Raw genomic sequence first — 144,179 nt, forward strand, 5'->3', positions numbered from 1 at the left:
TGAAGAAAGGTGATTGTAAATGTGATCTTTATAGTTAATCGCAAAATGTTTGGAATTGTCGTAAGCGGTCGTGAGATGAAAATGCATTTTTGTTGTTTTGAAAAAAGCTACATATATCTTTAAACCATACAAGGAATGTGCATAATAGAAGTGAGACTACTAATTAATACAAATTTTAACTAGTTTTCTATAGTTTTTTTGGAAAATGGTGAACGAAGGTTGTATTGTTCCGACGGCACTTTTGAAAATTGCTACGGAGACCGGCAAGCACATCTGCGGTGACATGTCTGGGTATGTGACATTTTCATGGACATATCTAAGTCAAAAAGCTTTTGACGGTCTCCATAGGTATCTATATATATAAAAGAAAGTCGTGTTAGTTACTCCACTTATAACTCAAGAACGGCTGAACCGATTTAGCTGAAAATTGGCAGGGAGGTAGTTTGGCACCAGGAGAAGGACATAGGATACTTTTAATAAAATAAATAATAAATAAATAAATAAATAAAATAAAATAAAAGTCGGGTTTTCCTTCCTGACGCTATAACTTCAGAACGCACGAACCGATTTCCACGGTTTTGCATTCGTTGAAAAGGTCTCGGGCTCCGTGAGGTTTATAGCAAAGAAAATTCAGGAAAGATTTCAACGTAGGGTAGGGGTAGGGTAGGGGTAGGGTCAGGGGAGGGTAGGGGTAGGGTAGGGTAGGGGTAGGGTAGGGGTAGGGTAGGGGTAGGGTAGGGGTAGGGTAGGGGTAGGGTAGGGGTAGGGTAGGGGTAGGGTAGAGGTATGGTAGGGGTAGGTTAGGGTAGAGGTAGGGTAGGGTAGGGGTAGGGTAGGAGTAGGGTAGGAGTAGGGTAGGGGTAGGGTAGGGGTAGGGTAGGGGTAGGGTAGGGGTAGGGTAGGGGTAGGGTAGGGGTAGGGTAGGGGTAGGGTAGGGGTAGGGTAGGGGTAGGGTAGAGGTAGGATAGGCGTAGGGTAGGGGTAGGGTAGGAGTAGGGTAGGGGTAGGGTAGAGGTAGTTGAAAGTTTACATCGAGTTTCACGCGGACGAAGTCGCGGGCGTCCGCTAGTTTATTATAAAAATCAAATCAATTGAGAAATGTCATCTACCTATCCACCAGTAGGCACCGGATGACATTTATGTTACATAGAATCTCAATTTCGTACATGTCACCTAGCAGACATCAAAGATCGTGAATTAGTCTGCTGGTGGATATCATACAGTAGGTAGATGACATTTCTCAATTGATTTGATGTTTATTTTTAACCGACTTCCAAAAAGAGGAGGTTCTACGGTCGGCTGTATGTATGTTTTTTTTTAAGAATATCCAGCGATATTTCCACCGCCTTCAAACTGATCAGAAGGTAGCACATAGGTACGATGTTATTTTTTGCTTTTTAGTTTTGGTTAATTTTATGTTGGTTAAATTTTTTTATTTAAATATTTTAATAGGTTGATAACATAGACCAAAAAAGTGAATAGGCCGGCTGCTCTGTAGAATTGCCTTTGAGCAGTGAGTGGATCTCTTCAAATGATTGTCACGGTGCTTTAGTAATTTCCAGTTAAACACAATCTATTTAATGCTTCATTAGGTCACTAACTACAGCATTTAAATTTAAAATAAAAGGCAAGTTTCAATGGTTGAGACTTCGCTATTTTCAATGGCAATATGGAATAATGCTTTGTTATATCGACTTCAAATAAATAAAACCTTTTTAAAAACAAACTTTTATTTGAATGCACTAAAATGAAAAAAAACATTTTTAGACTTAATACTGATGTACCAACAACGCTGATATTCTGCCAGATCCTATTAAGGGAAGAACAGAACATAGAAACTTAGAAGAAGCTTATTATAAACTTAATATGAAAGAAAATAGAGAAGGCAGTGTTAAATAACTCGTATTTTTTTTAATGAATGTTTGCCATAGTTTTTATAATATGACCAATATTCCCACTCCCCTCCACAACTAATCAAGAAAGACTGTGCTAGGTAATCAAGAAAGACTGTGCTTGGAGTGGGTACGACAATAGACCAACGGGGTGAAGATTAAACCACCACCCCTCGGTGATAAGTCCAAAGGCTCTTACCGTTGAGCTATTGAGGCTTATTACATTGTAGACAATATTCAGGTAGTGTTTAAACTTTCGTTATTTACTAAGCAACTACATGAAATTAAGACAATTATGCACATTTGTTCACCTCAGTATTGATCCGCTAATGCCCTGTCTCTAGTAAAAAATATCGTTGTCTAATAAGGTACGTCAATACTACAGGTGTTTCTGTTACTGGGTATCTTAAATCAGAGCACGTCGTCTAAAGGTTAGATGCCCACCAGCCACGGTCACTGTATGCCGGACATTACAATGTTCTAGGTAGAAGTCTATCTAGAGTAATATTATTATAAAGAGGAATGATTTGATTGTTTGTTTTCATTGATATCTGAAACTACTGGACCAATTTGAAAAAATCTATCACCAATGGAAAGTTATAGTAGGGGAGCTGAAGACGGGATTTTTGCAGTTAGTCGAGCGCTGCAGTTCAAAATAAGAAACTATCTCTTGCACGGTGTTGAGTACCTCCACCAAGTATGAGCTCAAAAGGGTGGGTACGTTTAGGCAACCAAAAAACAGTCCATAGATTGATCATCACTTACCATCAGGTGAGATTGTGTCAAGGGCTAACTTGTAAAGAATAAAAAAAAATACGTCTATGTCTCAAGGATAAGGAGTACACTCCATAACTCGTATGTAAACCCAGTGATTTCACGGAGTGATACAATCGTGACGAGAGTTAAATTATAAACAATGCTTTAAAAATAAACAGATTATTTAGGAGAACTAAAATAAGTAGCCTCGTTTAAGCCTAACTTCCTTTGTTTTTAACGTTTTGCGTTACCATCGGCCCATCGCGCGCTCCCGACGAGCATCGTTCTGCTTGTTACACAGTGTTTTTACTTATCACCTTCACCTCGACATTGAAACGATTGGATGTTAGAACTCTTCAAACGGACACGACTTAGTTATCATACAGTTCAGGAACTGCGATTCCTTCCTTTTACAGTAAGACGAACAAGTTGATAGATATTTTTCTATAGATGATATTGGTTGACTTTATCTTAGCAAATGGATCATTTGCTAACAGCATGACATCCTAAGATTACATCTTACATGTTATCCTGCGCCCGTCATCGTGAGGCATAAATGTTGAGCCTGATGACCGAAATATTTATATGTCATTCTCAACTATACCTTAACTTGATTAATAAATTTACTTGGTTTTTTTATTTAATTGGCTTGATTAATTTGTATTGATCAGAACTTTTCACCTGGATGACTGCATTAGGGGTCTAGTGATGAAGTCGAAGGACAGTTAAGGGAAATCCTCGACGGTTCGCAGTAGCTACCTTGTGTTTGGACTTGATTTTGTATTGATGAGAACTTTCCACCTAGATTGTTTGTGAGCTGCATTAAGGACCTGTTGATGTAGACGAGAGACAGTTAAGGGAACTCCTCATCGGTTATGATATATTCCACGTTTTTTTTTGATATTCATATTTTGTGTGGATAAAGCAGGAGTCAAATTTTGTATGCGAGTTAAGGTAATATTTTCTAAATTAGGTTTGTGGGATCTTGGTAGTAATCAGAAGAATAATGTATGAGCTAATTGCTTAATAATATTTGTATACATTCAGAATGCTAACACTTAAAATGGATAAATGAGAATTTTAATCAAAAAAAATTCAACAGACTTCCATAACAAAAAGAAACCTACATTTTTAATTAAAAATCGAAAATAACATCGTATGTGCTACCTTCTGATTAGTTTGTAGGCGGTGCCAATCCAGTGTCGTGTTTGTATGAAATTTTGTAATTTAGATGGCTTGAATTAATACAACACTGGCTTGGTACTGCATTCAAACTGATCAGAAAGTAGCACATACGGATGTTGTATTTCGATTTTTAGTTTAATATGTAGGCAAATTTTTGTGTTGGAAATCGGTTGATTTTTTTTATTAACATTATTAATTTCATGGTAGATAAAAACCGTTCGCTGCGATGCATGATATGATGCCTACACACTCAGCTTAGTAAATCGGCATAGTGGAAAACAACGTACTTCAAAAGACTAATATAAAATTTTCAATGATAAATAACCATTATCATAATGCAAAGAGCAAACAGAATTTTTGTATAGGTAAATAAAAAAGGGAATTTTGATCAGATGCTGCTGACATGAAACCGAAGTCTAGTAAAAAAGGAAAAAACTTTTCCAAGTTCATCGTCTACCATATACACCATCGTCGCACTATAAGTACGTTGCATTAAAAATTCAAATCCAGTTGAAACTTGAACTTTTGACGCTCTGAACTGTATGATCACTCCGCTGTGACATACGAACGAACTATATTTTTTAGCCATGGCTGTCACAAACTGCCGGTTAACTACTACTCGGCCAGAAGAAATGCTGTATATATTATACAATAGCCGATGAATGGCATTGTTATTGTTACTTTGTCCGCGTTTTGTGCGGCTGCTGGCGGCATCATAACGTTCGCGCGCCGCGGTCAGTCATCATTCGATCATACCAACTCGCGAGTTCGACAGTTCCGTACCGTCAGTGCTTAGTTCCTAATTGGCTCGCGCGCGGCGCTGTCACCGCGATGTCATCGAAAATAGTAAATGAGGGCCAGAATGATGGCAATGGCAAATTGAACGGTTTCAGTGCAGCATTAGCGGACAGAGGACTGACTCCGTTGAACGGACGGTACCGCTCCAAAAGTTTGTCAAGTGATAAGTTAAATAAAACAAATGCCGACAGGGCCGCCATACTAGAGGATGTTGAGGCCCACTACATTACAGAGAGATCGGAGACACCTGGTTGTTTAGTTATAAAGAAGATTATGGATCAAAGCGGGAACGCGCTTGGCGGGTATGTTTAAAAACTTGTTAATTTTTGTCTAGGTACCTACATTTTCGTGGATTTTGTATGATTTAGTTTTAATGCGTGTTTTCTTATTTTATTTGGAAGTCAGCTGTTTGAGGTGGATATACAATGTACGTATTTTCAAATGTACTTAAAATTTTAAAACTTCTTTACTAATTGTTTTGTTATTTACTCACTTTTACGTGCATTTTGTTTTCTATCTTACTATCTTTAGTGCGAGATTATCTAAAAGTTTTTTTTTATATTATGTCGGTGACTGAGGTATTGTAATGATTTGCCTGCAAATAATTTCATTCAATAATTTAAAATTTAAGTTTTCTTGACAATGATAGTGTGATATTTTTATTTTTTACGGAAGTCAAGACAGTTTCATGTTTCAGACGTAATATCTACCAAAATAGACATAGAATAGGTATGTTTGTAGCTTACAGTTTGGGTTAAATACATAATGCGTTATTTATTTGGCATATAAAATTAGGACACTTTTGTTAATTTACTTTATCAACAGAACGTGTAGTCATAGTTGGGTGTTTAGCTAAATGTTTAATATAGGTTATATATACTCACATATGTTTTTTATTTAAGTAAATTTGAATTTGAAAGATTGGAACTTTGATTGATAAGCCTAGAACAATTAGATATGGTTAATATACTTTATATAACATATTATAAACAAACCATACGTATAATTTTAAATAAATAAGTTATGAAATGACATGCGTTTTCTACCTTCATTTCTAATTTCTTTCTTGGTAAACAGAACATCAAGATAGGCTGTAGAATAGTTGGGATTGGCAGATAGGCCTAACTTTATAAACGAGTTTTAGCTAGGTTATGAGATATTAAAATACTATTAAAATTTAAAAAAAAATTTAGGGCATGAATTATGTAATTAAATTTTATTTATAAATGAAAACACAAAACTTAGAAAGTTTATTTAAGTAATCTATCTAAGTAAGTATTTTAATATTTTTCACATAAATTATTGAATTATTTATTTTGACCAAATATTGCTATAGTCCAAGATTAATGAATAATCTATTAGCTATGTAGGTAAATAGAGAATTTGTTGTTTTAGAAAGCAAATAGAAATCGCAAATATTTCTTCGTAAAAGCGCTACCTACTAGAATAAGGCTGTGTTAGCCAGACATACTTCATTTTGCCCATACCTCCGTGGCGCAATGGTATGCGCGATAGAATTACAAGATGAAGGTTCTGGGTTCGATCCCCGGCTGGGCCGATTGAGGTTTTCTTAATTGGTCCAGGTCTGACTGGTGAGAGACTTCGGCCGTGGCTGCGATGCCGTGTAGAAACCGAAATAGGTGTAGATTTTATCCTACGCCTAACAAGGTAGGAACAAGTAGAGAAGACTGGATATCATAAATAAATAAATAAATAAATATACTTAAACAATACACATCACTATCTAGCCCCAAAGTAAGCATACAGAGTAGCTTGTGTTATGGGCGCTAAGATAGTTGATATTATAATATTCATATACATTTATATACTACATATAAATACTTATATAATGTATAAATACACACAGACACTGGAAAAAACCCATGCTCATCACACAAATATTTTCCAGTTGTGGGATTCGAACCCACGGCCGTGGATGCAGAAAGCAGGGTCACGACCCACTGCGCCACGCAAATCATGAGGAATCATTTCTCCAGTCTCTATACTCCTAACACTTAGCTTAGTGGCAACGAGCCAGCCAGATTTTAAACGGTGTTTCTCGAAGTTTTGTCAAGAATGTGTATCAAGTATTTGTAATTAATACAAGTAATTGAGAATTAGGGACATGGGATATGATTCCTCATATTATGCCGAGAATAACATAAGATTAAAAATTTTGAAAAATCCCGATATTATCTAGAATAAAGACGTATTCTCATCAAACGAAGCTTAGAACACTCTCAATTATCTTTCAGTGCGCTTCCATTTGAGATCCCATTCGAGTATATTTGCAGATATTCGGTTATTCTTCCCAATTTCAGCCCCTACAAGTTTTAAAAACGGCTCAATCATGTCTAAGAACACTCGCCCATAATTCACCTTTAATACAAAAAACTAAATTGAAATTGCTTCATCCGTTGGGCAGTTATGGTACCACAGACAGACTGACAGAGAGTCATTCAGACACACAAATAGACCTTTCTTTTTGCGTCGGGGGTTAAAAAGAATAAATAAAATACTTTTATACTTGAATTGTAGAGGATCTAGAACCTTAAAACCGGCCACAACCCAAAGCCACAATATTCCAAACTTCACAGTAATTGGCTACTGTAATTGCCTATGGCAGGAAAATGAGTGGCGATATTTTGAGCCTTTAAAAATTAATAGACTACAAGCCCATGGACAAAATTAAACTGTAAATATGAATAACCCGTAAATGCCGTACATACACTGAAAAACATAACCTACTTAAATGAGCTACTTACGTAAGGAGCTAGCACATCACTATTTACTACAGGTGCAGGATACGTACAATAGATGCCGTATATATACTTAGTAATGACGCAGCTTATTGTACCGTTTAGAACAACACCATGAAGCTTGTATACAACATAGTGCCAGTTATAAGCGTAATAGTGTCTGGTTTGCTACGTATTTTAAGTATGGCGCACCAGGATTTTTTTCCCAGTGTATTTTCAGCGCACGGGTGTAAACCCAATGGTAGCAACCTTATCCCTACTATACACCCAATTGATATAAGGCCATTGTAAAATGTGCGGCATCTTGTTCAAAATATTATATAACACAGACAATAATGATATTTTTTTGAGATAAATTCATAATTAGCAAAGTAATTAGCTTAAGTACCCACCTATTGAGTGACTTGAAATGAGGTTAATGGAAGATACACGATATTATACATTAAGTATCTATCTATACCTAGGTATCTATACTGTATAACGAGTACAATTTGATTATATACATACTTAATATTCAATTTAATTTAGGGATGATGACAGTTTTTTAAATTGTATATAAATTAAGAGTATACTAATAGTAAAGCAATTTTGTAAAAGTAACTGGATATCTGCGATCATTACCTACTTTCGGAGCTACAGGGTCAGGTTTGCAGCGCTGCCACGGATCCCTGAAAAACACCGCATACAAAATGGTACGAATTAATGACGTCTAGGTACATAATGAACGTTAGATTTGTATGGGCTTTGAAACAAAATTACTTACTAATATTTTTATTATTTGAGCGTTTATATTTATACTCATAGTTCATTTATTAATAAATGTTACATTTAATTTAAGAAAGCTAAAACTGTATGAATTTTCATCTAATTACTATAAAAGATTTTCAATAGATTTTGAAATTTTATAATCTTATTTATTTTGCAAATATCCAGAGAATCTTTGCTTTTTATTATTAATAAGTTAATATTGACCTTATTTATCCGAATGTATCATAAAAATCAATATATTCAAATCATCCCCATTACCCGCGTTTTCGTCCGCACGTAAAACCTCTATCCCATAAAGTTTAAAGAACATAAGTACTTTAATACAACATTTCTCCACATATCCCCTATACTTATCACAATATCATTTATAAATAAGTCTGTATACGAGGTTTCCTAATTTTGAACAAAAAAAAAATATTTACAATCCGAATGGTTGTTCAAGAGATTAGCGTGTTTAAAAATACATTTTAAAAATATATTGCAAATTAATTTAAAGTATGTTAAAATTTACGTTTGAAGTTGTATGCCCGACTAGTTTCGAACCCATACGGGGCCCTTAGTTATGAGCTGGTTCTTGCAACGCGGCACGATCCATATACTCCGACGTTGTATCACGTGAGTTTTAGCCGTGCTTCATAAGCAATTAATATGAATAACACTTATATTTTTAATATAGTTTAAATTCTAAAATTATAAGAATCCATTTAAAAGTAAATTATAACGTTAACAATATAAAACATAATAAATTAGCTGCCAGTTACTTGAAAATTAGATAACGCCCATAAAATAGTCAAGTAAATCAAAGTAACAGAAAATTAAATAGCAATGTGTATTTTATAACTATTTTCTATGACAAACAAATTCTTTAAGGCGTTAGTTTGTGTGTTTGATGTGTTTTCCAAAATAGCAGAAAATCAATAAAATCATGGCGCAAATAAAAGATTTTAGACACAAGTGGTGTAAGTTTCATAATGGTTTTGAATATATTTGACCTTAACATGTTCTACATATCCTTATTTTAACAATTTCTGAATTAAACCATAAAAAAACAGATAAAGCAAACCTCATTACCCATAATAGGATTTGTTACTTTTCACAATATTTATTTAGGTTTATCTATCTTTTTATTTATCCTTCAAGGCCTCCGTGGCGCAATGGCATGCGCAGTGGATTTACAAGACGGTCCTGGGTTCGATCCCCGGCTGGGCCGATTGAGGTTTTCTTAATTCGTCCAAGTGTGCTTCGTCCATGGCTTGTTACCATCCTACCGGCAAATATGTACCGCCAAGCAATTTAGCGTTCCGGTACGATGTCGTGTAGAAACCGAAAGGGGTGTGAATTTACATCCTCCTACTAACAAATTAGCCCGCTTCCTTCTTAGATTGCACCATCACTTACCATCAGGTGAGATTGTATTCGTAGTTAGTCAAGTGGTGTTTTCAATCATTTAGTAAATAAAATTATATTTTTTTACACTATTGCCAATAATACAATAATAAACTATGGTCTGGCAATGGCATGGATAACACTTCCATGATATGCGGGCGACAGGGGGAAAGACTGCGCGGGTGTGAAATCGTGCGTGCGTGTGACGTGCAACAGTCGTTTTTTATTCATCGCTACATGCCCCCCGGCCCGCGCGGAACTTCTGGAGTGTTACGAACGAAGTAGCCTAAGCTATACTAAAGTACACTAGTGATAAAGTGTCTACTTTAGTACTAGTGAATTTGGCTCACTGCTGGCGCGAGCCTCTTGTCAGAATGAGAGGGGTTAGGCCAATAGTCCAACACGTTGGCCCAATGTGGATTGGCAGACTTCACACACGCAGATAATTAAGGAAATTCTCTGGTATGCAGGTTTCCTCACGATGTTTTTCCTTCACCGTTTGAGACACGTGATATTTAATTTCTTAAAATACACACAACTGAATAGTTGGAGGTCCATGCCCCGGACCGACCCTCCGGAATCGGAGGCAGAGGTCATATCCACTGGGCTATCACGGCTCATGGTAGGCACCTATACAATGATGTTATTATTTGTTGTAGTATCCAAATAAAAATATTGTCACTTCTCACTTCTACATTTTTAAACTAGATAACTGCAATTTGTTGTTAAATAGTATGCGCGACCTTCGTCAGTATCTGGGCGTAAATACATTACGGATTGCATCTGCACATGGACGTCATCATAACAAGGCACTAGTGGTTTGCTCTAGCATTGTATTATTGGCTATTGTAAAAAAGATATATTTTAAACTAGCTGACGCCGCGCGATTTCACCCGCGTGGTTCCCGTTTCCGTAAGAATACGTGGATAATATATAGCCTATAGTTTTCCTCGATAAATGGGCTATCTAACACTGAAAGAATTTTTCAAATCGGACCAGTAGTTCCTGAGATTAGCGCAATCAATCGATCAAACAAACAAACGAACTCTTCAGCTTTATAATATTAGTATAGATTTATTATTGGGCTTAGGGTTAGATTTTTTTTTTATTCTTTACAAGTTAGCCTTTGACTACAATCTCACCTGGTAAGTGATGATGCAATCTAAGATGGAAATGGGCTAACATGTTAGGAGGAGGATGAAAATCCAAACCCCTTTTCGGTTTCTACACGACATCGTACCGGAATGCTTAATCGCTTGGCGGTACGTCTTTGTCGGTAGGTTGGTAACTAGCCACGGCCGAAGCCAGCCAGACCTGGGCCAATTAAGAAAATCTCAATCGAACCCAGGACCTCCGTTTTGTAAATCCACCGCGCATACCACTGCGCCACGGAGGCCGGCCGTCCGTCGACGGTTTATAACACATAAAAATAACTTAGGTAACTACATTTCGATCGTGCTGACTTTATCAGTATAAATGTGCTACGACTTTTTATAACTTTAAAGTTGGTAAACAAACGCAAAGGTATAAAAAAATCCCACACAAATTGCTTAGATCTCCATATTCGTTCAGATGACACCTAATCTACTAAACGCGGTAATGGTATAATTTTTCACACACTGTGACTTCGTGGAAGGTGGCATTTGCAAACTAAATTACTTATAAGTAGGTATAATCAATGGACTACTTTAAAAGCGTTCGATTAAATAGCGCATTATAACTAGGTACCTATTACAATGCAAGTAAAAACTATGTATACCTACATAAATATAAAATGAAAGTAAACACAAAATGTTCATGTGTCTGCTGTATGGAGCAGCTAAATTCAAATATTTCTACTCTAGACAGGGTTATCGCCGCGTTAGTAGCTTTTAAATTTACTTGTTGTTAATAAATAGTGTAGGAAATAGTAGTCTGTGACAGATATGACGTCGCCCGATCTCGTGTTGGCTTCAGTGTGCTCGTGGCGTTCGAGATACACTGTAATCTTTGTTCGAGCCGTCCACATCTCTTGTTGTGTAATTCTTAATCGGTTACTTAGGATAGGCGGGGAGAGTGACTTGAGTGGAAAAGGGGAGTGTTTGTATACAGTCAAAGGTACCTTTAACCCTACACACATCGTTCACAAGTACGGGACTCCACTCAAGGTCATTCTCTGCCATTCTAGGGTCTTATTTTGGTTACAGTTTGATTTGTTAATTAAGTTGTCCTGACAAGTGTTGTGAACCTTTGTTCTCCATTAGTTTTCTTATATTTGAAATCACCTTTGAGTCCTTATATTTTAATAACAATATTTTGGTATTATTTGTATAAATAACTTTATGAAATTAAGACAATGGGGATGATGACTAGGTTTGAATATTTTGGTTTTTATGAGACATTCAGGTAAATAATGTCAATATTAACTAATTAATATGTTAAAACAAAGATCGACTGGATGTTTGCAAAATAAATAAGATTATAAAATTTCAAAATCTACCAAGATTATAAAATCTAATTATTTTATCGTAAGTATTATTGTAAGATGAAAATTCAAACATCTTTAACTTCTTTACATTAAACATGTATTTTTTTAATATAAACATAAACGCACAAATAACAAAGATATTTGGAAATTTGTTTGATCGCCCATACAAATCTAACGATCAGCGATTCAACGACGTCATTAATTCGTACCATTTTGTATGGGGCGTTTTTCAGGGAGCCGTGGCAGTGCTCCAAATCTGACCTTTTAAATCCCTGTAGCTCCGAAAGTAATGATCGCAGATACCCTTTTACTTTTAGAAAATTGCTTTACTATTAGCATACACCTAATTTATATATAATTAAAAAAAACTGTCATCATCCCTATTAGTCGCCTTTGTCTGCCTGTCCGCCTCATTTTCGACGCGCTAGTAAAATATCAAATAGAATAAAATCTTTAATGATAATCATAAAGATGTGTTGCATGCGAGAATAATAATAACAGAATAGAACCCCACATTTATCACGTTACACTATTTGCACAGAGTTCGCCCTTATCATCGAATAATGTAAAGTTAAGGAGCGCCACAGACGATAGTCAATGCTTCAGGAGATAACGCCGAAGCAATAAACCATTACCAGTGCGTTTCGAGTGATGCTTGCGGATAATTGATTTCCTATCGCTCTGACATTTGACCAGACATTTCTTTGACTGTATTCCTAGTATATTATGGGATTAGGGCGAAAATTAAACTATCAAGTAGTTTAATTAGTTGTGATTTGTGACCATGAGTGAGGACAAGAAACCGTTACTACTGTAAGTTTTGTTTTAATGTTTTATATTGTTTTGATTTATTGAATTATCGGTTCGACTAGATGTTTCATTTATTTAGTTTTAGTGATTTAGACATTTTCTCTTTTGTTTAGATGATGTTATTCGAAGCCGTTTGCATGACCACGTGTTTATATGAGCAAACTCAGCAATCATATCTTCTTTTTACAAACATTGTTCCTTAATTTTAAATGTTTGCTTTAGGAGAACTTAATCTGTTAATATTATAATTGTTACATTTCACTTATTAAGTCACATAAGCTTATTATTAATTTAATCACAAAGTTACATTACATTACATTGGGGCGGTAAATTTTAAACTAATATGATGCAACTATGTAATCTTTGTAAAGTATGTAAACGCTTGTATTTCTATACAACACAATTCTTGAATTTAAAAATTACATTTATTAACATAGACCTAACTTCCCAAAATAGGTGTTCTGGAAGTTTCTTGAAATTCGCAAAATTATATTTACAGAGAACTTATAAGGAATACGAGATAATTGCGCATGTCAATCTATCAAGAACTAGTTGACAATGATGCTTACACGGACATCAAGCACAAAAGTGACGCGACAGATGGACAAGTACACAAAAACACGTGTTAGTTCTCATATCTTCCGACTGCCAAAACTTGTAGCTACCGATTGTGTATTAATTACCCACCTATTGTAATTTGTAATACGTTACCTATTGTGACACATGTTGTTTCTAGAAAACTGCGTAGTTGTTTGCTACTCACTTTTAAAGATTTTCAGAGTTAGCAAAATCACTGTCAGCATTAATATACCTATTGCTAATCGCCTTAGTGTTTTTTTAAACACGTGTCTCTGAATTCATACATGCTAATCAACGAAATACCTTTGTGATTGTACGATTTGTGAACGTACTCGATGTTCCAATTATTCTATGCGATTCTGGGTTCTTTCATGGGATGTTTTAAGGTTTTCTGGCTTCCGATAAATTATATTTAGCAGCTTTTGTTATACCCACAGTGTCTTGAAGACTATCCTGTTGCATTAAGTTTCACATCTCGCTTCTATAACAGACACAGTAGTAAACCTTCCAGTGAGGCCTATGATGATGTGGTATGGTTGGATCCAGCGTAAATAGCAAAGATTCAATGGTAACAAGAGATTTAACATTTCTGTCTACCTACCTACTTAGTATGTGGCAAAATGTCTATCGTTTTATATTTTTCCGGCATCTGGTATTCGATTTCGAACTCTAAAGATTTCAACAAATTGTTTTAATTAAACTAAAGTTGCAAGTTATAACAATTGCTTAGATAACCAATTTCTTTATTTTCATTTCGTTTCGTGATTTAACAACATATTTTGGATTGTTTATAATTGTCTTATTTAGGTATTGGTCAACATCTTTATTCTTTTCAACTATTTTATACACGGTTAAGTCAATGGTTATAGTAAAATTATTCAAACATCACCACTGTCTGAATCTTGCATAATTTTATCTTTATATTAGGTACTGCTGTGGCGATTTTCAAGTCACCATAAGTACAGGATGTAAGGCCCCAAAGAAGGTCAGCTTTAAGGTCAATAAACCTATCCGCTGCCGGTATCTGGTAATTTGAAGCTCCTGTAATATTTCGACGATAAGTATTGGCCTGATAACACTTACCTGTTAGAGATAAGATGGCACCGCAAAGGTACTTATTAAAATATTGGTCATTGTGACATGTATTGCTTGCAAGTGTTATTAACAAGATTCCTTCCGCATTTCACTTGAAATCATTCATTTGAAAATTAAATCTACTTCTGGTATATAGATTATGTTTATTAGTTAGTATATTAATCGTTCATGACATAGTACGTATTAACATAAAATTGAAAATTTTGAAAAACCCCCGAAGGTCATGAAATTAATAAATTACACTCTCGATCAAGTCATATCAGCCATACCTACTCAAGTATATTTGACAGATAGACACGTCAAACTTATAACACCCGTTTACCTTCCTGCTTCCTGCCATTTGTATGGTTAAAGATAAAGTGGATGTTTTCATTAAAATTTTTGATAACATTATTCAGACTATTATTCGCATTCTACTTCTTTATTCTATTATTTTATAAGTATTCCTTTATTTTCCTTTTCTATTATAGCATCAGATTATTGTGAGGTGATAAAGTATCCTCAATAACACAATACCAAGCAGTAGCTGGCTTACATTAAACAAATCAGATTCTGCAAAAATACCAAGAAGTGAGTGTATCGAAAACAATTCATTGTTAGGAATACCGATTACTTCCGCGTACAGACGTCATAGCCCATGTATTTAATGAATCGTGTTTTATTATAGATCTTATACATTCTCATCATCATTTTCCCTCCTTGTAGGAGAGGGTTATGGAGCTTCGACTCACCACGCTACAATGCGGGTTCGTTGGTTTAGGGTTATGCTAAATTCATCAATGACCACTATTTGATGCTTTTGATAATTACCGGGATCGATGGCTATCGACGGTCGTAACAAATACCTTCAAACTTCGGGCTGAGAATTTTAACTATATTTTACCAACGAAAATCGCAGTATCTTATAGCCAACGATATTTTGTACTATAGATATGTTGTATGCCTACAAAGTCACCGCAAAAAGAGATCCGAATCAGCTACACCACTGAGCGCCACATGCACAATTTTGACTTTAATTCCATTTTATATTTATGTATATATAGTTTTTACACTTCCTGAACACAGAACTGGACAATGTAGACGATATTTATGTATTATTTGTTTAAATATTATATAATTATAATTATATATAATAACTAGCGGATGCCCGCGACTTCGTCCGCGTGAAACTCGATGTAAACTTTCAACTACCGCTACCCTACCCCTACCCTACCCCTACCCTACCCCTACCCTACCCCTACCCTACCCCTACCCTACCTCTACCCTACCCCTACCCTACCCCTACCCTACCCCTACCCCTACCCTACCCCTACCCTACCCCTACCATACCCCTACCCTACCCCTACCCTACCCCTACCCTACCCCTACCCTACCCCTACCCTACCTCTACCTCTACCCTACTCCTACCCTACCCTACCCCTACCCTACCCTACCCCTACCCTACCCCTACCCTACCCCTACCCCGTTTTCTAATTATTATTAATATGAACTTTATACAATAACAATAAAGCTCAAATTGACTACGTTTTAGTTACAAATCATTTGTATGTATAGTTTTTAATTAACTAATAAAATATAAGGGTTGATCGTAGAGGGGTGAAAATTTAGGGTTGTATGTATTTTTGTATGCTGTGTCATAAAAAAATAAAAACAAAAAATTTTGCCTAAAAAATAAAAAAAAAAATTTAGGGTTGGACTACCCTTAACATTTAGGGGTTTGAAAAATAGATGTTGGCCGATTCTCATACCTACTAAATATGCACAAAAAATTTCATCAAAATCGGTCGAGCCGTTTCGGAGGAGTTCAATGTCGAACACCGCGACACGAGAATTTTATATATTAGATATAATTGTACGTTCGTTGTGTAATAAGCGACTAAATGAAATTAAGTCAGATTTCCACATTTGTCCGCCTCAGTTTTGATGCGCTATATATTTGACTCAATGATATTTTATACTAGAGATGTGTGCCAACCGATTAACTTAAAATATATTAAAGAAAAACTGCAAATAGGCAGATTATTGTTCAAGGTTGGTATTAGTGTAGCCTGAATTGGTATAGTTTATTTCTCATATTGGTATGACAGGCAGACATAATTAATTGTTATATACTTAATAATATGTCAGATAAAATGTTTATTTACTATTTGACACGGCCGCGGCACACATAGGCTGAAACAATATTGATAAGATTGCAGTTATTACATTATTACAGAATAGAGATGTTTCCTCTAGAGTTCCCTTCTATACTAATATTTTAAATGCGAAAGTAAGTCTGTTAGCTTTTCACGGCTAAACCACTAAACCGATTTGAATGAAATTTGGTATACCTAAATGTAAACTGAATCTTGGAGCAGAATATAGGCTACTTTTTAGCGGAACAATCCAAGGGTTAAAAAAAATCAGTTATATAGTCCGCTATTATACATGTAATCCATAGTTTGTTTATCTTGATCAATAATTTGTTTATATTCCGATGGGAATCGGTGGTTGTGAGTATCTCTATTTTTGCACTTTTAACCGATTAAATAAATACGTAGCAGTCGTCTCGCAGTTTCATCCGCGTAGTTACCGTCCGTGGGATACAGGGATAATGTAAGATAGGTAGGCGTCCACAGAGCTGCATCAAACGGATTTTATCTACCGTAAACCTAAAAATCCGTTAAACGCAATGTGTCTGATACGTACGATGCGGATAAGTGGACGCCTACGGTAACGGTGAAAGAATTTTTCAAATCTGGCAATCTTTCAGGCTTAATCTGATGTAGTCAAGTCGAATTTTCTTTAAAAAAAATATACTCTTAAATTAAGTAAAGATTTTTCTAGCTATTTATTTGTCTAGCTACATATTTTATAAAAACTAAAATACGCATTTTCAAATATCTTGCAATCTTCTATTCAAAATATAGAAGCTTGTTATAGAATAAAACAAGAAAAATACATAATTCGATCATTTCTGGAGATATAATAACTCTATGGTTAGCACTATATAATTATAATTGTTATACTAATTAGATAGCGACATTGGCTCGTGACCCTGACTTTGCTCGTGTTCATGACACATCGGGTGCAATATCAATTTGTATACTGATAAAATATATAATTATCATGTTTTACAAACGCCTTATATTGACAAAACTAGCGGACGCCCGCGACATCGTCCGCGTGAAATTCAAATTTTTACAAATCCCGCGGGAACCATGGATTTTTCCGGGATGAAAAGTAGCCTATGTTAATCCAAAGTAAAATCTATTTCCATTCCAAATTTCAGCCAAATCGCTTAAGTAGCCGCAGCGTAAAAAAGAAACAAACATACTTACACACTTTCACACTTACACACAAAATTTCGCCCTCATTAGCGTGATAGTGTGATATATAATTACCACTATTGGACCGGTACCACTTCGTGCCCGTATCGGAGGTGACTTCCGGTTGCTGGGGCACGCGAGGGAGTTCTTGGTGGACATAGATCGGCGCCTTAGACCATTAAAAAAAAGGACCTGCCTCGTAAACCGTTACCCCTCTGTCAAAGATCAAGAATCAATGATCTAACGCGTTTATAAAAACTGTTGCTATAGAATCGATGTTTCATTGTTGTAATCGTTTTTGTCGTGTAAAGAGCTCCCTAAAAATGCCGGTTTGTGTAGTTGAATGGCATAAAAAACGGCCAATACTTGTAGTTTAGTACGTACGTTTTATTTGTAAGTTTTTAACGTTTTATTTCTACCATAATTTTATCAAATTTGTAATAAAAACGATTTCTAAAAAGAAACGATTCTTTTGACGGAACAGCAAAAAATCGATCAAGTAATCGAACATTCTATATATATTCTGTGAATAGTCTAAGCGATGTGTTGGTTAGTCTGTGTAAAAATTACGCGTGTGTGTATTGCGAGTCAATTATATAGTTGTGTGTAGTGTATGGACACAGAATATACTTAATGGTGTTAAACGTTTTCGATGTGTGAGTTTACCTCGTCCCCCTCAAAAAACGACACTTTTTGTTGGTGAATTTGGATGCGAAACAGGTCCATTCTTTTTAATGGTCTAAGGTCGGTGAACAAGGGATAGGGGCCACGATGTGCGGCGCTGGCGAGTACATGGCTCAAAGGTTGTCAATTGCTATACAAAGAGGCAACGCCGCTAGCCTAATGGGCACTTTTGGCCCAAGTGCTTTTAGAGGCGGGTTTTTTAACGAAGCCATATCTTTGCCTCTGAATATTACTGATATTCAATCAAATACATACATATTAATAATATATTATTATTAATATGTATGTATTTCATTGAATAAATAATATTTTATTTTCTTCTAAATATATCATTTAACCAATTTCCAAAATAATTGATTCTTTATTCGCCCCTCTACTATTACTTTTTATCCCAAAAAAGTCGATGGTACTCGCGGGATTTGTGAAAAACTAAATTTCACTTTGGCGAAGTCGCGGGCATCCTCAAGTAATAATTATGAAACTACATATTTTGACCTAGATTGTTCTACAAGAAGTAGGTAAGCAGGTAACTGGACTATCTATCGAAGCCTATTAATTTGTAGCCCATTATGCTGATCTTATCAAATATAGAACGTTATCGTACAATAAAATACCGCTTTACGAAAGATTAACTTCGGTAGAAATGTGATAAAACTAACAAGATTTTAAATACCAACTATTGTCTTAGATAAACATTTAATCGTCATTTAGAATGTTATTAGATTAATTAAAATTGAAAAAAAATATATGTAAATTTACTTATGAGCATTAAGTAAATTTACATATATATTTTTTTCAATTTTGAACTGCTATGCTGCATATATTTTTGGATTTATGAAAGGGCGACGGCATGAAAATTGTATGAGGAGCGTAAATTCATTCGAAAATTAACAAAAATGGTTAGATACATTTTTCTGTGTAGATAAAGTATCCTTACCTGCCTTTATCTGCCCTTATGTTCATTTGCCGCGCTCTGTATAGTAAATCCCCAAAATCCTCTATTTATTATTCTTGAGGTTTCTTATGGAAAAGTAAAACTTAGAAGGCGATTTGTAGTCTCTGTTACCAGTTCAGACCCATAACATTATTTTACTTGCATCCAATATTACGCCGTGGGAAAATCACTCGGACTGACAATGCAGTAAAATTGCAGTAAACGCCTGGACGATTGTTGAACTTGTTCTTGAATCAACAATCATAAATCATAATCAGCAGAACAATCATAGTAAACGCCTATTGGCTTTAGTAACGTCACCTATTTTTTTACGATTCAGAACTGTTTATTACTATACCAAGAATTAGATTTTGTATTTTTTTTATTTTTTCTATCAGTAATCAGTCGGTAACTTAAGCACAGTGGTTAGATTGCTTGGAACTGAAATCTTAGCCCCATCGTTGTGATCACTTAGCCTGAAGAGTATAGATAGGGCTAAAACATTTTTAACGTCACAGTGAGCTTAATTTGCGATCAAAGCTAGGCTGTTCTCAGTGCAACCTAAGCTTTTTAGTCTTAGTCAATGAGGGTACAGTCAATTTATACTAATATTATAAAGCTGAAGAATTGTTTGTTTGTTTGATTGAAAGAACGCGCTAATCTCAGGATCAGAATCAAAAATTTGTTTCAGTGTTAGATAGCCCATTTATCGAGGAAGGCTATAGGTTACGTTTGGTTAGGTTAATAAATAATTTAATAATTTAATCATTAAATACTTAATAAATAATTTGCATGCCTAATTGGCAAGATACATTTACCATCTACATCTACCGACCACCTGTATAAATAATGCATGTATCTGCAAAGAAATAAATTGATTGATTGATTGGTTATATATTATCCCCGTATTCTTACAGAAACGGGAATCACGGGGGTGAAACCGCGCGGCGTCGTCTAGTATTTTACTAAAGTCGTAGTTAAAGACACTAATGTTGCAATTGTCTGCAGGTTCAAAGATGGCAAGGCGACGTACGGGTCGGATGCACCGGCGCGCGGCCGAAGGGTTATCTTCTGCGTGCACGGCAACCCTTCGACTGGCTGCTGCCAGGTCACCGAGACCACGGCGGACGCGGACGATGGAGACATCAGAAACGGCAGCATCAGTGAAGCAGCGAGTAAGAACAACAAATATTGTTTAAACTCGGCCTCCGTGGCGTAGTGGTATGCGAGGTGTATTTACAGTCCTGGGTTCGATCCCCGGTTGGGCTGATTGAGATTTTCTTATTTGGTCCAGGTCTGAATTAGGAAAGTTAGCCCGCTTCCATCTAAGACTGCATCATCACTTACCATCAGGTGGAATTATAGTCAAGGGCTAACTTGTAAACCATAAAAAAACTAAAGCTACTGAAGTTCCTTACATATCCAGCTTGCTTAATGGCTCTAAGAGTACGAAATGTCGAAACATTATGGAATTGCTACGGGCTTAAGAGCTTTTGATTAAGCCCCAGACCTGAGAAGTTTAACACAGCAAATTCTCGCATTCATCTATATATAGGTCAATAGTCCACCACGCTGGCCCAATGCGGTTTGGCAGACTTCACACACGCAGAAAATTAGGAAAATTCTCCGGTATGCAGGTTTCTTCACGATGTTTTTCTTCACCATTTGAGACACGTGATATTTAATTTCTTAAAATGCACACAACTGAAAAGTTGGAGGTGCATGCCCCGGATCGGATTCGAACCTCGGGAATCGGAGGCAGAGGTCATATCCACTGGAATATCACGGCACTTAGAAATTAAATAGGTAGATTTTAATGTGTAGCGTATTTATGTGAAAATAACTATTCTTATATGACGTTTTAACATTATAATGTATTCATTTCAGGACACTGTCACAGATCAAGAAATGAAGAAATAGATAAGCGAGCGAGGAGAAAACTTATTATAGCTAGCATACTATGTGTTATATTTATGATAGGAGAAATCGTAGGTGAGTTTAAATTGGTTACTAATACACGTCATCTTGTAATTTTTAATTTTTTTAAGGGTTCCGAAATTAAAAAAGAACCCTTATAGGTTCACCATGTCCGTCAGTCCGCGGCTTAGCACAAAGATTACTGAAAGCTGTAATTTTGCATGAGTATGAAAATTAATAAAAATGTCAACAAAATCGTAATAAAATTTCGAAAAATATAAATAAATTAGTGATGATACACTTCCTAGAATATACAAAAGTGTGGGGTACCGTTTGATAGGTCTCTCAAAATATTGTGTGTCTGCAACAATATTGTTAATTTTTGTTAGAGTCAAGTGTCTCCCCCTCTGCCAAAGCCACCACGATCCAAATTCATAGATGCTATACTCAATAATGGTAGGAACTGGAATGACTGTTTTTTAGGTCTGACTATACAGGGGCTTTAGCCATGTGGCACGTGATTCTCTTTCTACAATCGCAAACGCCATGAGAATTTAAAAAATTTGGGTTTAACATTTGTTATCGACAGGTCACGTGACCAAGTTACCGATCGGATATGTCATTTCTATACATTGTTGCCATGCCAGATGGCTATAGGCCCAGGCCCTCCGTCTATTTCTTCATAAATAACTTCTAATTATATTTTCAGGTGGAATCTTGTCAAACAGTCTGGCTATAGCCACAGATGCGGCGCATCTACTAACAGACTTTGCCAGCTTTATGATATCGCTGTTCTCCCTCTGGGTGGCCAGCAGACCAGCAACAAGAAAGTAAGGGAAAACATTTTCTTAATACGTCTGATTTGATACTATAAAAATATATATATACGGCCGAATTGAGAAACCTCCTCCTTTTTTTGAAGTCGGTTAAGAAACTGCTTAAAATTAGTATAATTCTTCTGTTCCATCCAAAAAGTCTTCTTTAAGTAAGAAACTTGTGACTTTTATATTATAGCCCACTAGACTTCGTCCGCGTGGAAATTAAAGTAAACTTTCAACCCCTATTTCACCACTTGAATTTTAAAAATCCTTGAATAACATTATATGTAGTATTTTTTTTATGATTTATGAACAAAACTGTAACTCTAAAAATGAAGGACTTTCCATACAAACTTTCAACCCCTATTTTACCCCCTTCTATTAAATTTTAGGGTCAAAAATTACTCTATGTTTTGTTCCAAGGTCCCATTTACCATTATACCAAAATTCATTTTAATTAGTTCAGCCGTTTAGCCGTGAAAAGGTAGCAGACAGACAGGCAGAAAAACAGACAGACCGACTTACTTTCGCATTTATAATATTAGTGTAGATTAGTATACATTTTTATGTGCAACATATAAATTTTCATGTACAACATGAACCGTCGGAAAACTTTGACTTATGACTGTTTTTTTTCTTTAGAATGTCCTTTGGGTGGTACCGGGCCGAAGTGATCGGTGCGCTGACGTCAGTGCTGCTGATCTGGGTGGTCACGGCGATACTGGTGTACATGGCGGTGCAGCGAGTCATCTACAAGGAGTTCGAGATAGACGCCACCGTCATGCTCATCACCTCCGCCGTGGGGGTCGCAGTCAATCTCATGTAAGTTTTCTGACGAGACAACGTCTTATAATTCGATGGATCCGGCTGCACACTCAAAAAAAAGATGACGTCATGCGTCGTTCCCTCGCTCTAGGGTTGCCAACTTTTTTACAAGAAATAAAGTATATTCTGGTCTATGAAGATTATTAAACAGTATTTTAGAAAAACGAATATTTTCTTTTTAAAAATGCGACCATTCATCAGTATATTTTTATGACGTTGTCACGATCAACTATTGTCAGTAAACCGTCTTTACAGACAACCGATTTTTTTATATTGTTAGGTCGCGCTTGACCACGATCTCACTTGATGGTAAGTGCAGATGTGGCCTAAGGTAGATAGAACGCGTTGCCTAGAAGATGCCTATTCACTCTCTTCTTATGTTGTTGTAAGTGGACTCTATTGTCTTTCGACTATGCAGCTTCAGGTCGTAAGGAACTGGGTTCAAACCCGTAAAGCTATGTGATACTGAGCTTTTCTTTTTTTCAAGAAATTCTCAGTATCAGCTTGGGGTAGGGTTATTAAGCTGTCGCTACGAAACGGGAAGATAGTGGTATTACATCTCCGTTCCTCTGAGACAACGTTAAGCCATCGATCCCCATACGTTGTCATCATCATTATCATCATTAACAGCCGATGGACGTCCACTGCTGGACATAGGCCTCTTGTATGGACTTCCAAACACAACGCTCTCGAGTCGCCAGCATCCAGCGGCTCCCTGCAACCCATTCGATGTCCTCGGTTCACCTAGTAGGGGGTCGACCAACACTGCGCTTTCGGTACGAGGTTGCCATTCCAGCACCTTGGGACCCCAACGTCCATCGGCTCTTCGAACTATGTGGCCTGCACATAGCCACTTCAATTAAATGAGGAGGTACCTAGTCGTCTCGACTATTTTTAACATTGCCAAACTAATCTATACTAATATTATAAAGCTGAAGAGTTTGTTTGTTTGATTGAACGCGCTAATCTCAGGAACTACTGGACCGATTTGAAAAATTCTTTAAGTGTTAGATAGCCCATTTATCGAGGAAGGCTATAGGCTATATATTATCCCTGTATTCTCACGGGAACAGGAACCATGCGGGTGAATTATAAATAAATAAATATCAGTCCAGTGGAGGCCGTGTAAAATCCATACAGGTGTATAAGTAAGATAAGTGCAAGTAAGATCTGTCTACTAATTTTTCACTGAATAAAAACAGGAATATTTTGAAATTTTCAGTATGGGCCTAACGTTACACCAGCACGGCCACAGTCACGGCGGCGGCAGTCACGGCCACTCTCACGGCGGGACCAATCCTGTCCTCAACAATAAGGTAACACGTCTCTTTCAGAATCTTCTTCTTCTCTTCAGAAGAAATTCTAGCCATGTCAAGTAACGATTCTAACTCTTAAAGTAAATTAAAATTTCAGAGAGACATATCCGATATCTATACTAATATTATAAAGCTGAAGAGTTTGTTTCATTGAACGCGCTAATCTCAGGAACTACTGGTCCGATTTGTAAAATTCTTTTAGTGTTAGATAGCCCATTTATGGAGGAAGGCTATAGGCTTTATATTATCCCCGTATTCCTACGGGGACGAGAACCACGCGGGTGAAACCGCGCGGCGTCAGCTTGTATTTGTATAATGGACATGCCAAGTGCAAACAAATGCAGCACTTATACATTAAAAATACAAAAGCTTAACAATCAGTCCAAAAGTCCACTATTACAACCGTCTTTTACTGGCATACCTACAACTGACAATATAGATTTTTTTAATTGTACTTTGAGTGAACTCACAAAGGCTGCCCAGTGGGCTATTTGTTATAGTACCTAGGTAAAATAAGTTTTTTGATTTTTTATTGTTTTAGTTTTTTGTTACTTGTAAATTGTGTATGGCTACACTAGTGAATTGGGGATGATCTGTAATGCTAGTGTAAGTTTGTAAATAAATAAATAAAAAAAAACTCTAGATTGCTGCGTAAGTAAAATTAAAGTATACTTAAATCTAAGAAAAAGTCGAAATAATGATAGATTGATCAGTATTCTGAGGGTTGATCACGAACTTCTATACTATACCATACATTTTTAATTTTAATTTTCGAAGCGTTTGGTTGTTGAGAGAGAATAGTTAATTATGTAACATGGCTAGAGCGGCTTCCACAGTCCAGGAACTTTTCAGGCTTCCATAGTCCACAAGGAACCCTTATAGTTTCGCCATGTCCGTCTGTCTGTCTGTCCGTCCGTCCGTCTGTCCACAAAGCTGTATATTTAGCATGAGTATGTACATAAAAAATGTAAACAAAGGCGTTAAATAAAATCTTGGATTTTTTTTTTAGGGTATACGTGAAGTGGGATTTTTTTTTTCACTCGTTTATTTATAGAGTGGGGTATCATTGGATAGGTCTTTGAAAGATATATGGGGTCTTCTACCAATATTTCTCGGTGTAGGGATCCATTTTTAAATATTAAGCTTTGAATAGCTAATTTTTGTTAAATTCAAGTGACCCCAACCTCTGCTGACTAAAAGTGCTAACTTAATCTACGTCACTCCACTTACACTGCGCGTGGCCCGATACACACTTGGCCGGCTTTTCATTTTCTTTAAATACTCTCATTATTAATTAAATTATGAAGACGTAATACTATGAAGTAGATAATTGATTATCTACCAATAATAACAATACTAATAGATAATAATCAAGTACCAATTCAATAACTAATCAATCATCATATTTAATGTACTTGTATCAAAGAAGATACGAAAACGAAAAGATAAAATGATATCTAATTAGTACCTATTTATGTTTTAATAAGATACAAGTCATGATATAATATAAGATAACTCTAGTCAGTTCTCGAACCCAGGACCTTGTGATCTAAAGCCATATAGGCTAACCACTGGACTAACAAAACTGGAGACAATTTTATATTTATTTTATTTATTGGAAAAAGAAACAACAGCTCATTACCAAACACTAATTTAAAAGAAACAATATTACCTTAAGAGCGCGCAGCGCGTCGGTACGATATGGATAAAATTTGAAGCGCAAACGAGACGCCGAATTATGACGGACGGATATAAAAGCACAGAGCGATTGACGCGCGACGCAAATTTTATGACGTGAGCGCCAAAACCATATTTACCTAATTGCAAGTAAATTAAACAACATAACGAAAAACAAAATGGCCATGTTCAAGATATATACCTAATTTCAAAAATGTGCGCAAAATATGTATTTTTTAAAAAATAAACTATCGACAAAAGTTTTACAAATTTTGTATTTTGTATAGTCATAACGAAGCTAACACTTTGAAATATCATTTACCCAAATATCAGGCTCCTAACTTTTCCAGAACCTGAGATCCAGAACCATTTGTAACCACCAAATTACATATTACACACTCTTAAACTGTGGAAAACTACAAATTTTTCGTAAACAAAATTATAATCAAACCACAATCCTGAAACTACGATAAATCAAAAAAAAACGAGTCAGTTTTGTGCACGATGGGTCCCGTAGCATTATCTATATAAACGGCAAAAACTCATGGCAGTTGTATGGGAAATATTGAAATATTTATTTTATTCTGTTTTTAATTATATAATATCTATTTATAGCGCCAACAGAAATATCTACATCATCTGTGAAAATTGTAACTTGTCTATCACGGTTCATGGACAGACGGACATTGAAATCTTAGTAATAGGTCATTTTCTATTCTTTGGGTACGAAGCCTTAAAAATAGAATGGGGATGATGACTAGGTTTGAATACCTATATTGATACATTCAGGTAAATAAGGTCAATGTTAACTAATTTACACATAAAAAGCAAAGATTGTCTGGATATTTGCAAAATAAATAAGATTATAAAATTTCAAAATCTATTAAAAATCTTTTATCGTAATTAGATGAAAATTCATACAGTTTTAGCTTCCTTACATTAAATGTGACATTTTTCAATAAATGAACTATAAACATAAGTACGCACAAATAAAAAAGATATTAGTAATTTTGTTTGAACGCCCATACAAACCTAACGATCAACGAGCCAACGACGTCACTAAATCGTGCCATTTTGTATGGAGCGTTTTTCAGGGATCCGCGGCAGTTCCGCAAATCTGACCCTTTAAATCCCTGTAGCTCCGAAAGTAATGATCGCAGATACCCTGTTACTTTTACAAAATTGCTTTGCTATTAGTATACTCTTAATTTATATACAATTTAAAAAACTGTCATCATCCCTATTAAAGCATTTGTGTTTATGTGTGATGGTGTGTATGTCATGTGTGTGTTGCAACTTATTGTATTGCAGCAGAAGGAGCGGACGGACTCGGACGCGGAGAGCTCGTCGTCCCACCAGCACGAGCACGGGGAGAACATCAACGTGCGCGCCGCCTTCATCCACGTGCTCGGCGACTTCCTGCAGAGCTTCGGCGTGCTCGTCGCCGCTGTGGTCATCTACTTTAAGGTACATCACTATCACAGTGGAGATGAATATCTTGGCACACGTTTTCTCAAACTTATAGCTTTACTTACTCCATTAAACCCTATGTGATGATTTCGCTTTAAATAAATGTGAAATCACATTGTTGTAACAAAGGACTAAAGGAAATTCAACCACGCGTTCCTAGATGCAAATTCTGAGTCAGGTCATGGAACACTTACTAAGGTTTTCTTCTAAGATATTTTCACTAAAAGCCCTCAGGGAAAGTAGTGTGTTTTTTGGCATCTATGAAGTGGACACCATAGGTTACACCCCGTGCCTTGGATAGTCTTCAGGAATTTGCTCGACCTCAGTTATTATCGTAACATCTAGTAGTGGGCGTTAACATCAAAGTTAGTTCCGCCAACATTGTAGAAGCGTGTTTTCTACCCTGTCTCCTTTAAGGAGGGAGGCCTGGCCCTATAATGGATGGTTAAAAGAAGCTGATTATGATTAGTGTTGTAATGACAGAAGTACGTCCTTTACAGCCGGAATGGAACCTCGTGGACCCCATCTGCACGTTCCTGTTCTCGGTGCTGGTGCTAATCACGACATTCAACATTATAAAGGACACCTTGCTCGTACTGATGGAAGGATCCCCTAGAGATGTCGATTTCCAGGTATGTCTTGCATAAATCGACTTTACCTTTTATCGTAATATCCCAATAAATTCGTCCGAAAAATTGGTATGGGTTTTACCTGTAAAGTTTTCCGGGAGTTTTGAAAATGGGTAAATTTATAGATTTTGAGGTGATTTTTATGCCACCTCGTATTTTTGTCGCTCGTGGCACTACTGGCACTAAATGGCGTATGAAACCAGTCTAAATATTTTAGTATCGAAATATAAAAGCATATTGGCCTTGTAGCTTGGCTGGAGAACTAACGATCATTTATTCGTTTCGCAGGAAGTAGCAAACACCTTCATGTCTTTGCCCGGCGTCGTCAGAATACACAACCTGCGCATGTGGGCGCTGTCGCTGGACAAAACCGCCCTCTCCGCACATCTTGCTATACGTAAGTGATGAACTAGTAATTCAAAAATACTATAGTTGAGTCGCACAGCGGGCGATGGAACGAGCTATGCTCGGAGTGTCTCTGCGTGATCGAATCAGAAATGAGGAGATCCGCGGAAAAACCAAAGTCACCGACATAGCTCAGCGAGTTGCGAAGATGAAGTGGGATGAAATGGGCGGGCCGCATAGTTTGAAGAGCCGATGGAGGTTGGGGTCCCAAAGTGCTGGCATGGCGACCCTGCACTAGTAAGCGCAGTGTTGGTCTACCGAACATTCGCTGGATGCAGGTGGCTCAATATCGTGATGTTTGGAAGTCCATACAAAAGGCCTATGTCCTGCAGTGGACATCCACCGGCTGATGAGCTGATCATGATGATGATGATAGTTATAGAAATCATGTGGAATGGTGGCAAAAATACTGGCTGCATTTCCGCATTGGTCATCCAGGCTGATCTTGTCCGCACAAAATAATCAGCCCTTCTGTTTATGGTAGAAAAAAAGCTTGGAAATGGCACTATATAACTGGCTACTTAGTTTTAAGCAATATTGTAAAATTATGATGAATAAAACCCCTGGCTGAGTTTGTTGTGGGCTCTTTATTGAATGCTCTGCGACATATTATACACTGCGACTCAAAAGTTCATATAGTTCAAACCAAAAGTTCAGGGTTCGTAGCCAAAAATACATCAAATCTCTCTCTACAAACGCTTACGCTTCGAAAACTAAAAAAAACGTATCGTAGACTTTACCTGGTAAATTGGTCACGCAACTTATCGATGACGGATGTCATACCGATACATTTGTTAGCTTTCGATGCCTATTTAGTTGTAATTTGAATACAGGTCCAGTTATGTGGGGTGGCTAAAGAAAAGTTTGTAATGAAAAAATATTCTGAGGAATTGAGAATCTTTTTTGAAATACCATTCTATTAATCGTCCATTTTCTTAATTTGTTATTAATATGAATTTCAACAGGCACCGGTGCGAGCCCACAGAAGGTATTGGAGCAAGCAACTCGGCTGGTCCACGAGAAGTACAACTTCTTCGAGATGACGCTCCAGATCGAGGAATTCAATGATGGCATGGAGGCGTGCAGCCAGTGCAAGATGCCGCAGTCCTGATCCTGTGTTGTGTGGAAACTCTTGAGGCTGATAGTTGTATACCAAGGAAACAAGCACCATGTACTGAATAAGGACCAATCTTTTGTTACATATCTTATATGAATAACTTGCTGCCGCCGCGCGGTTTCACCCGCGTGGTTCCCGTTCCCGTAAGAATACGGGTATAATATATAGCCTATAGCCTTCCTCGATAAATGGGCTATCTAACACTGAAAGAATTTTTCAAATCGGATCAGTAGTTCCTGAGATTCGCGCGTTCAATCAAACAAACAAACTCTTCAGCTTTATAATTTTATTATAGACAGTAAAAATCATACCTGAATGCTTCAACAAAATTCTCTTTGAATATACGAGTAGCTTAGTTGTTTAGGGCTGAATATCAAGGAGAACGATGGCTTTCAGTGTCTAAAAGAAAGTATTGTTACCAAGTTAGCTACTAAAAATATAATCTATACTTACTAATAGTTTAAAGAGGGAAAGTTGATGACTTTCAGGATTTTATATATGTATATCTAGCTGGAATGTCCCAAGCATTATTTATTGTAATAAAGACAGAGCGTTTGTTACATAACCCAAATGAATAATAAAAAACATCATTCCTAAATGTTGCAATTTGCTGCAAATTCTGAAATATATTGAGGGTATATGATAAGAAGACTTTGGGATTTTATAAAGATAGAAAGTGTGTCAACTCAAGCTCCTAGTTTTAGGTATATATGGTACATTTTGGGTCATGTTAGCTTTGTGAGGTAGCAGTTTTCAAGGATCTTAGCCGTGTAGTACGTCGATTCTATTTCTCGCTTCGAAAACTAACAAAATATATGGCAATCACAGATCCGATCGACAACTTAATCACATGATCTGTCGATGGTGAACGTCATTCCTACATACTTTAATTTCCAAACAGCTTACATCATCTCTTACCATCAACTGAGATTGTAGTCAAGGGCTTACTTGTAGAGAATGAAAAAAAAAACAAAACAAAAAGCAATCTTGATCCAAACTCTATAATTTGCTACCGTAGGCACCTAGTAGGAGTGATGAACTTTCAATTTTCAGCTTTATCAAAATGAAGGTTCACAATGTATATGATGGTAAAATTAATTTAGATATACCTAGCTAAATGCAGACTAATGCGATATTAATATAAATCTGTGGCCTTATTACAAGCTCTTAAAGTATTGATAGCTCGCTCCATCGCCCGCTGAGTGACTTTGAGCCTTATAGCCCTAGTTACCACCAACTACCAAGTGTGCGATCCGTAGTACATCACTGGCAACACGCACTGTTCGAAGACTTTCGTCTTCAGGCACTGAGGAATTTGCTTAGAGTTTCTCTGCGTGATCGAATCAGAAATGAGGAGATCCACAGACGAACCAAGGTCACTGACATAGCTCAGCGAGTCGTGAAGTTGAAGTGGCAGTGGGCAATAGTTCGAAAAGCTGATTTACGTTTGGGTTGGGACCCCAACGTAAATCAGCTCTTCGAACTAGGTGCTGGGATGGCGACCTCGCACCGGAAAGCGCAGTGTTGGTAGACCGAGGATATCAAGCGGGTTGCAGGGAGCCACTGGATGCTGGTGGCTCAGGATCGTTGTGCTTGGAGGTCCATGCAAGAGGCCTATATCCAGCAGTGGACGTCCATCTGCTGATAATGATGAAAGTATTGATTCCATAATGTTTCAACATTTCGTAGCTACTAATTTTATCGCAGGATTGTTTCCTATAGCGATTTTGAACGTCATCGATCATTTCATTCACTCATTTCGTACCACGTACAGGTGACATTACTTACGCTCTTAAATAAGATGGGCAGACATCTTGATGGTCTTGCAAAAGGTTGTGGTAAGGCCCCTGGTGTAAACATTGAAAGTCGAGGCAATATTTTTCTATCTGATATTTCCTAATAAATCTGTAAGTAAGAAGAAATATTGTGAATACTAAATTATACAAATATTATGTGCTGTTAATCAATGAATAATAAAAATATTAATTGTTTTTAAGTTAATGTTATTGTTAACTCTAAGTTCATCATAGTCATATTTTACATGAAGAATAATATAATTGGTTTTAAAAAAATGACATAAAATGTATGGTGAACATTTACCTACTTAGGTATACTCCAGAAACGAATTGTTCAATTTAAACGTATAAACAAAAAAAAAATTTGTTTCGTCTGTTTGTGCCTACTTTGATATAATGGTATATGCACGCCAAGAAAAATAATATATTTACCAAATGTATTTAATATGCAGAAAAATATGCATGCTATTCAGCATAAAAGCCAAAACTTAATGTTTAAAATGTATTAGAATGTTAGAATTATGTAAATCCAATGAAATGAAGGAATTTGAATTATTTTATTTATTAGGACTATAAAACTACGTATTTTAAGTAAGTGTCATTAGGAAGTAAAGTCTTCCAAAACTATGAGAAGAACTAAAGATTCCTGTATCAATTTTTTAATAAAAAATTTTAAATTTATGACTGGAGATTTTTATTTTACCCAAGGTAAAGGAAGAGCCGTGATAGTCCAGTGGATATGACCTCTGCCTCCGATTCCGGAGGGTGTGGGTTCGAATCCGGTCCGGGGCCTCCAACTTTTCAGTTGTGGGCATTTTAAGAAATTAAATATCACGTGTCTCAAACTGTAAAGAAAAAACATCGTGAGGCATTGTGATTTGCATACTTCAGAATTTCTGCCAATCCGCATAGGGCCAGCGTGGTGGACTATTGACCTAACACCTCTCATTCTGAGATGAGACTCGAGCTCAGCAGTGAGCCGAGTCTCATCTCAGAATGAGAGGTGTATGGATTAATGATGAGGAATAAAGGATTTTAATTAAACATGCATAATATCTTTGGTATTGTATTTACTTATTTTATGAGAACATATTTTAACTAATAGTTTTATTAATAATAATTATTCTACAATTTCCCCTCAAAGTAGATCTTTTTCTTTTAAAGATTCTAACATTATTCTTCTAGTTCTACACCTTGAAAAGCGACCAGTCATACAGGAGATTAAGCCTTATGTTCATAGAACTAGGTCGTATAATTCCATGCAGGTATGCAGCGGGTTTGTGCCAGTTCCTTGAAGTAGTGCGCAGAGGACCTCGGCGTGCGGGTCTTGTTCGGAGACTCGTAGTCCACGTCGTAGAGACCAAAACGCTCTCTGCAAGATCCAATTGGTTATGTTATTATAGCTTGGCAAATTCGTTCGTAACACTCCCGATGGTCCGCAAGGGCCGGGCACGACTTTACCCATCCCCCGAAGCCTGCATGTCCTTCCCCCCCCCCGTTGCCTGCAAGTCCTTCCCCCCTTCCCCGTTGCCTGCAAGTCCTTCCCCCCTCCCCCCGTTGCCTGCAAGTCCTTCCCCCCTCCCCCCGTTGCCTGCAAGTCCTTGCCCCCTGCCCCCGTTGCCTGCAAATCCTTCCCCCCCTCCCCATAGTTTCTGCCTCGTTGATCCAATGGAGAGCCTACGAGTATGTGGTTTCGGATCACTAGGGTCACCTAGGTTCGAATCTTGGGTTGCGTCGATTCAGTTAAAATTCCCTCAGCAGCGTTTCTCAACAGGTGGGCCTGAAAATGAACATGGGCAAAACAAAAATAATGTGTAATGCTCATGTATCGCTCCACCCAGTTATAGTTGAGAACGCTGCACTCGAAATTGTAGACGAATACATATACCTAGGACATATGATCCAGTTAGGTAGGTCCAATTTCGAGAAAGAGGTGAACCGTCGAATCCAACTCAGCTGGGCTGCATTCGGGAAGCTTCGCGACATCTTTTCGTCCGAAATTCCTCAGTGCCTGAAGACAAAAGTCTTCGAACAGTGCGTGTTGCCAGTGATGACCTATGGTTCCGAGACTTGGTCGCTAACTATGGGCCTCATAAGAAGGCTTAGAGTCACACAGAGGGCGATGGAACGAGCTATGTTAGGAGTATCTCTGCGTGATCGAATCAGAAATGAGGAGATCCGCAGAAGAACCAAAGTCACCGACATAGCTCAACGAGTTGCGAAGCTGAAGTGGCAATGGGCGGGGCACATAGTTCGAAGAGCCGATGGACGTTGGGGTCCCAAAGTGCTGGAATGGCGACCCCGCACTAGTAAGCGCAGTGTTGGCCGACCCCCCACCAGGTGGACTGACGACATCAAGCGAGTCGCAGGGATTCGCTGGATGCAGGCGGCTCAGTATCGTGATGTTTGGAAGTCCCTACAAAAGGCCTATGTCCTGCAGTGGACGTCCATCGGCTGATATGATGATGATGATGATGAGTTAAAATTCTCGATGTTTGTGTTATACGTTAAGCCCTCTTCTCTTCTTAGTCTTTGTGGTTGGTACAAGATTAAACATTATCACACCAAGTCCGTCAACCCACATCGGTGCAGCGTATTGGGTTTAAATTCCATATCCCGTATCCTCTACGAAGAGAGATCTGGGCCAGTAGCTAACTTACATAAAATTTATCTTTCTACAAACGCTAAAACACTCCCAAAGCTAAAAATATACTCAAAGGCACAATGATCTTGTGGCGGATAATTATTATTATTCATTGATATGACACGTAATGAACGTCATGGGATGTCATACATTTAATAGATTTCGAAGCGTTAGCGTTTGTACAGAGAGAATTAATGTGTTACTTCGCTATAGATCGCTATGAGCGAATAGTCTACATCAAATTGTTGTCCGTATGTCTGTCTCTCAATAGATGTTGGTTAGTTTTACCTTCGGGACAGTTCATCATCGAACACGATCTCATGATACCTACCCAAAGTATTAATATAAATTTAACTTACGAAAATCCTCTGGTCCATTCAAAGTTGTCTAACAAACTCCAATACGTGTATCCGTACACTCGACACTTGTCTTTAGCCATCGCCATCAACAACGACTTGAGGTACCCGTCCAAGTAGTTGATGCGCCGACTGTCCTTCAGCCCCCTCTCCAACGACATCCCGTTCTCAGTTATAAACACTTTGGGGTTGTCGTACTCCAGCCTGACCCAATTGAGGGATTTTCTAAAGCCCCAGGGGACCACCTTGAATGAAAACAAAAGAAGATAAACCAAGAGAATACGTGATCAAGCTGTGGATTTAGAAATCGAGTCGTCATTGATTTTTAGGGCTCTGAACCCTCAAGGGAAACCTCATCATTATCAACCCATATTCGGCTCACTGCTGAGCTCGAATCTCCTATCAAAATTGGGGGAGGGGGGGGCTTTAGGCCAATTAGTACACCACGCTGGACCAATTGGTAGACTTCACACACGCAGAGAATTATGAAAATTCTCTGGTATGTAGGTTTTCTCACGATGTTTTTCCTTCACCGTTTTTAGACACATGATTAATTTCTTAAAATGCACACAACTGAAAGTTGGAGGTGCGTGCCTCTGACCGGATTCGAACCCACACCCTCCGCATAGGAGGTCATATCCACTGGGCTATAAGGGAAACCTATGGAACCCTTATAGGCTTACATTGTTTTCTATCTGTCTGTCCGTTCGTCCGTTCGTCCGTCCATCTGTCTGTTTTCTTGTTTGTTTGTCTGTCTGTCTGTCTTTCAAGATTTTTATCCCGGGAATGCGTAGAGGTATCGATTTGAAATTAAAATTATGCCTTTTCTGTCTTATTATTTGTTATTTCTCATGCTGTGGTGTACAAATAAAACTTATGAAAAAATTGAACTTATGAAAGTTAACGTACTAAAAAAGAAAGTTACGGCCGTTTATGTCTCGAAACGAGCTTTTCACAAAAAGCTCTCTTAATTAAATCTTAGACGTTCCTGATGTCCTGCCCATAACTCTGGTGCTTTTGAAGCTGATTTGTTACAAAACTTTTCAAATTAAATGATGTCAAAAATGTTTGCCTACATCATTACTTACTTTTAACCAAGTGGAGTTGGACTTTGGCCACTCTTTCTTCTGCGAGATGATCCCGCCCATATCCTCTTCAAAGGACGGCAGCAGAGATATCTTCCCCTTGTTCTTCGATATCAGGTATGTTGTGTAATGGTTCAGGCCCAGGAAGTCTGCAGAACCTCGTATCATTTTGACCTCTTCTGGTGTGAATCTTGGCAATCTTGAGCGGGGAAAGTGCTGAAGTTTTGATATAGCGTCCACTCTTTCACGCATTATTGGAGGATAGTCACCTGTTTTTGAGAATATAGGGTGCGCATACCATCCCATCTGAAAATGATGAAATATTTTGAAAATAATTCATACATTTTTAGAAAATGACGTCGGATGGAATGAATAAGGTTTAAAGACATTTATTCTTTAAAAAACTCAAATATTAATACCCATCATCATTCATCATTATCAACCCATATTCGGCTCACTGCCGAGCTCGAGTCTCCTCTCAGAATGAGAGGTATAGGCCAATAGTCCAGTGACCCAATGCGGATTGGCAGACTTCACACACGAAGAATTCAATTAAGATAATTCTCAGGTTAGCCGGTTTCCTCACGATGTTTTTCTTTCACCGTTTGAAGCATGTAGGTAATATTTATTTTCTGATTATGATAACCCCACTCTACTTGGACCGATGACAACAATGGTGGAGGTAACAGGAAGCAGCTGAATGCAGGCATTGCAAAACAATGATTGGAACCTTAGAAGAGGCTTATGTCCATTGGTTGATGATGGTAATTGATTTAGCTACTAGACAATTCAAAAGATTTTATAGAGCAAAATATAAGACGCCGACATTGCACAAACAATGGATTTTTTCTTGATAAAATAACTTTATTTTAATCTCCATTCCTTGTTAAGCTCAGACCAATTATTGAAGGACCTGTATCACACTCATTGTAAACTAAACAAGAAGTTTTTGCCGGTTTTTTACACCATGCAACTATACAAAAAGATTTTTAAGGAGCTCTTTAATCGACGAACACGATTACAACTATTTAACATCGATTCTATAGACAGTTTTTATAATCGCATTAGATCGTTGATCATATACTTTGGCAGAAAAGTAACGTCTAGCGAGGCAGGTCCTATACAATAATTGGTCTGAGTTGCCAAATCCATTCAGTATTTTTTGCGTGAAAGAGTAACAGCATCCATACATCACGTTTAAAGTATTGGTAAAAATACTAACGTAAAATTGCCTCGCAATTTCTGCAGCTTTTTGATCATCCTCTGACGTGGTGGCCGGTTCGAGCCACGAGAAATCCAGCGTTATACCGACGTAGTCTGGAACATTAACTTACAATGAGAATAACCAAACATGACCACAATACTGAAGATTATGACTATGACACATATTAACAAGCAGTGATATCGTAACTTTATACACAAACTTAAAGTTTGTCGACCCATGCAATATGCTTAACACAAACTGCATGGGTATTTGCCGTTTCTTACCAGTAGTAAAAGACGGCAAATACCCATGAAGTTTGTCTTGTCCATGGTAGCTTTAACAGTTAGTACCTACGTATTTTTAGAAATTTCTAAAATCCAGCTCTCAACGACATAAAGCGTAATTTTTTCAACATTCTTCGGGACACTTTCTTGTATCTTTTTTCTTTAAACCATCTTTATAAGTGTTAATTGCTTAGAGAATAAATATAGTTATTGCTCTTCTTACTTTTTATACGTATAACCTCGAAAAACAAAACATAAATCTATAATAAATAGCCACTGACCTGCTTAGAGGTCAATCATTAATTTGCCCCTAAACAGAAGCCAAATAAAGTAATTAACTCATTGACACGTTTAGGAGAAGATAATAAACATTTGTCTGTGTGTATTTACACATTATATAAGTATTTATATGTAGTATATAATTGTATATTAATATTATAATATCAACTATCTTAGCATCCATAACACAAGCTGCTCTGTATGCTTACTTTGGGGCTAGATAGTGATGTGTATTGTTTAAGTATATTTATTTATTTATTATATTTATTTAATATAAGTATTAATTTTAATTGTATCTACTTATTATATTTTATTATTTGCCTAAAAAATGTTGTAACAGTTTCATCAGTTTTCATCAACAAGTTGTTATTGAATTGCCAAATCCATCCTTTTTAATATTTAAATCAACAGTTTCCCGGTCTCGTCAAAAATGGTGATACCTATCATCAATGATCTCGGTATTAAATAGATCGTGATGAATATTGGATAGAAGCATGCGTTACTTTGCGGAAGTTCATCATGAATATACAATAATTTATCTATTTTGCTATCATCCACGAAAAACCGACGAACCCATGCGACAACGTCACCCAGGTCCGACAAAATACTCTACAACGTGCACGTTGTAGAGTCAACATCTCCTGAGGATGCTCCGGTTTCGGGGTGAAACGTACGTAGAGAGTATTTTGTCGGACCTGGGTGACGTGGTCGCATGGGTTCGTCGGCTTTTCGTGGATGATAACAAAATAAATAAATCATTAATAGATCGTGATGATATTGTAATGAATATACATGAGTGGGAAAAGTTTGTATCACGTGGTAATTTCTTAACGAAGTTGCCAGTGTAGTTACTCGGAGGTACACACACCAATGTTATTAAGACGCGTAATATTAGGCGTTCACATATCTGAACCGTAAGAACAGGACGCATCGAATAAACGTATTTTTAATTTTACGGTAGATTCCTGCGTGAATACCTATCCGTCAGATGGGATGCGTGTGATAATTACGATGCAGATGTGTGGAAGCTTACCATACATTTTAGACAGTTGCATGAGGTGTTTACCTATAAATAGATTGCATTTTATCTTTCTGCTCCTTACCCTTTTACTTCCTTACATACATGTTTAATAATTGTATTATTTGTATGTCTGTTGGTAGACCAAATAAAGAATAAAAAAAAGGCAACAGCGGGTAGGAGAGAGGCGCGCAGGGTGAAGCTCTGCTGCTGCGTCGCTACGTACCCGCTGATACCTAACGTGCGACGTTCCGAAACGTCATAAAGTTTGCATCGTACTGTACCTATTTTGTCAGCGTACTCGTCGCGGTACATGCGGTAGACCATGCCGTGCGCGCGCAGCACGTGGTGTGCACACATGTAGTCTTCGAACCCGCTGGAGCGCGCGCCCGGCGCGTCGTTGCCTCCGTACCCGTCGTGACAGAAGGACATCGGCTCGTTAAACGTCAGCCAAGTCTTCGCTCTGCTGCCGAAGTTGTCGAATAACACCTGCCAGAATAAGCATGCACTTCAGACCACACAACTGAAGTAAAACTTCTCTAAAAAACACAGCGCTATCTATGAGACTCAGGCATAACTGCATCGCAACAGGTTCTTGAAGTATACGCCCGACTACACTTTTCGTAATACAGTCACCAGTATCTATGGTCACCAGATTACTCCCTTGTCAAGTGCGCGTAAAGAAGTTTTACTTCAATAGTTGTCAGTAATAGGAATGCAAGTGACGTCAGTGTGTTTTAATCCCAAAAGTACCTAACATAAAGTTCTTATTTGCAAAGCTTTTATACGGTCTCCATTAACAGCCGATGGACGTCGCTGGACACAGGCCTCTTACATGGACTTCCAAACAAACCGGTCTCGAGCCGCGAGTATCCAACCTCCCTGCAACCTGCTCTGCCCTCAATCCATCGCCATTCCAGCACTTAGGGACCCCAACATCCATCGGCTCTTCCAACTCGACAATGGGCAGAGCCCATGCATTGCCAGTTCAGCTTCGCAACTCGCTGAGTTATATCAGTGACATTGATTCTTCTGCGGATCTCCTTATTTCTGATTCGCAAGCATAGTTCGCCCATCGCCCGCTGAGTGATTTTGAGCCTTCTTATAGGAGCCACATTTAGCGACCAAGTCTCGGATCCGTACGTCATGACTGGCAAAACGCACTGTTCGCTTAAAAAAAATATCTTGAGATCTTTGCTTCTCCGACGTGTCAAACGATTAAAAATTGGTACAAAAACCTTGAATTCGACGGTTGCCGATCGATCACAATATCGGAAATAATAAACATTCATGAGCAAATAAACCAATCAAAGGATTCTTTACTTACTCGTGCGTAATCCACGAAGTAGTCAGCGATGGTGGGGTTGGTCCACCCCCCCAGGTCCTGCAGGGCTTGCGGCAGGTCCCAGTGGTACATGGTGACGATGGGGGTGATGCCATGATTGTTCAGCTCCGTCAGCAGTTCCAGGTAGTATCTGATGCCGTCTTCGTTGACTTCGCTGGAATATTGCAACCTTATATGTAGGACTTGCCAACACCCATGACTTGTCCGCGGTAGTTGAGTCACGCCGTATGATACAAAACTCTGCAGTGCTATGAAGTTACCTCATCATTATCCATATTCGGCTCACTATTGAGCACGAGTCTCCTATCAGAATGAGAGGAGTTAGGCCTTAGTCCACCACACTGGCCCAATGTGGATTGGCAGTTTTTACACACAGAAAATTCTCAGAGTAGGTTTCCACACGATGTTTTTCCTTCACCGTTTGAGACAAGTGATTTATTTCTTAAAATGCACATCACTGAAAAGTTTGTACAAATGTTTTCTGTGGCAGAGGTCAGATCCACTGGGATATCACGTCTCACCTGGAGTTCAACCGTTTCGAAGATTAGCTCGGACAAACAGACAGACACACTGAAGATACGAGTATATCGAATACCTACTTGCTTAATCCAGATGGCAGGATCCTCGGCCAGGAGATGGAGAAGCGGTAGTGTTGCACTCCGAGCTGCACCAGCATGCTGACGTCGTCCTTGTACAGGTGGTAGGAGTCAGTGGTGACGTCACCGTTCTGCCGGCTGAAGATCCGCTCCGGCTTGTCGTGCGTGTAACGGTCCCAAATACTTTCGCCTTTTCCTGGAAATGTATTAGGTATGTGGAAACAAGTAGGACTAAAGGTTACCTACTTTATTTTATCTTTGGTCACGAGTTCCTGGGTCCAACTAGGTAGGTATATGAGATACTTTGGCTGGTGGGAGGCTTCGGCCGTGGCTAGTTACCACCCTACCGGAAAAGACGTACCGCCAAGCGATTTGGCGTTCCGGTACGATGTCGTGTAGAAACCGAAAAGGGATGTGGATTTGCATCCTCCTCCTAACAAGTTAGCCCGCTTCCATCTTAGACTGCATCATCACTTACCATCAAGTGAAATTGTTGTCTGAGCAATTGTGAAATTGGGCTAATTTGTTAAGAAGAAAAAAAAAATAAAAAAAAACTAAGTTTTTCTTTACCTATTCTAAGAATAGACATTCAGTGGATATGACTTCTGCCTTTGATTCCGGAGGTTTTGGTTTCAAATCTGGTCCGGGCATGCACCTCGAACTTTTCAGTTGCGTGCATTTTAAGAAATTATATATCACGTGTCTCTAACGGTGAAGGAAAAACATCGTGAGGAAACCCTAGGGCTAGCCCTAAAAAAGCCCCTAGGGCTCGCATACCGTGTGAGAAACCCTGCCTACCATTGATGAGTTCCTTAATGATACAGCATTGATGAGTTCCTTAATGATAAAGATGCTTGGAGGCCGTTGGATCAGCTCCCACCTTCACACAGGAAGTAAAACTATAAGAAATGTAAACAGTAATTGTTATCAATTGTAAATTATAATACTGTATGACTTTTTCAAAAGAGCAACTGTTGAGTTTCTTGCCGATATCTTCTCAGCAGAACCTGCCTTCCGAACCGGTGGTAGAATATTTACAAATTGTCAAATGACGTGTCAAAAGTGCTTGTAAACTGAGCCTACTTGAAATAAATGATTTTTGATTTGATTTTGATTTGATTTGATTTGATACCTGATACATTCCACGCTCCCTCTATCTGGTAGGCAGCTGTAGCCACCCCGAACGAGAAGTGCTCGGGAAAGCACAGTGTGTTCGGCGACTCGATATTATACGCGTCGGCACACCTGCAAGTGTATAAGTAGGTACTGTCTGTAACTCTTACATTTAAGAGTGTGCAATATGTAATTTGGTGGTTACAAATGATTCTGGATCTCAGATTCTGGAAAAGTTAGGAGCCTGATATTTGGGTAAATGATATTTCAAAGTGTTAGCTTCGTTATTACTATACAAAATACACAATTTGTAAAACTTTTCTCGATAGTTTATTTTTTTAAAAAATACATGTTTTGCTCACAGTTTGCTTTCAATCTCAGGAAAAGCAAACTTATTTTCTTAAATTTTTGTTTTGTATAGAAAACTAGGTATATATCTTGAGCATGGAAATTTTGTTTTTCGTTATGTTGTTTAATTTACTTGCAATTAGGTAAAAATGGTTTTGGCGCTCACGTCGTAAAATTTGCGCCGCGCGTCAATCGCTCCGTGCTTTTCACTCACGTGAAAGTCATAATTCGGCGTCTCGTTTGTGCTTCGAATTTTATCCATATCGTAACGACGCGCTGCGCGCTCTTAAATAAATTTATTTTCTTGCTTTCGTCTTCAAATTACATGGAAACAGGATTGTAAAAGCCTCACTAGCTCAACGATAAAGGCGCATAACTCATTTCCGAGAGTTCCAAGTTCGATCCACGCCCGCTAAATTGAATGGAAATATTGATCATTTATAACAAATGACAAAATATATTCTTTTAAATAAAAAAGCCACGACTGATGCCTGCTGCCAGACCAGATCAAAGCCAATTTAGATTTTTCAAACAAAAAAAAAATTTACAAAATCGGTCCACAAACGCCGGAAATATCGCTGGACACACATAAAAAAACATACTTACAGTCCTTTTTGAAAGTCGCATAAAAATAAATGATCTTGGGAATTGAACCCAGGAATTATTGGAAACGACATTACCAATTCGCCAAAGAGATCGTCAAGGTCTTTATTTAATCTGTTTTGATTAACAAAAACAAAAGTACCTACGTACGATAATACACAAAACGGTGACCACTTACCCCAAGGTGATAACCACGAGCGAGGTTATTAGTGTCCAGCTCATCTCGCTCGCACGCCGTCCCCGCGCCGACTGATAGCCCTTTGACTCTCTAACAATAATAATGTTATCTGTACAATAATAATAATAAGGAAAATAATAGTAATCGTTATGTAGTGTTATAATGTAGATCTAGTGGTTAGCATAATGGCAAAGTCCAGGGTTCGAAACCTGGGTCAAGCCTCAAGCCGACAAAAAATCATTAGGTTACTACAGAAAACATAATGTACAAGACATTACTAAGATATATTTCGTTGGGATTTTCAAATATTAATAATAATTTATTTATTTGCTATACATGGGTTCAGAGTTGAAAGTGGGACGATTTGGATATGGGCAACGGAACGATAGGGGCCAAATGTTGGCTGACTTCATGGAGAAGGAGGGCCTCTTTATGATGAACTCCTTCTTCAAGAAGCCACCACACAGGAAATGGACCTGAATGAGCCCCGATGGTTCCACGAAAAACGAGATCGACTTCATCTTGTCTACCAGACGGCAAATATTCAACGATGTTTCTGTGATCCATAGGGTGAAAACCGGTAGCGATCACCGAATGGTTAGAGGCACGTTGAATATCAACATTCAGCTGGAACGGTATCGACTGGTGAAGTCTACGCTCCGACCTACTCGTGCCCATATTCAAAACCCCGAGTCCTTTCAACTAGAACTGCAGAACCGCTTTGATTGCCTAGCAAATTGCGAAACTGTGGACGATCTGAACAACAGGTTCGTGGAAACTGTCCATTCCGTTGGGTCTAAGTTCTATAAGACCCACCGTGCGAAAAGAACCAAAAAGTTCTCGGACCAAACACTTAAACTCATGGAAGAAAGGCAAGAAATGAGATTACAGTCTTCAGCAGATGCGTCAAAATACCGACAAATCAGTAGACAGATCTCTAAGTCGCAAACCAGCGACTTGCGAAATTTCAATACCGAGCGTATTAAAAATGCGATTGAAAATAATCGAGGCTCGAAAGTTTTCGCCAGAGATCTGTCTATTGGACAGAGGCAGCTGACGCGTTTGAAGACCGAACACGGTAATCTAATTTCTTCCAAGCCCGAGTTATTAAGTGAGGTCGAGAAGTTCTATGGACAGCTATACACGACTACTCAGCAGCCTGTTGCCAATTTGGCTAAAGACCCCAGAGCCAAGTTGACCCGACACTATACCGAAGATATCCCGGACGTCAGCCTATACGAGATTAGTGTGGCTCTCAAACACCTGAAGAACAATAAGGCGCCAGGTGAGGACGGAATCACAGCAGAACTCCTGAAAGCGGGTGGAAAACCGATACTTAAAGTCCTTCAGCGATTGTTCAATTCCGTCATTCACGAGGGCACGACGCCTGAGGCGTGGCATAGGAGCGTGGTGGTTCTGTTCTTCAAAAAAGGTGACAACACCTTGCTGAAGAATTACAGACCCATCTCGCTGCTAAGCCATGTTTACAAATTGTTCTCGAGAGTCATTACGAATCGTCTCGCTAATAGGTTTGACGACTTCCAGCCTCCCGAACAAGCCGGTTTCCGAAAAGGCTTTAGTACCATAGACCACATCCATACGCTGCGGCAGGTTATACAGAAGACTCACGAGTATAACCAGCCACTTTGCTTAGCGTTTGTGGACTATGAGAAAGCTTTCGATTCGGTGGAAACCTGGGCTGTGCTAAGGTCATTGCAGAGATGCCGAATTGATTACAGGTATATCCAAGCGTTGAAGTGCTTGTACGAAAACGCCACTATGTCAGTCCGTATTCAGGATCAGACTACGAGGCCAATCCAGTTGCAGCGAGGAGTGCGTCAGGGAGATGTGATCTCTCCGAAGCTATTTACCGCCGCACTGGAAGACGTCTTTAAGCTTCTGGACTGGAGCGGACTTGGCATCAACATCAATGGCGAGTACATCACTCAACTGCGGTTCGCGGATGATGTAGTCATCATGGCACAGACTCTGGATGACCTTAGTACCATGCTCAATGACCTCAGCAGCGTTTCTCAACAGGTGGGCCTGAAAATGAACATGGGCAAAACAAAAATAATGTGTAATGCTCATGTATCGCTCCACCCAGTTATAGTTGAGAACGCTGCACTCGAAATTGTAGACGAATACATATACCTAGGACATATGATCCAGTTAGGTAGGTCCAATTTCGAGAAAGAGGTGAACCGTCGAATTCAACTCGGCTGGGCTGCATTCGGGAAGCTTCGCGACATCTTTTCGTCCGAAATTCCTCAGTGCCTGAAGACAAAAGTCTTCGAACAGTGCGTGTTGCCAGTGATGACCTATGGTTCCGAGACTTGGTCGCTAACTATGGGCCTCATAAGAAGGCTTAGAGTCACACAGCGGGCGATGGAACGAGCTATGTTAGGAGTATCTCTGCGTGATCGAATCAGAAATGAGGAGATCCGCAGAAGAACCAAAGTCACCGACATAGCTCAACGAGTTGCGAAGCTGAAGTGGCAATGGGCGGGGCACATAGTTCGAAGAGCCGATGGACGTTGGGGTCCCAAAGTGCTGGAATGGCGACCCCGCACTAGTAAGCGCAGTGTTGGCCGACCCCCCACCAGGTGGACTGACGACATCAAGCGAGTCGCAGGGATTCGCTGGATGCAGGCGGCTCAGTATCGTGATGTTTGGAAGTCCCTACAAAAGGCCTATGTCCTGCAGTGGACGTCCATCGGCTGATATGATGATGATGATGATACATGGGTAGAGTTTGGCTAATGAAAGTAGAGACTGAAATCGCACGCCAAATTAAAAAAAAACGCAAAGTAAACAAATTACAAACAGGGCACTTAAAGCCTCGATCCTGCACTTCCAGGGGTATTTACTACACAGCCGCGCTTCATAGAGCAAGTTAAACCGTCCGTCGGTCCCGCTCAATAATACCATGTGACCACAGATCACAGAATAATAGGCAGATAGAGCGCACGGAACACGACGGTGTCATAGCCGTTCCAAATACAAAATTCAATTAAAAACGAATAAATTCTCGTGTCAGTACGACACGAATTAATTGTAATAAATTAATGATAATTTAGTAATTATTGATTATTATAATAATTTACGTAATATTTTGAAATACAAAATGGGAAAAAAGTTTTTAATATGCGGATGTCAAGGAGATTCGTAAATAATGAAGAGAAGATTGTAACTATTTTTAAAATAGCGACATCTATTAATAGCTTTAGTAAATATTATGTTAAAGCACGTTGAAGTGATTTAGCTACTCACCGCTAGGTGGCGCTATTCGGAAACTATTGTGGCGTTGTCGAATTGTTCTAGAATTGGAATTTTGTACCGCATCCGAGAACTTTCTTGAATGTTCCCCATTTTGCTCGTCACCAATAGGTGGCGCTGACTCGAGTATATATAGACCGCGCGTTAGCTGTTTCGCCTGTCATTTGTCAAGAGAAAATAACCTTGATCACTTGCGAAGCGAATTTGTGAAGAAAACAAACAAGAAATGGCGTTAATTCCAAATCTTTTCGGCGAGAGGACGGCGGACAGAGGCTTCTACAGACCGATCAACCAAATTGTGCCACATGATTACTTCAAGCCATTCGAAAATATGTTCAGACAAATGGAGCAACTCTCATCTATCATGAACAACATTGCTATGAAGGGAAAGAACGAAGCGGATTACGAAAAATTCCAAGTCAACGTGGACGTCCAGCACTTTACCCCGGAAGAAATCGGTGTGACAGTTGTTGACGGATTTGTAACAGTGGAGTGTAAACATGAAGAGAGGAGAGATGAGCACGGTTATGTTTCCAGACAGTTCGTAAGGAAGTACAAGTTGCCCGAAGGTTGTTTACCAGACACAGTTGAGTCCAGCCTTTCGTCAGATGGAGTGCTTACAGTGACCGCGCCAAAAGTTCTACCTATGCCGTCGATTGGGGAAAGGATCGTGCCAATTATCAAGACTGGACCGGTCAAGAAGCAGATTGAGCAGTAATTGTTATTTTTTATTATATTCTCGTGTATATATTTCAATTGCTATTTTTATAATCCATTGCAATATAAAATTCAATTGTGTTCAAGATACAATTTGTATTTTCTTGTAAAATTTAAAGTGAACCTATCTACTATCTGTGTATTGTGATTCCGGTTTTTTTTCTAGTTATGTAAAGACTGAATATCTGCCTAGTTTTTTTTATTAATTATTAAGTAAGTAATTAATGTTTATAAAATCGATGTATTATAATTTATAATATAGCTACCTAATTGCTACTAGATTTAAATAAGTACATACTTAAATAAAAGTAATTCAAATTTTAAATGTTATTTTATTTTTAAACCCGAAAGAAATCCTGGCACCTAGATACAGCTACTTAGCAGCTTTCATATAAAAGTTTGGCTATAATAGGTATTATCTAGAAATTGGATAATAACCTTATGCGTGCTTCCTTAAAGCTCTCGTTTTCGGTTCGAGCTTAGCAATATCGCCTCTGCTGTAATTTTCAATTTACCGCAATTATGTCATAATGTATTATTAAAATATTGCATTTCTCCATTAGTTGAACGCCGTTCATATTTTGGATACCTATAAGATAAAAAGTTATATCCATTACTTGGACAGTTAAGTCTATTTATAGGTTCAACAATATAATACATAATGTACATACTTTACATTCAATTTTACATATTAATATATTAATTGAATTAATTATTTAATTGAAGCCAATTATTTAAGTGATCCCAATTATTTAATTGAAGCCCAATGTTATCAAGATTTAGTAAAACTAAAAACAATTTAAATCCATCATTATTTCGAGGTACCTATTTATTACCTAGGTAATTGACAAAGTTTCTTAAATTGGAGGGCTTTCTTTAAGTAGATTTCCATACAAACGTTATTTTTGGCTGTATGTAGTCAATGTTTTTATGGTCAAGGAAAGTAAAAATGTTGCTGTAGGTACGTGGGTACAATGTTGGTGAGTGCGGAGGTTCATCTATTGGGTCTGTTCATTGTTTTTGATGCCACTACCCTGAAGGTAGTTATAATACTTTCTTACCTGACTCAGGTATTATACGGGTTCCTTTTCTTTGCTTCTAAAGCCACTTATCCGAAGTAATAAATGAAATCCTGAAATGCATTCAAATCTTACGAAGGTAGGTAACTTTATTACTTGTTATTTATTATTACCTAGTTACCCGCAAGTATGGAAAAAAATTAAAAAAAAAGGTAAAATCAGGAATCCGTTAGGCTTTGGAAGCAATGTAAATCAACGATATTTTACACTACAGATATATACAAAATCACCGCAAAAAGTGATCCCAATTTAGCAAAATTTTGTGTTTACAGAAATTATATATTTATGTACTTATTTATAATTATTATATATAATTTTTAAACTTCCTGATCACACAACTCGATATGCCACGTAGACGATATTTAGGTATTATTTGTGTAAATAAACGTTGTTTACATTGCAGCTATATGAAATTAAGACAATTAGCCAATTTTGTTCGCTTCAGTTTAATATGTATTTGGTGGCAATAGTAATCACCAAATAGTGACACACCAAGCGCGCGTGTGTTTTTTTAAATCTGGAAGAGCGTCCTGCAGCACACCAATGCGCTAGCTGTGTCTTTACTATTTACACCTTTATGGTAGGGGAGCCCATGATGATAAACGTGTACCTACTCAAGCGTTGCAGGGTCTTTTTGGTTTCTACGTGCCAACGTACCGGAACTTCGCTTCGGGGTACGTCTTTGCCAGTAGGGTGGTAACTAGCCACGGCCGACACTTAGCATCAGAACAAAAACGAGCCAATTTAGAAATTAAAACATCCTGAACTGACTAGACTAACAATCGAACTCTGGACCTTTCTCTTGAGAACCACAGCAACACCAACTGCGCCATAGATGTCGTCAGAAATACGAGTAATTATTGTAGTCTATGGAACAAAGGATAACAATAATATAATGCAGTACAAGATGCTATAGACAATGTAACCTGCCTAGGTAACCTAAGTAAGATAAATTGTATAGTTCACGTCCTTCCGAGAACACCAATCAATGTTGTCATGCATCCAAAGCGCACGCTCAACAAGTTGAGCTCAAAATATAATGGACTTCCTGTACAAATCTGTTGTAAGGACTGCTTCAATGTGATACATCCCGGGCAACGCATCTCGCGTTCCAATTTATAGTGGCACTCACTCGAAATATTAATAGTTCAATATAACTTGACCCATCACCCACGAGGTCTCAACTTATAATGGACATACCCTTAAAATAACAATATTGTGTGTAAAAGCAGACCCTCTCCTATGAAGTATCAATTTATAACGGTCATAGTTTATATAAAGTATGAAGGTACCAAGATAGGTTGATACCACAGGTATTATATTTAACTGTGAAAGTTCAATTTATAATGGATATCTCGTGGAATGGTATGGAGGTTCCGATTTAAGTTGAGACCTCCCCTGAAACCGATCCCTCTCAAAATAACACGTGATATTGATTTATTGGCAAACGAAGCCCTTGCAGTGACCTTCAACAGTGTTCAGACTTACAGAGATCAGGAATCAGGATGCATGTTGTTAAATATTTAACAAGCTTTTCAAAGCTACATAAATAAAGTTCTTTTTTTATGTAGCTTTGAAAAGCTTCAACCAATGATGTTAAATACTGTTAGATGTGTAACTAGGTCATGAAAAATAAGGCGTTCAAAACAGGAAATTTCCGTATCTCAATGTTAGTTATGGTCAACAAAGAACGTTATTTAAACAAATAATACCTAAACATCGTCTACAATGTCGAGTTTTGTATTCAGGAAGTGTAAAAACTATATACACACATAATAAATAATGGAATTAAAGACAAAATTGTGCATGTGTGCACTCAGTTTTGTAGATTATTATTCGGATCACATTTTGCGGTGATTTTCTAGGGACGTAACCGATCTATAGTATAAAATTATCATTGCCTTCAACAATATTTAAATTAACATCAGATAGCTTACTAAAGTGGGGAATATCCTATCAATATCATCAGCATATTTGAAAGGCGTGTGACGCAATGTGGTGACCCCGCTCTCTGCATCCACGGTCGTGGGTTCGACTCCTACAAATGGAAAATATTTGAATGGACACTGGCATTTGTGTAGACACTGGAAAACACCCATGCTCATGCGTGTTTAGTGTCAGGGTGTGTTTATCTATACTAACAAAGTAATATTATAAAATTTTAATAAAAAAAATACAACCGACTTCAAAACCTAAAAACGTACCCACTAAACTAAAAAGTGAAAAATAACATCATAATATGTTCTACCTGCTGATCAGTATGAAGGCGGTGCTAAGCCGGTGATGTATTAATTCAAGCCATGTGAGAATATCTTATAGATTTAGATTTTGCAGACAGTCCTGTCAGAAATGGCTTAAATTAAGACAACACCGGCTAAGCACCGCCTTCATACTAGAATATATACATAGGTAGAACATATTATGATGTTATTTTTCACTTTTTAGTTTAGTGGGTACGTTTTTAGGTTTTAAAGTCGGTTGTATTTTTTTTATTAAATTTTTTATTATTTTTCCATTTTTAGTGTAAAATTTCATCTCAAACGAATACATCAGACCCCTAATGACAGTCACAACCCATCTTGGTACAAAATTCTCAGCAATACATATTAATCAAGCCCAAGCACAAGGTAGCTACCGTAAACCGTTAAGGGGTTCCCTTAATTGACCTTGGTCGTCATCATCAGACCCCTAATAACAGACACAACTCATCTAGGTAGAAAGTTCTCAGCAATACGAATTAATCAAGGCCAAACACAAGGTAGTTACTGTAAACTGGTAAGGAGTTCCCTTAATTGTCCTTGGTCTTCATCACCAAACCCCTAAATGACAGTCACAACCTATCTATGTGGAAAGTTCTCATTAATACAAATTAATCAAGCCCAAACACAAGGTAACTGCTGTAAATCGCTGAGGAGTTCCCTCGTCTGTTTTATGGCTCCATCATCAGATCGATTTTAAACCTTCATGAAATTGTAGTGCTTAAAAGTACTAAATGGAAAAGTATACGAACACAATAGACACCCATATAATTTTCGAAAGTTCCCCTCAATTTCTAAAGGATTCCATCATCAGATCTTGACATGATGGCAATGGGACCAAATGGGGACTATACCGTTTCAAACAAAAAATGAATTTTTGAAATCGGTCTAGGCGCCTTTGAGTAATCGGTGTACATACATAAAAAAAAATATCGACCGAATTGAGAAACATACATACAGCCGAACGTAGAACCTCCTCCTTTAAGTCGGTCAACTACAGACCCACAAACCTGCTAAAATGTGGATTGGCGTGCTTACGAGTAGGAGAGTTGTTCTGACCACATTTTCTGGTTCTGCCTTCGGGCTCCATCAGGCGATGCTTCTGCGTTTGCTTCAAACCCCACATCACATACACAATCTATACTAATATTATAAAGCTGAAATGTTTGTTTGTTTGATTGAACGCGCTAATCTTAGGAACCACTAGTCCGATTTGAAAAATACAGTGATAGATAGCCCATTTATCGAGGAAGGCTATAAGCTATATTATATTTTCAAAAAATTAGGGATCCTTCCTGAAACTCCAATAATGTAACCCTAGGTGTACATAAGTTTTGTAAACATGGCGTGCGCTGCAAAAACTATTGATGTTAGAATAAAATAATGTACTACATTGCAGAACACATCATTTTCTGAAAAAAGTGTCGCGGCAGCATATATCCATCTTCTATATTTTAGCAGATATAGTACTTTTTGTACTTAAATAAATTATTTAATTCATATATTAAGCTTTACGTCATTATTTACACAACTTAACTTAAATCCTTATCAAAATTAATTACTTTATAATCAAGAGGATATTATAGAGCCTTTTACAGTATGTTAATTAGTCATATAGTTTCGGAGATAATACAAAATTTCTAAAAGACGCAAAAATGCCGCTAAATGACGCCCCGCGGTTTCACACACGTAGTTCCTGTTCCCGAAAGAACATAGAGTAAAAAAATGCCTATGACACTCGCAAATAACGTAGCTCGGTGAAAGAATTTTCAAAATCGGTTCTGTAGATCCCTACAACCACACAAACTTTACCTCTTACAATCTTCTGTATAAATGAATTGCTGAATGTGTTGATAAGCAAATCTCGAGGACAGACCGATTTCGCTAATTATTTTCTTTAGAACATTATTTCTCATTAAAAGAGAAGTCTAAAAACAACACTTTTCTTACTTTATCTACACTTTTTGTAGATACTTAAAAGTCAATTCGAACTTAAATACCATACCATAAAGTATAAGTGCTAATGAAGAGGTTTCGTGAAGGCAAAACCATTGAGTGACATTAGGGTAGGGGTAGGGTACGGGTAGGATAAGTTACGGGAAGGGTATGGGTAGGGTAAGGGTAGGGTAGGGGTGATTAAGGGTAGGAATAGAGGTAGGGTATGGTAGGGCAGGGGTATGGTTTGGGAAGGGTAGGGTAAGGTAGGGGTAGGGTAGGGTAGGCTAGGGTAAGGGTAGGGTGGGAGTTGGGTAGGGTAGGGGTAGGGAAGAAGTGCACATGAGTAAAAACGAAGCTTGACCGGGTCCACTGTTGAATATATTTTGAAAGCTTTTGTTGGAGAGCATTATAATATGATCGATACTGAGGCCCAAAACACTTTTCACTATTCTTGCTCAAAAACACTGTCATATTACCACTCCACAGCGGGGCTAAACAAGCATTTCAGCCTCTAGGGGCTATAGTAATTTTGTTTTTAATTCTTGTCTCTTACGAGTACTAGCCAAGCACTAGCCTACTATAAAACGGAGGAGGTTTTATTCGAAAATAGGATCATTATAGGTAAGGCCCTGATTGTTTTGAAAAATAAATAAAACCTTTAAATTGGAATGAAATGAAATGCAGCGTTCTTTTCTGTGGAATGCGTTCATTTTTTATTTTAATTTTTATTGAGTTGCGAATAGAGCGAGATTTGAAGACATGGGACATCCTGTCTTTTTCTCATGTGAAAGAAAAATAAAATTAAAAAGCGAGAATTTTAGAAACAATTGCCGTGAATAATCCATACTTAATTCTTTTAAAGAAATTCATTGTGAATTTGTGACCGTAATTTATGTTTACCCCTCATACTCATTATTCAACTTCACAGTAGTCGGAAATTAAGTTACCGGGTAAAAGCATCTCCCCTAACATCCAAAGTTGTAGCATTTTGTACCTACATTTGATTTTAAAATAAAATAAAACATTGAATACTGTACCAAGTAATTTTATTTTCTCGCAATCGTAGTGAAAAGAATTGTGCAGCACGCGGGGCTAAACCCATTATAAACTCTTTAGAGACTTTTAACGTTTCTATTTAGGCAGCCTCGCCTTCGGCTCGGGCCCTAAAAATACCTCGTTTGAAATGGGTTTTTTTAGCCCCTTGTATAACAATCTACTGTTTTTGTTATTTTTTGTCTGTCTGAAAGTCCGTCTTTTTTATTACCTATCTTTTTCATATTTTATTATATAAAAGTTTACATCGATTTTCACGCGGACGAAGTCGCGGGCGTCCGCTAGTCAGATATAAAGGTAAACCTATGTATTTCTTATGCTGGATCCAAAGATTTTATACTAGTAGATATGTTACTAACACGTCGGAATTTTGGCCTTATAGTTTTAATGTTCATTAAATAAGGATTCCAAAAATGTATATATTTTCAAACACTTCGTCACAGTTGCTATTTTAGGTCCAAAAGGGGTTGAATAAGTAAAAATCGTTACTTGTTAAAATTTGTTCCGCGCTCACTGGAGTAGCTAAATTCGGATCACTTTGCGGTGATTTGTAGGCACGTAACATATCTATAATATAAATCGATAAGATCTCATACTAATATCGGATGTTAATGACAATGTTTTTGTACAAACGAAAAGGAGATGTAAACCCACGTCTTACTAGACACGGGCATAAGTTAGTTATTTCTGCAGATCGTCTCCAAAGAGTAAAAAAATCTTTTGTAGGTTTGGGCGTACTCTTCTATGATAAGATCCCCAAGACTGTGATGGACCTGCCAATGTATAGCTTTAAGCAATGTGTTAAAAAACATTTACTTAGTCGAGGGTACTACAACATTGATGAGTTCCTTAATGATAAAGATGCTTGGAGGCCGTTGGATCAGCTTCCACCTTCACACAGGAAGTAAAACTATAAGAAATGTAAACAGTAATTGTTATCAATTGTAAATTATAATACTGTATGACTTTTTCAAAAGAGCAACTGTTGAGTTTCTTGCCGGTATCTTCTCAGCAGAACCTGCCTTCCGAACCGGTGGTAGAATCTTTACAAATAGTCAACCTTAGTGATTTTTGATTTTTTTGATTTTTTGATTTAATGACAAGTCGACAGCCTAAGATACCCCCCGAGGCACGCCCATCAACTTCCCAATTTCTGGCCTCGAAATTTTTACTGATAATTTTCTAGAAGAAGAAAGCACGTAATTACAGCAACATTCAAGTACACAAGTATTTTATAGCACGGACCCGGACTCGAACCCTAGAGCTCGTGATCCGGGGTTACATAGGCTACCCTCTGGACCAACTAGGTCTTCGAAAAGTAAAAAATCTTTCATAGTTGGGTGTACTCTTCTAGAACAAAATCCCCAAGACATAAATTTAAGAAATGTGTTAAAAACTTTTACTTAGTCGATGTCACTTGGAGGCCATTGGATCAGTGTGCCTAGTGGGAGTTTTCAATATTTTCATACTGTTACTATCGCGTTGACGTAAACGAAAATTTATATGGAATTGAAACAGTTGTGCAATAGTGCCACTAGATGGCTCTTTTTCAATTCCTTAGAAATTCGCGTTTACGTTAACGCGGTAGTAACAGTATCAAACTGCCACTAGGCCAAATCGTGCCAAGTTCCATTCAAATTCATTCAGTAGCTTCAGCGTGATGCTGGGTTAAAAAAAATATGGACAGACAGACAGACAAAAAAAAAATTATATATTCAGTATGGATGTACGATAAATAAAAAAGCAGCCAAGTGCGAGTCGGGATAACCCATGAAGGGTTCCGTAGCAGGAAGTAACATAAACTTCTTGCTCATTATATTATTTCATTACATTATATTTATACATCTTACGATAACGATTTATGATGTATTAAAAAAACTACAATCAAGATCTCGTTCAAACCAAGGAAGTTTGCAAAGTAATGTACGTCATAAATTTTATTTTAATTTAGAAATTGCAGGGGGGGGACACATTTTACCACTTTGGAAGGGTCAAGGGTCACTTCAACATCATTTTTGAAGACCTATCCATAGATACCTCACACGTATGGGTTTGATTAAAAAAAAATTGAGTTTCAGTTTTGAGTATGGGGGACCCCATCTTTTTTTTCTTCTATTTTTGTATGAAAATCTTAATGCGGTTTACAGAATACACATACTCACCAAGTTTAAAACTTTTGCTCAGTATAGCTCTTATAGTTTCAGAAAAAAGTGGCTGTGACATACGGACGGACAGACAGACAGACAGACATGACGAATCTTTAATAGTTCCGTTTTTGCCATTTGGATACGGAACCCTAAAAATAAGTGTAATAGCACATTAGAACCTTAGCACCCGTTCTTCATTGTATCGCCTCACGACAGCATGCGAGCGAGGCGATACGATGAGGGTAAGGAGTTGGTGTAGTGAACGAACGATAAATATGAATTAAAATACGAACTTCTAAGGAGACTCCATATTTATCATCATAATTACATGGAATACAAATCAATTTTGACCTTGATGGAAACAAACTTTTGCTCCAAGCTCAATATTGACTACGTTATCGGTTAGCTCTTAGGTAGTAGTTACTATTTTGCTGCCTTCGGGTCTTATCAGGCGATTCTTCTCGCTCGCCCAAACCCCCCGGTTGCTGAGGTACTTACCTTTACACAGCCTGCGGCACTACAATTAGAAAGAAAAAATACTACTTAGCTAATAGTTGTTCTAATACAATACCTACTTGAAGTCTGCAAACTCTTAATTGATATCTTTTCCTTCCATCCGGTCTTAAAGAAATTCTGAGGTAAATTTTTGTGTTGGAAGGTAGAAAAAATTTTTTTTTGTGTGTTTCTGTTTGTTTTACGAATTATTATATGATTTGTATGATGTACTCGTATTTTTACTTAATGTAGAATAATTATTATAGACTTTATTATCATTTGGGTAACATCAGACGAGGTGCAGCTGGTAAAAAAACAACTAATCACTTTATTTACTTGTCCATTTTAATCAACACATCGATCTAATACAACAATATAATATTTTTTTTTATTTATATTTAATTATACAAACATCAAGATAGTAGGTATACGTATACATCTAATAGAAATACACAGTATGTATTTATTCAACCAAGAATTTCATATCTATATTCGTATTTTCGTCACAAATTCTAAGTTGAATAAACCATAATGTATAAAATATTTAAAACATCCACAGATAATATAGGTATATAATAGAAAATAGTAATATCATTATCTAATTATACATATAATATCAATTGAAAATCAACCATTGATGGTTTTTGGGGTCCTGCCGAGGGTTTCATTCTTAAAAGTGGCCTTAGCTTTGAATTTATATTTTACACTAGGCGGAAAAGTATTGAGGAATATAGATTTAAAAAATTCTGGTATACCCCAGCATCCATCGGGATTGTTTTTGAAAATTGTGTGTAAGAGAGACGCAGCCTCCCATCGAGATAGGTGCGCAAGACAGTTGATTAGGAACCCGCCGTCGATAAAGCAGCTATTTTCAATTATTACATTTTAGATATCAACATTAATTATATTAAAAAGTTACAAATAATTACATGCATCAATAAATACATACATCTATATAAAATTGTCGTGTAGTCTTCCAAATACTAAAGCTTCCTTTTCTTATTTTATACTCATATTTCTCTTCTTATTTTTTCTACTTCTCTCCTCTATATAAGAGTTTAAAAATACTTCTTTTTAGCAACCGATTCAGACTCACGTTTCTCACTTCTTTTTTTCTCGTATATTAGACTACAGTAGTAATTTCTCTTATTTTTTTTGTTTTGTAAGTAAGAAAGCTAAGATCTATATTCTAAGTAAGTGAGGGACTAAATATAAACATCAAAACGACTAGTGATTATTTTCAGAAGAAATAGTAATTTTTCTTCATAATAAAATAATAGGCCGTGAGATATCAAATAAAAAAAACATTTATTTATGTTAAACGTTTGTAAGTATGAAATATGTTCTTTATCTATTTTGTAATAATCATAAAAATCATAAAATGGTCTCTATTATCAACCTATTAAAATAAACATCAAATCAATTAAAAATATAATTTACTTACACCTAACATATCCACCAGTAGGCATCGGATGACATTTATTACATAGAATCTCAATTTCGTATACATGTCAACTAGCAACACCAAAGCTAAAAATGGTAATCGAACGAAATCAAAAGAACTAAGTAAATACAAAATTTTGTTAAACTTCTTTTCGAGATGACAAGATTACCTAATTCGTTTTATTTATAATATATTCGTTAATTCTATATTCGTTTAAATAATAATAATATGTGATTAATAAAAATATGTTACTCGTAGGTGAATATATATTTACTATAATAATTTCGAAAAGAGTAGACACCCGTACAGTTAGGCGTCACAGCTAACACATAAATTTATAAACATTAACATGTATATTAAGTTTAGTAATAGCTTATTGGAACTACTTGGCAATCAACCAGCACCACCTCATCATTCAACGTCCAATCGACAAAATCCTTGTCATTTGAAGATTTGTGGCTCAAAGTCAACTTCGTATCCCACATTTGCGAGTCTCGCAGCGTTCGGTAGTGAAGTATTTCATTATGATTGGTATTAATTTCTTGGCTTACTGGGACCCGTGCGTTTGCAACGCGCAATCATTATAAGGCAAGTTTGTTCGTACGATCACCGTCAACGAGTGGATAGGTTGCGAGCGAGGTTCTAAGCTATGAAGTAGTATGTTCAAAGAAGTTTATATGAATTGCACATCGCGAGGTGATGCCGGTTGGGTGCCAGTGGCTCTAATGAGCTATGATCTTTAGGTCGCGTTGTAGTAAACATGAAGTTTATTCATCTTTCTTACAAATCTTTAGGCTCATCATCATAATGTTTTGCAAATTTTGCACGCACATCGACCATATCCCTACAGGCTCGAATGGTAAAGGTTTTGTCTCCACTTCTTGAGATACAGCCTCCAAATCAGCCTGCAAAGTTTTGGGTTGTAGCAAAATTTCATTTTCAGTATCCCCAGGCTTCGACTTGATATCCTGATCAACTTCATCCGACTTCTTATTTTCAAAGCCCCAAGGAGGAGGCGTATAATCTGGAGGATGTGAGTGGCGGCGACCGCGATAGGCGTCTTTGATGACAACCTTTTTTGGTTTGGGGTCATGCTCTACTTCTACCAGGACGGTTTTACCGAGTCGTACTAAAGTTCCTATTTCAGGTTCGCGGAATCCATACCTTATCTGAATTTGCTCGAGTGCACCGTGCATTTTCTTCATACACTTTTTCAGGTATCCCAAATCTGTTAAGAATGTTAAGCAGTTAGCATGTTAAGTTAATTTTTTTTTCTCTATTGTAAAGTACCAATTTGGTACTTCATAAAATTACGATCTAGCCTACTTATGTGACTAATTAGTAATTTAACTTTAACCTAAACTTATAATATATTATTATTATACTAAGATTATGTCCAATAACTTAATCTTAGTCTTTCACTAACTATTACGTTTTTAGATCACTTTGTTCACGTGATCTTCTAGTAGTAGTAAGTTAAAAGTGTGAAGCACTGTTAAGCATAAAAAATAAAGGATAACAGGCACAATCTGACCCGATTTGTGAAAAATTGCGCTAGATTTTGTAACCAAACCAAACTAGATTTTGTTTACTGTGGAAGTAAAAAGTTTTCATACTGTGTCTATCCCGTAACCGTAAATGCGAATTTCTAATGAATTGAAACAGCGCCATCTAGTGGCACTACTGCACGACTGTTTCAATTCCTTAGAAATTACAAAATGTGTGCCTAGTGGCTGTTCCCAATAAACAATAAAAAAGCTGATGCTAATGGGAGATGTCGTAAAAACAGCTTTAATTTTATGAATTGAATCTTTACGGCAACTATTATTTTTGATGACCAAATGGCGCAGGAATAGCGGGGCTGCCGGGGACGAGGGGCTGTGTGTTATTTTGTTGGTCCATCTACAATGAATTGCCCGATACTGACCACGCTGGGCATGCGGGTTGGCCAGCGCAGGGCCAGATTTCTCGCACCAGTGTCGCTGCTGCTCGACACCGGTCTGTGCCATTTAAAAATCTAGCCATTGTGAATGATATACCGCCATTGTATGTTAGGAGTATCTTTGCATGATCAGAAATGAGGAGATCCGCAGAAGAACTAGTCACTGACATAGCTCAACGTGCCCCCACCAGGTGGACTGACGATATCAAGCGAGTCGCAGGTATTCGCTGATGTTTGGAAGTCCCTACAAAAGGCCTATGTCCTGCAGTGGACGTCCATCGGCTGACATGATGATGACGATGATGAAATGTCACAGTGGGTAGTGGCCCACTAACTTCTACACCCAAGGTCGAGGGTTCGATTCCCACATAATCATGTTCTAGAGTGACCGTTACAGAATCAAACATTATCACTCTAAGCCGCATTTGCACAGAGTGGTGTGTCTACGTTCCCCTATAAGTAAGGACTACCTCTCCACAACAGTGGACCGTTTAGACTATAGATTGATAATTATAATGTAAATATGTTGTCCCATAAATAATTGATTAACACAAACGGATCAAACGCAAATGGAAGATCCATATAACTATCTAAAACTAATTTGATTAAGTTTGAAAAAACCGTAGAGTAACCGGGGTTTTTTGTCTATTCTGAGTCAGTTTTTTGTGTGATGTCACCCCTTTTAAAGGCTTCCACTGAAGACCAGCGCTGCAGCTAGCTGCAGCTTTAAGCTGAGTGGGAGACCTTTATTTGGTCAGTGCGCTTTTACTTTCACTTTTCTTGCTCTTTGTATAATATAAAAGCTTAGTTACCAAATAAAAATATTTATCTTTCTTTCTTTGTTTTTTAATGCAGTTAGTTTAATAATATACTGCAGGAAATAGTAGTCTGAGACGGATATGACGTCGCTCGATCTCGTTAGGTGGGGCGACTTGTTTTCGTAAAGAGTAGGGAGTTAGAAGGGGGTAGCGATCGGTTGGCGGGAACAACTTGCAATATAAGGCGCCCGTCGTCCGGCGTCCAGTCGGGTTCAGTATGCTCGTGGCGTTCGAACCGTCCACATTTCTTGTTGTGTAATTCTTTATAGATTGCTTTAAGTTAGGCAGGGAGAATCTCTGTCTAAATATTACTGATGGAATTACCAATGTATTAAGATGCTATTTATTAATAAATTAATGTTTTATTTATTTTTCTAGATAAAGCTTTGAGTTAACTATTGACTATTGTTCTTTCAAAACAATTAATGTCCTTTATAAAAGTTTAACCGGTCCACCACCGTGCGACCGGAAGATTTTGAACGAGAATAAAATGGTAACTGATTTTATCTTATTCGAGTCTTAAATTTTGAGTACCGGGAAGAGTGAGTATGGCTGTTTATCGTATATACATATAATATATATTGTCAGTATATGTCAACAGCCTAGACTGTCAATAGATGAGTCTATAAATACAAGCCTCGGACAAGAGGGGGAGTGAGTTGCACTTTGGTGCTACAGCAGTACGTACCACGAGGTACTAAGTAGATACAGTGTTCAACCAACTGGATGTGATAACCCGAGTGATCAACCGATCACCCAGACAGTGTGCTAACACTACAGTGAGTATACCTGTTTATCGTACTAAGTTAGAATACATTATTGTAATATTATATTGCCATTTTATTCTGGTATCTTTATGCCAGTGACTATATCTTGGAATACTATTGTAATATTTTGTAACTTCGTTAATAACTGCATAAAATTTACGAAAAGTTAAGCAGATGTATACCTACAGATCCCAAAAATTAAATTAAATAAAATTCAAAATATTGGTCACAAATGTGGTAAATCACATTACAGTTTTTTCAAAAATAATCAAATTAATTTTATTTTACCACTTGAGTTTAGTCCAATAATAATTATTATGGGACATTAGGGGACAGGGTGTGCCGGTATATAATAAGTTTATATAGCCTTTCTTGATGAGTACTCACTAGTCATTCCGCACCTAATAATTATTATAATTAACTTGTTCCTGTGTTAATGAAAATTTTGATTAATAAGCTTAGAACAATTAGATATGGTTAATAATTATATTTTATACCACATTTTGTAAACAAACCATACTTAAATTTAACATAAATAAGTTATGAAATGACATGTTTTCTACCTTCATTTCTAATTTGTTTGTTGGTAAACAATACTCATTAAGAAAGGCTCTAGTATAGTTGTAGGTACTATTACAAAAACCTCTTTGGTAATGGCTTTCTTTTAGTCGAGAGGGGACCTGGTTTCGATTTTCAACGCAGTTTTATATTTTCAAAATTGTATCAGGCCTAATCTGCTCAGCCCCCCCAGCCAAGTGGCAGGTCGATTCTCTTTTCTGCGATCGCTAACGCTTCGAAAACTAGGAAGTTGTATGTGAATGACAGATCTTGATCACGTGACCTGTCGATAGCAAATGTCATTCCCATAGGTACATCTTTCTAGTTTTCGAAGCGTTTAGAAAGATACCATCCGTAAAAAAATCAATTCAATATACACTTTCAAGTATGTCGCTGATTTAATGACTGGCTAATATCAGACTAATCATCAATAAAAAAATTGATACCTTTTTTGTCCATTTTGAGGCTGATAATCAATAAACCTGTCCAAACAAGCTTGGATCGGCATAGTCGTACTCTGCGCCACATAAACTTAGATAATTGGACGTCGCGTCTGCGCATCCACTTGCACTCCAGTATAGCGTCATCTCGTGGGTCCTTTTTACACGCCGTGATGATAACGTGTGGTGGTGCAACTTTAACATCTATATCTTCAGCTTTAAACCCTGGCATTTCTACGTTTATGTGGAACCAGGGCGGTGTCCGAGTGAAGTATACATCGTCATAATCGCATTTGACATTAATTGCAATCTGCGTATTCTGTCTTTTGTATATTACGGGTTTCGCCATGGTGGTGGTCTGGCGGTATCGTCGCTGGGGTGGTCTCGCGGTATCCTCAGATGGTTTCATCTCGCGGGACGATACGCGACTGTGAGCATCCGTGAGGTTTAAGGATGCAGCGCAGGGCGCATGTGTCGTGCGCAGACAGGAGTGACCTTGAAATACCGGCAGCTGCTAAAACTATTTGTTTATCTGATGATATGATTGTAATGCCGTCTTTTTATTTGACCAAGTAGTACAGTAATCTTCTTACAGTATTTTCATAAATTATTTATTATTTAATCGTTCTAAATAAAAAATGTATGTAGGTGGTTAAAGTAATTAAATGAAGACATTATTCGAAAGTAGGAATACTTAAAACATTTGTAGTTTTGTAGGTACACGCATCGACCAGATGGATAGGTGACTCGTAAATAAATACGCATATTTTTATTATAAAAAATGTGTCATTACCTAAACAGTAACAAAATTTAAAAAAAAATAAGACTAAATTTTAAAAGAACTTTTTGACTTGCGCCATCTAGTGAAAACTAACTGACACGTAAATCTTCTTACTCTCAATTAATAATTCTGTTTTTTTTTAATGCGGAATTAAATTAATAGTTTCATGTTGAACCACAATTAATTGAAAAGATTATACTGAAAGAGATACAAAATAACACGATGAATATTCTAGAACATTAAGAAATAAAGCGCCATCTGTTGATCAATAGATATAACTTAAAAAGCAGATGAGTACAACATTTTAGCCCTACATCAAAGCGAAAAGGAAGAGTTAAAGGTGTCGATGTACTATGTATGTTCATATGCAGGTTTCTTCCACCGTATCACCATACAAAACAAGTGATCTCATTTTGATGTAGCAATCCGGCTCAGTTAAGATATACTCCATTTTCTATCGATGAAATCGATGTTGTTGGTGGTATCTTTAAAATAATATAATATTTTTTTTTTAAAGGTAGAGGTTAACCTTTATTTAATTTAATAAAAGTTTATACAATAAACATTACACATAGAGTATAAAGATAATATTTAAAAATAAAAATATATCAAATTATAGTAATAGTAACAGTTTTGACAAAGCTTTTAAAGTTCTATCTATCCTCAGTATGTATTAATATTTATAAATACATACTGAGGATAGATTACTTAAATTAAGTTTAAGTTAGGTAAAAAAAAAACAGTTCAACCCAAATCCTAAAACACCCAATGAAAAAATAATGAAAATGAACAAAGTCAGTTATTGATCCGTTTCAAAAGATTACCAAAGGTTGTCAACAGCTTAGCACATGCGCGCGCTCGTACTTTCTAGAGTCACCGTGGTTTTTCTACTCACTACTAGATGGCGCTCTATATTTAAAGAGATTTTTACTCCGTGAAAAAGTGAAAAATATATCGCGCCTAATGTTCGGAACAGAATAACCACAGATTAAACATGACGATGATAAACGTGAAATCCTTTGAAAAAAACAAACTTCACGCGTCGTAACTTAACTTAACACTAACTACAATTACATAAATTAATACAATAATCAATAATTACCAATAAAAAATACTCTCATCTTATTTCTTAAGATTTTGTAAACAGTTTTAAAATATTTAAAAACTTAGGCGTCATTTTTCTTGAATACTGACTTGAGAATGTATTTGTTTTTGAACTTTGTATTATGAGCGGCTACGACACCGTCGTGTTTCGTGCGCTCTATTTGCCTATTATTCTTAATCTATGCCAACTACCTACCTCTTTATGTCAAGAGTGAAAAGGCGCCTTCTAGGCATTAGGCTGCATCATCGATTACTATCAGGCTATAATGCAACCAGGCGCAGCTTGTTTGCAAAAAATCTGTTGCTTAATGTTATGTGTATAGTGTATATATATTTAAACACATAGTTTTATGTGTACATATTTGTGTAGGTAATATATACACATAAAACTATGTGCGGGGTCGCCATCCCTGCATCTTGGGACCCCAACGGCCATCGGCTCTTCGAACTATGTGCCCCGCCACTTCAGCTTAAGCTTAGCCACTAGCCTTTAGCTTTTAAAAACCTCAATAGCTCAACGGTAAAATATTCAACTCAACGAATATTCTTTTTCAAAAAAAAAAGCTTCGCGTCACGTTGAGCTATGTTGACTTGATGACTTTGGTTCTTCTGCAGATCTCCTCATTTCTGATTCGATCACGCAGAGATACTCCTAACATAGGTCGTTCCATTATGTCCCCCCCCGGGAAAAAATTAAGGGCACTAAAATTCGATGAACGAATGACAACGTTATGTTTTTTTGTGCGCACCTTTCACGTTTTAATACTGATACACAAAATCCTTAATAATATAGGGTGTCCGGCCTTTTTATCCAATCGTTTGGCCTGACATTTGTGTAAGATGTCCGGCCGGTTGGTCAGGCTTTTAACTTCGTTGACCGGGCAACCCTAGGTAGGTAAGATAAACTGGTTTGAAGAAAAACAATTTATTATCAAAATGAATTCCAAGAAATACTTATATGTAGCTAAATACTTGGAAAAAAAGACAAAATATATGACTTCAAACACACATAAACAGGATATATAAAAGTTTATTATTCCCTTATTTGTGCGTATTTCTAAAGGTATGGTTATTATTTATAGCTTCATGGCATCTTCCAACAATAACAATGATATTTAGTAAGATTATTATCTATTTATTTTAATTCTTCCTAACAATGCTTATAAAATCTATACCTACCTATAATAAATATAGAGGTCAATTCTGTACATGATAAATATTTCCAAATTAACTATCAGGGCGGGTGACTAGTGATCGATACTGATGCCAAATATGCAATCAGTAAAATTTTTAGGGTAGGGGTAAGTAGGGGAGGGTAGCGTAGGTGTAAGGCAGGGATAGGGTAGGGGTAGGGTATGGATAAGTGGAAATTTTACATCGAGTTTCACGCGGCCGAAGTCGCGGGCGTCCGCTAGTCTATAATAATAAGTTTGTACGGGAAGCGAAAACTTTCCGTAGAGTAAACTGACTTAGATAATTTTGCATTTACAATATTCTATCGTTTGTTACAGAGACAATCGTTATCATCTTAAACCCGCCAACCCGCATTTAAGCAGCGTGGTGGGTTTGTATAAAATAGGCTGATGATTAAATTATTACACAAATACAATACATATAATCGGAAATTTCAAGTTAGCACTAAATGGTCATTTTGTTATCTATAAAGATTAATAATTTATAGATGTTTATGTAGGCTACTATTTAAATAAGGGTCATAACTCACTTATACAGTACCGCACGCGTATGGTAAAATAATTAATTGGTACATAAATTACAAACTTAACTTTGCATATTATGTATATACATCGCTTACGTATTTCTCCCGCAAAGTAGCGTTACTGTGTTCCAAACAGTAAATAGGTAGGTAATTAGTATAACACCACGTAAATGTCCCTTGACAGCTAAGAAGATGGTCTCACGGTGCCTCCTTTTGTGAGACCGTCATCGGCTTCAAGGATATCTCGAAGCAGGAAAAAGAGCGGGCACCCGCTCCGCAGAAGAAAAATCGGTGGCAGAAGGCGCTGATATGCGCACCTCCTTAAGTTATAGACAGGCTTGTCTTGGTTATAGACCAAATGCGCCCACTTTAATATGACGTGGGCGGATAATTGTGCCTCTCAGTATATGAACTCATCTGACTGACCAGGGACAGTTGAGTTTTACAAAGCCGAGCGTAAACTGCGCAGTATCCGACCGGTATGCATGTTAAAGCATTTGTATTGAATAGCTTTCGTGGTACGGGTGTAGCGTTTAGCGGCGTTGTAATGAGATGCGACCTTAGGACTTTATACCTACTAACATCCACTGATTCACAGTTCAAATGACATTGTTATTATATTGTTTATCTTATTGGTATTTTCACATGATGAATGACTCGTTATATAGTTCAAAGTTGCTTCTTATAAATTATATTTTTAATATAACTGCTCACTCAAAAAACTTCAAGTACCTATTCGAATCAACGATATTTTATATTATAGACATGTTACGTGCCTCACCGCAAAAAGTGATCCTAATTTAGCAACTCCACTAAGCGCACACATGCTCAATTTTGTGTTTATTTACATTACATACTCGTATTTATGTAGCCGTGATATGACCACTGCCTCCGATTCCGGAGGGTGTGGGTTCGAATCCAGTCCGGGGCATGCACCTCCAACTTTTCAGTTATGTGCATTTTAAGAAATTAAATATCACGTGTCTCAAACGTTGAAGGAAAAACATCGTGAGGAAACCTGCATACCAGAGAATTTTTTTAATTCTCTGCGTCTGCCAATCCGCATTGGGCCAGCGTGGTGGACTATTGGACTAACCCCTCTCATTCTGAGAGGAGACTTGAGCTCCGTAGTGAGCCGAATATGGATAATGATGACTCGTTTTTAAAATAACACAACTCGACATTGTCTTTGTAGGCAATATTTAGGTATTATTTGTTTAAATAACTTTCGTTGTTTAATAAGCGATTAAATTTAATTAAGACAATAATTATGCATGTAATTAACCGCCTCAGTTGAGATGCGCTGGTGCACTATCTCTAATATAAAATATCGTTGATTTGAATATATCAAAAGGTATCCTTATGTCCCCTGTGTATAATCTATCTCCATTCCAAATTCCAGACAAATATGTTCAGTAGCTGAGACGTGAATGAGTGACAAACAGAAGTACATACTTGCACACACACAAACTAATTAGTTCAACACTCATGACTGCTTGATGGTGCAGTTTCGTCATCAAGAAGCCTAATCATCATCAGCCTATTTTAACAGTAAAGCCCAGGCCTCCAAGCATCTTTAAGGCCCAGGCCTTAAAGATGCTTGGAGCCCGTTGGATCAGCTTCCACCCACCACCTTCACATAGGAAGTAAAACTATAAGAAATGTAAACAGTAATTGTTATCAATTGTAAATTATAATACTGTATGACTTTTTCAAAAAAGCAACTGTTGAGTTTCTTGCCGGTATCTTCTCAGCAGAACCTGCCTTCCGAACCGGTGGTAGAATCTTTACAAATAGTCAACTGACGTGTCAAAAGTGCTTGTAAACTGAGCCTACTTGAAATAAATGATTTTTGATTGATTGATTGATTGCTTATGCTGTTCACTCACCATCCAATAAGTTCACGTGCCTGCAGTGCTATAGGCAGGACATCCGACAAAACGGATCGTGTGATGTTGATCTGCATGATGTCATGCGCATCGCGACCAACATACTATCAGTTTTGTCGGATGTCCTGTCGTTAGCGCTGCAGGCACGAACCCGCACGCACCCGGGATCGAATCCAGAAAGTCGTGCTCTGTAGCCACATAGACTTACCACCACTGGACTAGCGAGGCAGTTTAGCAACGAAGCAGTTCTGATCCTAACCTGATGAATGATTATTTGAGTCTAGCTTATAAACACAGTCCATACAGCTAAACTACAGCTAATATTGCTTTTATATCACAATTTGCTCTTATAGTGTCTCTTATTTCACCAATTTCAATATTGTTATGTATTTCATTACACACATATGCCGTAATGTAAAGAAAACGCCCATGTGCTGTAATGTAATTGAATTTGTCATCTTTGTAAAGAGTTTTTATGGCAGAAAAGTGCTCACCATTAAAAAAATAAAATTAACTTTCTAAAAAAAAAAAAATATTCTTTCATTTTTATAATTTTTACATTAAATGACACAATAATTTTATTTTACTTTATTAATAAGAATGGCTATTTTTGGTGCATTTGCCAAAAAAAAAACCGCACACGCACTGTGCAAAAACGACAATGTCATCATATTATAGGGAACATGCAAAGACGGAAATTCCTTTTCAGAAAGTGTGTTCAAAGTGTGTTTCCTCCCAAATGTGTAATAAAACGTCGAACGACATACGCGCGCTTTGATAATTACAGCTTCTGCTTCCTTACTATAGCTCTCGCCTACGGCTCGAACTTTCAATATTGCCTCAGCTGTCATTTTCAACTTACAGTATCATAATACTTGGAAAGCAGTCCATTTGTATTATTTGATAACATTATTTGTAAATATAGCTATTGTTAACTTATAAGTTAATGAGTCACAAGAAACAGATGTTGTGTGTATAGGTGGTGTCATAAAAAAAGTGTGCCGGCGACCATCGTTACACTTTATTAAGGTGACATCCAAATTAATATCATAAAAGCGGAATGAAAAATACGGAAATCTTACATAAAAAACACTTCATTGGTGATATCCAATGATATTAAATACTGTTAGATGTGTTACTAGCGCATGAGGCATTCAAAAGAGGAAAATAGTCAAGTCAACGTTAGTTGTGGTCAACGAACGTTATTTAAACAAATAATACCTAAATATCGTCTACAATGGTGAGTTGTGTGTTCAGGAAGTGTAAAAACTATATATACATAAATATAATATCATGGAATTAAAGAAAAAATTGTGCATGTGTGCACGTCAGTGTTGTAGCCTATTATTCGGATCACTTTTTGCGATGATTTTATAGGGATGTAATGTAACCGATCTATAATATAAGATTATCATTGGTGATATCCGTATGAAAATCTAAGTTGTTCAGTAGTATCATTATTTTATACGTTCAGAGTTTATTGCGAACAGACAGACTTACACGGCGAAGATCTTTGTTTTGTAGTATGAATAGAATCAGAATCAAATTAGAATTTTAGAATTTAAATTAATTAATTAATTTTTTGGATCGTGCCGCGTTGCAAGAACCAGCTCATGACTGAGGGCGCCGTATGGTTCGAAACTAGTCGGGCATACTCCGACCTAATATCACGTGAGTTTTAGCCGTGTTTCAGAATCAAATTAATTTATTTGCAAGAAACATTACATTTAATCATAAAAAGATGTTGTTATGTAATAAATTAACAATGTTCCATCATTAATAGTGTAAGTAGGTACTAAGTATATTGTTAATGATATTGTTCATAAAATTGAGAAACCGATTTATAATGATAACATAAACAACAACAAATAAACAAAAATATTAACGTTGATCGCCGAAACTGTTGTTTTTTTGCAAAATTTCGTAAATAAATAGATTGAAATTCTCAGTATGAGTACTTAATCATCATAGAACAAACATTAGGCTCCTTACAAACGGGGACACTTTGTAGAAGCAAATAAAGATGTTAATGACGACCATTTAATAAAAATTTAAGATTTATTTCGCTAATATCAGACATTCGTGACTTTGTTCACTTAGAAATCAGGTTTTCCCTATATGACAACATCCTCCTACTAATCCCCTATGGTACGATGAAATTGCGGCGTCCAGGTGCGTCCGCGGTTGCCATCTTAGGTTTTAAGGTCACTGGCGCTGGCGTGCACTGCTACTTTATGGTGTACAATAAAGTGTACTTCTTATTTTCTTCGTTTCGATCTTTCTTTCTTTGACTACATTTTATGCTACGTAATGACGATAACGATTGGCCCAATTAGCATTTTAATGAAACAATGCGTTTAATTAAAATTCTAATTAGGTAACTATCATTTTGTTACAGACATTCCTATTATAGTTTAGCTCTCTGACATACGGTAACCATGTCTGCGCGGCGCCTTACGTGTGTTAAAGATAAGAGCACTGCGTTTATTCCTTTGTAATTATAAAACGAAACAATTAAACAAATGTCGAGCTAACGATAAGGCATAACAACTCAACGAGTATACAGTCAAACTTGTCTTGTGGTTATTACCCAGAAGTATCCAACGGTTGGTGCATTAAACGAATTTCTACCCTCTGATGGTCGCGTAGAACCTAATTTCTAAATAATCGCATAGATAGTCGACCTCTGTAAACTGCGAGTAAATGTTTGCCCACTCTAGAATGTACTGAACGATAAACTCTGACCCATCATCGGTTATATATAAAGGCTCTAGGTACTCTACGCGTCTTCAGTTATTAGTGAAACGTACAAGCAATATGATCGCGATTTTGTTAGGGCTGATAGCCTGCGCCGGCGCAGCGCCTTCGTGGCGCAACCGCTACCACTCTCACCTGTCTCCGTTCGATGGCAGCCTCGATAGGTACCTCAACGAGCAGATGTTCGACACGAACATGTTTTTCGAAGAGATGAACAGAGAAATGGCGCAGTTGGAGACGGTGTTGGCGGAATTCACCAGCCGTTTCCCGACCCTGTCGTCCTCGGAGAAATTTGAGGGTAACGAGTACAAGATAACCATCCCCTTGACAGGGTTCAAAGAAAAGGATATTGTTGTGAAGGCGAGGAAAGGTATGATAATGATTCAAGCGGTGCACGTCAACGAAGGTAACAACCAAAACAGTTACCTGGACATGAGGACGCTCCCGCAGAATGTGGGTGAACAAGGAACCTGGTCTTACGAAAATGACGTGCTCAAGATAGTCCTTCCGGTTAACCAAAACGCTGGCAGCAACCCTGTCACCGCCAGCCCGATACCCGACCGCAGTATCGAGGAGACGGAAAATTCAAAAGACGTTGAACCAAATGTCGATATAGATCTCGTCAAAGCAGACGCTGGCAAGGCCAAGGAAATACAGACCAATGAGATCCCCAACGTGGAGGCCACGACTTATGCTGTCGATTTAAAAGGCGAAGTTGAGTTTGTACCTGTACGATATTAATTCATAAAAAGTCTTTGTAATTGTAAATTAGTGTACATAATAAACGATTTATAAAAAACTGTAAATTTCGTTTCACTGTAAATTGTTTGAAATTTTGCGAATAGCTGTTAAGTTTCTTCTTTATTTTTTTAATATATTTTTTTTTAAATATATAAAAAAAAATTATATTGGTAGAATGTCTTGTTTGCTACCGAGTTATATAGGTAATAACCCTGCTGATGGTAAGTGACTATGCAATCTAAGATGGCAGTGGGCTAACTTGATAGGAGGAAGATGAAAATCCACACCCCTTTCGGTTTCTACCCGACATCGTACCGAAACGCTGAATTGCTTGGCGGTACGTCTTTGTCGGTAGGTAACTAGTTACGGCCAAAGCCTTTTAACATTCTTTAAAAATAGTTCAAAATGTCGTAGCAAATAATTGTTAGAATGAGATATCAGTGTTAGAATGATATTCAGAAAAAAATAACAAGCCTAACATGTTTAACCGACTTCTAAAAAGGAGGAGGTTCTACATTCGGCTGTATGTACCTATGTTTTTTTTTGCAGTAAACTGAAAACGTTTTTTGGCTCTGGTGAACACTTCACTTCACACTCGTTTTTACATTGATTAAAGTTGTGGGACTTTATAAAGACTGATAATAATGATGAACAAACAGAAAAGGCAGTGTTATTATTAGGTAAGCAGGTAGGTAGGTGTATGGCGAGTGACTAAGAATTAGCTCCAGTAGGTAAGTAATTACTTATTTGATATCAACGTTCTGCGCCTTATCGCAGTTTTATACTTGTTTAGTGCAGTTTACATTCTACAGTAAGTAATTTAAAAAGAATTTTGTAGGTAGGTAGGCTAACTAACATACCTACCTACTCGTAATAAACGATCATTACCTAGGTATTTATAGAAGTTTTATAGTCGCAGAAAACATATGGATAAGTAAGTGTAGAGGTATCAAAGTATAGGTCTCTGTTAGTGTTTTTAAATCACTAAAAAACGAAGCTTCTTAATTCGTCGAGTAATAATTAATGGGTACACCTAGATGGCGCTCTGTGTAAAGGTTCCAAATTATTTAGCCGTTCCAAGTTCCTGTTTCAAAATTAAATATTTGTTCCACAAACATTAATGGGCAAGGTACCTAGATGGCGCTATGTATAAAGTTCCAAGTTCTTGTTCCAATATTATTTATTTATATTTATTTTCGCCTGGTTTTAAACTTATTTACTATTATTATTGATATATATACCTATATATATATATATATATATATATATTTATATAATCCATCCCTTTGCCGGGCCCCAATACTCTTCCACAGTTTTGGATTTGTCTTTTGGTGTCATATTGTATGGCCCATATGCTGCACTAGGTAGTCTCTTCATCTCCATTCTACTTATTGTTCTTCCTCAGAAATATTTTGCTGTACAAAAGTTTATGGGTAAGGAACCTAGATGGCGTTGTATTTATGGTTCTAAATTCAAAAGCGCTATCTGTTATTAAATGCGACTGCAAGAGCAGGCTTCAACGTTTTCCCAGTGCTAAAAAAATATATTCCGTCATTTAAAACAAGGACGCCTCTAAAAGTTGCAGTTTATATCTCGTAAAGTTTACACTAAAACGATTTTGTAACTATTTAAAAGTATTATTTTTATTTATTTTACACGCCATCTGTGCAAGAGATTGCAAAGTACTTATAAATCGTTTTCCATTCACCGTCCTAGATGGCAGCACTGTACTCATAATAACTACAACTGGAATATTATGAAATACATGAGAGCCTGTGATTTACAGACCATACTTCATTTTAAGAAGGTTGTCACTGGTCAGCCATAGATTACATTGAATATAGGGTTGTCAGCCCTTGCGATTACCCTAAGTAAGTCGGTAGTTATTTATTGGTTATTTTTTTTAGGAGAAGAAAATCTTCACTGACATCCTTACCAAAAAATGCTGGACAATAAAGTGGTATGCACTGGCACAAATTCGCCCTTACGACATAGACTACTAAATTATCTTAATACTTATTTTTCATCAGCATAAAATCATCTTAAAATCTTGAAGTCAGTTTTATGGGAAGGGAATAATTTATATCTGAATAAAATTAAGCAATAAACTATAAATAATAAGCACTAATCCAATCCAATTTATCTTAACCAATACTTTATTTCAAACAAAATTAATTTTCAACTTTTTCAACAAGCTTTTTTGAAACGTCAAGTTTTTTCTATAACTTATTTGAAAGGAGGTTCAGAGAATATTTAGTAGAGTTGACAGGCAAATGGACACGAATAAAAAAAAAAAAGTTTAGGTATTTAAGTCTGGGCTCAATTTATAAGCTTTCAACTAACTATTAGGGTTCATGAGTTACAGCCTGGTGACAGTCGGACGGACGGACAGACAGACGGACAGCAGATTTTTAGTAATAAGGTCCTGTTTTATTCTTTGGATGTGGAACCCTAAATAAGGTCTACATTTATGGAAATAACGCAAACAATATTTGTGTCCGGGAGTTATTTAGGTACTGTACAGTAAGTAAAATATTTCTATACCCAATTATAAACCCACGATTATAGTATATAGTTATTGTTATTGCATAGTTACTATAAATTAATAATTATGTACTTATAAAAATATCAGAAAACTAAAATTGTATCATCGCTGAGGGGTTGTTCGTAATCATATATTTTGCGAGGAAAGATCATAATATTAGGTAAATATAAAGTACCTATCTATACATATGTTATAAGGAAAATCAGAAGAGAATTTTTTTATCTGCCCAGTGTTACCTATAATTTCTGGAAAGAACATATTATGTACAAGTAATACCTACTTGTTCGTTTAGCTTATATTAGCTGTGTTCTGCAGTGCAACCCGCACCTAGATTCGACTATTTTGAAAATATCGGATTAAATAAAAATTTTAATAAAAAAATTCAACCGACTTCCAACTCAAAAATTAACTTAAACTAAAAAGCAAAAAATAACATCTTGCCTATGTACTACCTTCTTATCAGTTTGAAGGCGGTGAAGCCCTTCAAAACAAAAAAAGAATTTTCAAAATCGGTCCATAAATGACGGAATTATCGCTGGACATACATAAAAAAAGAAAAACATACATACAGACGAACGTAGAACCTCCTCCTTTTTGGAAGTCGGTTAAAAACTACCTGCTATTTTATAAATTATATATATATATGTATTAAATACTTGTAGGTAATATGTATAGCTACCGAGTTCCATAATTTATCCAAATATCATCCAGATTCGTTCAGAAATTCTGATTTATTTAAGCTTTAAACACCTAATTTGAGAGTGCTTCTTAATATTATTTAATTGACAAAAAATAACGCCAAGTTTGGGGTATACCCTAATGGAGATCCCTTTGTCATCATATCAGTCACTGCTCTGAAAAAAACACTAAAAGATTGAAGAAATTGTACAAGCGCGTTTAAACAAACAAACAAATTCTTCCGTCTTAAAATATGTATTAGTGAAGAATAAGGAAAATGAACAGCTAAAATATTACACCTACTGGACGTATTGTTATCTGCACAGTGGTTAAAATTGTAAATGTTGACCTAATTAATTATATGTTCCAAATAAAGTTGATACGTATAATTATTTTTTTCCTTAAAAAAAATCACGCGGGTGCTTGTTGAAGTAAACAGTGGAAGCAACTTCCTGCTGCGTTGTTGCTACATAATAATTACATACATCGACGGCCTCCGTGGCGCATGGATGTATGCGCGGTGGATTTCAAAACGGAGGTCCTGGGTTCGATCCCCAGCTGGGCAGATTGAGATTTTCTTAATTGGTCCCGGCCGTGGCTAGTTACCACCCTACCGGCAAAGACGTTCCGCCAAACGAATTAGCGTTCCGGTACGATATCGTGTAGAAACCGAAAGGATTTTCATCCTCCTCCTAACAAGTTAGCCCGCTTCCACCTTATACTGCATCATCACTTACCATCAGGTGATATTGTAGTCAAGGGCTAACTTGTCAAGAATAAAAAAAAAAAAAATAATTACTAGCTGACGCCGCGCGGTTTCACCCGCGTGGTTCCCGTTCCCGTAGGAATATGGGGATAATATATCGATAAATGGGCTACCTAACACTGAAAGAATTTTTGAAATCGGACCAGTAGTTCCTGAGATTAGCGCGTTCAATCAAACAAACAAACAAACTCTTCAGCTTTATAATATTAGTATAGATTATTAGTTATAATTAACGCCTCAATAACTCAGCGTTATATGGTAGAGCCGAATCCAGCTCGGCTGAGCATCGTTCGGGAAGCTTCGCGACATCTTTGCGTCCAAAATTCTCAGTGCCTGAAGACGAAAGTCTTCGTGCGTGTTGCCAGTGATGACTTACGGATCCGAGACTTGGTCGCTAACCTTATTAGAAGGTCGAAGTCACTCTGTGGGCGATGGAGCGAGCTATGCTTGGATATTCTCACTGGAATAATTAGAAATAGAGGTAATCCGCAGACTAACCAAAGTCACTGACATAGCACAGCTAGCCGCGAAGCTGACGTGGCAATGGGCAGGCCACATAGTTCGAAGAGCCGATGGACGCTGGGGTCTCAAGGTGTTAGAATGGTGACCCCGCACCGGAAAATGTTGGTTGACCCCCACTAGGTGCACCGAGGAAATCAATAAGGTTGCATGGAGCTGCTAGATGGCTTGAGACCGTTGTGCTTGGAGGTCCATGCAAGATGCTTTTGTCCAGCAGTAGACGTCCATTGGCTGATAATAGGAAAGGATAGTAACCTCTCATTACCGAGAGGTCGTGCTTCGACCCCAGCCTGCTGGCTTATTGATCTACCAACTCGTAACACATTCTTATCCGACTTGGGGGGGAACAGGAATATTGGTCATATTTTAAAATAACAGATATGGTGATTGAGATTTCTTAATTGGTCTATTTATAGGTCTGGCTTGTGGGAGGCTTTCGACCGCGGTTAGTTACCACCCTACAGACAAAGACGTACCGCCAAGCGATTTAGCGGTCCGTACGATGTCGTGTAGAAGCCGAAAGGACTGTGGATTTCTTCCTCCTCCTAACAAGTTAGCCCGCTTCCATCTTAGATTGCATCATCACCAGGCGACGTTGTAGTCAAGAGCTAACTTGTAAAGAATTTAAAAAAATCACACAGATGAAACCAAAGGGTTTGAAAGGGTTTCAGTAGCGTCGCATTTGCTTTGAAAACCTGCGTGTTCGTGAAGACTATGTAATGGAAACCACGCAGGTGAAACTGCGAGGTTCTAGTTTAATTAAGTTTTTCTATGTTGACAATTAAAATTAACGACTATTTATCAAAAGAAATATACATTGAGCTGCCTATTGTTTGTCCACTCTAAAATATACTGACATCGATGAACTTTGACCCACGATGGTTATATATATATACAGATGCTCTTTGCGTCTGCAGTCAATAGTGAAACTTACAAGCAATATGATCACGATATTGTTAGTGGGATTGATCGCCGGCGTAAGCGCAGCGCCTTCACGGATCGCCCGCCACCCTCAACAACCACCGTTCGATGGCAGCTTCGAGACGTACCTCAGACAAGAGTTATATGACGCGATCCTTAACATTCCTCCATCCTATTATGTATTCTGTGAGATGGAGATAGAGCGCAGCGAGACGCCACAACGTTGTTACAACATAGACGGAGTAACAGAGACGATTGAGGGTGACATGCATAAGATAATCATACCTGTACCAGGATTCCATAAATATGACTTTTTTATGAAGACAACGGAAGGTCAGCTGTTTATTCAAGCGTTCAGCCACGGTGATACACGGAGATTTGTATTCACGAGGATGCTTCCGCAATCTGTAGCAGTACAGGCCACCTGGTCTTATGAAAATGACGTCCTTAATGTCTTCTACCCGGTTGAACAGAACGAAGGCGATTACAGTAAAATGTATACATACCAGTAGGGTTATTATGTATTTCGGTGTACCATTCACCATTCAATTGGTTGAAAACACAATGTTAGATTATTGCAAACATTTAAATACGATGAAAAATGACGTAGTGACTCATTATTTGAATTGAATGGTACCCCGAGATACATAATAAGGCCCCATATCCCAGATGCCACAACTGCTCTTACTTGATTTGAAGTTTGCACCACTTGTACAAATATTGTAAATGAAGAATTCAATCTTTTTTTATTTCAATTCCTCGGATAAGTTACTAGGCCGGCTTGGCCAAATCAGCTAGTGGTTTACATAGCCTAGGGTGGTACAGTAACTTTTTAATATGAAAGTTTTGAAATGAGGTTGGTCCTGAATTATTTCTATGTAAGTAATTTATCCAAATCGGAGATTTATCTCAATTTCCATTCAAAAAGCAAATTTTTACAACACTGGTATCACCCGCGTATTAGTTATATAAATTATTTATCCCACAATTCCCTTGGGAATATAATAAATAATATTAGTTTAGCTATTAGAAGTAAAATTGATATATAATATAAAAGTATTTTCATATGATTTAATTTATAATCATTCTTAATTTTGGAATATTATAATATAATTTATTAGCACAACACTGCTACAAAAATACATACAACACCATATGACATGTAATTGTTAATAATTATAATTATTAATAAATACTTTAATTGTAAAACTGTATTATTATTTCAATAAATAGTAATATGAAAGGCAAATAGGTAAGTATTTTTATTTATTTATTTATTATTCTACAAAAAACACATTTCAATTAAGCCTAACCATAGTGCAACACAAACCACAGTTGGTTTTACTGTGCACGGGTTATTATTACATAATACAATATTTAAGAACAAACGATTAATAACATAGTGTCTCGTGCACTGTGCCTTGTGCGAGTTTTCAATATTTCATACTGTTACTATCAAGTTGACGTAAACGCGAATTTATATGCAATTGAAACAGTTGTGCAGTAGTGCCACTAGATGGCGCTGTTTCAATTCCTTAGAAATTCACGTTTACGTTAACGCGATAGTAACAGTATCAAACTGCCACTAGGCCCTCTGTTCAATTTTCATTTACCAAACCCACGTCTGTATGCGAACTGGTTATACTTCACTTCTGGCACTGTTATGACGTAATTGTTCAACTTGTTACAGTTACTATCGATCTCTGCTTCCATTGGCACTTTATATGGAAATATGATTTTCAACATTTGGTTACTTATCGAAAACGACGCCCCTTCCGGATTGATAATATCTGGTAGAACATTCACATCCTCAAATATTATTTTCCTGTCACCATATTTTTGGTACGCTGTAGTTTGTACGACGTTGTATCTTATCTGGACAGTTGCAGTCGTGTCCTCTGGGATTCTGTAGGTGAGGAAGTAGTTATCTTCTCCGTATATCTCTGACGGTGTTACCGATGCGCTCGAGCACAATTGTTGTATCATTTCAGTTATTTCGTTGATCACGCTTTCGACGGTTTCGACGGGTTTCGGTTTTGGCTTAGGCGTCGTTGGGGCATCTATATACCTGATTTCTGTATGGTGGTGAACTTCATGCACAACAACAGGTGGATCATTTCTGCAAGAGTCAGCTAAGGCCAGCACGCAGCAGAGCGCGAATAGACGGTACATGATGGTGCGCGTTCTCGATTGATATTGACTCGGCAAATGCAGAGGTTTTATATATTCAAAGATAAGAATGATGTCGTTAACCTTTAACCACTCAAATGTGGTTTTCTTAACCATCTCTGGCATAGATTTGACTTTTTAGGGTTCCGAAAGTACGTAATAGACCCTTACTCGCGCACATTTTAATGTCTGTCTGTTTTCTCCTAATGTACCGGACTAATCCAGTTGAAATTAAGTACACATATCAATTCTTGTGATCCAAATGCGATGTATACGTGAATAGGTGAAATTTGAATATGGAGGGCGTTTATGGGGGTAAGATGGAATGTTGAAAAAACTTTTGCAAACTTCATCGTGTGATACATCAAATGAAAGGTCTTGATATGAGCATTAAAAATTTTTTTTTAATATAAAATATTAAAAAAAAAATTTAAATGCTCATATCAAGACCTTTCATTTGATGTATTTTATATCAAGTTATTTAAACAAATAGACGACAAAATTGACCATGCCCTTTTTCTCCGAAACTACTGTATGTAAAATTTTCAAAGAAATACAGAAAATAGCTTTCTACTTGAAGATTTTCGGAAAACTTCTGAACTCTGGAATTTATGAATATGATGGTCATTTTGAGGGTCAAGACGGGAAACATAAAATTTTCAAACTGCATCATGTGAGAGGATCTCGAATATATTATTTTTGTAATGTTGAAATAAATAGTTTCCAAGGTATTCAGGAAAATAGACCATTCTAAACCAACTACAAAACCTACAAAACCTAAAATTGTAAAAAAAATACAGAAGTTAGTTTCTACTTGAAGATTTCAGGTAAACTACAGAAGTCTTTGAAGTTTTTGAATACGAAGGTCATTTTTAGGTGGCAAAATGAGAAACAGAAAAAATTGATTTTATCAAACTGCATCATGTGACACCTTTAATGAAAGAACTTGTAAAGAGATCTCATATACATTTTTTTGGAATCTTAAAATAAATAGTTTCCAAGTTATGTAAAAAAACGACGAAAATTGACCATTCCGGAAAACTAACCCCCCACCCTTTCTGCGAAACTACTGAATCTAAAATTAAAAAAAAACATACAGAAGTTAGCTTTCTACTTGAAGATTTCTGGAAAACTTTGAAACTCAAATTTTTTTTATATTAAGTTCATTAACTTACACTTTTTATCCATTAAACAAATGGTTCTTATTAAGGATTTTATACTATGGGAATATTACCGTCTTAAATAGCATTAGTACCTATAAAAGAGCAAACCGCTACAACTGCATCACCGCAGTACGAAGTCCTTAGAGAGTTGTTCCGCCCACATGTTTTGCTTCTGCCTTCGCGCCTTATCATGCGATGCTTTTGCGCTCGCCCTAAGCCCCCGGTGACGCCGCTGGTCCCAATAAGGAGCCTACGGCACTTCATTTTCATTTTTAGGCAAAATAGGAATCGCCTCAGGAGCGAAAATGATTGATTCGTCATTCTCATCTTACTGCTGTAATCTAAGGCATTAGTAACTAACAAGAGAAGGCGTCGTACCTACAAACGCGTGTCTACTCTTACATACGAGTAGGTATAATGTGATAAGCATAAAGTTTCCCAGAATTTATTGTCCTAATCTGCGCAAATAAAAAGTTTCGCTTATGATTTTGTTTAAAAACAAATTAATTAAGCCTATCTTATTTACATACTAAAAATAACTATCAGTGAGTATTGAGTAAAACCAACTATTACGTGTTCTGTGGTTAAACCAACTACTGTATATTCTGTGGTAAAACCAACTTTTTTCTCTCCGCTCCAATACGATAGTGCTGGCCGACCACTGAAACGCGACTCAAAAATCTTTAAGAAACGATTCATAAGTCAGCCTACGAGCACTTATGGTTTTTACGGAATAATGACGGGTCTCCCTATAATAGCCCATATACATGCACTTGAAAACTTATTTAAAGGGAGCCGCCACCCATCCCAACCAGTAGCTGAGGCTACTACACTCCCGATCCTAACGCCGACCAGAGACACCCGAAATACGTCCTACGATCCCGTAGACATATCAAAACGCTTCCCCGGCAACTCAAACATGAGCTGCAGCTACAGCGTCTTCGGCGGTCTTCCACGAGGTCTTCTGTCTATCCAAGGTCATGGAGCTGTCAGAACCGATACACTCCTACACTACCTTCCCGAACGGCCCTCTAAGCCGACGCTCAAGTCTCAAAGGAGATGACCTAAAAGAGTCGTTCCTGCCATCTCTTATGCTTCTGTCTTTGGGCCTCATAATGCTTCTGCGCTCGTCCAAAACCCTGGTGTCGCCCCTGAGATCCCATTAAGGAGTCTACGGCTTTACAGCACTAAAATAATGTAACTATTAGGTATGCCCATCTAAACTAAAAACATATAAAAAACTCAGAACAAAACTCAGAATTTACAAATAACGGATAATTTTAAACAATCATACGTTTATTTATTTATTTATATATTATATCATATATTTATTTATTAATTTGGACAACCAACAAAATTATATGAACACATTCAAAATATTTTACAAAAAAGGGTAGTTTAACACATAATTTTACATATAGATAGCCGCAGCATGCAATAAGTATAGGTTGTATGAATAATAGAGTTTAAAATTGACAAATTAGAAGAAAAACACAAAACCAAAAGAAAAAGTTTAAACAAGAAATTTAAAACTTTATTATAATATATAAGTTGAGAGAAAATTATATGAGTACAGTTATTTATAGCTTAATTAATTATACAATTATACATTGGTAATATAATAAAATAGATTAAAAAGGTACTTTTTTACAACTAATAACGAGAGCTAATTTGCAATAGGATTGAATTATTGAACGGAGCAATTAAGAAAAGTTTTTATAATTTTGGATTTAAAATGATGCATCTTATCACTGAGTATATAAATGGACTTATCTTTGACAATGAATTCCCATTAGAGGTTACAAATCCGGGGTATTACTGAGTGGTTGCCAAGGTTTGCTCTGTAGTGTTTTTGACTAAAGGTATGGATCGGGTACCGAGGCATATGACGATGAATGTTAACAGAGACCTGACCTAGCAACTCTGCGTCATCTAGGGTCCCATTTATAAGCTTGTATAGAAGCATATCACACATCTTATATTAGTCAAGGGCTAACTCGTAAAGAATAAAAAAAATCATAATTACGAACGCTCTTGTTCTTACAAACTTCTACAACCGATCACTCCACTATTATCTTAAGTTTTCTGTACAACCCACTGAGTCAGTGTTGTAAAAACCCAGGTCTTGGCAGATTAAATGTTGTCTCAAACGAAGGAAGAAACGTAGTGATACGAGACATGGAAAACCCATTGACTCCTAGCTACCGAAGTATGTGGCACTGCGTAACCATCAATCGATAATAATTGCCCAAGAAACCAAGAAACTTCGTATACAGCCTAGGGTATCGGCAGTAAGTCTACATTTACAAGTATTACTGCCTACATCGGGACAACTCGCACACAATCCAACGATTTAAATACAAAATACTATAGAAATACTCAACTATCTATCCAGAACTATCCAAATAAAACTTCTAAAACCCATTGATACCTAAGTATATAAATTAATGTCATTTACTTATTCGTGATCATGAATTCAATTTCAGTAATTGTTAATGGCCGTTTTAAACACTTTTACTGTAGTGTTTACGTTTAATTTGTAGACAAGAACCGAAACAAAAAAAATTTGTTAATTAATGCTGGTTTTCTAAATTCTGAAAATTGTTTTTTAAGCAACATTTTGTGTCTTCTATCCGTAAAAAACAAATAATAAATAATCACACTATTACACTAATATTATAAAAGCGAAAGTTTGTGTGTAAGTGTGAAAGTGTGTAAGCATGTTTGTTCCTCTTTTACGCTGCGGCTACTGAAGCGATTTGGCTGAAATTTGGAATGGAAATAGATTTTACTCTGGATTAACACATAGGCTACTTTTCATCCCGGAAAAATCCATGGTTCCCGCGGGATTTGTGAAAAACTGATTTTCACGCGGATGAAGTCGCGGGCGTACGCTAGTAAATAATAAAAGCCCATTTTGGGATATGTCCTTTGGAATGGAAATAGATTTTACTCTAGATTCTCTGGAACACTAAGGCTACTTTTTATCCCGGAAAAATCCATGGTTCCCGTGGAATTTGTGAGAAACTGATTTCCACGCGGGCGAAGTCGTTGATGTAGGGTAAGAGTAGGGTAGGGTAGGGATAGGGCAGAAGCGCACATTAGTAAAAGGGCAGTTTGACCCGCTATTGAATATATTTTGAAAATTTTAGTTGGAGGGCATTACATTTTTTGCATGTGACTGTTGGATCGAACAGAAGGCTTTAATCTGTGAAACTGCTATAATGAGGAGGTTCCTCACTCTGGAGCCCTCACTCTGTTTTTTTTTTTATAAAATTTTAATACTTTTGTATTCTATTTTGAATAACCAACTTCAAAAAATAGGAGGAGGTTCTCAACTTGATGCGTATGTTTTTTTTTTCAACACAGTGATGCATTAACTTAAGCCGATTAAATCATAAAGTTTTAGGATCCAAAAAAAGTTATTTCCCGTGGTTCTTTCAGAAACAGCTTATAATACGTCACTGGCTTGGCACCGCCTTCAAAGTGATCAGAAAGTAGCACATACGATGTTATTATTCACTTTTTAGTTTTATTTTTGTGATTTTGAAGTCGGTTCAATTTTTTTGTTAAAAATATTTTATATTTTATAGGCTAATAAATTAGAGATACAATCGACTTCGGTAGATATAATATTTATTATATAGAAATCAATTTACAATCTTATTTTTTAAAAACTACTACAACAAAACTTTAGAAAACGCAGTAATAACGACGATACAAATGGCAATAATAAAAAATAGGTATAAAAATACAGAGTTTATTTATATAATTATTTGTTTCAACAGCTTTCCATTACATTGATTTACAATGTATTCCAATAATAGTTCAGTGCGCTTCTTAATTTTCAGTAACATTTTTAAACCTGTAATAGAATGGAGGATTTATCACTAGTGGTACATTTATAACGTTATTATTCAACACTTTACAACTCTTAACGTAGTCTGTTCCGATGTCCACTTTGTACGGTATTATGACTTGCAACTGTCGGTTGTCTAGCGTGTAAACTGCGTCGGCGGTTTGGGCAATACTTGGAAGTATTTTCACGTCCTCAAATATTTTGCCACCGTTCCTTCTGTGCGCCGTAGTGTGTAGGAAGTTTTGCTTTATTAGCACAGTCGCAGTGGCGTCGGATGGGATCGAGTACATGACGTAGTAGTTCAGTTCTCCGTACATCTCTTTTGCGGCTTGCGATGATTTTGTGCACAATTTTTGTGCAAACTTTTCAATTAATTCACTGATCACACTTTCGGTGGCTAGCGACTGTGCTGAGGCCAGCACGCAGCAGAGCAAGAGTAGACGGTACATGGTGTGCGTTCGTGTTTGGTTTTGATTAAGAAAATGGACGCTAGTTTGTTTTATATTCATCGATAACGCTGTACAGTCGTTAACCTTTAATCATTGATTCACTATCACGTGGAGTGTCCAGTTACAAAGCGTATTTTTTTCCCCGGCATAATTTGGGAAAACCACCCAGCCGCCACTAGGTGGACCGAGGACATCAAGCGGATTGCAGGAAACCGCTGGATGCTGGCGGCTCGAGATCTGCAAGATGCCTATGTCCAGCAGTGGACGTCCGACGTCCATCGGCTGATAATGATGATGATGATGATGATGACCCAGCCGCCATTTAGTTTTGCAGCAACCCTTACTGTTAAAGACAAGGGTCTGTTGCGAAGAGTTGTCACGAATCTCAGGGTCTGCTGACGGAAGACACGATTTATCATAATATAATTTAGAAAATAAAAAATAATATACCATAATCGGCTACCACACTTTTAATTTATAACAACAAATTAAAATAATTTATAACATCTCTAACAATGAATTTTTAACCCTGTTGCTATTCAAACTATTTTTTAAATACCTTTGTTTTTGAGATATTGTGCACTGTTGTGCATTATTGTGAAAAATGTCACATGTTGTAAGCGTAACTTGATTAGATCCGTTTGCCAAACTAACAGGTTTCTCAGGGATTTGATATTTATTTCATTAAATTAAGGCTAACATATTACGGAAAACTGTATAGTTCTGTATGTTACATAAATTACGATCAAATTAGAATAAGCTCCTATTACGAATTTGGTTTAGTTTACTATAATGATTCCACCTCTCAAGTTGGTTACGAATCGTTGGTTTTCGCGGATACATAATAAAATGAATAAACTATTTAAGTATCGATACTGTAAACAATACTATCCCAACACTACGTTAACGCTCTAACATTAACTCTTAATGCCATAATAGCGAAAATCCCATAGGAAATGAGATATTTGCAAATAAAAACGTTTTTGTGACATTTGTCCTCAAATTTTACTAGACGCTTATAGACTATTTTTAGAATGCAAGAAGTCGGTTAAAAATACAATTTAAACAAATATTCCACTGATCTCACATTATGCTCTGATTTCATGATTTTATGTTAAATAAAGTTATTAAGGAGACAAAAGTGACTCTAAATGGTTCAAGTTAAAGTTACAAGATACTTTGATGCAACTCATTCTTTAGAATTTGGCTTGTGACTCGCTCCGCGCGTCTTGATTGTGATTGGTGTATGTCTCCGTGTCTTAGCCCCCATTCGCAAGAGAGTTTTATTAACGAACGTTAAAAATATATAATATGAAGTTAACCCGTCATCACTCGCACGGGTTTTTAGCCCCGCGAGCACTCGCGGGCTGCAGCGGTCCCACCGTATTTATTTACAGGATTTAAGGTATATTGTTATGTTAGTGAGTTCAATAATAGAAATATAAAACAATAAAATCAGTATAAACATAATACGAATCTTTTGAAAATAAAACAATAAGGACGTCCTAGTACATAAATACAAAATGTATTGGAAAATGAGATTTTTGCTAATAAACAAAATGTTTCTGGTTATAGTTTTTTTTGAAGAAATTGCAATGATTAATTGTAGCATGGAGAAACTGCGTAATTGCTTTATGTTGGAAGAACTGCTTTAGAACTTGACTCTTAAACCCTCAAGCATTGTTTTTAATAAATTAGATAACGCTAGTTGAGTTGTTTTTTTATGTTTGGCCTTGAACTATAAACTCAATACCATCGATCCAAAATTTTTAAACATTTTCAAGTTCGATTGCAATCATGGGTTTTCAAATTTAAAGCACATTCTTTTATGTAAATAATGTAATATTATTTCCTCACCCAAATGCTTTTTTCCCTCAAACCAATTCTTCCAATAACGTTGTTCTGGGATTATGATACGATATTTGACCATAACTTTTGGCTCCATTAGCCTGATCCTCATCAAACCACTTCCTCTATCATAGCCTTCGAGTTTTGGTGCTGGATTTTCAAGCAATGTAATAACAAACAAGTAAAGTTCATTATTCTTGAAAAATCTTACAATAAATTGATTGAAACTTTTTAAGTAAATATGTAATCAACCAGATCATAAATTATTGTAAACAACTGAAAATTACACACTTAATTAATATAATACTCTCTGTGAGAGTATAGCGCGAGCACTCGTGAGGTGTAACAGGGACCCTACGAGAACTTTCTTATGTCCTTACGAAGAAAGTATAGTTGCTCTAACTTTTTGACCTTATTTCGTTGCGTTCGAAGGCTATTTGAAGGTACTCAGGCGGATAAGTTCAATAAACACATATTAAATTTTCACGTCGAAATGCCGGGTGCGTGACATGTTTTTTAACGTCCGTTAAAAAATCTCTTGTGCGAATGAGGGAAGTAATTATTGCACAGCGTTATCATTGCGTTTATAAACAATCGCGTGCATATGCCGAGTCAATAATAAACGGGAACTCACACTATCATGTACTGTCTACTCGTGTTGTGCTCCATGCTGGCTTTAGCCGAGTCTGGCTGTCATGGAGGCCATTCACATCGTCACAACTTCGGACACCATCACTTTCACCACAATCATCAAGATGTCTCAGACCCCGCGATCGAGCTGCAGGACACCGAAAGAGTGTTCATGGAACGAAGGGAAACATTGCGCAAATTCTGCGCAAACGTATCCGCCCCGGCGGAGACGTACGGAGAGCAGAACTATTACATCACTTACTCAATCCCAGAAGATACGACTGCAACTGTTCAGATAAAACAAAACTTCCTACATACTACGGTGATCAATGACAACAAGAAAATAATTGAGGATGTGAAAATTCTACCAGACATTGTCAAAACTGAAGACGCAAAGTATACGATAGATAGCCAAATGTTGAATATCACGATCCCGTACAGAGTGCCCATTGGAACAGCGTTCCGGAGTAATTGTGAAGTGATGAACAAACAAGTTATAAATGTGCCACAAGATACCGCATTCACTTACAGATCAGGCCAATGAAAATTGAACAGTGCATCAAACTTTCTATATTTTAACTTGCTGACATTTTTATTGTACTCCTATTTTTTGTGCATTTATTTGAAATTGTAATAAAGAATATTAATTTGTAATATTTTTTTAATACGTAAACATAAATATTTTATTAAGTAACTAGGAAATGCCTCTCGGTTTGTTTGCATGGCCACGTGATAAATTACCGCTTTCTGTATTTGTCTTCCACTTTGTCTTTTAAAAAATACCACCAAACCCATATAAACTTGGAAAAGAATATCCAACTCTAAGAGTAGTACAACAAGGGATGATTGAGTGTATACCCATTATTTGTAAATTAAAACCACGCATAACTTTTTTATTGTCGTCCGATTTTGATAATTTTTGATTTATTAGATAGGACTTCAAAATTAGTCTCTTATTAGTTTGAAAGAAGTTTCTACGTTAGAAAATACGGATGATATATTCATCACTAGCCGACGCCTCACAGTTCCATTCGCGTAGATCTTGTTTTCGTGAGAATACGAGGATGAAATATAGCTTAAGATATTAACAAATAACGGAACTTTCTAGCAGTAAAAGAATCTTTAAAATCGGCTTAGTAGATACAGTAATTACCTCTACAATACCAAAAACTTTACCTCTTTATAATGTTTTAGCAGACGCCCCGCGGTTTCACTTTTGTAGTGCCTGTTCCCTTGAGAATATGAAGATTTATAGCTTATTGCACTCACAAACAACATGGCTTTGTAGCAAAAGAATTTTCATCATCCGCGAAAAGTCGACGAACCCATGCGACAACGTCACCCAGGTCCGACAAAACACTCTCTACGTACGTTTCACCACGAAACTGGAGCATCCTCAGGAGATGTTGACTCTACAAAGTGCAATTGCACGTTGCAATTAACGTACGTAGAGAGTGTTTTGTCGGACCTGGGTGACGTTGTCGCATGGGTTCGTCAACTTTTCGCGGATGATAGCAAAATAAATAATTCATTATATAAGCTTAATATTTTACAAACGGATCCCTAAATCAAAATATGTTGATATAAGACCCCTTACAACTTTCAAAGACCTATTTAACGATACCCTACACTATGAAATAAATAAACAAAAAAAAATTATCCCCATTTTACATGTAGGGGAGCTACCCTAAAAAAATATTTTCAAGATTTTATTGTACGACTTTGTTTACATTTATATATTACATATTTATGCTAATTTATAGCTTTCTAATATAAAATACTGTGTTAGTAGGTACAAAATATTATTTTTACCTTTTTAGTTTCGTGGGTTCGTTAATATTTTGAAGTCGGTTGTATTTTTTTCAATACTTAATTATTGTTTTGTTTGAAATACTTTCTGTATACTTTCAGATTGTTCCCATTTCATTTTCATGAAAATCGGTTTGGTAGTTTTGTGTTAAAATCAAAATAACTGAAGTACGTCTTTGAAGTCGGTTCCATTTTTATGTAAAAAAAGATAAATCGCTTTTTAGTTTAGCCTACTATAAAAAAATTAAAATAAAAAATTAAACCAACTTCAAAAACACAAAAATGTACTCAGTTTGTTTGTTTTTATGTAGTAGGTCTTGATGTTAGCAACCTATAGAGTATGTCGTGCTATTTTCGCTTTTGGGTATAGGTACGTTCGATTAAGGAAAATCAACAGCAAAAATACTGTAGGCACTCGATGCTTTTTTACTGCAAAGTTCTAAGGGTCAAGTTATATTATGATTGCATATAATTAATGTTTCTATAATTAAACATTATCATAGCTGTTTGTTTCGCATTAAAATAATATTTTTTGTTGTGTTTTTAAGAAACAAGAGCGTTTAAGTAAATACCTAATGAAAGCGATTTCCTGCTGCAGTGTTGCTGTGCGGTTATGCCGCAGCCATGCGATGCTCCTCGCTATGCTGCTCGTGCTGCCGCGATGTTGCCCTGTCTATCCACACACTGCTCTAATCATGGTCATCCGGTGTTAGAAATAAATAAATATATAAAATTGTTAAAAATATATGGGCTGCGCATATAGCCAGACTCAAAGACAAAATATGGACAAAAACCGTGACATCATGGAAAGGTACACCGGGCAAACGCTACAGAGGTAGACCATACTCCTCAGACCAATTATTGTATAGGACCTGCCTCGCTAGACGTTACTTTTCTGTCAAAGTATATGATCAACGATCTAATGCGATTATAAAAACTGTATCTATAGAATCGATGTTAAATAGTTGTAATCGTGTTCGTCGATTAAAGAGCTCCGTAAAAATACCTTTTTGTGTAATTGAATTGTGTAAAAAACGGGCAAAAACTTCTAGTTTAGTATGAGATATATACCAAATCTAAGCTGGTTTTCCTTAGAAAATGACAGACAATTTTGTTCGTGACTATAAGTGCGATACAGGTCCTTCTATAATTGGTCTGAGCCATGCTCTAAATGGGCCAATGATATTAAAAAAAATGCAGGCCAACAATGGCTGCAAATCGCTATAGACCGGGAAAAATGGAAATCTTTAGGCCTTTACCTGAGGGGGGTTCCAGCAAAATATAGTTTTTTTTTTAAATAAATACCATAGAATAGTTACATACTATTTTTTAAAAGTAAGTAATTTTCACAAAATTGTATATAAGTAGGGGGAGTCCGGGAGACTTGACCCCCTTTTTACTTAAACATATTTAAAGTTGGATGTGTAAGTGGTAGCGACTTGATTTTTTGCAAGTAGAGCACATGCTTAAATAGGTATCGTTATACATTAATAGAATGGCAGTATGATAAATATATTGGGTGCTGAATTACTTTTTTTAAAAAATAAGATTTGGCTCATGTCTCTCCAGCCCCTGGGAGAGTTGATCAGGGGATGAAGGAGACTTGACCATATGCATAAAAATCAGAGATAACACTAAAAAACAACAGTTTTATTGAAAATATATAATAATAAAACACAAAAATAATTTAACAGAGAATTACTTAGTCGTTTTATCACACAAATTAACTTTTTTTATAAAATTAGGAATAGGCACACTCTTTTAAATGACAGTCAGCTAAGATATAGTTTGTTAATATTAATAATTATAATACTACTTATTTTCATGAGATCAATTGTCATCAGTCATCACAATTATTAATTGCACATATAAAATCAGTTTGACATTATCTATATATATAAAAATGAATTGCTGTTCGTTAGTCTCGCTAAAACTCGAGAACGGCTTAACGGATTTATCTTATCTTGGTCTTGAAATGTTCGTGGAGGTATAGGAAAGGTTAAAAAGGTAAGAAAAAATCAAATAATTTCCGGGAAATCCCTAAAAACTGCCCTTTTCTATTTCCCATACAAACGTTTAAGAGTCAAGCGGTAGGGGTATGGTAGGGGTAGGGTAGGGGTAGGGTAGGGGTAGGGTAAGGGTAGGGTAGGGGTAGAGGTATAGAAGGGTAGAGTAGGGATAGAGAATAAGTGCACTTATGTCAAAACGAAGTTTGACCGGGTCCGCTAGTACCTAATACATATAGAAAACATTTAACATTCGTGACAAATATAAATATCTTTGTCTTTGTCAGTCAACCCAGCGCAATCTTCATGAACATATCTTTTGCATGAATTACACAGGAGCATACTCATGACAGCTTCGGTTTCGCATACAAAACGATACCAACGATTATCTAAACCAAAATTTTCATCATCAGATGTATCTGCATATGGTACATTTTCATTTTCAGAGTCACTGTCACTCTCACTCTTTTGATAATTTTTGTTTTTACATTTTCGGGTTTTCGTTTCCTGATATTTCTTTCCGTAATTTTTCTTTTTTTTGCAAGACTTTGAAAACTTTATTTTCCACAGAAACGACACTCTCATTGCTTTCGCTGTCACTTTCTTGCAAAACTTTCCTCTTTAGTCCTTTATTATTTTTCATTTTCATTTTAAGGTTTGGTTCCGGATCAACCTTGTCAGTTTTTTCTGGAGTTTGTGTCAAAATTTTTGTTTCACCTGGTTGGCGACCACGTGTAACTTTTCTAGGTGCAGATTTCGGATATGGCCTTATCATTTCCGGAGTAATTATAGTCGATTTAATATTTGCACCTGATATTGATGTAGATGGAATGGGTGAGGGTGATGTTATTGGTTCCGTGTTGCATGCGATCACAGAAGACGGTGATTTCTATAAAGGATAGAGTTGTAGAGCTGCGTTAAGAAAGTTAATCTCCTGGTTGGTAGTTCTCTTAGAGCTTTTGCCGTGATGAGGTCATAACCTGGGGCCTTATGAATTTTAAGGCTCATGATAGCCGCTTTACTTCTGATTTTTTGGATTTCTTAAAGGGCAGATCCAATTGGTGGGGTGTATTCATGAGTTCATTTACTGTTGCTTCTTTAGTTGAACAGAAGCCCTCATGAGCAGTAAATACTTCAGATAAGTGTTTCGCAAAAGTAACGCTTTTATCTTGGACACTTTGGGCCCAGCTGCCGACAACATTCACTAATTATTATGCTAGTCGCCTCTATATCTTCAGTACTACACGAGTTAGTATCTTTTATTAAAATAGCGGAACCACCGTGAGCTCCACAAAATATATAGAAAACCATAATCTATCACGTGGCCTTGCGAAAAAACCAACAGGCATTTCCTATGAAAATTATGTTGGTATCAAAAAAATATTACTTATTAATATTCTTTATTATACAATACAATACAACAAATTTGAGCACCTACGGTAAAAATGGCTGCAAATTATTAACAGAGTGTTGATGCGCTATTCAATTTTCATTGCCTGATCTGTAAGTGAAGTCAGGATACCTTACTTCCGGCACATTCATAACTTTTTTGTTCATCACTTCACAATTACTAGCGAATGCTGTTCCTATGGGCACTCTGTATGGGATGGTGATTTTCAACATGTTTTGATTATTTATGGTAAACACTGCGCCTTCCGTTTTGACAATGTCTGGTAGAATTCTCACGTCATCAATTATTTTGTTGTTTCCATTGATCGCCGTAGTGTGTAGGAAGTTTTGTTTTATTTGGACAGTTGCAGTTGTGTCATCTGGGACTGAGTAAATGACGTAGTAGGTCTCCTCTCCGTACGTCTCCGTCGGTGGGGTTTGCGATGCGTTTGTGCAGAATTTTTGTAGTTTTTCCCTGTGTTCCATGAACACGTTTTCGATGGCTTGCAACTCGGTCTCCGGGTCTTTGAATTTTCGAGTGCTGGTCGAGGGTTGCTGATTGCGGTGATAGCATCGGAAGTTGTGATGATCTGAGTGGTCTCGTTTATGCCAGCCAGGCTCAGCTAAAGCCAGCATGCAGCACAACAAGAGTAGACGGTACATGCTGGTGCGAGTTCCCGTTTGGTATAACTCGGCAGATGGAGGCGGATCTTTATATAGTGATAATGATAACGCTGTACCTACAGTTGATAATAGTAAGACTGAAAACACACAGCGGCCGGAGCAGAATTGAGACTAGAGACAGATGCTTATACCAATCACTTCGTGCGTTATCGGTAAAAGTATTATTAAAATGTACATGTGAGTTATTATGTTATTTATGTCTTCATCTTAAATCAGAAATGGAAAGTTACAAGATTTTGTATCTCAAAAACATTATGAGATTGACTTCATGTCATTCGCCGCTGAATTACTTGAAGTATTTTGCGTTGAAATTTCAGATCTAAATATTTAAAGCGACCTGAGTTATCGTGCGTATTAAATTTGAAAATTGGAAAAGGCATTTTCGTTATTTATTTCAATGTCCGGCAGTCGAATACAAAGATAAATTATTACATCGCATGTATACTACATGCGATGTAATAATTTATCTTAAGTTAAAACAATCATTTTGGTAGCAATTTTACATTTTTACATTATGGTTCATTTACACGAGCGGCAACTCTACCGACAACCGCAGTCGACTGCTCGACGTCTCGGCTGTAGGCGACGGTGTCACCGACTGCAGTCAGCGACGTCTCGGCGGCAGCCAACGGCACTCGACTGCAATCGACTGCGTTCGTGGATAGAATTGCCGCTCGTGTAAATGAACCTTACCTTTTTGTTATTTGGAAGTTCACTGGGTGAGTTATCTGTATAGTCCGGCCATTGCATTGTTAGTTACTTGGCTATAAGGCAAGACGAGCTCGGAAGGGGAGTATTTGTTAACAGTAAAAGGGCCCTTTAACCCTGCTACTAGCGGTTGCTAGTCCGTAATTCCGCTCGTACTTGACTACCTGCCCTATGATAATTAATTCTGGTTTACATCTGATAGTAGCAGCGTTATACTTGATCAATATTGTAGTTAGAGGGTGTTCCGGTAATGATCGATAGTGTTACTTTGTGTATCTGCCATCCTTGACACGTAAAGCTTAGAACCTGCTCTGAGGCTACGGGTTCTCCGTTATCAGAAGTGGAATTGGAATTGGAAGTGGAATTTAGTATTTACCGTTAAGTATTTATATGTACTTTATAAATATATATGATAAAATCAGCTTTAATAGCTCTATAGTACTAAGACAGACAGGCAAACTTGTGATGTGGGTATTGAGTTATTAAATTTATGTTTATTAATTTAACTTTTGATTAAACGTGCAAAAACACTGCCCGCCACGATAGCCTGCCTATAGGTTATCTGTACCATTACGCAAGCAAGTAAGTCAAGCAAGTTTCGTTTACTAGTTATCGTCACTTTTCCGACTTTCTATAAAGAATTTTGCTTTCTAACTGTGGCTATAAAAATAATAAGTTTGTAAAGAATAAACAACTTTCAAATTTAAATTCAGGATATTAATTTAATTTTCAAACACTGAAGAATAACATAATTTCATATTTTCAGTCAACAAATTATTACCATTTACGTAAGGAGTTTTTATTTTATAGGCACGTACTAAAATTCGTGTTTCTAGGTGTGTTCGTTTAGGACACGCTCCCAGGAATCAAAAGTTTTCAAAAATAAATACCAGCCAAGTGCGTATCGGGCCACGCGCAGTGTAGTGTTCCGTAGATTTAATTCATAACAATAATTCATTTTTAAAGCACAAAAATATCGATACTGATACCTCAAACACTCGACTCTAATCATTTAGCACTCAAAAAGAGTGAAAAAGAATCTACCACCATTTTATAAATATTCTCAAAATATGTGCATTATATATTATACTTATTCTAATTTACAGCTTTCAAGTAATAATATTATTGTTAGTCATAATATACTTAGAGGCACAATTATCCGCCCACTTTAATATACTCGCGTCATATTATAGTGGGCGGATAATTGTGCCTCTCTGTATAGTTTGAACTAAGCCGCGGACAGACAGATAGACAGACAGACGGGCATGGCGAAACTATACTCATACCCTAAACCCTCACAAAACGAGCGCATTTCGGTGTCCAGATATTAAACAAATTTACCTAGTAATAATTAGTATACTAATATAATAAAGCTGAAGAGTTTGTTTGTTTGTTTGATTGAACGCGCTAATCTCAGGAACTACTGGTCCGATTGGAAAAATTCTTTCAGTGTTAGATAGTCCATTTATCGAGGAAGGTTATAGGCTATATATTATCTCTATATTCCTACGAGAACGAGAACCACGCGGGTGAAACCGCGCGGCGTCAGCTAGTTACCTATAACCTGCAGTCACAGAATTTTTACTGTGCTGCAGTTTTATGCACATGAATTTAAATTTTGCCAATCAATTCCATGTTGAACGCAAACCTTCCTTTTTGGAACCTACAATGTGTTGACGAAGACGTAACTAACACACAAACTCACATTTAAGTAACTACTTTTAAGGATAACGCACCTATAAATATGTCTGAAGTCATTGGGATATACGCTTCTGGGTGTCAATTCCGCTCCTGTTGCTATTTGTTTTTAGTTTTCCTATACAGTACGGACAGTAAAGCGTTATCATTGAATATATAAGAGCTCGCGTACACCTGGCCAGTTATACTAAAGGCGACCGCGCACCATCATGTATCGTTTACTCGTGCTGTGCTGCATGCTGGCTTTAGTGGAGTCTACTCATTACATACGTCGTCACCGCCGTCCTCGCGTGCCGAGATACCGCATAAACGAGCGCGAGCTGCTGACCATCGAAAACGTGTTCGTCGAACAAAAGGAAAAATTACAAAAATTCTGCGCCAAAGCACCGCAAGCGCCGAAGGAGACGTACGGAACCGTTAACTACTACCTCAGTTACTCAATACCAGAAAAAACGAATGCAACTGTCCAGATTAAAAAAAACTTCCTACATACTACGGCGTTAAAGGACTTTAAGAAAATAATTGAGGATGTTAAAATTCTACCAGATATTGTCAAAGCAGAAGACGCAGAGTATACGATAGATAACCAAATGTTGAAAATCACCATACAGAGTGCCCATAGGAACAGCGTTCGATAGTAATTGTGAAGTGGTTAACAAGAACGTTATAAATGTGCCACTAGTTAAGTATCCCGACTTCACATACAGAATGCAGGAGTCTAATGAAAATTGAACAGTGCATCATTCATCAGAACATTCTGTTCTTAATATTAAGTAACAGAGTTTTAAAACTTGCTGCCATTTTTACCGTACTGCCATTTATGTTTTTACCGGAAATAATATTAAAGAATTTACATGTAATAATTAATATTAATTTGTAATATTTTATTGAATACCTACCTACATAATCATTTAGTAAGTAGCCACCAATTCTGCAAGTTAGTTCGCATCGCCACAGGTTAATGACCGTGATATGACCTTTTTTATAAGGTCTAAGCTCAGTCTGGGCATTACATTATGCTGAAAATTGCATGAGAATCAGTCGCATGTTGGCGTGAGCATATAAAAATTGTAAACAGTCACTAACTAAGCGCCCTATTGTATCAATCGAAGTTATAAATAAATAAATAAATAAATATACTTAAACAATACTGCACTATGTAGCCGCAAAGTAAGCATACAGAGTAGCTTGTGTTATGGGTACTAAGATAGTTAATATTATAATATTCATATACATTTATATACTACATATAAATACTTATATAATGTATAAATACACACAGACACTGGAAAAAACCCATGCTCATCACACAAATATTTTCCAGTTGTGGGAATCGAACCCACGGCCGTGGATGCAGAAAGCAGGGTCACTACCCACTGTGCCACGTGGCCTCGAACGTTTCGAACGAACGTCGAAAGTTATAAACTAGATATCTTTCAAACATTTAACAAAAACTATTTAAAAAATAGTTCAGTATCAGTTCTGAGTGTTTGGTTTGGCTTGGCTTTTAGAAAATGGTCGGGACATCCTGAAAGAGCCTTTGTTTTTGTCAAGAGTCTAATAAGACTAAAGTGTCCCGTATTGCAAACAACTACCTTCCAATTAATTTCTAATTACAAAGTAGGTTTCAAAACCTAGATTGGAGGTTCACAAGTATTTTTAACAGTCTGCGCTGAAGAATTTTATGCTGATGATTTAGTACATTTTATTTCTGTAACAATTTTAGTTGTTCTCGTCAGGCTATACTTGTATAGATCTTCCACTTCAACTTAAACTGTTTAAAATATGAAGAGTTTGAGTTTTTGAGTTTGAATGCAGATCAGGCGGAATATACGGCCCACTACAGTCTACACTCACAGTTCAAATCGTTCACGGCGCGAACGTTATGAGTAAAGTATTAGTATTAATTTACGTAACTAATAAATTACTTATAGATATTCCCAATAATAGCTTCAAATTATTAGTTTCAAAATAAATTGCACATGATACGTATTTAAGGATAAAAACTCAGTTTTGATGAAATCCTTTTTTCCTTGTCCAGTTTCAATACGTCAAGCCTGTAAGCTCCTTCAAGATTAGCTTGTGTAATCTGCATGTAAAATCCATTCAGTAGTTTTGGAGATTAAATTGAATAAATAGACATAGTATTACATTATTTTTGGTCTTGCTTCTCCATTGCCGTCCTTTCTATATTATCTTTTATATGACCTTATTATTATATAATATTTGGATATTAGCTAAAGTTTGTCTCCAAATGTTATCTAAGGTCATTGTGGTATGCCACAATTTCATTTTAATTTGTGACATTAATAGCATTACAACCACACCTTCTTTTAAAATTACTTAAATTTTTATGGATCGGACGATATTATGTCATTGATGCCATAGAAGATGGATAGACCTTTGGTGTGGGACGCGACTTGCTTGGACACCCTTTCGCATTCACACCTTTTTTGACGGCGTCCGTGACGCAGTGGTAAGCGCAGAGGATTTGCAAGACGGACTGGGTTCGATTCTCGGCTGGGCCGATTGAGGTTTTCTTTATTGGTCCAGGTCTGACCGGTCCGCTTTGGCCGCGGCTAGTTACCACCCTACCGACAAAGACGTACCGCCAAGCGATTTAGCGTTCCGGTGCGATGTCGTGTAGAAACCGAAAGGGGTGTGGACTTTCATCCTCCTCCTTACAAGTTAGCCCGCTTTCATCTTAGATTGCATCATCACTTACCATCAGGTGTGATTGTAGTCAAGGGCTGACTTGTAAAGAGTAAAAAAAAGCTTCCTGGCACGATGGGTTATGCGGGCGTTGCTGATGCATAAACAGATCCTCAAATAGTGCAAATGCGCTAATGCAAGAATGAACAAACTTGTTGGAGATTACGTATTTGAACCGTTTGCAAAAATCAAAATCAAAATCAAAAATCATTTATTTCAAGTAGGCTCAGTTTACAAGCACTTTTGACACGTCAGTTGCGGTCGAAACACTAGGTCCGTGGAGTCCGAGTACTCGCTTTCTTTTTAAAAAAATCACGAAGCGATTAAATGACGCCTCCCGTGACCAGTAGGTGGGCCTATATTTAGGTGAGAGAATCGGTATTGCGATACTGCCTGCCTTCTGGGCACTTTATAAATGATCATCGATTCGGATGAATTATACGACGCCTAAGCAATTTTGGGATAGGCGGGGAAAATAACTTGAGCAGTGAAGATGAGTGTTCGATATATACGTCATCAAGGGTACTATTAAACCTGCATTCAGAGTCACAAACCTCTGGGACTGATCAAGTTTATTTTCTCCCATTGTCTGTATTTTGGTTACCGTTTGATTTGTTATTTAAATTGTCCTGACAAAAGTTGTTTTTTACCTTAAAAAGACAAAATTTACCCTTAACCTTTATTTAACATTGGTGTTTTATTATTATTAAATCCACTTCTGAGTTTCCTTAAATTACTTTATTTATTAGGTTTAGGTAGTCAATTTAAGTAGGTAGTTTTAATATTATTTTAAAATAAACTTGTATAACGTCCATTTATTCTTTACAGAGACTAATTTGACAGGTAGAAATTCAGATAGGTTAACATTTAAAAAATCTGACCAGCTTAACAAGAGTAGTGTTGTCCTCAAGTTTCAATTAGTTTTTTTTAATCATAATAATTAAAGTAATTGTACGAAATATGTTATTGCGATTTAAGGCTTTGCACTAATCTTTCTACTTCCTAATAATATTATAAAAGCAATATTAAGTTGATCTAAGAATATGAGAGTTATTTATTCTAATAAGAATATGAGAGTCACTTTGTACAAAGTATCGGATGAGAAGAAATCGTGTTCTGAATTTGATCATCTAGCAGATGAAGCTGATTCAGGGACAGTATCTCTAGTGAGGATAAAACTATACCTGTTTTAATTATGAAATAATGACGTAAAACGTCATTATTTCATAATGACGTCTAAATAACTTTTTAAACCATTTCTAAATTGTTACGGAAGAGCTTCGAAAGATAACATTTTGAACTTCATGCCAGGATTGTCTAAAATAACAAAAGTAGTTGTTTCAATCTAAGAATTTTTTTCTACCTTCTTCAATACGTACGTAAAAATAATTGTAATAGTACATTGATATAAGTGCGGTAAGTTGAAAATTACAGCCGAGTCGATATTGCAGCTCGAGCCAAAGGCGAGAACTATAGTAAGGAAGCAGAGGCTGTAACTATCAAAGTACGTATGTCATACAACGTTTTATAACACATTTGCGATGAAACACATTTTGAACACACTTTCTGAAAATGAATTTGCACCTTTGCTTGTTTTCCAGGATGACATTTTGTTACGCTTGTCATTTTTGCACCGATAACGAAGTGCGCACTCCAGTGTTTGTGATTTTTTTTGGACAAATGCACAAAAACCAGCCAGTATTACAAATAAAGTAAAATAATATTTTTGTGTTTCTGATACAAATACAGAGTTGACATATATTGTCAAAATTATTACAATTAAAGAATTAAATATTTTTTATTATGTTTTAACTCACAAAGTCAATTTTATTCATAAAATGTTGAGCACTTTTCTGACATAAAAACTCTTTGCCAAGATTTAAAATAGTACCGTTCGTTTTTAGACGGATGATAAAGGTTTTATATTACATTACGGCACATGTGCGTAATGAGATCGATACTGAAATTGGTGAAATAAGCAATACTTTACGAGTAAATGTGTTATAAAATTAAAAACTTGGCAATGTTGACATGACATACCTATGTTTCAGTAGCTTTTATATCAAATGAAATTATGTAGATTACTATAATATATTATTTCTATATATAATGTACTAGTAATAAATATTACACAAATATAGTACTGGGTCAAATTTGATCCGAAGGTCGTCAATGACACTAAACCCTATGAGGATAAAAGCACGTATAAATATATTTGAAATCATTGGGAAACACACTTTTGGCTTTCAATTCCGCTGCAGCCGCTATTTGTTTACAGTTTTCCTATTGCCGACAGCGATAACATTGAATATATAAGAACTCGCGTCCATCTGCTCATTTATACCAAAGAGGACCGCGCACCATCATGTACTGGTACCATCTTCTCGTGCTGTGCTGCGTGCTGGCTTTAGTGGAGTCTAGAATTCGTTACCGACCACCTTACCGGTCACGAGGCCGCCGCCCTCCTCGCATGTACCGCGAACGCGAGCTGAATACCATCGAAAACGTGTTCGTCGAACAAAGGGACAAATTAGAAAAATTCTGCGCCAAGGCAACGAAAGCCCCGACGGAGATGTACGGAACCGATTACTACTACCTCAGTTACTCAATCCCAGAAAAAACGACTGCAACTGTAAAGATAACAAAAAACTTCCTGCATACTATGGTGTTAAAGGACTTTAAGAAAATAATTGAGGATGTGAAAATTCTACCGGACATTGTCAAAATAGAAGACGCAGTGTATACGATAGATAGCCAAATGTTGAAAATCACGATCCCATACAGAGTGCCCATTGGAACAGCGTTCCATAGTAATTGTGGAGTGGTTAACAAGGACGTTATAAATGTACCACTAGTCAAGTATCCCACATTCACATACAGATTGCAGGAAGCAATTGAAAATTGAATACTACGTCAAACACTCTGATCAAAGAGTTTTTATGTCAGTAAAGTGCTCAACATTTTATGGATAAAATATAAATTTAAAAAAAAACTTAAGTCTTTTATTTAATATTTTGACAATAAATGTCAACTCTGTATCTGTATCAGAAACACAAAAATATTAATTTACTTTATTAGTAATACTAGCTGTTTTTGGTGCATTTGTCTAAAAGAAAAACAAACTCTTATGTGCGCACTTCGTCATCTGTGCAAAAATGACAAGCGTATCAAAATGTCATCCTGGAAAACAAGCAAAGATGCGCAAATTCATTTTCAGAAAGTGTGTACAAAATATGCTTTCTCGCAAATGTGTTATAAAACGTTGTATGACATACGTGCGCTTTGATAATACAGCCTCTGCTTCCTTACTATAGCTCTCGCCTTTGGCTCGAGCTGCAATATCGCCTCGGCTGTTTTTTTCAACTTACCGCACTTATATGTACTATTATTACATTTATTTTTACGTACGTATTGAAGAAGGTTGAAAAAGATTTCTTAGCTTGAAACTTCTTCTCCTGTTATTCTAGACAATGCTTAACGTGTCAATCTTGCATGAAGTTCAAAGTATTATCTTTCGAAGCTCTTCCGTAACAATTTTGAAATGGTTTTTTTTAATAAGTTATTTAGGCATTAATTAAAACAGGTATAAGTTTTATCTTCACTAGAGATACTGTCCCCTGAATCAGCTTCATCTACAAGATGATCAAATTTAGAACACGATTTCTTCTCATCCGATACTTTAAACAAGATGATTAATTTTATTGTATTTGATTAATATTATTGTACGTAATATAATAATAAAAATATATTATTGCAGCGCCCACAATCTAGCTATAAAATATATCCTTTCCGTACTACGTACCGTCGTGGGTATACAGTGTACTATACTTAAAGTGTCTCTGATAGCAAACAGTTATTTATCTTCTTATTATTTGGCTCCACATTAGTGAATTCACGCGCGAATTTTGGCCATGAATTCAGGGCAAGAGTCCATCCATGAGATGGACGTAGATAGAATCTGCTGCAGCAATAACTTTGTTTGCTGTGTCACTGTAGCACTATTTAGATGGACCGTGAATGTGGATGTGTATGCGTGAACGCCGCGCGAAGGAGGCGCGAACCCTTTGTCGCGGGACATAATACCGACCGGGGACCGGCGTGAACGTGCGTGAACCACGCGAAACCGACCATATTCACGTTCGTGCCTATTCACGGAGCTACACGGCACTAATGTGGAGCCGGCATTATAATAAACGGCACTCTCTAAACTCAACAGATCAAACCGTTCACGGCGCGAATGATGACAATGAAATAGTAGTTTTAAATTACGATTACCTTATGGATTAAGGACAAAACATAAATTAACATTAACGAATGTGACGCACATTTAATTTAAATTGTATAATAAGTTATAGATAAGCTTTTCCATAGATTTTCCCAGTAATAGCTTCAAAATATAAGTTTTAAAATAACTTGTAAATTATAGGTGTTAAGGATAAAATGAAAGCGTTAGCTTTCACCGATGCCTGCCTGTGGTCTAAACATACATTTTTAGGATACTTACATTTTTTTTCAATACTTTTTCAATACTTCGGCCTTTAATTCCTTCAGGCTTAGCTAGTGAAATCTGCTTGAACATCCATTCAGTAATTTTGGAGATAAAATTAAACAAATAGACATAAAATGACATTATTTTTGGTCTTGCTTCTCATTGCCCTCCTTACTTTATTTACTTTTATAATATGGCCTTATATAGTTTTTGAAGACAAACTGTTCTACCTATTTAAAATGGTCGTTATTTACACTATGAGAAAATTATGAAAGTCAAACAATCTTAAATATGTTAAATTGATGTATTTACTTTATTAAAAACCTTACATAAAACTCAACGTAATGATAATAATATTTAATACTTGCACTTGGTAGGTATTCAGTAATAACTATAATATATATAACCAAATACTATAACCTTAAAATTACGGTATTTTATTCTTTGAGTAGTACAGTTGGTTAGGAGATTATTCACTAAGCTTGACTTTATGCCAAGAGACACACATGATGATTTGGTATCTCAGTTAAGATTGTTTTAATAAAATTAATTAATTGTTTGGACGCGGCTTTTTAGAAACAATAACATCCCTCTCATCTATGTTCGCACATACGTTAGTGTCCGTAATTTCACTGCTTCTTTTGAAAGGTATTTTAATCGTTAGTATATTGTTTTCTATATAATACACAGCTTCTTCTACTGCAAGATGTTCAGGCAGTAACGCCAAGTCCTCTAAACACTGTCGACCTTTGATTAGAGAGTCCAAACAAGAATACAGGACTGTATGCTTAATTCTAATCGTTGCGGTGTCCGGTTTAAAACCAGTTATATTAAATCTGCGCTTGTAATACTCAACAGTTATATCTTCTGAAGGATTGTGTCCCTTGTTGCAGAAGCTTTTAATCTGCTTATCGATTTGAAGTATTTGATTGACTACCTCTTCTAAGATAACTTTTCTTGGGTTAAATTGTACAGGTGTTTCGTGGTCGGATAGTTTTCTGTTGTTAGGGAAAAACTGCTGATTGGCTCCACCTTCAAGCATATCTTTTCTTGGGTTAAATTGTACAGGTATTTCGTGGTCGGAAAGTTTTCTGTTGTTAGGGAAAAACTGCTCATTGGATGAACCTTGAAGCATATCTTCTCTTTGGTTAAATTTTACAAAATTTTCGTGGTCGTATGGTTTTCTGTTGTTAGGGAAAAACTGCTGATTGGCTATTTCTTCAGACATGGCTTCTCCTCTTGGGTTAGACAGTACAAAACTTTCGTGGTCGTATGGTTTTCTGTTTTTAGGGAAAAATGCTTTTGGCATATCTATTTGAAATGGTCTTTCATTTCCTTGTGGAAATGGTGGTCGATTTACGTAATGTGGCGGTATCGGTGGACGCCAAAAATTGTGACCACCGTTCCAATTATTTTGATATCCGAAGTCATTATTCCAGTTGTTCCTCCAGTTATTCCACTCATTCCAGTTATTATTCCATGGAATACATTCAATTGATTGTAAACTCACTAATACAAACAATATAATAAAACGAAACATCCTCAAGGATGTGTAACGCGTTGACAATGTTCCGTTCAACTAAAAGATATGAACACAATTATGTCAATGTATGGTTTTATAATTAGCAACTGTACAAGGAAACTGTTATGTTGGGTTTTATTAATTTATTGGGTAAATAAATTTATTAATTACTATTTTATATTATAATTATATATTTCTGCCCCGACAGCCGTTTAACGGAGCAGAAAACCGATATCTATAAAATTTAAGATTTCTAACCGAGATCTGGTGGTGACTTGATCTAGTGTTAGGCATCGGCCGTGGCTAGTTACCACCCTACCGGCAAAGACGTACCGCCAAGCGATTTCGCGTTCCCGTACGATGTCGCGTAGAAACTGTCAGAGTTATGGTTAGAGATAACTCTTCCAAGTGAGCCCGTTTCCATCATAGACTGCATCGTCACCTAACATCAAGCGACATCGCAGTCAAGTACTAAATAGTTATAGAATAAAAAAAAATTATGACAAGAGTACTATCTTCATTCTTCATATCCTATAGAGCCAGGCCTCCCTCCTGTCTATTGAATAAAAAAAAGATATCCAGTATACCATGTTACATTACTGTATAAGGGACTGAGGGTGAATTTGAGGGTATTTTTACATGTTCGAGGATGTGTGCGTTATTTAATTAGAGTTCATTAAGTGTGAGGGTAGGAAAGGGTTTGCTACGCGGGCGGCGGCGCGTGGATTTTGAGGGATTTGTAACACGTGTACCAGATACGGGGATGATAAAATTCACCCTTTGGATGTAGCCGGTTTTCACTTGACTGCGGTAAAGGTTAACCGAACTTTGGCGTTGGTTTACAACAGAGAGGTATGGGGTTCGATTGCCAACTCAGGTAAATATATATTTTTTTAGATCTAGAATTCTAAAGATATTTAAGGAAAGAGATCTAATCCTGTAGGATTACTGCTTCGGATAGTCCTGGGTCTGGCTACGGAATTGAAAGCTTTTCTTTCTTTTATATATTTTTAACCGACTTCAAAAAAAAGGAGGAGGTACATCATCGGGCTAGCACCGCCTTCAAACTGATTATCAGTTAGTACATAATATGATATACAGAACTTAGTATGATATTATTTTTCGCTTTTTAGTTTCGTCAGTATGTTTTATGTTTTTGAAGTCGGTTTTTTTATTTAAATTTTTTTAGTAAAGGTTGGGATATAAGTGCTCGTAAAGTCGTCGGTCCGTTCTATATCACTATAGTTTGGCAACTTCGTTCGTAATACTCCCGATGCTGCACGCGGGGCGGGGGGCGTGTAGCGATGAATGAAAAACCCACGACTGATGCACGTCACTTCCCCGCACGCACGATTTCACACCCGCGCACAGTCTTTCCGCCCGTCGTCCGCATGTCATGGGAGTGGTATCAACAAACTTGCTAGACTAGAACATTTGATATAAGTCGTTAAATAGCTTAACAATAACATCTAAAAGCGAACCAACATTGAAAACTTGTTAATATAGACTGCAAGGTAATAATGAATTCGCTCGAAAGTAAGCCCTCATTCGCACAAGAGTTTTTTTAACGAACGTTAAAAAATTAAAAAAAAATCGTTACTTATATTAATTACTTGATAAGTTGATAACTGGTATATATACATTTATGTATTGCACAGCCATATTGTGAACCAAAAAATGTTAGGTATTTACCACAGATAAACTAGAGTGAGTCTTAAAAATCAATGTACTGAAGCCGGTGAAACACATTAAAAAACAAACGTCACGCGTCTCCTTGACAACCATCTATACAAACTTTTTTCATAATTTGTATTTCAAAATTTCAATTTTAATTTCAATCCTTACGCTCCATCTGTATATTATTGATCAATCTGTGGTATTTACTAACAATTAAAAAACCAATAGCCGGTTAATTAGGGAGGCAGTAAATTTACCTTTCAGTAAGCGGCGGTGGTCGCTGCCGCTTTCTTTCGTAACGAGTTGGTGAATTCAATTAATTGAACCAATAAATAAGATTACGTCCACTTTTTATGTGGAGGAAGACCACGACTTCTTTTACTGTACCTATCTAATTTTTGGGGTTCCGTAATGAACGAGAAACTCTTATAGTTTCGCTTTGCCTGTCTATTCGTCCGTCCGCGGTTTAGCTCAGACCAAAGATTACAGTGTATTATTGGAACTATATAGGCTACTCTAATTTTTTTCGGAACGCCTGTGATAGCGCCATCTAGTAACTGGCCACGGTATTTTTAGTACAGTATCCATTATTGTTATAAAAATAATAATGCATATTTTTTTTGTAAAGGAGAGAGATTTTTGATTTTTTGTGGTAATGATGCTGACCTTAACTGTCACATACATATTAAAAAAACACTTAATCATTAGATGATATCATACTTTAAGAATTCTACAGACTAATGAACTTATATAGGTACTCGTAAGTGCTACAGTATTCTAACATCAGCTCAGCGCTCGTAAAGAAGGCCATCAAAAACACATCAGGGTCTGTTTGACCATCTGTCATCATCCCCGTACGTGATAGTATTAAGCTTCCCCTAATACACTTTTATGAGCTTACCTACTGTCCTGTTTACTCCGCGGAGGTAATTGCTTTTATACCTGGAGCCTTCCGTGTGGTAATAGAATTTACTTAAACCATTCCTCCTCGCGGTCGCTCAGCTTCCGTCCCCGTGGGAATATGGTGATAAAATATAACACATGTTACTGGCTAATAATCTAGCTTTTGATTGGAGAAAGAATTTTAAAAATAGGCTTAGTGGCTTAGGTGTGAAAACATAACAAACTAACTCATTTTTGCATTCATAATGTACTAGCAGGACCTCGCGGTTTAACCCGAGTAGTTCCAATTCCTATGAGAGTACGGAGATATAATAAAGCGTATGTTACTTGCTAATAATGTAGTTTTCCATTGGTGTAAAAAAAATGCAAACGGGTCTAGTAGTGTTTTCGTTTATTCATTACATACATTTAAAATCTTTCCTCTTTATAATATTAAGTGTAGATGGATATTGGCTAAGGCAGCGCTTTGATATTCTACAATTTCCCACAGTCATTGAATTTGATAGATGACAGGTGACATTGCCTGAATTCTTCCCTTGAGCATGAATCTGGTCCGCTGTTAACTTATTCATCATCTCTTCGATGTAGACTCCTGACACATCTTTACGCGTCTAGCGTTCGTGACGTATTCACAGGTTTATACATTCATACAACTTGAACAGATGTGTTTCTTGTACGAGATCACAGTCTTACTGGAAGTGTCACTAAAGTCAGTAGGGCTACACGTGACACAAACTTGTGCAATAGAATCTCTGAATATCTTGCACCGGCCAATTTCACCCTGATCGGCCGCCAGGGCCAAAATTGCCGGATGGGAGGACATTAAAAAATAAGGGGCATGAAAAATACTTTACGACCTCTCCTAGGTACCTATATTAAATATAATAAAAAAACTAAAATGATTGATTTTAGTTAGAGTCATTTCAGAGAAGTGCATCCAGAAAACCGTGACAAAAGATTTATATATCTACATTAGAAGTCTATGTTGTGATTATAATCGATTTGCAGATTTTTTGATAGATAAAATCTACGATAATCTTGAAGCTTTTAGTTCCAACTCCTCAATTTTGATACTACAGTGTTGAAAGCTGCAGGAGCACTGTCACTTCTTGTCTTTCTATATATTTGACAGCAATGTTGTTTGTATGCAATGGATTCTTCCCAAATGAGATACAAAAAGAAAGGTATTCAAATAGGTGCTACGTCTCTGAGAATTGGGAAAACTTTTTGGGGAACGCTGTCCAATGTTTGAAAAATAAAATGATGTATAGTTTACGTTACTGGTAGACTCATGCGACTTCGTCTGTCTAAAAATCATAATTTGTTTATTGTACCGCGTGTGAATCGAGTGTGATGGAGTGTGATGGAGGTCGATGGAATTATTTTTCCAGAATTTTGATCGTAAAGAAATTCGGCAATATATATAATTAAATAATTAATCGTATACTTATAATAATAATTATTAAGTATTTTTTTCTTTTTTTTCTGATTGATTGATTGTAATGGGACCTCAGTGGCGTCACCAGTGGTTTGGGCGTGGTCGAGCGCAGTAGCATCGCCTGATGAGCCTGAAAGCAGAAGAAGAGTAGATGGGCGGAATGATTCTGCGCACAAGGGCATGTTAGCCCTTGACTACAATCTCACCTGATAGTAAATGATGATGCAATCTAAGATGGAAGCGGGCTAACTCGTTTGAAGGAGGATGAAAATCCACACCGATTTCGGTTTCTATACGACATCGTACCGCAACGCTAAATCGCTTATCTTTGCCAGTAGAATGGTATCTAGTCACGACCGAAGCCTCCAGCCAGTCAATAACAAGTAAGCCCTTGACTACGATCTCATTATTATCATCTGATGTTAACTAACGGTAAAAACCCTTAATTATATAATAATAATAATTATTAATTAATTAAATAATTAACCCATACCTCAACCAGAACACTACTAAATAACTTGAAGTTACATCTTTGCCGGTAGAATATTAATTAGCACTCCTAACGTTATCTATCTCTTCTAACATCATTGCTATCTGCCTTAGTCGGAGGGCTGTTGAGGCAGATTTCATATTCACTGGGCTACATTGAGCTAATTCATAAAATTATAAAATTCCATGTTGACCTGAGCGAGTAGGAATCGAATGCACTACCTCTCTATTGAATACCACTGCATTATCAATAGCATCAGAGAGGTCATTTAACACCGGTTTGGTGTGGTTAACGAAATTGAGTTTCGAGTCGAGCGATCTACCAATCAAAAGGCTTGCTTAATCCGTAGCATTTTATGATTGGTTGGACGCAGAACGCAAAGAATGCTACGGAACGCAGATAGAATTTATTGGCTTTTGCTTCAATCCCGGAAAAGGATATTCCCCATTTGTGGCGCTACAAAGAATTATATCACAAAGCTTGTAAGACGCTAAACTCGTCCAAGGAAATCCGCCATTTTAAATTTCAGTTCAAAGCACGATTACCTGGTTCTAGAATGATCCGTTTCACGTTTCTTTGAATATTCTTTTAAGAGTGTGCCACTCATTCCAGAGCACGACGGTAGATTTTAATTTTAGAATTTATTCGACCGTTGTAAAAGATTCCACGTTCAAATTGGTAAGCCGGTTTCCCTGTGGTAATCCGGAGCTTTTGTTTTTAAGAACTTGAGAAATAAAACGTTTGAATTTATGATTTTATTTAAGCAGATTTGAACTTTTCCACGACAATTCGTTTTTTTTTTAAACAAAAGCATTTAAAAGTATAATATTCCCCATCCATAATCCAGGAAACGTTCGATGATTTTCATACAAACTTTGATCTTCTGTTTTACCTCTTTTGAGTTTCTTTTTTTTAATTTTTAACTGGTTTTCTACATTAGGTATATTCGTAATAAAGAAAACCAGTTAACGATAAAAATCAGATTGGTCATGAACAGTAGAATGTCGACTTTTATGTTAAAAATTCTTTTACCCCTAGCCATGGTATATTTTTGAGTGTCTTATGCTCTATTTTATCCCAGTATTATATTTATGTATATCCCGTTACAGTAATGTTAGTGGGTACTACACTTATGAAACCGCGGCGCTTATGCTAGTTTATAATCTCTCTCTCCCTCTCTAGGCTCTTTATGCCAACTTCAAAACGGCTCGATTACAGAGAAATCTCATGTACATACCTATTTGAACTAGCGTGGATGTAAATTAAACGTGCCGAGTACACCAGTGTTTCTAGGTAAGGTCGTAGGTATTGAAGGGGATGCCGCGAGATAAAATAGTACAGACTGGATCAGCCTTGAGTATTCTACAGACGGTAAAGTGATCGATCGATTTACTCGAAGAAGCCCCTCCAACATGTGTATGATAAATGATATTATATTACCAGTATACACTTGGAACAAGATAGCGTTAGTTCGGTTTGCTTACAAAAAGACGAGTCTAATGAAGATTACATTAATGAACCGTCGGAGAGTGTAACAGAACTTTCACTCCCCACCACTCAACCCCTTTCCCTGCGCGCGATGCGAGCAGCTGCGCGTCGCGCCGCCGTTTCGCAGTTTGGATCGTGCCGCGTTGCAAGAACCAGCTCATGACTAAGGGCCCCTTATGGGTTCGAAACTAGTCGGGCATACTCCGACCTAATATCACGTGAGTTATAGCGGTGTTTCATAATCAATTAATATGAATAATACTCACGATAGTTTAAAAATTAAATTCTAAAATATTACCAGTATGTTAACTAAACGTTTGCGTTGCGTTCGGTTATTCATCATTATTAACATTATTAACCTCATCATTCATCATTATTAATTTATATTCAGCTCACTGATGAGCTCGAGTCTCCTCTCAGAATTGGAGGGGCTAGGCTAAATACACCACGCTGGCAATGCGGATTGGCAGACTTCACACACGCAGAGAATTGAGAAAATTTTCTGATATGCAAGGTTTCCTCACGATGGCTTTTTTTCATCCTTAGAGACATGTGATGATTAATTTTTTTTAACTGAAAAGTTGATGGTGCATGCCCCGGACCGGATTCGAACCTACACCTTCCGAAATCGGAGGCAGAGGTCATTTCCACTGGGGTATCACGACTCTTTTGTTTAAATTACTACTACTTAAACTAACGGACGCTTACGTCTCCGTGGACCACGGCCGCCCAGGACTCAAATCCAAGCCCTCATAATTCGAAGCCGCACTCGTTAACCACTGGAGTACCGAGGCAGTTTAAAAAATAAAGCAAGTGTTTTCGAGCTAGTGCGTAAAAAAAATATTATTATCATGTTTCCATGAAAACGGTGGACCGTAATGATTGTCGCTAACAAGACATCATTACGAATCTCTTGCTTTGTGTAACTCCACGTGTTTCTCTCACTATCATTTCCCCCTGAAAAGTTACACGAAGCATCGCTACATAGGCGCGATTTTTTAAAAATAGAATTAAATTTTCATTTTGTTTTTAGGAAAAAGCTCTCGCTTGACAACGATCTCACCTGGTGGCAGACATTTTATACTATAGACTTTTTACTTGCCTACAGAATCACCGCAAAAAGTGAGCCGAATTTAGCTAGTTTTTTAGAGAAATGCATAGGAACAAAAATGGTCACGGTAGTACCGTGGTCGTACCGACTACGTACGGACTAATGTGATTATGCCAGGAACATTTCTATTTTAAACATAGGTACTTGCTAGGTATATAATGGGTGTGACCACGGCTCTACCATGACATTTCCTATGCATTTCTCTATTTCGATCTGAAATAATTTCTTTTCGTTCTTTTTAGACCCCTTTTTACGCATTCGGGTTATAGGTTTAAGGCTTTATTTTTTACTAGCGGACGCCCGCGACTTCGTCCGCGTGTAATTCAGTTTTTCACGAATCCCGCCGAAACCTTTACCTAACCTAACCTAACCTTTTATCCTTTTCAGGGATAAAAAGTAACCTATGTGTTAATCCAGAGTAAAATCTATTTTCATTCCAAACAGCTAAATCGCTTCAGTAGCCGCACCGTAAAAGACGAACAAACATACTTACACACTTACACACAAACTTTCGCCTTTATAATATTAGTATGATTTTCTGATGATTATCTCAGTTTTGTTCTTTTTGTTAGGGTTTGAGGTTTAAGTTCCGTTATATGCATATATTTTTGTTAAAATTTATATAGCTTTTGTCTCAACTTATATTATTACGAATCTTTTCACATCTCATTCATTAAAATCGGTTCAGTAGTTTAGGCGCTACGGTGGAACATACATACACACATACATACATACATACATATAACATTGCCATAATCATTACTCTACCTTTTGGTTAAAAATAGACGAATGGAACCCACGCATGGCACCCCTTCCGTCTAGTGAATGTGCATCTTTTAGACAAGAGCATTATGAACGTCCTCTGTGGCGCAGGGGTATTCGCGGTGGATTTACAAGACGTAGGTCCTGGGGTCGATCCCCGGCTGGGCCGATTAAGGTTTTCTTAATTGGTCCGTGTCTAGTGACCACCCTACCTGGCAAAGACGGACTGCTTCATGATTTAGCGTTCCGGTACGAAGTCGTGTAGAAACTGAAAGGGTGTGAATTTTCATCGTCCTCCTAACAAGCTAGCCCGCTTCCATCTTAGATTGCATCATCTTTTACCGTCAGGTGAGATTGTAGTCAATAATAAAATGGTAAAAAGAATTTAAAAAAAATGTACTTTAGACCACAACGACATGGTCAAATGCGATATGTTATTAAAAAAAATATTCACCCATTGTATCTTCACTGTTATAATAATGGCAAATACTAAGCTCGCGTTAAAGAATTGCTACCCTGAAATAAAATTTCAATGCAGATGAAAGGGTTTACAGCTGGAAACAAAATGGCGGCTCACTTCGCTGCACTCGGAGCTCTTTACCGCATCATGCACTCTTTCTAATATATATCGGTATATGCATTATTAAGGCTGGAAAACTGGGCGTCTACCGCAAAGTGACATAATCCAAAAATAACCGTTTTATTTCACAGTATTCCACTAAAGCACTATTATTGAACTAGTTTCACCCGCGTGGTTCTCGTTCCCGTAGGAATACGGGGATAATATATAACCTTCATCGATAAATGGGCTGTCTAACACTGAAAGAATTTTTCAAATCGGACAAGTAGTTTCTGAGATTAGCGCGTTCAATCAAACAAAAAAAAAAACAAACAAAGAAACTTTTCAGCTTCATATATTAGTATAGAGTATAGATTTATGTTTTTATTTTGTTTTGTGTACTTCTTGAGTAATAATTATTATTATATAATTTAAAACTGTACGCTTTTTGACGTTTTTCACTCTGTCTCTTATTTACTTAAGACAAAAAAAGACTTACGCTTATTTCGTAGAATATTTCATTTTCTTTAAGCGTACTATATTTTTATATGGCTTAATCTGAAAAAATACTATATTTTTCTTATGAAATGTTGGCAACCCTAATCTCACCTCATGTTATATGACGATGCAGTTTAAGATGGAAATGGGCTTACTTGGAAGATTAGATTAGACTTGTTTTCTATGCGGAATCATACCAGAATGATAAATCGCTCGACGTCTTCTTCGGTGAAGTGAAGTGTGTGTGCCACTGCCGATCCTATCGCCAGAATAGACATGTCCAATTTAGAAAATGTAAAATCCTAAACTTAACAAGCTGGGAATTGAACCAGGACCGGTTTGTTAAGTACTAGTACTACACTACCAACTGCTGCTGTTTATTGCTGCTGCTAAATTGATATGAAATAATTATGTAAATATAATGTTTTAATATCCGCTCTCCGTGTAGAATACAGCCTATCTTATGCTTACGCCTGGAAGTTATCATAAAGCATAAAATTAATTAAATTGGCGTTAGCTCAGTTCATTTGTGAGGATGCACAATGGAAACCAAGTGTCGGTCGCACGATGCTCTCTGTAAAAGTTAACAAAGCGACTCCGGTGACGCTCACACCGAATGCTCGCTGAATAGTTTGTAGTTAACTTTTTGTAACCGTCATATGGAAATAGTATTCGAGCGTTTGTGATTTTAGTACATATCACAAACATTTATGCATATGCGTTGTTTGCAGAATACTCATTTTATGAAAACTTCCTATAGGATATTTTCCAAGCCTTTCGTGTATTATTATCTACATATTTTAAAGTATTACCTATATTATTCCTTATATGATAGAGGTTAAGTAGCTTAGACTCGTAGTTATGGTCCAATGCTAAATGGCCGCCGTAGCAGTGAATGTAAAAATCACTAACAGATTTTACCGATAGCTGAGACCGACGGATTACCGTGTTATCCAATGTAATACCACTAAATTACCTGTGAATTTATGTTTTTTTTTGGAATTTATATTTTTTTTTGGAATTTATATTTTTTTTTGGAAAACAAATTTAACCTCGTGATCCGAATTACTGTACCAATGAAGTATAAGACTAGATTATCATAAAATCAAATTACGTATGTGTTCGTTTCGGTGTAATTAAGGCCGCGTCGAAAGTATCGCATTCAAACGCGCATTACGGGCTTCGCTCGAGTTAGAAATGTAATATTTCTTTCGCGGAGAATATAAATTATATTCGAATCTTAAGTGCCGGAACCTTCACACGGCACGCCGTATGTATAATGTATATGAACGTTGGATGTATAAAGATGGTGGAAAGAATATTGTAATATTCTATGTTTTTATTGCCTGAACATCAACCACAACTGAGAGTTTCGGTCTTTGGTGAAACGGGCACATATAAGAAACTTACTCGTATGCTCGAAAATTAAAAAATTGTCTTAGGATAGTTATAATACATTTTTATTCTTAACTCGAACTTACAACCATATGATTAAAAACCGTCCACTTGGTTAGGGTTCCGTAGATTAAATTAGCAATTTAAACCGTTATCGAATGCACAAACACACCGATAATGATACCCCAAACCATAGAATAGACAATGAATAAATCACCCTCACTTTGAATGTACGAAAGGTACCCTAAAACAATTTGTTTTTAAAAGATGTAATTAATATACAGACGGACGGACAGACAAACAGACTTGGCGAAACTATAAGGGTTCCGTAGTCCACAAGGCATCCTTATAGTTTCGTAAAAAAGTACAGTGCGCTGTAGGAACAATGAGAAATTTGCAGCCTTGACCAAATAACATGCAACATATTATGCTTCTATTTCGTGATGCCGACCAACAATTACGTAAATGAAGAAAATATAAAGAACAAAACACACCTACTTTAACAGCCATATTCTGAAAATCGGTCGAGAATCAAGATCTTTTCACAGTCGGATGAGTAATTCAATATTAAATATTTGCCGCCCAAATATAACTGTATCAAAAAAGTGTAAAACAGAAAAGAGGGTTGAACAGGAAAAAAGGGAATCGTGCCTCCAGGTCAAGTGTTAAGACAAAACTTCGGCAAATCCACTTAACCGTACGGAGCGGACCCTCCCGGCAGTCTGGAGGGTCTGTGTCAATAGTTTGTATTGGATTTTGCTCTTTTTACCATCTGCTTGTATTCTGAAAACTTTACTTTAAACCTTGTATATTAGAAACTAGCTGACGCTGGCGGTTTGAGCCGCGTGGTTCCTGTTCCCGTAGGAATACGGGGATAATATGTAGCCGAGGAGTATGAGCAGGAGCAGGTATGAGCTCCTGTCCTATGTAAGTACGGTAGAAAAGTATGGAAATAGAAACATGATAGGAGAATGTAGCTTTAAAAGGTCCACAAGTGATCTAACAGACGTGTAGCTATGACGTGGCGAACCTTCGAAAAAGGGTCTACGGTGAATAGTTGCGATGCCAAGTGGCTGTCGACTGAATTATGATTATTTCATGTTTCTTGAATGAAATATGAAAATACGCCATGTATCGGGTTGGGTCATCCGTGAAACTCCTAATTATTTGAAGTCAGTTAAAAATCGCTACTTGTATCAAGACGGTTCAGGTTGCTATTGTATTAAAAAGAAAAAGTAAAAAAAAAATACAAATTCAATATGTACATTATTGAAACAAATCTTCAAGCCCTAAAGATGGGATCGCTTTATACGTAGCAGATACATAAGTGAATTTCATAAAGTTCTTCTACGTCGAAAGGGGAAAGTCTTTAATTTGTTTCTTTGTTTTTTTTTATATTTTATTCCTTTTTGTAAAACACTAAATTACTGGGAAAATTTAATTCTCTTTCGTAAGTTAACGCTGGACTTGACGAGCTTGACTTGTCAAAAGTGCATGTAAAAATACTTGTGTTTTCTTGAAATATAGGAATCAGGTTATATGCAGGTTTCCTCACCGTTTGAGACACGTGATATTTATTTTCTAAAAATGCACACACCTGAAAAGTTAGACGTGCACGCCCCGGACCGGATTCGGACCCACACCCTCCGGAATAGGAGGCAGAGGTCATATCCACAAGGCTATCACGGCTCTTTGCTATTACTATTTGGTCGTCAAAATAACACTACAAACTGCAGTTAGACGCACGCGGTGTTGCCAATATCTGTTGAAATATTTTATGTGTAGCTTCATATCTGTTACTCTAAAAGCTTATAAATAAAATATATTTGCACTCAAAGACTTAGTTAGGGGCCTGTTTTGAATCTGTGTAAAATCCTTTGTTTGTATTATTTTCTTAAAAAATCCTCACGATATATTTAGAATTTTTTTAGGAAAAATAAACCACCTTTATGATACTGTATTGAAGTTTTCCTTGGAGAATATGAATTTAAAGCCCAACGAAATTGGACCAGGGGATAAATAAAAACGGCGGCAAAATTTTTTCAAACTTAGATTTTCTTACCTACATATTATCAATCTTTATGGATTAATCATGGATGAACGTTAAGATTTAAAAAAAGCATTTATTCTTTCGTTATATTTAAGTAATCAAAATATAAATTAGGAATTTGGTGAAAATAGATGTTTTAGGATATTTAGATAATATGAACTCCGTGGTTAAGCCATTATAGCCCATTATCGGGGAAAACTATAGGCTATATTTTATAATATTACCCCCGTATTCTTACGGGAACGGGAACCACGCGGGTGAAACCGCGCGGCGTCAGCTAGTTGAAGTATAAAAGATGTAACTCCAAACTGTCCAATAAAAAAGCAACTTCCACAACTAACAAAGAAGCTAGCAGAATATTAATAAAATTAAGTAAGTTAAGTCAAACACATTAAAACTTCAAGCCTTAATTATTAAGCCTTATCATCCCCGAGGGTGCTATATTGTAAATTTACAATTTCGCGAAGTTAAAACAAGGGGGACGAGTATTTATTTGGGTCCAAAGCGATTAAGTTATGAAATTAAGATTTTGATGGTAACTTAATGGCCAAACAAAAGATCTTAGTAGTACAGTGCGTTTAGACTTTTTATTGAACTTGCTTATTTATGGGAATCCGATGGATGCTTGAAGGCGTCTACTTACTTCTGTCTACGAATTCAGTTATTACTTACATTCATTATCGTTATCATTAACCCATATTCGGCTCACTGTTGAGCACGAATCTCCTCTTAGAATGAGAGGACTAAATAGTCCACCACGCTGCCCCAATGTGGATTGGCAGACTTCACACAAGTTTTTTTTTTTTTAATCTTTACAAGTTAGCCCTTGACTACAATCTCACCTGATGGTAAGTGATGATGCAATCTAAGATGGAAGCGGGCTAACTTGTTAGGAGGAGGATGAAAATCTACACCCCCTTCGGGGTCTACACGGCATCGTACCGGAACACTAAATCGCTTGGCGGTACGTCTTCGCCGGTAGGGTGGTAACTAGTCACGGCGGAAGCCTCCCACCAGCCAAGTAGAGAATCAAGAAAATTTCCAGGTATGCAGGTTTTCTTACGATGTTTTTCTTTCACCGTTTAAGACACGTGTTACGAGTATTTAATTTTTTAAAATGCACATAACTGAAAAGTTGGAGGTGCATGCCCCGGACCGGATTCGAAGATACATCCTCCCTCCGGATCGAAGACAGAGGTTATATCCATTGGGTTATCCCGTCCCTACAACTTCGCAACTTACATTCACATTTATAATAATAAAGTTAAAATTATTTGTATTATTCGTGTTGGCATACTTTCAGATTCAGAGGAGAAATGCAAAAGGGCGAGTCTAGAAAGTGTCGTCGGTGCCAAGATGGGCCTAAATTGGCTTAGATGGCTCTTGGCACTCATAATACTGTGTGGCATTTACATTTTGCAAATTGTTACATTTCAGAATATTATCTTATTTAGGTACTTTATAGAATCTTTGAGTAAGCATATTGGTGTAATTTATTTGCAAAATAAAATTAAAAAACAAAATAAATATTCTTTTATTTCTAGTAGGCTTAAATAACAAGGACTCCTGTTTAGTTTGTAGACATTACCAACGTTACGGAAGGCAGGTTCTTTTGACAATGATGTATCAAACCACTTTGTAGTAGTAGTAAAAGATCTCCTGTTTATGACTGCCGCCAATTACAAGCACATTACAAGCACATGAGAATCAACACTGTACATAGTTTGACAGTTTGTATCTAAGACATGTTCCTTGTATGTTCTGCGAAGGTTTGCTTTGTTTCAAGGGGATGGTTTCACTTACCAAAAACGTCTGGACTGCATTACAGCTGCTCTAACTTACTCGTATATAGAGAATTCCACCCACCTCTTAATAGTCAGTAATCGGTCACTCAGCCGGTGCTTAGCATCGACCCGCCGATAGCCCGGAATCGGCACTTGCAAACAGGCGGGAACTTTCCCGGTGTCCATAAAACTAGCGATTTATTCACAGAACATCAAAAAAAGAAAATACAAGAAGGCAGGTCCTGCAGACCCTCTGTATGAAGATGTACGCTTAAGCGTTTATATTATAAGAAAAAAACTATTAGATAGAGAAATATTTAGCTAGTAAAGTACTAACTGTACTCTACTCTATATCACCTACATTACAGTCTGTTTTCTTTTACTATAAATTTTATTTTCTCGAAAAGAAGCCCAATTGATGTGTCCAATACCACTTGTTCACAAACCTTTCTTTATATATTCTGCATAAATTGCGTCTAAAATATTTGTTTATTTTATAAAAAAAAAACAAAAACTATAACTTTATAAAATATCTGCAATTAAGTATATAAAAATTATTCATTCCGCTATAGCAATGGCCCAACGTTACGTCTAAATCGGCCACGGGCGGCTTGGGTTTTATTTAGTGCGAAAATATATTATGACAATGTCAATCCCAGACCCCCGACTGACCCTGGACAGACCCCTGACTGACCCCCGCTGAAGGAAAACTATTTACTGGACGTAATCTCTTCATTTTTATGAGATTCTTATTTTCCATCGACGGAATTTCTTATCCAAATAAATTTATTTGTTACAAGAAATACACAGCTTCTACTAAATTTACGTAGGTACGTTTTTATCAAGATTTTATTATAGACAAGCTCCCGCCCGCGACGTCGTCCGCGTGAGATTCAATTTTTTTCAAATTCCGCGGGAATCTTTGGTTATTCCTAGATATAGCCTGTATGTTGCTCAATAGCCTCTTTATCTTCCACTGAAAGATCAATTAAAATAATAAGTTTAGTCCAGACAAACAGACAGACCAACTGATAGAAGTCAGAAAGACAGACAAAACATTTTAAAAAGTTGATACGAACCTTCCCACTGCTGCTTTAATGTGGGTTGGCAGGCAAATTTAACACCCTTAAATGAGGTTAATAAAATTAGTTTCTTTATAGATAACTAGCTGACGCCGTACGGTTTTACCCGCATGGTTCCCGTTCCCGTGAGAATAAGGGGATAATGTATAGCCAATAGCCTACCTCGATAAATGGGCTATCTTAGTCTAAAATATTTTTTTTTAAATTGGACCATTAGTTCCTGAGATTAGCGCGTTCAACCAAATAAACAAACAAACTCTTCAGTTCGACCCCCCACTAGGTGGTCCGAGGATATCAAGCGGGTTGCAGGGAGCCGCTGGATGCTGGCGGCTCGAGACCGATGTGCTTGGAGGTCCATGCAAGAGGCCTATATCCAGCAGTGGATGTCCATCGGCTGATGATGATGATGATGATGATGATGATGATATTATGACAGAGGTTGTTAGCTTAACTTGCTTAAGGCTCGGGGCCAATAACTTCTACACTCAGGCTAAATTTTCATGAAAAATTTCTATGACTGAATCTAAAACTCGAACCTAGGATCTCATGATCGTAAGTACTGAACCAATGAGGAGTTACAAGGTTAAAAGGCAGCGCCCGGAAAACGTTTCCTTTCCGCACATTGTTGCTAAACACTGAGGTACGGAAAAGATTCACGCACCATTTAATGTACATTCAGCAAGGCTTTGAGTGACTTCAAAGGTCAAAGGTTATCCGGCGTGGTTTTTTATCCGACTTGTAAAAAGGTTGCATGTCCTCAATGCAATTTTTTTAATTTTTTTTTACTATTTACTTTACTAGCGAGCGAACGACGATGACTTTGCTAATGTTCAAAATAATAAATTATAATTAATATTTATTTAACATTATTTTAATCTTTTATATTTGTAACATTTTATTGATACTTAATATATATTTTTTTACCGTATATTTAAATAATAATCTGTATATATATATATATATATCAATATGATTTGTATTCACGTTCCTAATTAGTTAGAAATACTACCTTAGGAGTACGTAAACATTTCATATTTCGACACAGGACTCGAACCCAGAACCTCGTGATCCGAAGCCAAACAGGCTCACTACTGGACTAACGAGCGGTGTGTATGAATGAACGCAAGATTAATTCTGCAGTCACTTCAGTGTGATGTCATAAGAAACATAGACTTCACACAAAACAGTGTGTTGTATTTGCATTATTATTAAAATAGTGACATTTAATAAATTTTAATGAAAAATATTTTAAATATTCCCATAAAATGTTGTAAAACGAACTTTTCACACAAAATTAATAAAAAGTTCCGCTTCAACGCGAAAACACCCGTTATCATAACGCTTTTCACAGCTTTTCCGCATACCGCGTGCTCTCGTAAATATGATAACGCACGACGCGCGGAATAATAGGAAAAACAACAAAACCGTATCTCCAGATACAGTAGCTTTTCGTTCGTCGTCGTTACCCATATTCGGCTCACTGCTGAGCTCGAGTCTCCTCTCAGAACGAGAGGGGTTAGGCCAATAGTCCACCACGCTGGCCCAATGCGGATTGGCATACTTCACACACACAGAAAATTAAGAAAAATCTCTGGTATGCAGGTTTCCTCACGATGTTTTCCTTCACCGTTTGAAACACGTGATATTTAATTTCTTAAAATGCAAACAACTGAAAAGTTGAAAGTGCATGCCTCGGACCGTATTCGAACCCACACCCTCCGGAATCGAAGGCAGAGGTCATATCCACTGGGCTATTACGGCTCTCAGTAGCTTTTGGTTAGTGGAATTTAAAGTCCTGCGTAATGTTAATAGTAAGTGCTCCATCTGTTGTAGGTACATTTATGATTTTTAACCGATTTCAAAAACGAGGTTGTCAATTTGTCGAAATCTTTTATTTTATTCAACGTGGTTGATTTTTGATTTTTATAATGTGTATAAATAAGTTTGAAATATCCGCCGTAGCTTCTAGCTTATGTTTTTTTAAGTTGCGTTTTTTTTAGTTTAAAAATAGACGCGATGAAGATGGTTCTTAGCTATACACAATCTGAAAATATCGACTTTTTGATTTTGATCTCGTACCTACAACTTTTGTGAGAGTCGGCAACTTTTAAATCGTTTTTGGCAGACATGGCAAGAGTTAATGAAATTAAAAATGTTCATCAATATTTTTAACTTAATTTAAACTAGGAGTTAAATCTAGCCACTAATTCACAACCAGAGTTGGCAGAGTTCCTCGTCGTAGAGTGGATTACTTAAATGTGATTAAGTTGTAAGATCAACCGAGAGTGTTATAAATAAGAACTACGAGTACGGTTCACTTTGTAGCTCTTACGTTATAGGGGATTTGGCTTGTGGCGTATTAACTTTTATGATTATAGGATTATTGGCTGCTCGCTCCGACCCCACGGTACGGGGCTCGCGGTGGTGCGTATACGCAAAGAGACCACTGATATAATAAGGGTTTGGGCAGAGAACGGACGGAGCGAGATGGCGTCACGAGACGTGTCTAGTCAGTGTGGGTTCTCCAACATATCATTATCAACCTATATTCGGATCACTGCTGTGCTTGAGTCTCCTCTCAGAATGAGAGGAGTTAGGGCAATAGACTAGACCAATAAATACATAGAATAGACCATGCTGGGTCAATGAAAAAACTCATAATCGCAAGTAAGTAATTTTTTTCTAGTAAAGCGGTTTGTACTTGCACTCCTGGGAATCTTATTAAGAATCCTATTGCCATATTTATATCGGATTTGTAGTAGCATGGCTATTATGTGTGTGAAAGGAAAATGTTCTTTTTTACTTTTAAGTAAGTAAAAATGTAAGTAAAGTTACTCAAATGAAACTTACAAGGTTTCCAAACGCGCCAACGTGCGTTTCTTATGGAAAGTTCCAGAACTGTCTCTTTTACTAAATTTAATACAGAGTGATGTGGATGTCTGTATTATACAGTAGGCTTTTATTAGTGTTGGAGTGAAGAGCACCATAACGTTTAGTATGATTGTCGCTTAGCGGTCGGCGCCATATTGAGTTAAGGGCCTCCCTTAGCCGAAATAAGAGATGAGCACTGTGGAGGCAAGGTTTAAGATATCTCAAGAATCAGGAAATGGATAGAAAGCAGCAGAAGTATGTGTATAGTTATGTGAAATAACTTTTGCAATAAAGACTAAACATAGTTGTCATAAATTATGACATAATACTCGCATACCTTAGATTACCAAGAAATAATTTTACTCCTTAAGATTCGATTTTTCATATATAGCCCCTGGTTTGAAAAATTATGGGCAGTAAAATTCGATGAACGAATAATAGCGTTACGTTTTTGTGCGCAACCTATTCTGCGCACCTTTCACCGTGCACTGTCCTTTTCCAAGCGTAAGTATTGAGACATACACAGTGTATGCTGTGAGGTAGCATTCACCTATTTACACAGTCTATCTGAATGACCAAAAACTCTTTTTTTTTTAAATTGATGATTGAGTTTTTCTTAATTATTTATTAACTTTCATAAACAGATTCGATAATGGAGTTTCTTGGGGAATAAGTATGTTATGTGCTACTTAGAAAGTGATTCTAAGCAGCACATAACATACTTAATTATTATTATAATAAGTATTTTTATTACTTGCTTTCTAAGTATTTTTATTACATGCGGCGCTTCTGAAGTTATTTTCAATTATGTATTAAATTGATCGTGATAACTAATTTTATAAATACTAGAAACGCTTGTCAAATTGGCCCAGTAAATATGACCTCTGCCTTCGATTCCGGAGGGTGTGGGTTCAAGTCCGGGGCATGCACCTCCAACTTTTCAGTTGAGTGCATTTTAAGAAATTAAATATCACTTGTCTCGGTAACGGTAAAGCCAAAACATCGTGAGGAAACCTGCATACCAAAGAATTTTCTTAATTCTCTGCGTGTCTGTCTGCCAATCCGCATTGGGCCACCGTGGTGGACTATTGGCCTAACACCTCTCATTCTGAGAGGAGACTCGAGCTCAGCAGTGAGCCGAATATGTGTTGATAATGATGATAAGTATAAAAAAAATTTAGGCGAGCCCTTAAGTGTAAGGGTGAATGATCTACGGTCCGTACGTTTCGTCGTAAAATCCGAGCAAATCTGAAGAAAAACGTTGCCTTCGAATATGATGACGCGATAAAATGACAGATTGTTAAATTTTTATATTATGACAAAGTTCGACGGCCGTGAACCCTAAACTTAACCACTACTACTAAGATAATATAATAAGAGTTGAGATTTGTTTTGTTTGTTTGTTTATTTGATGCTAATAGGTTTCCAAACTACAGGACTGATTTGTATAATTTACACACCAATGGAAAGCAACAGTATCAGCGAGAAACACAGGCTATATTTTATTTCAGTTTTGAGAACAGAACCCACGGCGTTGGATGCAGAAGGCAGGGTCATCTTTCAATGCGCCACTCTACTTATCATCATACTTCATGGATACATAATCACTACATAATGCTCGTAGGTAAATAATAATTTAATCTCTCGTAAATCTGAACAAAAGTTTCACAGAACCAAGTCTCCGCGGATTCAAACGACAAACAAAATTGTCCGCCCGAGATACACAACACTGCACTTTAAGTTTCAATAGTTCTCAACAACTGGTGACATAGGACTGTAAAGTTTCATAAATATATTGCAAATAATATGTAGATCTTTGGGGAGTAAAGTTTTAAGTCAGCCACTTGAGATCTATTGTTGGCATCGCGGGGGATTTTGTTTCACTGGAATAAACAAAAAGTCAAATGAATTAATTAGGCTAGGTTCTTGTAGATCAAACACAACAAACACAATGCCTCATACATTGCCTTCCAGTGACGGGACTTAAACCTGACATGACGATGTGGCTCTCTCATCAGCTGGGAAATGTTAATAATAATAATCCTGCCATCCGTCTGGAGTGACATTTTTTTTTCAAACAAATAAATAAAATTAAAAAATATATACGCTACAAATAAGCCAAATCAAATAGAAACAGTAAAATGAATTTGAAGAACATTATAAACCATAGAAAATATGCGACGAGTTGGCGGCCAGAACACCAGCGCACGAAATAACATCTTCATATCGTCGTCGACGTCGCCGTCGTCGTCTGAGGCGGGGTGTCACCACACGACGACGGCAACACCAACAACAACAGCAACAACACCAGCAGGACGTCGACGAGATACCACTACCGGAGAGCTTGGATCAAGAGGGGCTGCGGGCTCCTGTGAGTGCTCCCGCTACCGGTGGTGTAGTGCGTCGCATGAGATGGTCTCGTCCACTCAATGAGAGCGTCATGCGAGCGTACTATGGGGCGACAGAGGGGGGAACTAACCTTACTGCGTACCGGTCAAGGATGTTGTCTATGTTTCAGACTCTTGAGCCAACAGTGACCGTGACTGCGCAGCGACTATCGGATCAATTGTTCCGATAGTTGTTTCAGTCAATGGTCTTATAGCGAAAAGCTTCGACCAACACCTTAAGAAGCTTTCGCTTAACTGTTGGATCAAGAGTCGGATACAAAAGGCAGTGATTCTTGAGACGGCGCGTATTGTGAGGGGGTTCCTCACTCTGGAGCCCTGACCGCCGGTTGCTTGGGCACTCAAATGTCCCGCAGCGGGAGGGTGAATTTTTTTTATAAATTTTTAATAATGTTTTGTATTTTATACTTATATTGTTAAAAATTAAAAAAAAAAGAAGTAATAAATAAATGAGAGACAAAAACAATAATAATAATTTATTTGCTGAAACTGTGGGTTACAATGGTTCTTACACTATAGATAAAAATTCCATCACAATTTACTGATATATCAGCGTGCAAATATTTACAGAATTTTACAATAATTTATTATACCTACAATTATAAAACGTCAATATTTATACATTACAAAATTTCATGTCATTCATGTACTCGTCAACACTATAATAATTCTTATTAAACTTAAACTTTTCTTTCTACTAATCGCACTAATATTTTAAAGGCGAAAGTTTGTGTGTGTGTGTGTATATTTGTTGCTCTTGCTCTGCGGCTACTTAAGCGATTTGGCTGAAATTTGGAACAGAAATAGATTTGACTCTGGATTAACACCTAGGTATTTTCAACCAGGAAAATGGTGGAATTCAGTTCGTCCGCTAGTAATTTATAAATTGCAGTACTGAGATACTGTCAACGACTTCGTTCCCGAAATTAAAGGGTCTTGAAAGTCTGACTGACATCAAAGTGATAAAAATCATACTATATAACAATAATTTACAATTGTTAAGATCATTAAAACTTTTAGTTTTACTTCCTGTGTGAAGCTGATCTAATGGCCTCCAAGCATCGTTATCATTAAGGTACTTATCAATTGTGTAGTTACCTCGATTAAGTAAATGTTGTAAAGTTGCTTAAACTTATGCATTGGCAGGTCCATAACAGTCTTAGGGATCTTCTATAAAATATAAGAATATGTTCTTCATCTTCTTAGGTAAGGAACCCTGAATACAATATTAAACCGACTATTAAGTATATTTGTACGACAAAAGCGACTTCATTAACAAACAAAGTGAGAAGGAGTAAACATTCAGATAATGGAGTTGTTTATTATCACAAAGACGAGCTTCAGTTCGCTCGCTTCACGTTGCATCTCGTTATAAACAGATTATAGAGTGCATTCACTAACCGACACGCCGTTGCTTCTGACAACTCCCATCTATCACATCACTACATAGTTTATAACAAGTCGCTTTCTCTCTACGCAACGGGTTTTGATGTGGTTTTTTTAATAGATATTGGTGGTTTATAAGGTTTATATGTATAATAACATCCACGATTCCAGTGGGTTTTGTGAAAAGCTGAAATCCACGCGAACGAAGTCTCGGGCATCTGCTAGTTGTTAATAAGATGTTAGTGTCACTTAGTGGAAGATCGTCATAAATTGTGATAAATTAAACGTTTTGTTGTTATTTGTAAAATGGACAAATCATGGACCAGTGGATCGGATGACCATTGGTGACAACCATTGCTATTTTCGGTGCGTGGCTGTCAGTTCAATTTACCAAACAAACGGCCAGCGGTTCTGTAAACTATATTTTGATAGAAATTAAATGACGCCCCACCCATTGCTACTTCTTCTGCCTATCGTTCGTAGAAATACGTCGGTAACTTTAGGTTTATTGTTTAAATGGTTTAAATTATAATAAGTAATAGATGAGAATATTGAGATGGATGGCGATGGAATAGAATGGATAAAATAAATAAGAGGAAGAATGTTAGTGGCGCCAGTGACAGAAATGTTGAGGAGGAAAGGTTAGCTTGGTATGAGCATGGGTGGAGGAATGAAAGCCATATTTCAAAAAGAATTTTAAAATTGCAAATGCAATTACGACAGAGACGAAAGTCCAAAGACCAAATATGAGTGACTTGGAGTGTATGAAAGAGGATTTGTGTGTAAAAGGAGTACTTGATGAGTTGACAAATGATAGGAACGAATGGAAGAAAGTGACATCTTTTGCCTACTCCAATTGAATGAGATAAGAAAAGGGAGATGCTTATGGATACTCCTTATTTCTGATTACGTAAACTGACTCTGAGAACAGCTCTCTATTGCCTGTTTAGTGGCTTTGAGCTTCCTTGTGATCCCATCCATCAGACTGATTGAAGGTTACAATTAATCTATGTAAAAGTTTCATAGGTTTAGTTGGGTTTACTCATAGTTTGAAAAGTATGTAGTTCTAATAAGGAGTAACCACTAATCAGTAACCCCTATCAAATCATCCCTTGTTAAACAAGGGTCGATCTTGTTTCGGACAACTGGAGGAAATAACTTTTTTAATTAATATCTTCCTGTTGTAGGGTACTGAAATAAATTGTTTTAGTCAGTTCACGATTTTGACTGATATGCTTGAGCTTGGGAATTAATTGCTGGGGAAAAACTAAGGACTTGGTTTTAAACAATATTGTGCTTGGTGATAACAAAAAAAATATACCTGCGCATTCGGAACCTTTGTAACTTAAGTCTTTTAGTTCTCATTGAATTACGAAATTTAGATTAGTGTCTTTCGGAGGATGAAGTTAAGTAAAACTGAACTTGATTAACCCTACAACGTTGTACACAATTTCAAGAGAAAAATAAGGAAAATCGTTAAAAATGTCAAAGTAGTCGATAGCTTTAATTTTCTAAAAGTTAGTAAATAATGTCTCTTAGCATTTTTTTATTCTTTAAATGTTAGCCCTTGACTACAATCTCACTTGATGGTAAGTGATGATGCAATCTAAGATTGAAGCGGGCTAAGTTGTTAGAAGGAGAATGAAAATCCACACCCTTTCGGTTTCTACACGACATCATACCGGTACGCTAAATCGCTAAATCGTCTTTGTCGGTAGGGTGGTAACTAGCCACGGCCAAAGCCTCCCACCAGCCAGACCTGGATCAATTAAGAATATCTCAATCGGCTCAGCCGGGGATCGAACCCAGGACCTCCGTCTTGTAAATCCACCGCGCACACCACTGCGCCACGCAGGCCGTAAGAACTACATACTACCAATACATAGGTAATTATTTGTAGACAGTAGTATTAATGTACTACTTACTTTAATACCTGCTACAAAAAGCCAGCTTCTTTCTTTAATAAATAGAATGTTTGTAGCGGATAAATCCACGAGCATATTTTTCGGGCAGCCGTCTCCATTATTATCATTTCTAAAAGTAGAAAAAAAACTGTACACTGAGTAAGTTGTCTTCTTTACATTGTTTGCCGGCCGACTCCGCGCAAGTAAAATGCGTAGTTGTCCCTAAATTATGCAACCGTCATAAACCAGAATGAGAGAGACTCGGGATCAAGAAAGACTATCAAGTTATAAGCTAGCAGCGTCGTTAAAAAAAGCGTCTGCGTCTCGGAACTCTCCACAGAAGTAATAACTGTAGCTAATTAATTGCTTTGATTAATCGAATCTAATTAATTATAGAATTTAGTTAAAAATCCTCTACTATCGGAGAGGTGTGAAGAACATTTTGAAAGCGACTACATAGAAAATTTCAAAATAGTCTCTGGTCGTAGAATTAGCCTGAAGTTCACTCTGTCAAGTATAAGTGACTAACGTGTCAACTTCAGCTGTAAGGCCTAGTTCGGACTACTTTTGGGCGAACTTTATTACGAACGATTTTTGGGCGGTAAATCCAAAAATTGTTCCTACTAGACTAATACTAAAATAGTCCGAACTACGCCTAACGCGTTACGATAACAAGTATTTAATGACTTGTTAGCCCTTGATTGCGATGTCCTTTTGCTACCTGCCCTGCATACTGTAAAGTTACAGCGATGGGACATCATTCATCATATAAGGCGAATATTACATCGACGAGTATAAAATAGCGGAATCAAACCCCTGATGCTATCCACCACATCCACCATAGTCACAATGACACTAGTTTTAAAATCATGTATTTTTCCTTTGTGGGGGCATGCGCAAAGTAACTTACAGTTTTTATAAAAATACCTATATAGTCTGTCATGTTTGGAGTTTACTCCATGAATCGATTTTTCATATAAAACACCCGGTATGAAAAAAATATAGGCAGTAAATTCCGCATCACGTTTTGAGCATTCGATGAACGAATGTTCAAAACGTGATGCGGAGGGATGAAAGTCATATTAAAAATGATTTTAAAATTGCAAATGCAAGTACAAAAGAGAGGAAAAACCAAAGACGTATTATTATATTTTTTGTGCGCAACCTATTCTGCACACCTTTCACCATGCGCTGCCGCCTACGACATGCACATAGGGCGCTAGGGCGCGCCCGCACGCATGTGCAAGCTGTTGGCGGGCGCGCACGCTGCTGTCTGCTGCTCTGCTGCTCCTCGGGTTTCACTCGTTTTCACTTTTCAGACGTAAGTATTGAGACGTACATAGTGTACGCTGCGGGGCAACATACACCTATTTAGACAGTCGGTCTGAAAGAGTAAACTCCATTCGTGCGTCAGAGCAGACACATTTTTTTTCTCCAAAGATCCCTTAAACGTTCAAACTTTTTGTCATAATAAGTTGGTCGTCTGCGGTTTTGTTTAAAGCATTTGTCAAACATTTCGTATTGAAAAAATCGAGCAAACAAGCAGGTTAAAGGCGTAGCTCATTGACCTGACCCTCACCGCCTTGCCTCGAGTGGTTGGTAATCTACGATGAATTTGTATGGACATGCGCTCACTACATCAACTCTTTACCATAACCGGATCGCCTCTCGATCGACAGTGAAACAATCGATGATAGCTCGCTGTTGGCATGCCTGCCTCGCGTGAAATTCTCTGAATTTTGAATTGACTCGGAAATTCGTTGACCACGCGAGGTTTACTGGTGACAACGCAGCCTCCACTCGTGGTCCACCGGTCGACTGCAAGTTTACGCCTAGAGACGAGGCGGTGCGGGTCCGAGGTGGCTCTAATGAGCTAGGATCTTTATCAAACAAGACTGATCGTGAACAAGGTGTAACAAAACATCGCAACGCTCATAGGTTGGACCACAACGTAAACTCTGTGGTAGCTTGACTGTTTTATGCGAGTTATAGTCTACGTTATTAGCTTTTTCTGTTTGCCTTGTGGACGGCAGATTTATGTCATATTGCGTAATTTCGCTCGTCGCGCACCTATATAATACATTATATACTTGTATTACATAGACTCGCAGTTTAATCTGCGTTTAGTCGTGGTTAAGCTTTCGCGTCTGTTGATTCTCGCTATTGTGGTTGTTTTCATGAACTTTCAGTTATTTAGGTTCTTATGTAACTCCACAACTATTCAAAATATGCAAAGAATACTTCTTGGCCAAGGGCGGAAAGGTCGGAGAAACATTTTTTTATAGATAAATATAAAAAAATGTAACCTAAGTTTTATTGAAATATATAAAACTGGTTATGCAGTTTGTTTACGCGTAACAACAAGCTCAATGAAATGAAATCAAAATATATTTATTGCGAATTTAGGTTACAGTCAGATCTTATTGCAACATAATAAACACCAAATTCCGCCTTTCAGCTTGCAACATCATTATCAAAAACATCTAACATGATATTTTACAATAATTAACATTATAAGTCACAATCCCGTATACAGGATGTTCCGCAGAAAATACCAAGGCCTACGAAAATAACGGAGTATATGCCAGCCGAAATTTTACGAGCCTAATTTATGTCAAACGATTTTTTTTGTATGTACTTTTAGCGGTCACTTTGAAAAAAAATGTACTACGCTAAGTCTACATCTAACATAAAAAAAAAATCATGTGATAAGGATTCCAAAAATGTTACATATTAGTTACATTATTTTTAAATACTGCCAAGAAAAAACAAAGAAAAATTTAATTACCTAGTCCCGTTTTCTGGAAAACAAATAAGTACTTTGAAGTGGAAAATTGTTTAGTAGGCCTTGATGGCAGCTATCACCCTGCTAAGTATGACGTACTATTTACAGGACATCCTGTATATTACAATAAAAATCAACCTGTGATTTTACCCGAGTAGTTCCCATAGGCCCATAAAATAATGAGGATAATATTTTATTCTACTGTTATAATTGATTCAGTAGATATAGTGTTCGCGCGCTAAAATCATACAAGCGAACCGGTGTACGGAAAGGCCACAAGAGGGCGCTTGCAACCCAAAAATGTCATAAAGAATACACGTGTTCGCGTTGGAACAAAGAAAAAAAGACAATTTAAAACGTGTACAAAATCTAACACCTTAAGAATAAGATGAATTAGTCAAAAGTATCAAATTTGTTGTTACTTCAAAGTGTTACAAATTTGTAGAAAACGAAATAAACTAAACTGTATAATAAACGAAAACTAATTAATGCCAAAAGTATAGTATTTTCTTATGTGCGAACGTACACAGCCATTACGTAGGTACTCCTCACAATCTCACCGACTCAAAAACACACAGACAAACTTTTAACTCTTTATAATATTAGTGTGGACAAGAATACAACTAAAGTGAGGAAGTTGAGTGAATATTAGATTTTGGCGAAGTTAGTAAGTTAGTTAGCAAACACTTCGCGCGTGCTCGAGGCCGGTGTCCGTCTATTAATACAGCCTGAACCGCAAAACCTGCGGAACTTTGCGTCCTTATACGCACTACGGGTTGAGAGTTATGTCTTATTAACTAACATTTTAGGGTTAAGAACGTTCCAGTATTAAAAACTGCGATCAGTCGCGTGTCTGTCCGTCTGTCACAGTAACTTTTTCACAATCTACTAGAAATATGGTTCACATACCTCTCAAATCCTGTGATTTGAACCCCGGTGCGTGACACAGACATGTGTTTTGAGGGGCAAAATGAAAGACCTTTCTTTATGTTCCTAGTTATAAAATAAAAAAAAAATAGTTAAGAGGATCTATAATAATATATTTTTAGCAGACTCAGAAGTGGATTACAAAAATAAGAAAAAAAATGTTAAACAAAGGTTAAGTTCGCAATATTTGTCAAGACAATTTAATTAACAAATAAAACTGTAACCAAAATAAGGCCCTCAAATGGCAGAGAATACCTTGGCATTCCCAGAGGCTTGTGACTTCGGATGCAGGTTTAAGAGATCCCTTCCCACATGCCAACCCTCACCATTCACTGCTCAAGCTATTCTTCCCGCCTATCCCAAGTAACCCATAAAGGATTACAAAAAATGTGGACGGCTCGAACGCCACGAGAATGCTGAAGCAGACTGTACGGCGAGAGCCTTATATCGCCAGTCGTTCCTGCCGGATCGCTATCCCTCTCTAACTCCCTACTCTTTATGGCAACAAGTCACACCACCTAGCGTCGGCACGAGCCAACACGAGATCCAGCGACGACATATGCGTCACAGATTACTATTTCCTTCAATATAAAATACTTTAAAGTCTTTCAAAAATTTCACAAGAAATCAACATTCCCAAGTTCACAATCTCGCGAGATAGATTATAATCTAACAGTATTTACAATTTTACGGTGCCATTTATTAACTTGAACAAAAAGCAAACCATCGAACTTGCTCGGCCAAATATCCGTCTCTGCTGAAGTGTCAACTATATACAAAAAAACTGCAATGCGCAGTGACACTGTCTAAGCTACGTTTAATGCAAGTCCAAACACGTGGCCAAATTTGAAACAATGTTCCGTTGTCACATCTCATGTGCATCCAAAGTGCAAACTAGCTCAAAGTATTACTTAATCCCGATGGCTTATCTCTCTGAAGCACGGGTTAATCCTTCCTACTGTCCTATCCTATCCTATTATAATATTATAAACGCGAAAGTTTCTATGGATGTTTGGATGTTTGGATGTTTGTTACTCTATAACGCCGCTACTACTGAAGCGGTTTAGCTGAAATTTGAAATGGGAATAGATTTTACTCTGGATTAACACATAGGCTACTTTTTATCCCGAAAAAATCCATGGTTTCCCGAGATTTGCGAAAACTGATGATTTTGATGATATGAATGTTTGTTACTCTTTCACGCCTCAACTATTGAACCGAATTAGCTGAATTTGGTATTAGGATATATTAAAGCCTGGATTAGCACATAGACTACTTTTTATCCCGGAAGAATCCATGGTTCCCGAGAGATTTGTGAAAAACTAAATTCCACGCGGACGAAGTCGCGGGTGTCCGCTAGTATAGCATATTCTCAACTCCAACTCGTAATAATTTGCACTGATTTAATGAAAGAAAGAAAAGTTCAGTAGTACCTAGCGTGACTCAGGATTCGAACCCTGAACCTCGTAATTTAAAGCCACATAGATTAACCATTGGACCAACGAGTTAATCATTTGTTTACCGTTCATGCCCGAACCGTACAGTTCGGGCATAATTAGATTAATTAACAAAAACCAAAATAAAAACAGCTGATTACGAGTAGTATCAATTTTTAATGACCTCGTTATTGATTCAAATTGGGAGGATTTTTACTGTTGCTTATTAGTTAGTTAAACAAATTAACAGCCACATTGTCCTATAAATTACATGGTAAGTTATATCGTTTCTACGCTCCGAAATTTTCATTACCTAATTAAACAGAATCAAGAAATTTCGTAAAATTGTATAAAAATAAAATGCTCTCCGGATCCTGGACTATTACGTTCGATGTAAAAAAAAATAAACTTTCAAATAGTTCGATTTGGTAGGATCGCCAAAAGTTTGAAATTATTCGGAACAGAAAGTTACGACTAATTAGCAATCCTGATATGCCCTGGTTTAGTGTGGCAGGCATTAAGTATCACCAACTCGGATTGAGTCGAGATCAAAGCGACGTGTGAAGTCAAACTTGAATTGAGTTTGCGATTCAGCGTGTGACGTCACAGTGGCGTGGGTAGGGTGACCAAACTCGGCTGTTTAGTCAGGACATACCTTGATTAAGGATTGTTGCATGAATAGCTTCATTGGGGGTGGGATAAGACGTACAGCTTTACGTTATCAAAGGACTTGCGCGGGGTTGTCACAAAATATCTTTGGAAAATAATAAAACTTATTTTTACGTATTGGCATTCCTTTACAACATGTTTAGCACTGTTGAAATTATCTTAGTTATTAAAATAAAAAATAATAAATAAGTAAATTGCCCTATAATCTACTAATTACTATGTTGGAACTAAATCATGATGAGCGGATTTATTAGCGTCCAGTAATCTATTAAAGATTTCTTGTTTTACGAAGGTTATTACGAGTACAATACATTTAATTACGTAACTATGATATAATTTCTTCCAAATTAGTAGGCTCTACTGCCCCTTTGAAAGCTAATATAGTAAGTAAGATCATACTTGTCTAACTTATGGTTATGCGATTCAAGCATACAAAGATGCAGATAAGAGCTAGTATTTTCAATTTTATTCACACAAGCGTTTCTAAAGAATACTTTGAAAAGAGGTCAATAGCCACGCTGAATAGAGGACAATCAATATCCAATAAGTGATAAGTAATGTTGTTATTTCACTTGGGTAGAAAATACTTATTTAACAATGTATTATTTTTATTATTTACCTGTGACCGTCGGTCATAACATTCATCATCTTTACGCGCCTATACATACCTACATAAGAGCCTATTTTAACTGCCCCCTATTGGGCAAGGCCTTTTCTCCTTATAGGAGAGGGGACATGGAACTTGACCCACTACGCTGCGCCAATGCGGATCGGCGGGCACTACAAACACTAAATCCAGTTTTTATTATGGTCATACAAGCAATCATAGATATTACATTTAAAAACTTTAAAAAATAAACAATATTAGGATTCTGTAGTCACTTATAACACACGTTAGCGGAACATCGTTGGAGAAGTGTGGTGGGTCGAAGCTCTAACATGGCGAAAAATGTAAGCCCCCTTGGTAATACGTTGAAGAATTGATTCTAAACCGTGACCGATGGTGGCGATTTGCTCTAGGCCTCTTTTTGACTTTCATGTTTTATGGGTTAAACATGTAAGCTTCGATGTAGGGCCTCGTAAGCGTTTAGTTTACGTGTTTTCTTTATTTCACTGAAACATTATTTTATAGTTGAAACCCCTACGCCAATAGTTCAGAGACATGACATTACGAAATTAAGGATATGTTTGAGTATCAATACCTAGTTCAAATTAAACCTAATTACATAACAAAACCTATTACAAAACTTTGAATTTTTTCGTAATTTTTGTTTCTTTTTTTGTAAGTTTATTTAATATTAAAAATAAAAATAGTTAAGAAAATGTTAATTTAATTCAAAATTTAATTTACGTTACTAGTGACGCCATCTATTGACGAGTTGTTTTTTCGATTATTATTTAGACCAATGACTATAAATATATTGTTGATTTAAACACTCAGATTACAAAAAATCCCTTCGGTAGAAGGTATTTAAAAAATGTATATTTCTAGTAGGTATAGGTTCTGTTCAAACAGAAAAACTATGTCTTCGGTTAGGAGGTTAGGTTCGAATCCGGTCCGGGGCATGCAACTTTTCAATTAAGTATGTGCATTTTAAGAAATTAAATACCAAGTCTCTCAAACAGTGAAGGTAAAACATCGTGAGGAACCTGCATGCCTGAGAATTTTCTTAATTTTCTGCTTTTGTGAAGTCTGCCAATCCACATTAAGACATCGTGGAGGCCTACTAGTGTAATCCCTTTCAATCTGAGAGGAGATTCGTGCTCAACGGTGAGCCGAATAAGGATTGTTGACGATGATGCGTTTGAGCACAGTTTTAGTCTTCGTCTTATTTTGTCTAGCACATCAAATCAATTCGTAGAAGGAAAACCTCATAAGTGGAATGAAAATTATCACTTGTAATTATTTAGCTTGATTATATTATTTGAATTAAAAGCCTGTGATATACCTCAGTCCTCATTTTATGAAGGCGGAAAAATTTGAGCACCTACTCGTACCATAAGTATTATTCTGTATTGTACCTATATTATAATTAAAAATCCATCAAAAAAAAGACTATTAAAATCGCTATGAGTGTCAATAAAATAAATGTAAAATACGTCATAAAATGACGACATAAACTGTCGTAGGTTGCCAGTTCATCGCGTTCTCCGAAAGGGGACACAAAGGGGTCTTATTTCCATATTCTTTTAATGAAACCATTATATTACTCAATAAACTGTCCGGAAATACCTTTACTTTGCGAATCGTAATTTTGCGTACCGTTTTATAAAATGTACTTATATATGTATAAAATCTATTTTAAACTTTTAGAAATTTTCACCCTACAGAATTAAATAATGGTATAAAGTTTTCTCAAATTATATTCGTAAAAATTTATAGTACAGGTACTTGCACCGACTCGTAAATCTATGGGTAGTATATTGACCAACGATAAAATGTAAAATTAAAAAAAAAATAAGTTAAAGAAGTATAAAAGCTATATGTATTCTTTCTATTATAAAGAGGTAAAGGTTGTGGTAGTGTAGGGGGTAATTTCTGGATCTACTGAACCAATTTTGAAAATTCTTTTATCACTAGTAAGCCACGTTATTTGTGAGTGTCATAGGCTATATGTTAATCCTGTATTTTCACTGGAACTAGCGGGCTAGCATTTCTTATACCAAATTAAAAACACATCTTGCATTTTCATAGACATGACAAGCACCATTAAAATAATAATGTAACTGATACTAAACATTTTGGAAAGTTGCTTTTTTCTTTGACCGAGCGAAAATTGCTTTTTTATCTGTCAACAAAGTTTTATCTAAATTAATTTAGCCTCCGTTAATGACGCAGAAAGCAACCATTTATCATTTCCGTGGCTTGTTTATCGTCGTTCATTTAGATCTAAGATCAGTATCCAATATCATTTAAGGGTCTTGGTAAGAACGGTTCAAGGGACGTGACCTGAAAGGCTTGTATTATCATTAGTATAAGCCTATTTTATGACCAGGCCTCCGTTCTCAAAAGATATGGAGCTAAGAACCACCACGCTACAATGCCAGTTTTAGATATGATGATGATGATAATGTTGATGATGATGATGACTTTTGGCTGATGTTTGTACCGACAGCTTAACATACTCTCCAAAGCACGGGTGTAAGTACAACATCCTAACTCCTGGCTGCTAGGTATTTGTACAATTTCAAATTACACTGGATCAACCATCAGTTACCACCATTAGACGTTAGGTTGTTAACACGCATCTTAACATTTTATGATATAATCAAAATTATAGTGTATAATTTAAACAATAATTATTAGACGAAAATATATTTATTTACATGGATGTTTCAGAAAACAATGATTTTTTCTTTTTTGTAATTGCGACTCAGGATCGGAATAAAGCTTCATATCGCAAAAGAAGAGCGGTTTTACCACGTCACGGCACAGGCCAAATTATTTCTGTTCTACAAAAACCACGATAGTTTATATTCCTTCAACGTTTACACTTTAATGTTTTCAGCCAACTTCAGCAGGATACTTCTCAGAATGTTCGCAAGAAGAGGGTAGTTCTGTCCCAGCAGAGGGACGCGTAACTGCGGGACGCAAACCTAAGTGAAGAATGGTACAATTATTACAGATTAAATACAAGTTCAAAAATACGAGTAAGCGGTTGCATGACAAAATTATCTCTTGAAAATTCGATAAAGGCTTGCTTTTTACCATGACCGCACCTGATAGTAAGTGTAGATATTAGTTATGTCTTAGAAGGGACACGCTTCCCTTAGAGATGCCTATTCACTCTTGTACCCAAGTTAGCCAAGCTATAAGAATCAGAAAAGGACTTGGGAAGAGTATTCCGAAAAGCGGTGCGTATTAGTAAAGAAGAAATTTTGTACGAGTCCACATTCCAACAATCTTATTCTTGCAGAGCCACTCCGAAATAAACCTTGTTTGTACATAGATGAAGAAAAAGTTGATGGTTCACTTATAAGTATCGCCTTTAGCCTTCTATACTTTGCGTCAACCTGGTCCTTGTTTCCCTGTTATTTTAACTGCAAGCACACCTTTCAAATCGGCACACATTAATACTTCTCTGGATAAAAACTGTCACCACATTCTTGTTTATACAAGATACTTTCTTGTATTCTTATGAATACAATATGATGTTCTCTCTGGCGCAGTTCGTAGAGCTGTGGTTCTCACAGAGATCCGGTTCCCAGCACAAATCACTATATGATTTTCAATATTAGTTCTGGTCTGTTCTGCTGCTACGCCACCCTAGGGACAAACACCTACCGCCAAGCTATTAAGCGTTCCGGTGCTGCGTTAAAACCATCAGAGATATGGGTAGAATTTGTACCTTTTCCAAGCATCTTCACATAACATGAGGTGAGATCGCAAGGGCTAACTTGTAAAGAATAAAAAAAGGTATCATCATCATCATGTCAGCCGATGGACGTCCACTGCAGGACATAGGCCTTTTGAAGGGACTTCCAAACATCACGATACTGAGCCATCTGCATCCAGCGAATACCTGCGACTCGCTTGATGTCGTCAGTCCATCTGGTGGAGGGTCGACCAACACTGCGCTTTGTAGTGCGGGGTCGCCGCAGTCGGTCGTTTTTTTTTCGAGAAAAAAGGTATGGTCATGAATAAATATTTTATTCCTGGGTTACCACAGCGAGCACAACGACGAGGATGGGACACACGAGGTTGATGAGCAGCGCCAGCACGGTCTTCACCAGCCACCACAGCCCCACCACCACCAGCGCGCTGGCAAACATGACCTGGAGCATAAAGTAAATATTTGATAAAAATAAAGATTCAAAACTATAACCCGACTATGTAAAAAGTACGAAAAGCCTAGATACAAAAAAATGGTCATGGTAGGGCAGTGGTTTTAATTTTTGTTGCAAGTGTATTTTGGTTTTGATATTACAGACCGACAAAATTTCACATTTCTAATATTAGTATTTAATATATTGTATAGCATTAGCAACAGTTAAATATAGTACATTTAACTGTTTCTAATAATCTAATCTAATATTATACCCGACACTGAAATACATTAATACATATTTATCACAAATATATTTTTGACTGACTTCAAAACTTATAAACGTGCCAACTAATTTGAACTTCATGAATGAATATAGGACTACATAAGAAGGATATCCTTTAAAACAAAAAAAAGAATTTTTCAAATCGGTTCAGGGATCTTTGAGTATAAAAAAAAATATCGATCAATTTGAAAACCTCCTCCTTTTTGAAGTCGGTTAAAAAATTATAGAATATCTTGTTTTCATAATAATGAAATCTACCTGAGCCTCTTCGTGAGCCTGTAGCCAGGACTTGAAGGCCGACACCACAGCCTTCGTACTGCTCTCGCAGTCACCAACGCACGACTCTCGCGACATCGTAAACTGTTGCATTTAATTGTGTATCATTATCATCATCATCATCAATATTTTTGATCATAATCATAATTTTGTTTTGATTGAAAGGTTCGAGTTCCAGGTCGGGCTACGAAAATTTCTGAATTGAATTTTCTTTCTTCTACTGGCGTGTCCAAACATAGCCCGGCGATCGTGAGCGGCACACCGCGCGCATTTGCTGCAAGTTTGTGCTCGGCTACCACGAATGTTTTTGGGATGTCTGAACTAGTCGCGCGGCAGGGCTGTGACTCGCCATTGCCGTGTTGCTATGTTTGGAGTCGTCTTAAGAAATTTTCAGCAAAGTTCCAAGCCCGGAGTTGGCTCGTTGGTGGCCTTGGCCCGTGCTGTGGTCCCGGTCGTTATCATTGACATCGTCAATCATCCTAAACCTGCCAACCCGCCCATTGAAGCTGCTTTGATCTTGAAATCTTTAGCTAGCTGACTCGAAAAAAGTAGTCTTGCTATAGACCACTTTACGCTGCATGTATAAATATGAAAAAATAAGAATAACAGTCATGCTTGACGCAACTATCAAACGATTGGTCCACCACAAATGCTATATTATGTATAAGTGACTATTTCCATGAAAAAAATTAACATCAGTTTTATCGAGTTTTTGGCTGTTTCTTAGGGTATATAGGATATACCCTAAGAAACAGCCAAAAACTTTTTCTCTTTATTTTTGAACCTCTTCAAGGTGTGAACAAAATTAATAAAAATTCCATTCTCGAGTTTAAGGCTTACAGACTAATAGCTATGCAATTCAAATAGAAAATTATTAGCTTATTTATTTTACATTTACATTGAAAATTATATGTCAACTGTACCGTGTGTCCTAGTAGAGTTTTCTGCCAGCGCATCTCCTCAGGCGTATACATCTCCACGGCGATTCTGTCGATAGCGTGCGTGGCTAGCACCAACGATTTCAACAACCTTTTATTGTTATTTAATACGCGTTTCCCTATAAAATAATTTTCATCTTGAATGTAACATAAAAACGCCAAATAGTTGTGATAAAAGTTTGCACACTCTAAAGTTGCTGTCTCTTGTGTTGTCGAAAGCATCTCTTGTTTTCTTATCATCTTATCATGAATTAGACAAAAACGAAGGAGTAGTAGATACTAGACATTCAATGCAAGCGAACTGAAAGAACTTAGGATTAGGTTGCTTTATATTTATTTATTTAGGTTAGCTGCTCTTTATTTTGCGATGCCCTGGCTTAGGTTACCAACAGATACGCTAATGTTGTATACATAATACACAATTGCCCTTCTTGCTAAGGTTCTTGGTGATTGTAATTTGATTATCGTTATTGTAGCGAATTATTTTAGTGAATCCCTGGAAATATGTCTCGAGGAATTTCATTATCATTCCGACTGAACATAAACATATTCTGATTTTCTAATTAATTCACAAGATAACATTATTAATTCATTAGTTCTTTTTAACAACCCATTACGGGCCTAGGATCTATCCACTCAATATGGAGTTTTAACATACCACGCTGCTGGCTTAAGGGTTGACTCAACGATCCTTATCAGATCAGACTCAGATCTTAATAAAAGACGTAGATCTTAATAAAAGACGTGGGAAGCAGAACTTAGAACTCATGCACTCTTTCAGCCTGAACGGTGCCATGAAGTTGCATTTTACAAAGAATGCAGGACGCCAAACGCAGAAAGAACGCAAAACGAAGTACGCAGAACAAAGAACGCAGAAAAAAGAATGCAGAACAAAGAACGAAGAACAAAGAACGACTGAACACTTTGTCTTTAAGTAGAAGATCGTAATTAACTAAACCTGATATCGGTGCACTGGGTACTGTAGAGTTGGTGATCCATCCATAGCTCCCCAAACAGCGCGCCAACATAAAATCGTTCTTTTTTGTAGTTTTAAATTTTTTACATGATTGGTTTATGATTGATTGGGAATAGATATATGCGTCGCTTGTTTGACAGCTTTGTTTGAATTTTATCTACAATTGATTGTTTTATTTTCGATTGGTACAAAATAGTTGTTATTGGAAAAAAGTTTGCATTGTATGTTTTTTTATAGTTTATGGATTATTTTTGGATCCACATAACAGCTCTAGGAATGTAAACGTGAAATTGTTTGTATTTTTGAAAGTCATTGTGTTGTTTTCTCTTTTGCTTGCTTTGGAACTAGGTTGCTAAAAACTTAAACACACACACATGGTACCGTTCTGATATTTGTTTTGGTATCAATGATATTCCTATTAACTTGTCCATTAAAATTACCAAAACAATGAAATAAATAAATAACAGATAGGTAAGTACAGTATAATGTCGTTGATAATAAATAACTTAGATCCGTTACCAAATCTTCCTCTTGAGAAAACCCACCATACTAACTAAATGATAAAAACATGCAATAGCTGGTGGCCTGTGGATAAAAGAGATAATTTGCATTATCTAGCAGATTGATTGATTGATGAAATTCCGTTTGTTTATTTTTCTTAAAGCAATATTCATTTTATGTATCATCAATAATTCAATACGTATAAATAAAATTAATTTCATAATATATGGTTTATATTAAATCACAACATTTTTTTTAAATTTTTTGTCTGCCTGTCTGTATCTTCTTCATCTTCAATTTCTGTAGGAAAATATAAAAAAAATGCTGGAATTGGAATTGGGTTTATTAACCATTCCAGTTTGACGTAGTTTTTCTAGGCTTAAGACTATGCATATTATAGACCTGAGCTAAGACTAAACATATTTTTTATTGGGTTTTTTGCCTATTAATAAAAAATATTATTATTATTATTATTTACTTATACTTTTTTGCATAGGTTTTTTAGGACGGTTGAGGGTATCAACCCTTCAAACCGGGTACCTTCAAAATCCATTTATTCCAAATCCCATTATTGCTTCCTTCTCTTGCCATTAGTAAGAGCATAGGCTGAAAAATTATCAGCCTAATGGCGTTTCAGGCTCTATTAGTATTGGTTTTGTAATGAAACTCGTCTGTCGATTGGATGGTTTCAAAGTTTATAGCGGACATACCTGCTTAGCTCATTGGTTCAGTGATTAGCGAATATGGTTTCGAATCACGGTGTCTTTGGTTCGATAACTGAAATACTGAGCTTTTATTTTCTCCTAGAAAATCAGTTTAGCCCAGCAGGTAATGATGGCACACCCCCATGCCTTGTAGAGCACGTTAAATCAATCTCAGTCATTATCATTAACCCTAAGACATAAGTAGAAACATTTTCCGTGTTTAATAAATTGCCACTAATCTAATGTCTGCTGCCAAATGTTGCCGTGTTTTAAAGGGCTTGCCAATAAAACCATAAGAAAATCTTTGCTTAGTAGAACTACATCGATTTTGATCTAAATAGTAAGTGTCGGCCAAAATAAAAGATTACTATATTATGTTTTTACTTAAGAAAAAAGTACTTACTTGTTTATCCAAACACTTCTCATTATGACACCGACGTTTCATTTCAGTTTTGTTGTGTATTCATAAATCAGTCAGTTCAAAACTTACAACAAGTTATTACCTATATAGATAATACAACTATATACATATTATTATCGTCTATTATTTCCAAGAGGTCATGACTTTATGAATCATTAGGTAATTTCTGCTGATAAGGTATTTCCAGAATTAAGTATATTTTAAACAAATTAATATTTGTTGCAATTTTAATTGCATATCTGTTAATCCTCTAACATTGGACAACAGAATAATATTTGTTACTTTTTGTCGCAGAAATGTAAATAAAATGGGCAAAACTGGGATTGAAAGTGTGTAGGAGAGTACTTTATTTTAATTTTTTGAAAATTTGTGATTGAATCATTACATAAACATAAATTCGTCCGCAATAAAATCTGGGTGGGTACGGTATGTACAAGTTACCTTGGGTATACCTACTCATATTTTGAAAAATTATCACTTTCATACAAAATTGCAAGCCCTTAGGTAAAATAAAATATAATTCATTTATTAGGTATATATTTTTTTAATAACAGTTCTTTTAATTAAAATGAATAATAATATTCACAATTGACAACTGTCATTGAAACTAAGAATTAGAATTGAATTGAATAGCCAATATTTTCTATCTAATAAAGTGACGGTTTTAAAAATCAACATATACGTAACGCCATCATGTTATTTTTAGAGGTATTAAAAAGTTAGGTTATCTCTAAAGGTAGTCGTAAGTTTGAATTTTTTTTTTCGTATAGTGATACCTCGATAGTGACGAAACTATTATTCAGAATGCAATTTTTATGTTTATTAAAATAAAAGCACACTAAGTGAAGATCTGTCACAGATTAACATTGTAATAATACAAAACATACATATAGCCGAACATAAAACCTCTTCCTTTTTGGAAGTTGGTTAAAAAGTGGAATACTTTTTACATGTACAAGTAACTGTTCAGTCTGTCACATTATCTCAACAAGGTATTTATGTTATAAGGCACTACGAACGTGTCTACCCTGGGCTCATCGTACACGTCTTGTCTCTGTTCAAAACGCACATTAATAGTTAAAATTTCGTTTTCCAGTATGTACGTTGCTGTACTTATTTGTAGTCTGTCAGGCAATATTCTAATATCATCTAATACCTTTTCTGTCACATCGGCTTTTGAAATAGCCATTACTCGCATAACTCTATGTTTTATATTTATAATCACCGAGGATTCGTCGTAATTCTTGATGGAATATGTGCAAGAATATTCTTCCTTGCTATATATTTCGATTGCTCTCTCGTTTTTGTCAACGTAACTCTTTAAAACTTTTTCAGCCTCGATAAGACTCTGAGCTAAATCATTAAACACCTTTTCCGTTTTTTGATGTCTTTGATTTACGTCACTAAGACTATCTGTGTTATTTAAGCGCGGTACAATAATAGTAGAAGTATCATTTAATATAGTATTAGTGGTTTCCTTTGTTTCATTCTTGTCTTTAAAATCATATAAATCATCCAGGTGTGGAACAAAGTTATCATTTACATTAAATACGTTCTCAGTTGTTTCATTTATCTTATAATTATAGTCAAAAATATCTCTGTCATCCAAATGTGGATCAACATTTGTATTGAATACATTCTTAGTATTTTCATTTTTTTGTTTATTGTAGTTAAATAAATCTGTACCATCAAAATGTGGAACGAAGTCATCATTTGTATTAGATACATTCTTAGTATTTTCATTTTTTTGTTTGTTGTAGTTAAATATATCTGTATCATCAAAATGTGGAACGAAGTCATTATTTGTATTAATTACATTTTTTCGTTTATTGTAGTGAAATATACCTGTATTATCAAAATGTGGAACGAACTCATCATTTTTATTGAATACATTCTTAGTATTTTCATTATTTTGTTTTTTGTAGTTAAATATATCTGTATTATCAAAATGTGGAACGAACTCATCATTTTTATTGAATACATTCTTAGTATTTTCATTATTTTGTTTTTTGTAGTTAAATAAATCTGTACCATCAAAATGTGGAACGAAGTCATCATTTGTATTAGATACATTCTTAGCATTTTCATTTTTTTGTTTGTTGTAGTTAAATATATTTGTATCATGCATATGTGGAACGAAATTCTCATTGGTATTAAACACATCTATAGGTTCATTTCTTTGATTATTGTAGTTAAAATAATCTGAATCAGCAAAATGCGGCTGTTTTCCTTGTTTAACATCATCAAAATAATTATGGAAGTATGGATTATTATTTATCATTCCATTGATATCAAATATATTTGGATCTCTTTGGTTTTCAGTGCTATCAACCAAATAGGGATTAAGGGCCTTATTATAAATAATATTATTTACATCAAAAACATTTTCAACATTTTGATGTACCTGATGCACATTTTCAAAAGTCTCTGAATCATCCAAATAAGGATTATAGAATTTATTATTTATATACTTCATATTAAATCCAGCTCCGTCATAAGAGTTACAATTGATGCACTGTGGTTTTGCTTCACTTACACTAAAGAACACAAGGAGACAAATTATACGCAACATCGTGGCAGATGTTCGTCACAGACTGGTTTGTTATCAGTAAAATTATGTATTTATAGCGTTCACGTCATTATAATATAATAAGTGACCTGTCATGAGAAATAAGATGATTAAAAATTTGAACTCGCGTGCGTATTAACTGTACAATCGGAAGGCAAATTCTAGCAAAAATAATTTAGAATGTTATTAA

The 144,179-nt window shown here is 36.7% G+C and overlaps 10 protein-coding genes across 12 annotated transcripts; 5 read left to right on the forward strand and 5 right to left on the reverse strand.

Annotated features, from left to right (window-relative positions):
* Positions 1-4,534: 4,534 nt before the first annotated feature.
* On the forward strand, positions 4,535-32,072 carry LOC112048369 (zinc transporter 2-like). 3 transcript variants are annotated; one of them, XM_024085868.2, is made up of 10 exons: positions 4,535-4,933; positions 20,430-20,596; positions 21,309-21,413; positions 22,048-22,168; positions 22,799-22,978; positions 24,204-24,297; positions 27,286-27,441; positions 27,945-28,076; positions 28,362-28,470; positions 29,444-32,072. In XM_024085868.2, exons 1-10 carry the CDS (start codon positions 4,665-4,667, stop codon positions 29,587-29,589), a joined length of 1,479 nt encoding a protein of 492 aa, XP_023941636.2. In that variant the 5' UTR covers positions 4,535-4,664; the 3' UTR covers positions 29,590-32,072. The 3 variants fall into 3 exon arrangements, with proteins under 3 accessions (XP_023941636.2, XP_023941639.1, XP_023941638.1); XM_024085871.2 differs by lacking the exon at positions 4,535-4,933 and adding an exon at positions 4,942-5,058; XM_024085870.2 differs by lacking the exon at positions 4,535-4,933 and adding an exon at positions 12,690-12,824.
* Positions 32,073-32,444: 372 nt separating this feature from the next.
* Positions 32,445-42,593, reverse strand: LOC112048359 (myrosinase 1). The gene is made up of 9 exons (XM_024085858.2): positions 42,445-42,593; positions 41,335-41,447; positions 40,206-40,398; positions 39,589-39,760; positions 38,546-38,750; positions 36,699-36,793; positions 35,480-35,782; positions 34,395-34,636; positions 32,445-32,763 (listed from the first exon to the last, which is right to left on the reverse strand). Exons 1-9 carry the CDS (start codon positions 42,486-42,488, stop codon positions 32,634-32,636), a joined length of 1,497 nt encoding a protein of 498 aa, XP_023941626.1. The 5' UTR covers positions 42,489-42,593; the 3' UTR covers positions 32,445-32,633.
* A 3,281-nt stretch (positions 42,594-45,874) lies between these two features.
* On the forward strand, positions 45,875-46,765 carry LOC112048360 (protein lethal(2)essential for life-like). The gene has a single exon (XM_024085859.2). The coding sequence runs from the start codon at positions 45,950-45,952 to the stop codon at positions 46,439-46,441; it is 492 nt and encodes a 163-aa protein (XP_023941627.1). The 5' UTR covers positions 45,875-45,949; the 3' UTR covers positions 46,442-46,765.
* Positions 46,766-55,741: 8,976 nt separating this feature from the next.
* Positions 55,742-61,813, reverse strand: LOC112048375 (uncharacterized). The gene is made up of 2 exons (XM_024085884.2): positions 61,386-61,813; positions 55,742-58,082 (listed from the first exon to the last, which is right to left on the reverse strand). Exons 1-2 carry the CDS (start codon positions 61,786-61,788, stop codon positions 57,622-57,624), a joined length of 864 nt encoding a protein of 287 aa, XP_023941652.1. The 5' UTR covers positions 61,789-61,813; the 3' UTR covers positions 55,742-57,621.
* Positions 61,814-69,355: 7,542 nt separating this feature from the next.
* LOC112048361 (uncharacterized) lies at positions 69,356-70,433 on the forward strand. Its single transcript, XM_024085860.2, has one exon. The coding sequence runs from the start codon at positions 69,688-69,690 to the stop codon at positions 70,366-70,368; it is 681 nt and encodes a 226-aa protein (XP_023941628.2). The 5' UTR covers positions 69,356-69,687; the 3' UTR covers positions 70,369-70,433.
* A 5,384-nt stretch (positions 70,434-75,817) lies between these two features.
* LOC112048377 (uncharacterized) lies at positions 75,818-76,340 on the forward strand. The gene has a single exon (XM_024085887.2). The coding sequence runs from the start codon at positions 75,818-75,820 to the stop codon at positions 76,307-76,309; it is 492 nt and encodes a 163-aa protein (XP_023941655.2). The 3' UTR covers positions 76,310-76,340.
* Positions 76,341-82,915: 6,575 nt separating this feature from the next.
* LOC112048354 (uncharacterized) lies at positions 82,916-83,548 on the reverse strand. The gene has a single exon (XM_024085853.2). It carries the CDS (start codon positions 83,495-83,497, stop codon positions 82,970-82,972), a length of 528 nt encoding a protein of 175 aa, XP_023941621.2. The 5' UTR covers positions 83,498-83,548; the 3' UTR covers positions 82,916-82,969.
* Positions 83,549-98,241: 14,693 nt separating this feature from the next.
* On the forward strand, positions 98,242-99,864 carry LOC112048370 (uncharacterized). The gene has a single exon (XM_024085872.2). It carries the CDS (start codon positions 99,287-99,289, stop codon positions 99,824-99,826), a length of 540 nt encoding a protein of 179 aa, XP_023941640.2. The 5' UTR covers positions 98,242-99,286; the 3' UTR covers positions 99,827-99,864.
* Positions 99,865-135,912: 36,048 nt separating this feature from the next.
* On the reverse strand, positions 135,913-139,058 carry LOC112048353 (uncharacterized). Its single transcript, XM_024085850.2, has 4 exons — positions 138,804-139,058; positions 137,863-137,964; positions 137,218-137,328; positions 135,913-136,149 (listed from the first exon to the last, which is right to left on the reverse strand). The coding sequence occupies exons 1-4, from the start codon at positions 139,056-139,058 to the stop codon at positions 136,042-136,044; spliced, it is 576 nt and encodes a 191-aa protein (XP_023941618.2). The 3' UTR covers positions 135,913-136,041.
* A 2,908-nt stretch (positions 139,059-141,966) lies between these two features.
* LOC112048367 (probable serine/threonine-protein kinase clkA) lies at positions 141,967-144,001 on the reverse strand. The gene has a single exon (XM_024085865.2). It carries the CDS (start codon positions 143,990-143,992, stop codon positions 142,400-142,402), a length of 1,593 nt encoding a protein of 530 aa, XP_023941633.2. The 5' UTR covers positions 143,993-144,001; the 3' UTR covers positions 141,967-142,399.
* Between the last annotated feature and the right edge of the window lie 178 nt (positions 144,002-144,179).

This window comes from Bicyclus anynana, chromosome 1 (assembly GCF_947172395.1).
Source record: "Bicyclus anynana chromosome 1, ilBicAnyn1.1, whole genome shotgun sequence".
Classification (NCBI taxonomy): Eukaryota; Metazoa; Arthropoda; class Insecta; order Lepidoptera; family Nymphalidae; genus Bicyclus; species Bicyclus anynana.

Coding starts and splice junctions, on each gene's coding strand:
- LOC112048369 (XM_024085868.2), top strand. CDS start 4,665: ATGTCATCGAAAATAGTAAATGAGGGCCAGAATGATGGCAATGGCAAA. Junction 4,934..20,429: donor AGCGGGAACGCGCTTGGCGG/GTATGTTTAAAA, acceptor AATTGTCTGCAG/GTTCAAAGATGGCAAGGCGA. Junction 22,979..24,203: donor GGGGTCGCAGTCAATCTCAT/GTAAGTTTTCTG, acceptor TGAAATTTTCAG/TATGGGCCTAACGTTACACC.
- LOC112048359 (XM_024085858.2), bottom strand. CDS start 42,488: ATGAGCTGGACACTAATAACCTCGCTCGTGGTTATCACCTTGGG. Junction 39,761..40,205: donor CTGCCATCTGGATTAAGCAA/GTAGGTATTCGA, acceptor GCAATATTCCAG/CGAAGTCAACGAAGACGGCA. Junction 35,783..36,698: donor AAATTGCGAGGCAATTTTAC/GTTAGTATTTTT, acceptor CATCATTTTCAG/ATGGGATGGTATGCGCACCC.
- LOC112048360 (XM_024085859.2), top strand. CDS start 45,950: ATGGCGTTAATTCCAAATCTTTTCGGCGAGAGGACGGCGGACAGAGGC.
- LOC112048375 (XM_024085884.2), bottom strand. CDS start 61,788: ATGAAACCATCTGAGGATACCGCGAGACCACCCCAGCGACGATACCGC. Junction 58,083..61,385: donor CCTCAAAATGGACAAAAAAG/GTATCAATTTTT, acceptor CATTCTTAACAG/ATTTGGGATACCTGAAAAAG.
- LOC112048361 (XM_024085860.2), top strand. CDS start 69,688: ATGATCGCGATTTTGTTAGGGCTGATAGCCTGCGCCGGCGCAGCGCCT.
- LOC112048377 (XM_024085887.2), top strand. CDS start 75,818: ATGATCACGATATTGTTAGTGGGATTGATCGCCGGCGTAAGCGCAGCG.
- LOC112048354 (XM_024085853.2), bottom strand. CDS start 83,497: ATGAATATAAAACAAACTAGCGTCCATTTTCTTAATCAAAACCAAACA.
- LOC112048370 (XM_024085872.2), top strand. CDS start 99,287: ATGTACTGGTACCATCTTCTCGTGCTGTGCTGCGTGCTGGCTTTAGTG.
- LOC112048353 (XM_024085850.2), bottom strand. CDS start 139,058: ATGATAAGAAAACAAGAGATGCTTTCGACAACACAAGAGACAGCAACT. Junction 137,329..137,862: donor AGGCTCACGAAGAGGCTCAG/GTAGATTTCATT, acceptor TTTATGCTCCAG/GTCATGTTTGCCAGCGCGCT. Junction 136,150..137,217: donor TCGTCGTTGTGCTCGCTGTG/GTAACCCAGGAA, acceptor TTCTTCACTTAG/GTTTGCGTCCCGCAGTTACG.
- LOC112048367 (XM_024085865.2), bottom strand. CDS start 143,992: ATGTTGCGTATAATTTGTCTCCTTGTGTTCTTTAGTGTAAGTGAAGCA.